The 144,179-nt window shown below is 41.1% G+C and overlaps 5 protein-coding genes across 10 annotated transcripts in view; 3 read left to right on the plus strand and 2 right to left on the minus strand.

Moving 5' to 3' along the window:
* The first annotated feature begins 6,172 nt into the window (after nucleotides 1-6,172).
* Nucleotides 6,173-13,157, plus strand: LOC133543517 (zinc finger and BTB domain-containing protein 24-like). 2 transcript variants are annotated; one of them, XM_061888120.1, is made up of 2 exons: nucleotides 6,173-6,568; nucleotides 12,001-13,157. In XM_061888120.1, the coding sequence occupies exons 1-2, from the start codon at nucleotides 6,397-6,399 to the stop codon at nucleotides 13,005-13,007; spliced, it is 1,179 nt and encodes a 392-aa protein (XP_061744104.1). In that variant the 5' UTR covers nucleotides 6,173-6,396; the 3' UTR covers nucleotides 13,008-13,157. The 2 variants fall into 2 exon arrangements, with proteins under 2 accessions (XP_061744104.1, XP_061744105.1); XM_061888121.1 differs by having other exon boundaries at nucleotides 12,004-13,157.
* Nucleotides 13,158-18,419: 5,262 nt separating this feature from the next.
* LOC133543292 (zinc finger protein 358-like) lies at nucleotides 18,420-38,156 on the plus strand. Of its 3 annotated transcripts, none has more exons than XM_061887776.1 (3): nucleotides 18,420-18,660; nucleotides 18,753-18,884; nucleotides 35,071-38,156. In XM_061887776.1, the coding sequence occupies exon 3, from the start codon at nucleotides 35,082-35,084 to the stop codon at nucleotides 37,344-37,346; it is 2,265 nt and encodes a 754-aa protein (XP_061743760.1). In that variant the 5' UTR covers nucleotides 18,420-18,660; nucleotides 18,753-18,884; nucleotides 35,071-35,081; the 3' UTR covers nucleotides 37,347-38,156. The 3 variants fall into 3 exon arrangements, with proteins under 3 accessions (XP_061743760.1, XP_061743759.1, XP_061743761.1); XM_061887777.1 differs by having other exon boundaries at nucleotides 18,429-18,553; XM_061887775.1 differs by having other exon boundaries at nucleotides 18,420-18,884.
* Nucleotides 38,157-45,415: 7,259 nt separating this feature from the next.
* Nucleotides 45,416-86,143, plus strand: LOC133543929 (zinc finger protein 391-like). 2 transcript variants are annotated; one of them, XM_061888851.1, is made up of 3 exons: nucleotides 45,416-45,852; nucleotides 65,163-65,378; nucleotides 84,337-86,143. In XM_061888851.1, the coding sequence occupies exons 1-3, from the start codon at nucleotides 45,660-45,662 to the stop codon at nucleotides 85,359-85,361; spliced, it is 1,434 nt and encodes a 477-aa protein (XP_061744835.1). In that variant the 5' UTR covers nucleotides 45,416-45,659; the 3' UTR covers nucleotides 85,362-86,143. The 2 variants fall into 2 exon arrangements, with proteins under 2 accessions (XP_061744835.1, XP_061744836.1); XM_061888852.1 differs by lacking the exon at nucleotides 84,337-86,143 and having other exon boundaries at nucleotides 65,163-66,473.
* A 9,770-nt stretch (nucleotides 86,144-95,913) lies between these two features.
* Nucleotides 95,914-132,256, minus strand: LOC133543930 (zinc finger protein 771-like). Of its 2 annotated transcripts, XM_061888853.1 has the most exons (5): nucleotides 132,186-132,256; nucleotides 131,828-132,031; nucleotides 126,243-126,329; nucleotides 116,890-117,255; nucleotides 95,914-97,266 (listed from the first exon to the last, which is right to left on the minus strand). In XM_061888853.1, the coding sequence occupies exons 2-5, from the start codon at nucleotides 132,003-132,005 to the stop codon at nucleotides 96,230-96,232; spliced, it is 1,668 nt and encodes a 555-aa protein (XP_061744837.1). In that variant the 5' UTR covers nucleotides 132,006-132,031; nucleotides 132,186-132,256; the 3' UTR covers nucleotides 95,914-96,229. The 2 variants fall into 2 exon arrangements, with proteins under 2 accessions (XP_061744837.1, XP_061744838.1); XM_061888854.1 differs by lacking the exon at nucleotides 126,243-126,329.
* Nucleotides 132,257-140,818: 8,562 nt separating this feature from the next.
* The window catches only part of LOC133543425 (zinc finger protein OZF-like), an 8,469-nt gene continuing 5,108 nt past the window's right edge, over nucleotides 140,819-144,179 (minus strand). The window contains exon 2 of the mRNA XM_061887984.1: nucleotides 140,819-142,226. Within this exon, the coding sequence (XP_061743968.1) occupies nucleotides 141,214-142,226 (1,013 nt within the window). The 3' untranslated portion in view covers nucleotides 140,819-141,213. The remainder of the gene's footprint in view (nucleotides 142,227-144,179) is intronic.

Here is a 144,179-nt window from a genome sequence, read left to right on the forward strand (position 1 = left end):
ATGTGTACTATGGCTATGAATCATTTTTTCCCCCTTGGCCTTAGTCTGCACCCCCTCTCCAGGGCCCAGGCTAAAACCGATTTTTTTTCTCATTTTATTTTAGTCTTCAATTTTTTTCTCCCATTTCCCCCCCCCCTTGTTTACCTGTATCTCATCGTTTTTGTAAGGGGCGCTGGAAGCCGGCAGACCCGTCAGCGATCCTGTTCTGTCTCTCTGTAATGTTTGTCTGATGTTGAATGGGATTGTGCTGAAAATATTAATTTTCCTCATTTTCGTCTAGCTCATCCCCCGGGAAGAGCTAGACGAAGTGGCTGGGGAGAGGGAAGTCTGGGTTTCCCTGCTTAGGCTGTTGCCCCCGCGACCCGACCTCGGATAAGCGGAAGATGATGGATGGATGGATGGATATTAATTTTCCTGAATGAACTCTCCTGACGGAATAAATAAAGTACTATCTAATCTAATCTATTTAGCAGAGCATAGAGCTCCTTCAAGGTGGAAACAATCCAAAATATTCAGAAAATCCATTTTTTTGTTGAATTTAAACTAAACAGTCATTATTTCTGTAAATACACGTATTTTGATTTTATAAATAGACTAAAATATTTATTCAAATGCTAACATTTTATAGCATCTCTGCAATTGAAGCAGTTGGAATGAACAGCCATTATTGTCTTAGCTAAAAAAAAAATAATAATTTCACATTTCTGTTGCCAGGTAGCTCATTTTCGGATTATTGATCCCCAACTCCCATACAAAACTTGTATGATCGCTACTAAAGATTACACAGACGAGCGGTCCACCCCAGGTCCCGACTTTGAAAAGCCAGCGTTTTATCCGTGGCCACCGAACCTGTGTGCGCGCCTCCACGAAGGAGAGGAGCGCAGAGCAGAAAAGAAACGGCAGATCAACTGGTCTAAAATGGGGGTCTGTTTAAAAGCTAGAGTATAAAAATTAGTTTTAAGATGGGACTTAAATGCTTCTACTGAGGTGGCATCTCGAACTGTTACCGGGAGGGCATTCCAGAGTACTGGAGCCCGAATGGAAAACGCTCTATAGCCCGCAGACTTTTTTTGGGCTCTGGGAATCACTAATGAACGCAGATTTCTTGCCGGTACATATGGTACAATACAATCAGCAAGATAGGATGGAGCTAGACCGTGTAGTATTTTATACATAAGTAGTAAAACCTTAAAGTCACATCTTGAGCTTTTTTCCATCCATCCAATTTTCTACCGCTTGTCCCTTCGGGGTTGCGAGGGGTGCTGGAGCCTATCTCAGCTGCATTCGGGTGGAAGGCGGGGTACATACTGGACAAGTTGCCACCTCACCGCAGGGCCAACACAGATGGACAGACAAAATTCACACTTACATCCACACACTTGGGCCGATTTAGTGTTGGCAATCAACCTATCCGTATATTCATTTTTATTTTTTTATTCTAACAATAAATTGTTTATTTTGTTGTTTTTGTAAATTATTTATTTGTACGTTTTGCATTTTAAATATATGTATCTATATATATATAAATGTATATATATATATATATATAAAGGGAATATGCGGTAGAAATGGATGGATATTTATTATATGAGAACAAAAACCCCGCACGCAGCTTCGAGACATCACCGCTAGATGTCACTGTTGCACACTTAAGCACCGGAAACGCCTTCGTTACTTTTCTTTTCGTTCTGAATGTTTTTATTTTTATTTTTATTGAACAAACATACATTTATAATGCACACAAAAGTCAAGGCACTTTAAAAATTACTAACGATCTACACATCAGGCAAATCACGACATCAGTTAAACATGTCAAAGAAAAAAAAAACAAAAGCAAATACAGATAGAGCAGGGTAGCCCGTGAGGACCAGATGAATCGCCCGATGGCCTGTTCTTAAAATAGCTCAAATAGCAGCACTTACCAGTGAGCTGCATCTATTTTAAAGACTTGGTCTTCACTTGTTTAAATAAATTCATTTATTTTTTTACTTTGCTTCTTATAACTTTCAGTAAGACAGTTTTCGCGAAAATTACTACCTTAAAAATGATTTTTAAATTTTTAAACACATATACCTTTTTACCTTTTAAATTCCTTCCTCTTCTTTCCTGACAATTCAAATCAATGTTCAAGTAAATATATTTTTTTTTACATAAATAAATTGTAATTTAATTCTTCATTTTAGCTTCTGTTTTTTCGACGGAGAATATTTGTGAAATATTTCTTCAAACTTATTATGATTAAAATTCCCAAAAATTATTCTGGCAAATCTAGAAAATCTGTAGAATCAAATTTAAATATTATTTCAAAGTCTTTGGAATTTCTTTTAAAATTTTTGTTCCGCAAAATTTAGAAGAAATAAAGATTTGTCTTTGTTAGAAATAAAGCTTGGTCCAATTTGTTATATAGTCTAACAAAGTGCAGATGGGATTTTAACCTATTTAAAACATACATCCATACATTTTTTTTACCGCTTATTCCCTTTTTTGGGGTCGCGGGGTATTTAAAGCATGTCATCAAAAATATATATTTATTGTGAGAAATCATTAAGATGATCTGTGTTTCCACAAAGATAAATACCATTAATTATTAATAATAACATAGAGTTAACGGAAATGCTGATTATCGGTCCTGCTAGACACCGACCTCTATTTAATAATACAACTGTAACATTTGACAACCAAATAATTAAACAAAGTGACTCGGTAAAGAATCTGGGTATTATCTTCGACCCAACTCTCTCCTTTGAGCCACACATTAAAAGCGTTACTAAAACAGCCTTCTTTCATCTCCGTAATATCGCTAAAATTCGCTCCATTCTGTCCACTAAAGACGCTGAGATCATTATCCATGCGTTTGTTACGTCTCGCCTCGATTACTGTAACGTATTATTTTCGGGTCTCCCCATGTCTAGCATTAAAAGATTACAGTTGGTACAAAATGCGGCTGCTAGACTTTTGACAAGAACAAGAAAGTTTGATCACATTACGCCTGTACTGGCTCACCTGCACTGGCTTCCTGTGCACTTAAGATGTGACTTTAAGGTTTTACTACTTACGTATAAAATACTACACGGTCTAGCTCCAGCCTATCTTGCCGATTGTATTGTACCATATGTCCCGGCAAGAAATCTGCCTTCAAAGGACTCCGGCTTATTAGTGATTCCTAAAGCCCCAAAAAAGTCTGCGGGCTATAGAGCTTTTTCCGTTCGGGCTCCAGTACTCTGGAATGCCCTCCCGGTAACAGTTCGAGATGCCACCTCAGTAGAAGCATTTAAGTCTCACCTTAAAACTCATTTGTATACTCTAGCCTTTAAATAGACCTCCTTTTTAGACCACTTGATCTGCCGCTTCTTTTCTTTTTTCCTCTGTCCCCCCCCTCCCTTGTGGAGGGGGTTCGGTCCGATGACCTCGGATGAAGTAGTGGCTGTCCAGAGTCGGGACCCAGGATGGACCGCTCGCCTGTGTATCGGTTGGGGACATCTCTACGATGCTGATTCGACTCCGCTTGGGATGGTTTCCTGTGGACGGGACTCTCGCTGCTGTCTTGGATCCACTTCGAACTGAACTCTCGCGGCTGTGTTGGAGCCACTATGGATTGAACTTTCACAGTATCATGTTAGACCCGCTCGACATCCGTTGCTTTCGGTCCCCTAGAAGGGCGGGGGTTGCCCACATTTGAGGTCCTCTCCAAGATTTCTCATACTCATCATTGTCACTGGCGTCCCACTGGGTGTGAGTTCTCCTTGCCCTTATGTGGGTTCTTCCGAGGATGTCGTAGTCTACCGCTTGTCTCTTTTGAGGGCTTCACGGTGGCAGAGGGGTTAGTGCGTCTGCTTCACAATACGAAGGTCCTGCAGTCCTGGGTTCAATCCCAGGCTCGGGATCTTTCTGGGTGGAGTTTGCATGTTCTCCCCGTGAATGCGTGGGTTCCCTCCGGGTACTCCGGCTTCCTCCCACTTCCAAAGACATGCACCTGGGGATAGGTTGATTGGCAACACTAAATTGGCCCTAGTGTGTGAATGTGAGTGTGAATGTTGTTTGTCTATCTGTGTTGGCCCTGCGATGAGGCGGCGACTTGTCCAGGGTGGACCCCGCCTTCCGCCCGATTGTAGCTGAGATAGGCGCCAGCGCCCCCCGCGACCCCGTACGGGACAAGCAGTAGAAAATGGATGGATGGATGGGTGTGAATGTGAGTGTGAATGTTGTTTGTCTATCTGTGTTGGCCCTGCGATGAGGTGGCGACTTGTCCAGGGTGTACCCCGCCTTCCGCCCGATTGTAGCTGAGATAGGCCCCAGCGCCCCCCGCGACCCCGTAAGGGACAAGCGGTAGAAAATGGATGGATGGATGGGTGTGAATGTGAGTGTGAATGTTGTTTGTCTATCTGTGTTGGCCCTGCGATGAGGTGGCGACTTGTCCAGGGTGTACCCCGCCTTCCGCCCGATTGTAGCTGAGATAGGCCCCAGCGCCCCCCGCGACCCCGTAAGGGACAAGCGGTAGAAATGGATGGATGGATGGGTGTGAATGTGAGTGTGAATGTTGTTTGTCTATCTGTGTTGGCCCTGCGATGAGGTGGCGACTCGTCCAGGGTGTACCCCGCCTTCCGCCCGATTGTAGCTGAGATAGGCGCCAGCGCCCCCCGCGACCCCGTAAGGGACAAGCGGTAGAAAATGGATGGATGGATGGGTGTGAATGTGAGTGTGAATGTTGTTTGTCTATCTGTGTTGGCCCTGCGATGAGGCGGCGACTTGTCCAGGGTGTACCCCGCCTTCCGCCCGATTGTAGCTGAGATAGGCGCCAGCGCCCCCCGCGACCCCGTAAGGGACAAGCGGTAGAAAATGGATGGATGGATGGGTGTGAATGTGAGTGTGAATGTTGTTTGTCTATCTGTGTTGGCCCTGCGATGAGGTGGCGACTTGTCCAGGGTGTACCCCGCCTTCCGCCCAATTGTAGCTGAGATAGGCGCCCCCCGCGGGCCCAAAAAGGGATTAAGCGGTAGCAAATGGATGGATGGATGATTGAGTTAAAGGTAATTTGAGCAAATTGGCTATTTCTGGCAATGTATTTAAGTGTGTATCAAACTGGTAGCCCTTCGCATTGATCAGTACCCAAGAAGTAGCTCTTGGTTTCAACAAGGTTGGTGACCCCTGAGATAAAGTATTATATATTAATAAATAATAATATGAAAAAAACTGATGGCTTCATCTGACCGGGATCTTCAGCTCTCACTGGATCGGTTCGCAGCCGAGTGTGAAGCGACCGGAATGAGAATCAGCACCTCCAAGTCCGAGTCCATGGTTCTCTCCCGGAAAAGGGTGGAATGCCATCTCCGGGTTGGGGAGGAGACCCTGCCCCAAGTGGAGGAGTTCAAGTACCTAGGAGTCTTGTTCACGAGTGGGGGAAAAGTGGATCGTGAGATCGACAGGCGGATCGGTGCGGCGTCTTCAGTAATGCGGACGTTGTACCGATCCGTTGTGGTGAAGAAGGAGCTGAGCCGGAAGGCAAAGCTCTCAATTTACCGGTCGATCTACGTTCCCATCCTCACCTATGGTCATGAGCTTTGGGTCATGACCGAAAGGATAAGATCACGGGTACAAGCGGCCCAAATGAGTTTCCAGGTCTCTCCCTTAGAGATAGGGTGAGAAGCTCTGCCATCCGGGAGGAACTCAAAGTAAAGCCGCTGCTCCTTCACATCGAGAGGAGCCAGATGAGGTGGTTCGGGCATCTGGTCAGGATGCCACCCGAACGCCTCCCTAGGGAGGTGTTTAGGGCACGTCCAACCGGTAGGAGGCCACGGAGAAGACCCAGGACACGTTGGGAAGACTATGTCTCCCGGCTGGCCTGGGAACGCCTCGGGATCCCCCGGGAAGAGCTAGACGAAGTGGCTGGGGAGAGGGAAGTCTGGGCTTCCCTGCTTAGGCTGCTGCCCCCGCGACCCGACCTCGGATAAGCGGAAGAAGATGGATGGATGGATGGATGAAAAAAACAAAAGACAAAAATAGATACCTAAATCACTTCAAATGTTTGTTTTTTTATTACACATTAATTCAAGGGCTTTTGTACTCTTAATCATTCTCGAAGATTTGATTGTTAATCGTAACATTCTAACAAGAAATGCTAACACACAAAAATGTTATTTTAACGCAGACGAACTCTCGCGCGATGTTCCGACGTCATCAGCCAGCGACGTCGTCTACGGCGCCAAACCCCGCCATTGCTGAGCCGCCGCAAAAAATATCTCTTTGTTGTTCCTTTTTTTATGCTTTTATCCGCACACGTCTGCGACATTAAGAGCGACGAACGACGCATTCTCGGTGTTGGCGGACTTAAACCAACACCATTTATTCGCTCACGCAAAAGATTTACGTCGTCAAGCGTGAGTTTGCGGGGGAGAGAAAATGTGCAAAATCCAAAAGCTGAGGGATTTGGTGGATCAGCGACTCAACGCCGCCGTGGAAGAAATATTTGGTGTGTTTAAAAGAATCATCGCGGAGTACGAGGAGGAACTTTCGAGAACAAAGGAGCAACTGGACGCTGTGAGGTCTGTGGATTATAGGCTCCACAAAGGAGGTTTGTGTGTTTCATTTAACGCTTCAGGGACGTCCTCAAATAGTGGGGCGGGCACGTAGACATGGTGGGTAGTGTGGGGGTGGGGCGACATCCATCCATTTCCTACCGCTTGTCCCTTAGCTGCAAAATATTTTCATTTTCATTGGGGTGCCTAACATAATATTTGTATTTTATTTATTTATTTTCGTACCCCGCTTTCCGCCCTAATACAGCTGAGATTGGCTCCAGCGACCACAAAAGGGACAAGCGGTAGAAAATGGATGGATGGATGAAGTTTATTTAGAACATGAACACATCTCCAGTATATTACATCAGTGGTTCTCAACCTTTTTTCCAGTGATGTACTTTTTTTTTTTATTCAAGTACCCCCTAATCAGAGCAAAGCATTTTTGGTTGAAAAAAAGAGATAAAGAAGTAAAATACAGCACTATGTCATCAGTTTCTGATTTATTAAATTGTATAACAGTGCAAAATATTGCTCATTTGTAATGGTCTTTAACTATTTGGAAAAAAAGATATCAAAATAACTAAAAACTTGTTGAAAAATAAACAATTGATTCCATTATAAATAAAGATTTCTACACATAGAATTAATCATCAACTTAAAGTGCCCTCTTTGGGGATTTTAATAGATTAGATTTGATTAGATAGTACTTTATTTATTCCGTCAGGAGAGTTCCTTCAGGAAAATTACAATTTTCAGCACAATCCCATTCAACATCAGACAAACATTAAAGGGAGACAGAACAGGATCGCTGACGGGTCTGCCGGCTTCCAGCGCCCCTTACAAAAAAAGATGACATACACGTAAACAAGGGGGGGAATGGGAGAAAAAAATAGAAGATTAAAATAAAATTTTAAAAAATCAGTCTTAGCCTGGGCCCTGGAGAGGGGGTGCAGACTGAGGCCAAGGGGAAAAAAACAACAACTCATAGCCATAGTACTCAAACATCAAAGAACACATAGGACATTAAAGACATTAAAGCAGCAGATAATAGAGATCCATTTGGATTTATGAACTTAATTCTGAAAATTTCTTCACAAAAAAAATAAATCTTTAACATCAATATTTATGGAACATGTCCACAAAAAATCGAGCTGTCAACACTGAATCTTGCATTGTTGCATTTCTTCTCACAGTTTATGAACTTACATTCATATTTTGTTGAAGTATTATTCAATAAATATATTTATAAAGGATTTTTGAATTGTTGCTGTTTTTAGAATATTTTCAAAAAAATCTCACGTACCCCTTGGCATACCTTCAAGTACCCCCAGGGGTACGCGTACCCCCAATATTGTTCATTTGTAGTGGTCTTTCTTGAACTATTTGGAAAAAATATATATAAAAATAACTTAAAACTTCCATCCATCCATTTTCTACCGCTTATTCCCTTTTGGGGTCGCGGGGGGCGCTGGCGCCTATCTCAGCTACAATCGGGCGGAAGGCAGGGTACACCCTGGACAAGTCGCCAACTTATCGGAAGGCCAACACAGATAGACAGACAACATTCACACTCACATTCACACACTAGGGCCAATTTAGTGTTGCCAATCAACCTATCCCCAGGTGCATGTCTTTGGAAGTGGGAGGAAGCCGGAGTACCCGGAGGGAACCCACGCATTCACGGGGAGAACATGCAAACTCCACACAGAAAGATCCCGAGCCTGGGATTGAACCCAGGACTGCAGCACTTTTCGTATTGTGACATAATATTTTTATTTTATTTATTTATTTTAGTACCCCGCCTTCCGCCCGAATGCAGCTGAGATAGGCTCCAGCGACCCCAAAAGAGATATCCGTCCATCCATTTTCTACCGCTTATTCCCTTTTGGGGTGGCGGGGGGCGCTGGCGCTATCTCAGTTACAATCGGGCGGGAGGCGGTGTACACCCTGGACAAGTCGCCACCTCATCGCAGGGCCAACACAGATAGACAGACAACATTCACACTCACATTCACACACTAGGGCCAATTTAGTGTTGCCAATCAACCTATCCCCAGGTGCATGTCTTTGGAAGTGGGAGGAAGCCGGAGTACCCGGAGGGAACCCACGCATTCACGGGGAGAACATGCAAACTCCACACAGAAAGATCCCGAGCCTGGGATTGAACCCAGGACTGCAGGACCTTCGTATTGTGAGGCAGACGCACTAACCCCTCTTCCACCGTGAAGCCCTCAAAAGAGACAAGCGGAAGAAAATGGATGGATGGATGTACTTTATTTTGAACATGGAACACATCTACAGTATATTACATCAGTGGTTCTCAACCTTTTTTCCAGTGATGTACCCCCTGTGAACATTTTTTTAATTCAAGTACCCCCTAATCAGAGCAAAGCATTTTTGGTTGGAAAAAAGAGATAAAGAAGTAAAATACAGCACTATGTCATCAGTTTCTGATTTATTAAATTGTATAACAGTGCAAAATGTAGCTCATTTGTAGTGGTTTTTATTGAACTATTTGGAAAAAAAAGATATAAAAATAACTAAAAACTTGTTGAAAAATAAACAAGTGAGGCAGCACGGTGGAAGAGGGGTTAGTGCGTCTGCCTCACAATACGAAAGTCCTGAGTAGTCCTGGGTTCAATCCAGGGCTCGGGATCTTTCTGTGTGGAGTTTGCATGTTCTCCCCGTGAATGCGTGGGTTCCCTCCGGGTACTCCGGCTTCCTCCCACTTCCAAAGACATGCACCTGGGGATAGGTTGATTGGCAACACTAAATTGGCCCTAGTGTGTGAATGTGAGTGTGAATGTTGTCTGTCTATCTGCAATGAGGTGGCGACTTGTCCAGGGTAAAAACCGCCTTCCGCCCGATTGTAGCTGAGATAGGCACCAGCGCCCCCTGCCACCCCAAAAGGGAATAAGCGGTAGGAAATGAATGGATGGATGGATTCAATTATAAATAAAGATTTCTACACATAGAAGTAATCATCAACTTAAAGTGCCCTCTTTGGGGATTGTAATAGAGATCTATCTGGATTTATCGACTTAATTCTAAACATTTCTTCACAAAAAATAAATCTTTAACATCAATATTTATGGAACATGTACACAAAAAATCTAGCTGTCAACACTGAATATTGCATTGTTGTATTCTTTTTCAGTTTATGAACTTACATTCATATTTTGTTGAAGTATTATTCAATAAATATATTTATAAAGGATTTTTGAATTGTTGCTATTTTTAGAATATTTTCAAAAAATCTCACGTACCCCTTGGCATACCTTCAAGTAATAATAATAATAATAATCGATTAGATTTATGTCCCGCTTTTGTATTGTTGGATACTCAAAGCGCTCACATAGAAGTGGGAACCCATCATTCATTCACACCTGGTGGTGGTAAGCTACATCAGTAGCCACAGCTGCCCTGGGGTAGACTGACGGAAGTGTGGCTGCCAGTTTGGGCCTACGGCCCCTCCGACCACCACCAATCATTCATTCATTCATCATTCACCAGTGTGAGCGACGCCGGGGGCAAAGGATGAAGTGTCCTGCCCAAGGACACAACGGCAGCGATTTGGATGTTAATAGGTGGGAAGCGAACCTGCAACCCCCAGGTTTCTGGCACGGCCGCTCTACCCACTACGCCATGCCGCCCCCTAAATAATAATAATAATAATAGATTTTATTTGTAAAACGCACTTCACGTTGAGCAAACAACCTCAAAGTGCCACAGTGTAAAAAATAGTAATAATAATAATAGTAAAAAGATAATAAAAATAAATAAAATATAAAACTAGAAACAGCCCAATAGCCAGAACCAGCATGCATGTCTATAAAAAGTTTTTTTTTTTAAAGATGGGTTTTTCAGTCTTTTTAAAAAGCATCCACAGTCTGTTGTGCCCTCAGGTGGTCAGGGAGAGCGTTCCACAGACTGGGAGCAGAAAGCCCGGTCTCCCATTGTTCGAAGCTTTGTCCGTGGAGGTTGGAGGAAGTTAGCGTACCCCCATTTGAGAATCACTGTATTACATCACACAATTTCATATCCGTCCTCTTTACATCATGTCCGAAAAGGAGTAGGAAGAAGCAGAGCTTATTTAACCCTACCCCTTTCCCACTTCAGAGCCTTTACAATACATACATTAATTTACTGTCTTCTTTTTGTAACACAATTACATCAGTGATTGATTAATACAGCTTTAGGGTGATATTTAGTTTTTTATAGGAATATAACAGTATTAACATTTCATATCACGGTTATTTTGACCACAATTATCACAGTTATCGGTATTATCACGGAATTGTTGAGTGTGCTCGAAAGTATTCATTACACTGGAATATTTTAGCCAAGTTTAATTTAAAAAATCAAAATAAACACAGTGGTGTGCTAAATTCTTAGAGCACTTGTTAAATATGAAGAAACTAGTGTTTTTTTTGTTCCCAGAGCCTGAATTCCTAAAGTACTGAGAATATTTCACCTCCATGTTTTATCAGTTCTGTCCTTTTTTTTTGTTACAATTTCATTTAATATTTAGTGTGGAACCTTGAAGCCTTGTTCACGAGATCGACTGGCGGATCGGTGCGGTGTTTTCAGTAATGCGGAAGCTGCATCAATCCGTTGTGGTGAAGAAGGAGCTGAGCCGGAAGGCAAAGCTCTCAATTTACCTCATACTGACCTATGGTCATCAGTGAATGATTAATACAGCTTTATGGTGATAGTTCGTTTTTTATAGGAATGTAACGGTCTGAACATTTCATATTACGGTTATTGTGGCCACAATTATCACGGTTATGGGTATTATCACGGTATTGTTGAGTGTGCTGATAAGTATTTAAAACGCATTGAATTATTTTACCCAATTATAAATAAAAATATAAAAATAAACACATACAACACAGTGGTGTGCTAAATTTTAGAGTACTTGTTAAATCTGAAGAAACTGGTGTTTTATTTGTTCCCAGAGCCTGAATTTAAAAGGTACCTAGAATATTACACCTCCAAATGTTATCAGTTCTGTATTTTTTTTTTCATCTGATATTTAGTGTGGAACCTCAGAGCCTTGTTCACGAGATCGACAGGCGGATCGGTGCGGTGTTTTCAGTAATGCGAATTTATCTTCTGTAATCTGCTTGTGTTTTCTCCGTGTGTCTGATGTTTGGCTTTTCCACCGGAATTGTGCCCATATATGGGGAATTAAGGGCGTTTACCGATGCAAATTATGGAATTAAGGGTGTTTACATATGTATATTGGGGAAATAAGGGCGTGTTTAAATGCAATTTATGATAGACACGCACACGCTAACCATTTGGCATTCAGCAACTTAAGAACAGCAGGTGGGAACAGTTTGGGCGTTTAAGAACACGTCATGAAATTGAATAGACTCCTCTTAGGAAATCACTTAGGAAGAAAGATAAGAGAAAAAGTTCGGAACTTATTGCTGAACGGGGTTCCATTGTCTCTAACCATGTTTGCTATGCGTGTGTCCAGCAGATGTCCTGCAGGTGTCAATAAAGACAGAAGAAGAAGAAGAGGTCCCCTCCGAACGGCAGGATTGGAGCTTCAGCGTGGAGCAGGAAGAGCTAGAACCCCCTCACATTAAAGAGGAAGAGGAGGAGCCATGGCAGCAGCTTCAATGGTTAGGGGAGGCTGATGATGAAGATGAAGCTCAGTCTTTACTGTTTCATCACAGTCAATGGGAGGCAGACAGAGGGGGGGAGCTTCTAAGTCATCACATGACAACAGAAGATGATGAAGAGCATTGCGAGGAAATAAACTCAGAACCAGGCAGCCTCTTTGCTCCACTGTCAGACCTGGACGACATGATGTCAGATTCTTCGGAGACCGCCGATCACAGCGATGACACACCGCTGAAGAGTATGAAGGACTCTAAAGCTGATATGAGACATCTCAATGTTGACCAACACTTTGAATGCTCTCAATGCGGTAAAACATTTGGGCAAAAGGGGTATTTGCTCAGACACATGATAACACATTCTGGAAAGAAACCATTCGCTTGCCCATTTTGCGCGAAAAGATTCTTCTTTAAGGATTATTTGACCAGACACATGACGGTACATAAAAGAGAGCACGCAGACGGCAACTTTGCTCCACTGTCAGACATGAACAACGTGGCGTCCGACTCTTCCGTGACCGACCACAGCGAAGACACCAAAGCACCAACGAAGAGTAATAAGGACTCTCGAGGTGATTGGCGACGTCGCACAAAGCGCAAACCCTTTGAGTGCCCTCAATGCCGGAAGACGTTTACCAAAAAGGGTGGCATGATAGTACACATGAGGAAACACAACGAAGTGAAACGTTTCGCTTGCTCGGTTTGTTCCAAACAATTCCTCACCAGAGGGTACATCAACAAACACATGAGAATACACACCGGCGAGAAGCCGTTCCATTGCGGTGTGTGCAATAGAAGATTCACCTTCAAGGAGGGTTTGAGGCAACACCACTGCTCCGGTGACAAAAAACCCGGTCAATGAAGTTTCCGTACTTTTTGTCCACGTGTTGGTTTACTTAGTGTATATGACATCTGTGCTTTAACAAACTATACATACATGGTTTTGGATATATGTAAACAAAATGGAAACATGTTGCCACTGCAGACTAAAATAAATAAATAAATAAATAAATGGGTTGTACTTGTATAGCGCTTTTCTACCTTCAAGGTACTCAAAGCGCTTTGACACTACTTCCACATTTACCCATTCACACACACATTCACACACTGATGGAGGGAGCTGCCATGCAAGGCGCCAACCAGCAACCATCAGGAGCAAGGGTGAAGTGTCTTGCTCAGGACACAACGGACGTGACGAGGTTGGTTCTAGGTGGGATTTGAACCAGTGACCCTCGGGTTGCGCACGGCCACTCTACCACTGCGCCACGCCGTCCCTATAAAATAAAGATCCTTTTTGAAAATTCACCCTGCTGAGGAATATGTTCAAATGACTCAACTCACCAGAAACTCCAAGTGTTTGGGTGTAGACGACAACAATGTATCCTGCTTGGTCGACACCAAAGGTTTATATTTTGTAGTTCTTACCACAACAGTGGTACATTAGAAGCATTTAAGTCTCACCTTAAAACTCATTTGTATACTCCAGCCTTTAAATAGACTCCCTTTTTAGACCAGTTGATCTGCCGTTTCTTTTCTTTTTCTCCTATGTCCCACTCTCCCTTGTGGAGGGGGTCCGGTCCGATCCGATCCGGTGGCCATGTACTGCTTGCCTGTGTATCGGCTGGGGACATCTCTACGCTGCTGATCCGCCTCCGCTTGGGATGGTTTCCTGCTGGCTCCGCTGTGAACGGGACTCTCGCTGCTGTGTTGGATCCGCTTTGGACTGGACTCTCGCGACTGTGTTGGATCCATTATGGATTGAACTTTCACAGTATCATGTTAGACCCGCTCGACATCCATTGCTTTCCTCCTCTCCAAGGTTCTCATAGTCATCATTGTCACCGACGTCCCACTGGGTGTGAGTTTTCCTTGCCCTTATGTGGGCCTACCGAGGATGTCGTAGTGGTTTGTGCAGCCCTTTGAGACACTAGTGATTTAGGGCTATATAAGTAAACATTGATTGATTGATTGATGTGTTGCCTTCATTATGACACTTATATAAGGCTTTTAAAGTCATTTTGATAGTAGGCTAATATAACTAATATAGACACATCATGTGTTGCCTTCATTATAACACTTATATAAGGCTTTTAAAGTCATTTTGATAGTAGGCTAATATAACTAATATAGACACGTCATGTGTTGCCTTCATTATAACACTTATATAAGGCTTTTAAAGTCATTTTGATAGTAGGCTAATATAACTAATATAGACACGTACATCATGCATTGCCTTCATTATAACACTTATATAAGGCTTTTAAAGTCATTTTGATAGTAGGCTAATATAACTAATATAGACACGTACATCATGTATTGCCTTCATTATAACACTTATATAAGGCTTTTAAAGTCATTTTGATAGTAGGCTAATATAACTATTATAGACACGTACATCATGTATTGCCTTCATTATAACACTTATATAAGGCTTTTATTTTTTTTGCGGCTCCAGAAATATTTTTTGGGGTGTATTTTTCGTCCAATATGGCTCTTTCAACATTTTGGGTTGCCGACCCCTGGACTAGACACTAAAAGAAGGGGAAAAAAACCCAGCAATTTCAATAAAATATTTATTCTTCCTAGTTCAAGTTGTTTAATGAATTATATATTTTCTCTTGTTTATTGTTTTCACTTTTTTTAGTCGTATTTTTCATGAACTAGTTGTTATTTCTTTGTTTTATTGTTTATCTTTTTTTTTTTTTTTTTTTAAATCAAGCATTGCGTCTTGATTCACACAGCACGACATCAAGTCTCGCGATACTTCACACACTACACTACGTCATCCTGCAAGGAACAATGATTGGACAAACTCAAAATAAACTGTCGCTTCATCCTGGACAATATCCATGACACATTTGTGCTTTGTTTTAAAGATGTGATATTTGGTTTTACACTGTATGAACAAAAATGTGTAAAGGAATTTTACCTTTGCAACCTCATTATTCTAATGGCTAAGTTTTATATTCATAAATGTAAGTTTCTCAATACCCGACCTGTCTGTTGTGCTTTTAAAAAAGGTTTTGAACTCTACATTACAAAGCTCTCTGCCTCTGACAACAAAAACGCTGTGAAAACGATGATACTGTGTTCCAAATTTAAGTTATTTACTGAATTTGAGTGAGCCTATGGCTTTGCATTTTGTTTATTATATATATATATATTTTTGTATTCTATTTTTGTTACTTTGAATTTACAACCCCCTGGCGCTGTTTTGTACTGTTTTTATAATGTTTTGTAATGTTTTATACTGTTGTTGGCCTTATTTTGATTATTGTTTCTTAACTGTTTGTAAATGTTGAAATTTATAAATAAACATTTAAAAAAATAACTCAAAATAAAAAGAATTAAAACTCTACGTTAAAACACTATCTACCTCTAACAACCAAAAAGCTGTGAAAACGATGATGCTGTGTTCTAAATTTAAGTTATTCACTGAAATTGAGTGAGCTATATATATATGTATATATATATATATATATATACATATATATATATACATATACATATTATATATATATATATATATATATATATATATATACACATATATATATACATATATGTATATATATGTATATATAATATATATATATATATATATATATATATATATATATACATATATATATATATATGTGTATATGTGGGAAAAATCACAAGACTATTTCATCTCTACAGAACTGTTTCATGAGGGGTTCCCTCAATCATCAGGAGATCTCCTGATGATTGAGGGAACCCCTCATGAAACAGTTCTGTAGTGATGAAATAGTCTTGTGATTTTTCCCACACATACCCCTCATGAAACAGTTCTGTGGAGATGAAATAGTCTTGGGATTTTTCTCACACATACATATTGGCTATAACTGATAACTGCAGTAATGTTGGGAGAAATTCCAAGAAAATTTCATATTCACTGTCAGCGGTTCTTGTCCAACTAAGTCGGAGGACTTCAAAGGCAATGCTGTGACGTCACAGCATTTTTTTTCCCCCTTTGGCCTCAGTCTGCACCCCCACTCCAGGGCCTAAGCTAAGACCGATTTTTTAATTTTATTTTAATCTTCTATTTTTTTTCTCCCCCCCACCCCCCTTGTTTACCTGTATGTCATCTTTTTTGTAAGGGGCGCTGGAAGCCGGCAGACCCGTCAGCGATCCTGTTCTGTCTCCCTGTAATGTTTGTCTGAAGGAACTCTCCTGACGGAATAAATAAAGTACTATCTATCCATCTATCTATCTACACAAGTGGACCCCAACGAAGAAAAAGGCCGAAATCATCTGCGGGCCGCGTTTTAGAACAATGGATTGAGGAAATGTTTTTTGATAATATTATGATATACACAGATGCATCAAAAACTATAAATAGTAAAGTAGGAGCTGCTGCAGTTATGCCACAGAGAAATATAGTGTTAAATAAAAGAATTAATGATAAACTATCTGTTTTTACGGGGGAATTGGTAGCAATTTATATGGCAGTTAACTGGATAGAGGAAAACAAAGCAAGGAAAGTAGTCGTGTGCTCGGACTCCGGCAGTGCATTGACGAGCATAAAAAACATAGCATCAGACACAAGACTAGATATAGTTTATGAAATAGTTCAGGCAATATACAGGATAAATAAAGCGGGAGGTGTGGTAACATTTCTCTGGGTTCCTGCTCATGTAGGAGTTGAGGGAAATGAGTTAGCTGATAGATACGCAAAACAAGCAACCACTAAAACAGAAGTAAATATGGAGATTAAGCACAGTAAAGAAGAAGTGAAGAACATAATTAAGATATCAATCAATCAATCAATGTTTACTTATATAGCCCTAAATCACTAGTGTCTCAAAGGGCTGCACAAACCACTACGACATCCTCGGTAGGCCCACATAAGGGCAAGGAAAACTCACACCCAGTGGGACGTCGGTGACAATGATGACTATGAGAACCTTGGAGAGGAGGAAAGCAATGGATGTCGAGCGGGTCCAACATGATTCAATCCATAAAGATTCCAACACAGCCGCGAGAGTCCAGTCCAAAGCGGATCCAACACAGCAGCGAGAGTCCCGTTCAGGAAACCATCCCAAGCGGAGGCGGATCAGCAGCGCAGAGATGTCCCCAGCCGATACACAGGCAAGCAGTAAAGCTTCACCGCCATCTTTCGGAATGTAAACAATGAAACACCGGCTGCGTTTGTGTTGCTAAAGGCGGCCGCAATACACCGCTTCCCACCTACTGCTTTCTTCTTTGACGTCTCCATTATTCATTGAACAAATTGCAAAAGATTCAGCAACACAGAAGTCCAGAATACTGTGGAATTATGCAATGAAACGACAGAACTTATAGCTGGGAACGGTGCTGGAACAAAATGTCCTCTGCAATGCGTGACGTCACTCGCTCGCGTCATCATAGCGCTACATTTTAGCATGATACTTCCGCGCGAAATATAAAATCGCAATTTAGTAAACTAAAAATGCCGTATTGGTATGTGTTGCAATGTGCATTACCGCCACCTACTGTAATGGAGTGTGGACCGAGGTGGATCCCTACTCTATATTCTTTTACTTAACCCAGTGTTTTTTAAATATGTGTATATTGCTTTATATCCTATGTTTTCTGAATGCAATCCTAATATACTTCCCACTTCTAACCTAATATTTTCTTTTGCTAACTTATTTTCCAGTATTTCTCTTTCTCTATTATATGTCCTACATTGTATTAAGACATGGTCAACATTCTCTATTTGGTGGCAAAAATCACACAGCCCTGTAGTATGTTTGCCTATCAAGATAGAACACAATAAAAAGTGGCAGGATAATTGGAATAAGGAAACAAAAGGTAGAGAGTTTTACAAAGTCCAGAGGAGACTAGGTGTCATGAGAGGAGGGGGTAGAAATAGGAAAGAAGAAGACATTATTACTAGAATGAGATTAGGACATACATATCTAAATAGTTCACTAAAATTGATAGGCAAACATACTACAGGGCTGTGTGATTTTTGCCACCAGATAGAAAATGTTGACCATGTCTTAATACAATGTAGGAAATATAATAGAGAAAGAGAAATACTGGAAAATAAGTTAGCAAAAGAAAATGTTAGGTTAGAAGTGGGAGGTATATTAGGATTGCATTCAGAAAACATAGGGTATAAAGCAATATACACATATTTAAAAAACACTGGGTTAAATAAAAGAATGTAGAGTAGGGATCCACCTCGGTCCACACTCCATTACAGTAGGTGGCGCCAGAAGGTTGCTTGCCAACCGCCATAAAAACAAAAGAAGAAGAAGAAGAAGAAGAAGAAGAAGAAGAAGAAGAAGAAGAAGAAGAAGAAGCGGGCCGCGTTTATTTTTACGCTGTTGTTTTTATTTTCCCCAAATATGTGTGGCGTTTGATAAAGAAGCGACATTAAAGCTTGATTGTGCTAAGGTAAACTCGTCAAAGTGGACGCCGAACGTTTTAAAAATTAGTCCGCTTTATTTTATTTTTTTTTGCTAGCTGTCGATCGAAGTTCGCACCGCGTTGCAGACGCTTGTGTGAGCGCCATTAGTCAGATTGTGGGAAAACATGGTTAAAATCCAACTGCTGAGAACTTTGATGGAACAGCGGCTAAATGTTGCTTTTGCAGAGATTTTTCGACTGGTTGAGAGAACCATAGCAGAGTACGAGGAGGAACTTTGGACAACGAAACGGGAGAAAGGCCGAGAACGCCAACTACTAGATTCTGCTCTTCAGCCTCAAGTGGTTTTACACAGAATAGGTTTGTTGGAATTATTCTTCTTTGGTGATTTTTTTTTTCTTCTCATTTCCGGCGTGAAAGCAAAGCTGAAAAAAGTCTGCCTATAAAGTTACTTATTAATAACGAGACGGCACATAGAAAATTGGCATTATAAACAAAGGGAGAGAGTTTAGAGGGGAAACACATGCATTTCCCGGCAGGTGGGCTGTTGGTGCTGCCTGAAAAAGCCCCCCCCCCCCACCTAACTCCGCCTGTGGAGGGCCAATAAATCAATCAATCAATCAATGTTTATTTATATAGCCCCAAATCACAAATGTCTCAAAGGACTGCACAAATCGTTACGACTACAACATCCTCGGAAGAACCCACAAAAGGGCAAGGAAAACTCACACCCAGTGGGCAGGGAGAATTCACATCCAGTGGGACGCCAGTGACGATGCTGACTATGAGAAACCTTGGAGAGGACCTCAGATGTGGGCAACCCCCCCCCCCCCCCCCTGGGGGACCGAAAGCAATGGATGTCGAGCGGGTCTAACATGATACTGTGAAAGTTCAATCCATAGTGGCTCCAACACAGCCGCGAGAGTTCAGTTCAAGCGGATCCAAGACAGCAGCGAGAGTCCCGTCCACAGGAAACCATCTCAAGCGGAGGCGGATCAGCAGCGTAGAGATGTCCCCAACCGATACAGGCGAGCGGTCCATCCTGGGTCTCGACTCTGGACAGCCAGTACTTCATCCATGGTCATCGGACCGAACCCCCTCCACAAGGGAGGTGGGGACATAGGAGAAAGAAAAGAAGCGGCAGATCAACTGGTCTAAAAAGGAGGTCTATTTAAAGGCTAGAGTATACAAATGAGTTTTAAAGTGAGACTTAAATTCTTCTACTGAGGTAGCATCTCGAACTGTTACCGGGAGGGCATTCCAGAGTACTGGAGCCCGAACAGAAAACGCTCTATAGCCCGCAGACTTTTTTGGGGCTCTAGGAATCACTAATAAGCCGGAGTCCTTTGAACGCAGATTTCTTGCCGGGACATATGGTACAATACAATCGGCAAGATAGGATGGAGCTAGACCGTGTAGTATTTTATACGTAAGTAGTAAAACCTTAAAGTCACATCTTAAGGGCACAGGAAGCCAGTGCAGGTGAGCCAGTACAGGCGTAATGTGATCAAACTTTCTTGTTCTTGTCAAAAGTCTAGCAGCCGCATTTTGTACCAACTGTAATCTTTTAATGCTAGACATGGGGAGACCCGAAAATAATACGTTACAGTAATCGAGACGAGACGTAACAAACGCGTGGATAATGATCTCATCACATGGTTTTCACAGTATACAGGGGGGGGTAAGGATGAGTCACCAGGGTGAGTTTCATGTCTCTACGAGCATCCTGGCCAGAGATAGATAGATAGATTTTCAGGCAGCTGGAATCAACTCTTCACTGAAAATACACCCCCACCATAACTCCATTTCTGGTACTTCGGGTACTTTTGGTAAAGTTATTTGTGAATGTTCAGTTTGAAGATTCTTCAAACCGAAACAACGATAGGTATCAGATGCATTCATTTATTAATGTATTCATCCATCCACCCATGAGCTTCTTACAGTAAAAGAAAATGTCATATTTTTAAAATACATGTATTGGATCACGTCGAGTGAAGCAGCAAACATTCGTTCTCCTTGATGTCTCTAAAAAAGTACATATAGAGGCTTACTTTGGTGTATATATTATTTACAGTAAGCTGTCAAGGTAGACAATACATTTTCGGGACAGCAAATATTCCTATATTAAATGGTTATTGTTTTCGCCTTATCTGAACGGTGGCGAAATCATTAAAGGCTCACAATTAATCCATCCATTAATATATCCAAAGTAAAGACAACTTGGATTATTTCACCTTGTTATGTACTTTTTTATGCCGAAAGAGGCGATGTACCCACTTGAATGACGACGAAATCATTAAAGGCAATGACGGCGAAATCATTGAAGAATCACAATCAATCCATCTATTAATGTATCCAAAGTAAAGACAACTTGGATTATTCACCTTGTTATGTACCTTTTTCTGCCGAAAGAGGCGATTGAATGACGACGAAATCATTAAAGGCAATGACGGCGAAATCATTGAAGAATCAAAATTAATCCATCTATTAATATATCCAAAGTAAAGACAACTTGGATTATTCACCTTATGTACCTTTTTCTGCCGAAAGAGGCGATTGAATGACGACGAAATCATTAAAGGCAATGACGGCGAAATCATTAAAGAATCACAATTAATCCATCCATTAATATATCCAAAGTAAAGACAACTTGGATTATTTCACCTTGTTATGTACCTTTTTCTGCCGAAAGAGGCGATTGAATGACGACGAAATCATTAAAGGCAATGACGGCGAAATCATTAAAGAATCACAATTAATCCATCCATTAATATATCCAAAGTAAAGACAACTTGGATTATTTCACCTTGTTATGTACCTTTTTCTGCCGAAAGAGGCGATTGAATGACGACGAAATCATTAAAGGCAATGACGGCGAAATCATTGAAGAATCAAAATTAATCCATCTATTAATATATCCAAAGTAAAGACAACTTGGATTATTCACCTTATGTACCTTTTTCTGCCGAAAGAGGCGATTGAATGACGACGAAATCATTAAAGGCAATGACGGCGAAATCATTAAAGAATCACAATTAATCCATCCATTAATATATCCAAAGTAAAGACAACTTGGATTATTTCACCTTGTTATGTACCTTTTTCTGCCGAAAGAGGCGATTGAATGACGACGAAATCATTAAAGGCAATGACGACGAAATCATTAAAGGCAATGACGGCGAAATCATTAAAGAATCACAATTAATCCATCTATTAATATATCTAAAGTAAAGACAACTTGGATTATTTCACCTTGTTATGTACCTTTTTCTGCCGAAAGAGGCGATGTACCCACTTGAATGACGACGAAATCATTAAAGGCAATGATGGCGAAATCATTAAAGAATCACAATTAATCCATCCATTAATATATCCAAAGTAAAGACAACTTGGATTATTTCACCTTATGTACTTTTTTTATGCCGAAAGAGGCGATGTACCCACTTGAATGACGACAAAATCATTAAAGGCAATGACGGCGAAATCATTGAAGAATCACAATCAATCCATTTATTAATACATCCAAAGTAAAGACAACTTGGATTATTTCACCTTATGTACCTTTTTCTGCCGAAAGAGGCGATTGAATGACGACGAAATCATTAAAGGCAATGACGGCGAAATCATTAAAGAATCACAATTAATCCATCTATTAATATATCCAAAGTAAAGACAACTTGGATTATTTCACCTCGTTATTTACTTTTTTATCCCGAAAGAGGCGATGTACCCACTTGAATGACGACGAAATCATTAAAGGCAATGACGGCGAAATCATTAAAGAATCACAATTAATCCATCTATTAATATATCCAAAGTAAAGACAACTTGGATTATTCACCTTGTTATGTACCTTTTTCTGCCGAAAGAGGCGATTGAATGACGACGAAATCATTAAAGAATCACAATTAATCCATCCATTAATATGTCCAAAGTAAAGACAACTTGGATTATTTCACCTCGTTATTTACTTTTTTATCCCGAAAGAGGCGATTTACCCACTTGAATGACGACGAAATCATTAAAGGCAATGACGGCGAAATCATTGAAGAATCACAATCAATCCATCTATTAATATATCCAAAGTAAAGACAACTTGGATTATTTCACCTCGTTATTTACTTTTTTATCCCGAAAGAGGCGATGTACCCACTTGAATGACGACGAAATCATTAAAGGCAATGACGGCGAAATCATTAAAGAATCACAATTAATCCATCTATTAATATATCCAAAGTAAAGACAACTTGGATTATTTCACCTTGTTATGTACTTTTTTCATGCCGAAAGAGGCGATGTACCCACTTGAATGACGACGAAATCATTAAAGGCAATGACGGCGAAATCATTAAAGAATCACAATTAATCCATCTATTAATATATCCAAAGTAAAGACAACTTGGATTATTCACCTTGTTATGTACCTTTTTCTGCCGAAAGAGGCGATGTACCCACTTGAATGACGACGAAATCATTAAAGGCAATGACGACGAAATCATTAAAGAATCACAATTAATCCATCCATTAATATGTCCAAAGTAAAGACAACTTGGATTATTTCACCTCGTTATTTACTTTTTTATCCCGAAAGAGGCGATTTACCCACTTGAATGACGACGAAATCATTAAAGGCAATGACGACGAAATCATTAAAGAATCACAATTAATCCATCCATTAATATGTCCAAAGTAAAGACAACTTGGATTATTTCACCTCGTTATTTACTTTTTTATCCCGAAAGAGGCGATTTACCCACTTGAATGACGACGAAATCATTAAAGGCAATGACGGCGAAATCATTGAAGAATCACAATCAATCCATCTATTAATATATCCAAAGTAAAGACAACTTGGATTATTTCACCTCGTTATTTACTTTTTTATCCCGAAAGAGGCGATTTACCCACTTGAATGACGACGAAATCATTAAAGGCAATGACGGCGAAATCATTGAAGAATCACAATCAATCCATCTATTAATGTATCCAAAGTAAAGACAACTTGGATTATTCACCTTGTTATGTACCTTTTTCTGCCGAAAGAGGCGATTGAATGACGGCGAAATCATTAAAGGCAATGACGGCGAAATCATTGAAGAATCACAATTAATCCATCCATTAATATATCCAAAGTAAAGACAACTTGGATTATTCACCTTGTTATGTACCTTTTTCTGCCGAAAGAGGCGATTGAATGACGACGAAATCATTAAAGAATCACAATTAATCCATCCATTAATATATCCAAAGTAAAGACAACTTGGATTATTCACCTTATGTACTTTTTTATGCCGAAAGAGGCGATGTACCCACTTGATTGACGACGAAATCATTAAAGGCAATGACGGCGAAATCATTAAAGAATCACAATTAATCCATTTATTAATATATCCAAAGTAAAGACAACTTGGATTATTCACCTTGTTATGTACTTTTTTATGCCGAAAGAGGCGATTGAATGACGATGAAATCATTAAAGGCAATGACGGCGAAATCATTGAAGAATCACAATTAATCCATCTATTAATATATCCAAAGTAAAGACAACTTGGATTATTTCACCTTATGTACCTTTTTCTGCCGAAAGAGGCGATTGAATGACGACGAAATCATTAAAGGCAATGACGGCGAAATCATTAAAGCCTCACAATTAATCCATCCATTAATATATCCAAAGTAAAGACAACTTGGATTATTTCACCTCGTTATGTACTTTTTTATGCCGAAAGAGGCGATGTACCCACTTGAATGACGGCGAAATCATTAAAGAATCACAATTAATCCATCCATTAATATATCCAAAGTAAAGACAACTTGGATTATTTCACCTTGTTATGTACTTTTTTATGCCGAAAGAGGCGATGTACCCACTTGAATGACGACGAAATCATTAAAGGCAATGACGGCGAAATCATTGAAGAATCACAATCAATCCATCTATTAATATATCCAAAGTAAAGACAACTTGGATTATTTCACCTTGTTATGTACTTTTTTATGCCGAAAGAGGCGATATACCCACTTGAATGACGACGAAATCATTAAAGGCTCACAATTAATCCATCCATTAATATATCCAAAGTAAAGACAACTTGGATTATTTCACCTCGTTATGTACCTTTTTTTATGCCGAAAGAGGCGATGTACCCACTTGAATGACGACGAAATCATTAAAGGCAATGACGGCGAAATCATTGAAGAATCACAATCAATCCATTTATTAATATATCCAAAGTAAAGACAACTTGGATTATTTCACCTTGTTATGTACCTTTTTATGCCGAAAGAGGCGATTGAATGACGACGAAATCATTAAAGGTAATGACGGCGAAATTATTAAAGAATCACAATTAATCCATCCATTAATATATCCAAAGTAAAGACAACTTGGATTATTCACCTTATGTACATTTTTATGCCGAAAGAGGCGATTTTAGCTGAGTTTAGCTACTTTTCGAGACGGGTGACGCAACCGAGTGACGTAAGCGCGTTCCCGCCAGGGGGTGCATAATTCGGCACAACACCGGGATCAGAACTGTGCAAATTAAGGCCCGGGGGCATGCGGCCCGTTAATTTTCAATCTGGCCCGTCGGACATTGCCATATAATTTTTTTTAGATCTTCTAAATTAGACTTGGGCAATTTTTTTGACTCGGGGCCACATTTAGAGAAGAAAAAAAAGTCTCTAGGTGCCGGTATATCTGATTTTTAAACGTTTATTAATTCATTTTAAAAAAAAATACAAAAGACAACAGGATTACGGTATCTCCTTAAATTGCCACCGTGCATGTAATATGTGCCTGCCTTGAATTACTGCCGGGTCAAACTCGCTCCCCAAGTTTATTAGCGCATGCTTACTTTTACCGCCGGGTCAAATTCGTGACGTCACGAGTGCCGCTTCCCCTGTCGTCTTTATCAAAATGGCGGAGGAGTTTTTTTTTCCCTTTACTATGTGTAAACCAGGGGTCTTGTTCCACAGCCATATAGATCACACAGATGGTTGTGATATAAAATAACTTTTAACACTCTTACTAATATGTGCCACACTCTGTGAACCCACACCAAACACATTTCTGGAGAACATCGGCTCTGTAACACATTATAAACGCAACATAACACTTACCCAGAATGCCATGCATCTATGACTCTTGGCTATATTATACACCCCTCTAGCACCAACCCCCCCCTTCTCCGTACGTCGGTTGGGGGGGGGGGGCGTGTATAATATAGCCAAGAGCCATAGATGCATGGGATTCTGGGTAAGTGTTATGTTGCGTTTTATAATGTGTTACAGAGCCGATGTTCTCCAGAAATGTGTTTGGTGTGGGTTCACAGAGTGTGGCGCATATTAGTAAGAGTGTTAAAGTTGTTTATATCACAACCATCAGGTATGGCTGTTGACCAAGTATGCATTGCAATTTCGTATGAGAAAGCAGTGAAATGCATGCGTCCGTCCGGTGTAAAGCAGGGGTGCCCACACTTTTTCTGCAGGCGAGCTACTTTTCAATTGACCAACTCGAGGGGATCTACTTCATTTATATATATCATTTATATTTATTTATTTATGAAAGAGACATTTTTGTCAACAAGTTAAATGTGTTTAATGATAATACAAGCATGTGTAACACATATAGATGTCTTTCTTTCACAAAGACAAGAATATAAGTTGGTGTATTTCCTGATTCTGATGACTTGCATTGATTGGAATCAGACAGTAATGATGATAACGCCCACATTTTCAAATGGAGGAGAAAAAAAGTTGTCCTTTCTGTACAATACCACATGAAAGTGGTTGGTTGTTGGCATCTAATTCATCCAGCTTCCATACACTTTACAAGAAAAACATTGGCGGCAAATTCCGTAGCTTGCTTGATTGACATTCACGGCACCCGAGGGTCTTGTGAGATGACGCTGGCTGCTGCCAGTTCATTATTATGAAAAAATGACAGAGAGGAAGGCGAGAAACACTTTTTATTTCAACAGACTTTCGCGCCGTCCTTTCCGTCAAAACTCTAAAGGCCGATTGCACATTTCCTATCTTCACAATAAAAGCCCTGCTTCATGCTGCCTGCGCTAACAAAATAAGAGTCTCGGAAAGCTGGCGTGCACAAGTGATGTGCACGCCAGCTTTCTGAGGGATCGCTTGTGCACGCCAGTTTTCCGAGACTCTGTATTTAGTTAGCGCAGGCAGCATGAAGCAGGGCTTTTATTGTGAAGATAGGAAATGTGCAGTCGGCCTTTACAGTTTTGATGGAAGGGACGGCGCGAGAGTCTGTTGAAATAAAAAGTGTTTCTCGCCTTCCTCTCGGTCATATTTTCATAATAATGATCTTGCAGCAGCCAGCGTCATCTCACAAGACCCTCCGGTACCGTGAATGTCATTTAAGTGACGTCTTGGTGAAGATTGATGATCACTAATTTTTAGGTCTATTTTTTTTAAAAGCCTGGCTGGAGATCGACTGACACACCCCCCGCGGTCGACTGGTAGCTCGCGATCGACGTAATGGGCACCCCTGGCGTAAAGGTAGGCGCGATGACATGTTGTAGAGCAGGGGTCCCCAACCACCGGGCCGCGGCCGCAGAATAATTTTTTAAATAATTTAATTTTTTTATCAGACTCAATTTTTTACTGCATGCCATTGGTAAGCACAGGGGTGAGAAGAGGTCTTAAAATGATTAGCGCCTGCTTACTTTTACCGCATGCTTTGATTAAGCACAGGAGTGATAGGAGGTTTTAAATTAATTAGCACCCCGGCGGCTATTCAAGGAAATACGGTAAATAAGAGCAAAACAGGATTTTTGGGTCGCCTGAACCTCATGTCATGCTCGGACAGTGATTCTGAAAACAAATGATAAATGTATGCATTATCCTGTTATATCTCACATTCTTTATTGTGTTTTGAAAAAAAAGGTTGTCATAAATGTTAATTAATTAAGAAAAAATAATACAAAAGAAAACACATTTTTAAGTGAATGTATTCAGTTAAAAACATTCGTTCACTTTCTTCTTTCCTTCATGGATCTAAACTTTACCGATGCCAGTAATTGTTTCTAAATTAGTAAGTAATAAGTTGTAGGTGTATTTATTTCACTATAAAAAGTTTTTTGCTTCTGCCATGAAATGATGATAATCGTACATTATTTATTTATCGCTTAAATCTCCAGAGTCTACACTAACTTCAGAGCTATCCCTCAATTCTAAGTTGTTTTTCTTGTTGTTGTTTTTTTGTTTGTTTTTCTGCCATTTTTGTCAAAGACAACAATGTTTTTTTATGGCAAACACCCAAAATAGGCAAAATCTTCCACAAAAAAAAAAAAAAATTCAGATATTTAATGTGAAGTCATCAGAGCCTTGGATAGGTAAATAATTCATAAAAACATTGATTTTGATTCAATATTATGTTTTGAGCAATGACGGTTTTAAAGGAAAAAAAAAACAGCTTTGTTTTACTAGACAACATTACAATTTTTTTTTTTTTTAACTTTTTTAAAACAAAATTGCTTAATAACTGCCACAATCCTGGTCATGATTGCTTTAGGGGGGAGAAACTATTTGGTGGTATTTTTCTCATTTCCAGCGTGAAAGCAAAGCTGAACAAGGTCTGCTTATAAAGTTACTAATAAATAGACGGCAAATAGCCTGGATAGTAGCTGTGAGATGAACAAACTCAAGAGTTGTGTATGAAAAGAGTATGGCCAACTAAAAAAACAGGCAGCATGACTTCTACCAAGGACATGTGCAGCTGTGCCTGGATGCATGCAATTGTTGTTGTTTTGACGTTCTTCCTGCCATCGTTTTTCCTCATTGCAATTAAGGCCTTGTTTACACGGCACACCAAATCTGATTTTTGTCCCTCAAGTAACAAAGATCTGATTTTTTAATTGGGGATATGTAGTACACCTACTCAGAGATCGGTAGGTCGTGAGTTCAAACCCTGGCCGAGTCATACCAAAGACTATAAAAATGGGACCCATTACCTCCCTGCTTGGCACTCCGCATCAAGGGTTGGAATTGGGGTTAAATCAACGAAAATGACTTCCGGGCGCGGCACCGCTGCTGCTCACTGCTCCCCTCACCTCCCAGGGGGTGATCAAGGTTGATGGGTCAAATCAGGGGTGCCCATTAGGTCGATCGCAATCGACTGGTCGATCTCGGAGGGTGTGTCAGTCGATCTCAAGCCAGGCATTAAAAAATAGACATAAAAATGAGCAATCATCAATCATACCAAGACTTCACTTTCGTCAGTTGTTTGACATTCTCGGCACCCGAGGATCTTGTGAGATGACGCTGGCTGCTGCGAGCTCATATTTAAGAAAAAAATCACTAACAGGGCGGTCGCAGAGAAACACATTTTATTTCTAGAGACTCCGTACCTACTGTCAAAACTCTAAAGACCGACTGCACAGTTCCTGTCTTCACCATAAAAGACCTGTTTCATCCTGCCTGTGCTAACAAAATAAGAGTCTCAGAAAGCTAGCGTGCACAAGCTAGCAAGCTACGGAGTTTGATGCCAATGTATTTCTCCCCAGCCCTCAGCGACCGCTTTCTCACTTGCTTGCCCACCCGCACAGCCACTGACGTCACTCACCTGCTGCCAGACATTAAAGGGCCACACACATATGCTACTCTCATAACAAAGTGTTTAAAAACGAGTATGCAAGTTGGACAAATGAGATGCCAAATCCAACCACTTTCATGTGGTATTGGACAGAAAGGAGGACTTTTTTTTCCTCCATTTGAAAATGCGGACGTTATCAGCACCACTGTCTAATTCCAATCAATGCAAGTCATCAGAATCAGGTAATACACCAACTTATATTCTTGTCTTCATGAAAGAAAGGAATCTATGTGTGTTAAACATGCTGGTATTATCATTAAACACCATTAACTTGTTCACAAAAATGTCTCTTTCATAAATAAATAAAAATAAATTATAAATAGGAATGAGGTAGATCTCCTCGACTTGGTCAATTGAAAAGTAGCTCGCCTGCAGAAAAAGTGTGAGCGCCCCTGGGTCAAATGCAGAGAATAATTTCGCCACATATAGTGTGTGTGACAATCGTTGGTACTTTAACTTTAATCAATTCATGGTAAAGTAAAGCTCCCGTAGATCCACGCTGATGTCTGTGTGTCCTTTACTTAACAGCCGTCAAAATATTAAAACCCTCCCAAATATATTTCACCATATACCTTCATTCACACATTCCATCCATCCATCCATCATCTTCCGCTTATCCGAGGTCGGGTCGCGGGGGCAACAGCCTAAGCAGGGAAACCCAGACTTCCCTCTCCCCAGCCACTTCGTCTAGCTCTTCCCGGGGGATCCCGAGGCGTTCCCAGGCCAGCCGGGAGACATAGTCTTCCCAACGTGTCCTGGGTCTTCCCCGTGGCCTCCTACCGGTTGGACGTGCCCTAAACACCTCCCTGACCAGATGCCCGAACCACCTCATCTGGCTCCTCTCGATGTGAAGGAGCAGCGGCTTTACTTTGAGTTCCTCCCGGATGGCAGAGCTTCTCACCCTATCTCTAAGGGAGAGACCTGGAAACTCATTTCGGCCGCTTGTACCCGTGATCTTATCCTTTCGGTCATGACCCAAAGCTCATGACCATAGGTGAGGATGGGAACGTAGATCGACCGGTAAATTGAGAGCTTTGCCTTCCGGCTCAGCTCCTTCTTCACCACAACGGATCGGTACAACGTCCGCATTACTGAAGACGCCGCACCGATCCGCCTGTCGATCTCACGATCCACTCTTCCCCCACTCGTGAACAAGACTCCTAGGTACTTGAACTCCTCCACTTGGGGCAGGGTCTCCTCCCCAACCCGGAGATGGCATTCCACCCTTTTCCGGGCGAGAACCATGGACTCGGACTTGGAGGTGCTGATTCTCATTCCGGTCGCTTCACATTCACACATTACATTACTTTAATTTATTTTCACCTAAAAAGAACCCTGATTTTTAAAGCATGGCGACCATATCCATTGTGGCGACTTCCTCCCGGTCAACTTCCTTTGTTTTCACTTTACCAAACTCCGCATGCAAGTGATGTCGAGGCCACATTGGGGTCGCATTTGCGTCTGATTAAAAAAAAAAAAAAAAAAAAAAGTTTTACTTGCAGTGTAAACAGTCAGATGAAAAAAATCAGATATATAGAAAGAAAATCAGTTTTGGGACACTTTGGCCTGTGGTGTAAACTTAGTCTTAGGATGCCGCCCAAAAAGCACAAGTCCGGACATCGGAAAAGATTTGGGAAAGGGGTAGGGCTGGGCGATATTGCCTTTTTTTAATATTGCGATATTTTTAGGCCATATCGCGATATACGATATATATTACGATATTTTGCCTTGGCCTTGAATGAACACTTGATGCATATAATCACAGCAATACGATGATTCTAGATGTAAACATTAAAACATTCTTCTTCATACTGCATTCATATATGCTACTTTTAAACTTTCATGCAGAGAGGGAAATCACAACTAAAGTCAATTGACCAAAAGTATATTTATTAATGTTAGTAAGCAATGGCACAACATTTAAGTCATTTCCAAAACATAAATTGCAAGATTTTCAGGGACATTTTAAGTGTCAAATAAAAATGAGCTGCATAATAGGAAGTCAAATAGTATTTGTCCTTCACTATGTGGTAGGTTACTAAGGCTATGAAAATCTCTTCATTCTCTAGTGAGTGACTTTACAAACGATGCTACATATTAGCAGTAAAGCTACTTTTTATAGCAACGGTTTTTCCCCCCACACTTGACAAATTACGGTTGTCTGCGGACTGGACATTGGCCGAGAGTGGAGTCAGCTGTCTTGGTTGCTTTGTTGGGTCTGCTTCTGTCTCTGGCCATGCTCCCTCCTCCCCAGCTGACGATGGCGTGGAACACCACAGAGGCCACCATAGTGTATATGTTTATTTTATGTTTTATTCATAGCTGTATGTAGAAGTGTCTGGTTGTATCTACTGCTTTAATGTCTTTAATGTCCTATGTGTTCTTTGATGTTTGATGTTGTATGTAAGAGGGATGTGTACTATGGCTATGAGTTGTTGTTTTTTTCCCTTGGCCTCAGTCTGCACCCCCACTCCAGGGCCTAGGCTAAGACCGATTTTTTTTTAATTTTATTTTAATCTTCTATTTTTTTTGTAACACCCCCCGTTTACCTGTATGTCATCTTTTTTGTAAGGGGCGCTGGAAGCCGGCAGACCCGTCAGCGATCCTGTTCTGTCTCCCTGTAATGTTTGTCTGATCTTGAATGGGATTGTGCTGAAAATTGTAATTTTCCTGAAGGAACTCTCCTGACGGAATAAATAAAGTACTATTTACTCTAATCTGATATTCCCACTTGAAACCGAACCACCGCCAGACGATGGAAACCCTGCTGTTTTTCTTGGGAATTAAGTCTTCCTTCATTTATTACCAGATCCGCAGCATCTTTCTCTCGTACGGCTACGTTAGCAGCTAACGTTAACCACGTTGCTAGCTCTCTGCTCTGCGAGGTCTCGTATGTGACGTGTGACGTGACAGTTTGTGATGGATGTGCGCCCGCTTGTCTGCGAGGAGACACAGGAAAGAGCGAAGAGAGCCTGAAGTGTACGCCCGCAGCTAAAAGTCCTGCGTGAGAACGTACACTCGAATATTAACGATATAGTCATTTTCTATATCGCACATAGACAAACCCGCGATATATCGTATATATCGCCCAGCCCTAGGAGGCCAGAAGTAAGAGCAACAGAGCAGGGGCCCAGGACATTAAAGTGGAACATTATCAGCAGACCTATGTAAACGTCAATATATACCTTGATGTTGCAGAAAAAAGACCATATGTTTTTTTTAACCGATTTCCGAACTCTAAAAGGGTGAGTTTGGCGATTGAAACGCCTTTGAATTGTTGGCTGTCGGAGCAATGACCTTTCTTTCTGAAAGATGAGCCTCGCTTGTTCCAGCACTTTTTGTGAGTCAATTCCACCATGTTTCATTATTTTCCGGATAGTGAGCTTTGTAATACATTTTGTCCCAGTGCGGTCTCTCTTAATTTCGTACGATCCATTTTAATCCAGTTTGTTGCTTTGATTGATTGATACTTTATTAGTAGATTGCACAGTACAGTACATATTCCGTACAATTGACCACTAAATGGTAACACCCGAATAAGTTTTTCAACTTGTTTAAGTCGGGGTCCACGTTAATCAATTCATGGTACAAATATATACTATCAACATAATACAGTCATCACACGGGTTAATCATCATAGTATGTACATTGAATTATTTACATTATTTACAATCCGGGGGGTGGGATGAGCTTTGGTTGATATCAGTACTTCAGTCATCAACAGAGAAATGTGGACATTGAAACAGTGTAGGTCTTATTTAGTAGGATATGTACAGCCAGCAGAGAACATAGTGAGTTCACATAGCATAAGAAATAAGAACAAGTATATACATTAGAAGTACATTTGAGTTGTTTATAATCCGGGGAGATGGGATGTGAATGGAGGAGGGTATTAGTAAAGTGTTGAAGTTGCCTGGAGGTGTTGTTTTAGAGCGGTTTTGAAGGAATAAAGAGATGCACTTACTTTTATACCTGTTGGGAGTGCATTCCACATTGATGTGGCATAGAAAGAGAATGAGTTAAGACCTTTGTTAGATCGAAATCTAAAATTTCCCATTGTACACAAAGCCTTTGTCCAACAAGTATGACTACCCAACCAATGCATTGCAAAATCATGTGGCTTTTCATGTTGTATTATATCTCATTGCTGAGTTGGCTGAGTCTACTCGGTTTTGTTATTTAAATATGGTAACTAGGGCTGGGCAAAATACAAGTTTGTAAGATATATTCATATATTTTTAAACAAGATATGAATTTAGAAACTATTGTAATATCGATATAATCTATTTTATGTTAGAATGAAAAAACGCTGCTTATTTTTGTTGTGTTCCTTGTTCTCCCCCGCTCCTCACTCCCTCTCATGGGCTACTAAACCCTTCCCATTCCTCCTTCCAAGACTGCTTACATGTATAAGAACATACACGATTGGTTGGTTGTCTACTAAGATGAGTCACGATTGGTTGAGATTAAGTCAGAACATTAGGGACAGGCCAATTCAGAGGCAAGATAGGGCGGCTCATCGAACCAGGAAGGGAAATCACAACAGACATCCCAAATGATGACGAGTCGTAGGAGGGAAGAATGATTTATATATTTTAAAAGCTAGTGGAAGATAGCAGAAAGATTTTCTTTTAGCGATGTAGACCACGTCCAGGAAACCCACAATGCGTCATCTTGGCCATATTTGGACATATGCATGTGTCTGGATAAAACATTGATTTGAGTGGTTTACCATGTAAGCCCAAATCAAAACTGTTCTTGAGTTGCCCAGGCGGGCATATTTCGCATGAGAAATGCTGCCAAAAATGTATTTTTTGCACAGCTATGTTACTTATTTTACGTAGTTAATACCCATCTTGACTAACTGGCCTTATAAAAGTGCCACTGACTGTTTACAGTACAGTTGTCATTCACTTCAATTTTACTGAATCTCGCTCAAAAATGAATATCTTTATGTTAGGGGTGTAACGGTACACAAAAATTTCGGTTCGGTACGTACCTCGGTTTAGAGGTCACGGTTCGGTTCATTTTCGGTACAGTAAGAAAACAACAAAATATAAATGTTTTGGTTATTTATTTACCAAATTTGTAAACAATGGCTTTATCCTTTTAACATTGGGAACATCATAATAATTCTGCCCACGTTAATCCACATTAAACTGCCTCAAGTTGTTGCTTTGATTAAATAAAATGACAAAACCTTTCTTCTACATATAAAAAGTGCAACATTAAACAGTTTCAAGTCAACTCATCATGCTTAATTTATTACAGCATTTGGGAAGTCTGTAGTTGACTTTTATTATACACACACATACATGCGCACACACAGCAAAATAAGCTAACGTAACGCTAAAAGCTAATTAGCCTTCACCTCAACTATGAGCGAGCTAAACTGCAGTTTAAGTTTCTAGAAGGTCAACGGGCTCATAGTGATGTTTATGTACTAGTTGTGCCTGGGAAGTGTTTTTATATTTTGGGGAGTGTACAATGTCAGCTGCTCACCTGCTAAACACATATCTGCTCATCTCGACGCCGGAGCACTAACTCCATGCTTTCTGAATACGCACTGCTGATTGGCTGTTACATCGCTCTGAATATACACTGCTGATTGGCTTTGTATGTAACCAATCAGATGGTTGTGTGCACGGGACAATGCTGGGTGCTCACTGCTCAGACAGAGGCAGAAAGCAGAGCAGCTTGTTAAGACTTTAGATTACAAACTCGTTCGATACACCCTTGTACCGAACCGAAACCCCCGTACCGAAACGGTTCAATACAAATACACGTACCGTTACACCCCTACTTTATATGTATACTTTCACAGGAAAATATATCAATATATACTTTTTCATCCATATCGCCCAGCCCTAATGGTAATCCTAAAAGAAGACTTGTGATAATTTAGTGTTTGTGCCCCTTGTTTTCCAGGCATCCATCATATGTTATTGAAGAGTGAAGAAGTCCCCGCTAAGGAGCAAGAGTGGAGCTCCAGTGTAGATCAGGAGGAGCAAAAACCCCCTTGCATTAAATTGGAAGAAGTACAAATGTGCATTGGTCAGGGTGGGACGCAGCTTCAAGTACCAGAGGAGGATGACCTAAAAACAGAGTTCCTATTGACTGGCGTTGTTCTGAAAGGTGAAGACGATGAAGATAAAGTTCAGTCCATACAGCTTCATGACAGTCAAAGTGAGGAAAGCAGAGGTGGGAAATCTCTGACGGACAATGATAAAGAGCCAGACAAAGTCTTTGTTTCACTGTCAGAAATGGACGACGGGATGAACAACGGGGCGCAGTCTCCACCTCAGTACATCTTGACAGAAAATTATAAAGAGCACTGTGGAGAACATCTATCAGAACCAGAGAACGTCTATGTTTCATTTTCAGATGTGGATGACAAGATTAACAGAGGGCTGCAGCCTATACCTCAAAACATCTCGACAGAAAATGATGAGCACTGTGGAGAACATCTATCAGAACCAGAGAACGTCTTTGTTTCATTTTCAGATGTGGATGACCAGATTAACAGAGGGCTGCAGCCTATGCCTCAAAACATCTTGACAGAAAATGATGAGCACTGTGGAGAACATCGTCTATCAGAACCAGAGAACGTCTTTGTTTCATTTTCAGATGTGGATGACAAGATTAACAGAGGGCTGCAGCCTATGCCTCACAACATCTTGACAGAAAATGATGAGCACTGTGGAGAACGTCTATCAGAACCAGAGAACGTCTTTGTTTCATTGTCAGATGTGGATGGCAAGATTAACAGAGGGCTGCAGCCTATACCTCAAAAGATCTCGACAGAAAATGATGAGCATTGTGGAGAACATCTTCTATCAGAACCAGAGAACGTCTTTGTTTCATTTTCAGATGTGGATGACAAGATTAACAGAGGGCTGCAGCCTATACCTCAAAACATCTTGACAGAAAATGATGAGCACTGTGGAGAACATCTTCTATCAGAACCAGAGAACGTCTTTGTTTCATTGTCAGATGTGGATGACCAGATTAACAGAGGGCTGCAGCCTATGCCTCAAAACATCTCGACAGAAAATGATGAGCACTGTGGAGAACATCTTCTATCAGAACCAGAGAACGTCTTTGTTTCATTTTCAGATGTGGATGACAAGATTAACAGACGGCTGCAGCCTATACCTCAAAACATCTCGACAGAAAATGATGAGCACTGTGGAGAACATCTTCTATCAGAACCAGAGAACGTCTTTGTTTCATTGTCAGATGTGGATGACAAGATTAACAGAGGGCTGCAGCCTATACCTCAAAACATCTCGACAGAAAATGATGAGCACCTTGGAGAAAATATCCGCTCGGAATCTGATCAAACACAACCAGACAGACTCTTTGCTTTACGGTCAAATACTAATGACGTGATCCACACGTTGCCGCAACCTCTGAGCACTAGTTCAACTCAACACAAGGCAGTAATGGGAAATGGAAACGTCCCCTTGAGAAAAGTCTTCCCTTGTACACTTTGTAAAAGAAGATTATCCTCAGCGTTTGCTCTGAAAAGACACATGACGATACACAACGGGGAGAATCCTTTTACGTGTTCAGTTTGCGATGAGAGATACAGACAAAAGCACAAATATTATGCACACATGAAAACACACTCTGAACAGACCCACAAAGAAAGACCACGTACGGTTTTCAAATTGGCTCCACCCTCAGATACGGGCAAGACGATGCCACAACCGGTTATACAGAAGAAATCGGTTAAACAGAAGGAACCGCGGAAGAAGTCGTCTAGCTGTCCAGTTTCTGGTCTAAAATTTAACAAGACGTCCCAGACAATCCACAAGAAAAAACATGTTGAAGAGAAAGATGCTGCCTGCTCTATTTGTAACCAACCATTCCCTAATCCAAAATACCCGACGGCACACTGGGAACAACATAGACATGAGAGACTGTTTCGCTGCACTGTTTGCAAGTACCGATTCTCCACGCTACAACTTTTTAAGACACACTTTAAAAGACACACTTTGGCAAACGCTAAATACTGTCCAATCTGTTGTAAAACATTTGAGTTGCGACCCCTTGTCGCGACACACATGAGAAAACAACACGGCGGGGAAACATTTTTTCACTGCGACTGGTGCCGCAAATTTTTCTTGTATAAGGAAAAGTTTGACAAACACAAGTGTCGTAAACACAAAAAAGGCAATGATGTCCAAGCAGCTGCCTAACAAACTGTGTTTCATATTTGTTTTTGTATATGTTTGCTTCCTTTGTTATTCTTCCCCAAATGTTTTCTTCTGTGATTGCATGCATTGTAGCGTCTTTAGATTTTGTTGTTAGAAAATGGACAGAATTTCTAGGCGCAGTCAGGGCGTTGAAGGTATATGGTTTGCTGGCTGCAGGATTAGGTCTCTGCTTTTTGCAGATAATGTGGTTTTAATGGCTTAATCTGGCCAAGATCTTCAGCTTGGAAAACTTGGAAAACTCTCTAGCAGGAAAACTCACACCCAGTGGGACGTCTGTGACAATGATGACTATGAGAAACCTTGGGGACTCTGTAGGTAGAAGCACAGTTTATTTTTCATACCATTGCAATTGTATCCAAATTCCTTGTTCTCTGTAATAGAAAAGTGAATACATAAATAATAAATAATATACCATAGTAATAAAAAAAAAAAAGGGTTCTAGATGTTTATCATAATTATGTTCTGTGTACTTTGTGAACATTTATAGTTTGAACAGTCTCTTAAACTGAATCATATTGGTCCTTCGTTTGATTTCTTTGGTTAATCCATTCCATGATTTAATTCCACATACAGATATGCTAAAAGTTTTAAGTGATGTGCGAACATACCAATGTTTTAAATAAGATTTCCCTCCAAGGTTATATTTCTCCTTTTATTGAGAAGAATTGTTGTACATTCTTGGATAGCAGGTTATAGTTGGCTTTGTACAGAACTTTAGCTGTTTGCAAATGCACCAAATCATTGAATTTCAATAATTATGATTTAATAAATAAAGCGTTTGTGTGTTCTCTATATCCAACATCATGTATTATTTTAATTGATCTTTTTTGTAACACCGTTAGTAAATGAAGCCCACATTTGTAGTTGTTTCCCCTAATTTCTACACAATAACTCAGATATGGTAACACTAGCGAAGTGATTTTTGATCCAGAACATGTTTTGCTTTATTCCTTATTTTCCTGCTACTTTATGTTGTATATTTTTTATACAACATAAAGTGCAACATTTATGCAACATAAAAGGAGATTTCCAATTAATTTTATCATCTATTATTATACCCATAAATGTGTTTTCTTTAACCTATTCAATATTTACTCTATTTGTATTTGTGCTTGACTTTATCTTCTACTGTTACCAAATACCATTATTTTAGTCTTATTAAGATTCAAAGATAGTCTTTTTTTTTTGTCAAACAAATTATTATTTGTATCATCTCCTGAACAAGACACAGTTGCATCATCTGCAAATAATACTAACTTTAAACTGAATCATATCGGTGCTTTGTTTGACTCCTTTGGTTAATCCATTCCATAATTTAATTCCACATACAGATATGCTAAAAGTTTTAAGTGTTATGCGAGCATAGTGCATACTATTGTTTAAATTGGATTTCCCTCTAAGGTTATATTTCTCCTTTTATTTTTGAGAAGAATTGTTGTACATTCTTGGATAGCAGGTTATAGTTGGCTTTGTACATAACTTTAGCTGTTTGCAAAATGCACCAAATCATTGAATTTCAATAGTTGTGATTTAGTTAATAAAGGGTTTGTGTTTTCTCTATATCCAACATTATGTATTATTTCAATTGATCTTTTTTGTAACACTGTTAGTGAATGAAGCGCACATTTGTAGTTGTTTCCCCATATTTCTGCACAATACCTCAGATATGGTAACACTAGCAAGCAGTACAGAATATGAAGTGATTTTTGATCCAGAACATGTTTTGCTTTATTCATTATTGACGTGTTTCTTGGTACTCTATGTTGCATATTTTTCACGTGAGATTTCCAATTCATTTTATCATCTATTATTACACCCAAAAATGTGTTTTCCTTAACCCTTTCAATATTTACTCTATTTGTGTTTCAATCAATCAATCAATCAATGTTTACTTATATAGCCCTAAATCACTAGTGTCTCAAAGGGCTGCACAAACCACCACGACATCCTCGGTAGGCCCACATAAGGGCAAGGAAAACTCACACCCAGTGGGACGTCGGTGACAATGATGACTATGAGAACCTTGGAGAGGAGGAAAGCAATGGATGTCGAGCGGGTCTAACATGATACTGTGAAAGTTCAATCCACAATGGATCCAACACAGTCGCGAGAGTCCAGTCCAAAGCGGATCCAACACAGCAGCGAGAGTCCTGTTCACAGCGGAGCCAGCAGGAAACCATCACAAACGGAGGCGGATCAGCAGCGCAGAGATGTCCCCAGCCGATACACAGGCAAGCAGTACATGGCCACCGGATTGGACCGGACCCCCTCCACAAGGGAGAGTGGGACATAGAAGAAAAAGAAAAGAAACGGCAGATCAACTGGTCTAAAAAGGGAGTCTATTTAAAGGCTAGAGTATACAAATGAGTTTTAAGGTGAGACTTAAATGCTTCTACTGAGGTGGCATCTCGAACTGTTACCAGGAGGGCATTCCAGAGTACTGGAGCCCGAACGGAAAACGCTCTATAGCCCGCAGACTTTTTTTGGGCTTTGGGAATCACTAATAAGCCGGAGTCCTTTGAATGCAGATTTCTTGCCGGGACATATGGTACAATACAATCGGCAAGATAGGATGGAGCTAGACCGTGTAGTATTTTATACGTAAGTAGTAAAACCTTTAAGTCACATCTTAAGTGCACAGGAAGCCAGTGCAGGTGAGCCAGTACAGGCGTAATGTGATCAAACTTTCTTGTTCTTTTCAAAAGTCTAGCAGACGCATTTTGTACCAACTGTAGTCTTTTAATGCTAGACATGGGGAGACCCGAAAATAATACGTTACAGTAATCGAGGCGAGACGTAACAAACGCATGGATAATGATCTCAGCGTCTTTAGTGGACAGAATGGAGCGAATTTTAGCGATATTACGGAGATGAAAGAAGGCCGTTTTAGTAACGCTTTTAATGTGTGCCTCAAAGGAGAGAGTTGGGTCAAAGATAATACCCAGATTCTTTACCGTGTCGCCTTGTTTAATTATTTGGTTGTCAAATGTTAGAGTTGTATTATTAAATAGAGTTCGGTGTCTAGCAGGACCGATAATCAGCATTTCCGTTTTTTTGGCGTTGAGTTGCAAAAAGTTAGCGGACATCCATTGTTTAATTTCATTAAGACACGCCTCCAGCTGACTACAATCCGGCGTGTTGGTCAGCTTTAGGGGCATGTAGAGTTGGGTGTCATCAGCATAACAGTGAAAGCTAACACCGTATTTGCGTATGATGTCACCTAGCGGCAGCATGTAGATGCTAAAGAGTGCAGGGCCAAGGACCGAACCCTGGGGAACTCCACACGTTACCTTAACGTAGTCCGAGGTCACATTGTTATGGGAGACACACTGCATCCTATCAGTAAGATAAGAGTTAAACCAAGACAGGGCTAAGTCTGACATACCAATTCGTGTTTTGATACGTTCTAATAAAATATTATGATCGACGGTATCGAAAGCAGCGCTAAGATCGAGGAGCAGCAATAGCATTATTGTAGTGTTACTGAGATTCGAAGATAGTATTTTTTTTTGTCAAAACATTTTTATTTTCTTCTGTTATTATTTGTATTATCTTCTGTGTGTTCTCTCCTAAACAAAACACAGCGGCATCATCTGCAAATAATACTAACTTCAAGGGGATTGAACAATTTTGGTCAGGGTATTGATCCCTGAGGTATGCCACAAAATATTTTCATCTCTGTGGAAGTTGTCTCATGACTCGTTATAAAGCTAAAACTGAATTCATATTTGCACTGAATTGAAAGTAATAGCATATCACTTGTCGTTCTACAGGCATTAAACGGGTGCTGGCAGAGAATCAAGAAGAGGGTTTGTCAAAGGAGCAGGAGTGGAGTGCCGAACTGGGGCAGGATGAGCCAGAGCCAGAGCCAGAACCCCCTTACGTTAAAGAGGAAAAGGAGAAACTGTGGGAGGAGTTTCATGTGTTGGAGTCTGACGTCAACAACCTGACATTTCCAGGAGTTCTTGTGAAGAGTGAGGACAGTGAAGACGATGTGCGTCAGTCCCTTCAGCTTCTTCACAGTAAAGGTGCAGGAAACAGAAATCAAAATCAACACATTTCAGAAGGTGATGGAGATGATTGGTCAGACTCTTCCGAGCCTGAGCTCAGCAATGAGGGCAAAGAACCTGTCGAGAATAACAATGACTCTAAGGCTGATATGACGCATTACATTGACAACAAACACTTTGTCTGCTCTGAATGTGGGAAATCATTCAAGCAAAGGGGAGGTCTGAATAGGCACGTTCGAGTGCACAGTGGGGGAGAAACCTTTTGCTTGCTCAGTTTGCGCTAAAAGATTCACTTTAAAGGATCACCTGAGAAGACACATGATGATACACACAGGGCGGAATCCCTTTCCCTGTTCCGTTTGTGCCAAAAAATTCCGAGATAGTTATGAACTGATGTTGCACATGAGAGTACACACCGGCGAGAGACCTTTTTCCTGTTCTATTTGCAGGAGGAGCTTCTCCAGGAAAGATGACATGACCTGGGTTCAAATCCAGGCTCGGGATCTTTCTGTGTGGAGTTTGCATGTTCTCCCCGTGAATGCGTGGGTTCCCTCCGGGTACTCCGGCTTCCTCCCACTTCCAAAGACATGCACCTGGGGATAAGTTGATTGGCAACACTAAATTGGCCTTAGTGTGTGAATGTGAGTGTGAATGTTGTCTGTCTGTCTGTGTTGGCCCTGCGATGAGGTGGCGACTTGTCCAGGGTGTACACCGCCTTCCGCCCGATTGTAGCTGAGATAGGCGCCAGCGACCCTGAAAGGGAATAAGCGGTAGAAAACGGATGGATGGAATTACACAAGGTGCCAACTTCACTGGTTTTGATTTTGTAATTTGGCAACGTAAACTGTAATTAGGTTCGAAATAATTATTGCATACGCTTAAAATCAATGTTGGTATTTGAGGAGTACAAAAAAGTTAGGTCCCTAAGTGAAAAAGGTTTGGAATCCCTGGTCTCAATGACCATTTATTTACCAACAATGACTTTGTCTAAGTCTAATATTTATCCACGTATTACTGTCACCAGATTGTCATTTGGTATTTTAATTATATAAGATATCAGTAAGTATCCCTATTGACGTTGTCATACTCATTTTAATTTTGCTGAAAGAACACTCCTGAAGGAATCAATAAAGTACGACCTATCTACTATCTATAAACTTTTGTCTCGTTAAAAAAAAAAGAAACGACGACGATGAATTGATTAACGTGGACCCCGACTTAAACAAGTTGAAAAACGTATTCGAGTGTTACCATTTAGTGGTCAATTGTACGGAATATGTACTGTACTGTGCAATCTACCAATAAAAGTCTCAATCAATCAATTAATCAATCCATCCCTATTGATGTCGTCATACTCATACACTTGTGTTTCATTAAAAAAGAAATGACGACGATGAATTGATTAACGTGGACCCCGACTTAAACAAGTTGAAAAACGTATTCGGGTGTTAATTTATTTTTAATTCAAGTACCCCCTAATCAGAGCAAAGCATTTTTGGTAGAAAAAAAGAGATAAAGAAGTAAAATACAGCACTATGTCAATCAATCAATCAATCAATGTTTACTTATATAGCCCTAAATCACTAGTGTCTCAAAGGGCTGCACAAACCACCACGACATCCTCGGTAGGCCCACATAAGGGCAAGGAAAACTCACACCCAGTGGGACATCGGTGACAATAATGATCCAGTGGGACGTCTGTGACAATAATGATTATGAGAACCTTAGAGAGGAGGAAAGCAATGGATGTCGAGCGGGTCTAACATGATACTGTGAAAGTTCAATCCACAATGGATCCAACATAGTCGCGAGAGTCCAGTCCAAAGCGGGTCCAACTCAGCAGCGAGAGTCCCGTTCACAGCGGAGCCAGCAGGAAACCATCCCAAGCGGAGGCGGATCAGCAGCGCAGAGATGTCGAGGCGGATCAGCAGCGCAGAGATGTCCCCAACCGATACACAGGCAAGCAGTACATGGCCACCGGATCGGACCGGACCCCCTCCACAGGGGAGAGTGGGACATAGAAGAAAAAGAAAAGAAACAGCAGATCAACTGGTCTAAAAAGGGAGTCTATTTAAAGGCTACAGTATACAAATGAGTTTTAAGGTGAGACTTAAATGCTTCTACTGAGGTGGCATCTCGAACTGTTACCGGGAGGGCATTCCAGAGTACTGGAGCCCGAACGGAAAACGCTCTATAGCCCGCAGACTTTTTTTGGGCTTTGGGAATCACTAACAAGCCGGAGTCCTTTGAACGCAGATTTCTTGCCGGGACATATGGTACAATACAATCGGCAAGATAGGATGGAGCTAGACCGTGTAGTATTTTATACGTAAGTAGTAAAACCTTAAAGTCACATCTTAAGTGCACAGGAAGCCAGTGCAGGTGAGCCAGTACAGGCGTAATGTGATCAAACTTTCTTGTTCTTGTCAAAAGTCTAGCAGCCGCATTTTGTACCAACTGTAATCTTTTAATGCTAGACATGGGGAGACCCGAAAATAATACGTTACAGTAGTCGAGGCGAGACGTAACAAACGCATGGATAATGATCTCAGCGTCTTTAGTGGACAGAATGGAGCGAATTTTAGCGATATTACGGAGATGAAAGAAGGCCGTTTTAGTAACGCTTTTAATGTGTGCCTCAAAGGAGAGAGTTGGGTCGAAGATAATACCCAGATTCTTTACCGTGTCGCCTTGTTTAATTGTTTGGTTGTCAAATGTTAGAGTTGTATTATTAAATAGAGTTCGGTGTCTAGCAGGACCGATAATCAGCATTTCCGTTTTTTTGGCGTTGAGTTGCAAAAAGTTAGCGGACATCCATTGTTTAATTTCATTAAGACACGCCTCCAGCTGACTACAATCCGGCGTGTTGGTCAGCTTTAGGGGCATGTAGAGTTGGGTGTCATCAGCATAGCAGTGAAAGCTAACACCGTATTTGCGTATGATGTCACCTAGCGGCAGCATGTAGATGCTGAAGAGTGCAGGGCCAAGGACCGAACCCTGGGGAACTCCACACGTTACCTTAACGTAGTCCGAGGTCACATTGTTATGGGAGACACACTGCATCCTATCAGTAAGATAAGAGTTAAACCAAGACAGGGCTAAGTCTGACATACCAATTCGTGTTTTGATACGTTCTAATAAAATATTATGATCGACGGTATCGAAAGCAGCGCTAAGATCGAGGAGCAGCAACATGTCATCAGTTTCTGATTTATTAAATTGTATAACAGTGCAAAATATTGCTCATTTGTAGTGGTCTTTAACTATTTGGAAAAAAAGATATCAAAATAACTAAAAACTTGTTGATAAATAAACAATTGATTCCATTATAAATAAAGATTTCTACACATAGAAGTAATCATCAACTTAAAGTGCCCTCTTTGGGGGATTTTAATAGAGATCCATCTGGATTTATGAACTTAATTCTGAAAATTTCTTCACAAAAAAATAAATCTTTAACATCAATATTTATGGAACATGTCAACAAAAAATCTAGCTGTCAACACTGAATCTTGCATTGTTGCATTTCTTCTCACAGTTTATGAACTTACATTCATATTTTGTTGAAGTCCATCCATCCATCTTCTACCGCTTATTCCCTTTCGGGGTCGAGGGGGGCGCTGGCGCCTATCTCAGCTACAATCGGGCGGAAGGCGGGGTACATCCTGGACAAGTCGCCATCTCATCGCAGGGCCAACACAGATAGACAGACAACATTCACACTCACATTCACACACTAGGGCCAATTTTAGTGTTGCCAATCAACCTATCCCCAGGTTGAAGTATTATTCAATAAATATATTTATAAAGGATTTTTGAATTGTTGCTATTTTTAGAATATTTTCAAAAAATCTCACGTACCCCTTGGCATACCTTCAAGTACCCCCAGGGGTACGCGTACCCCCATTTGAGAACCGCTGATGTACTGTACTGTGCAATCTACTAATAAAAAATTCAAACAATCAATCAAGCCGGAAAAATCCGGCAGAGGGCAGTATTGCGCTGTTAAGGTAAACCCCTGCAAAAATAGCCAACAAGGAAGAAAATGCAAAAGTGATGAGTTCACTGACCTGAAAGCCAACGCGAATTCAGGCTTTCGTCTTTATTGTTGCCTTTGTGCTTATTTCACCTCCTACGTGTGACGCCTGATAAAGAAACAACCTCAAATATCGTTGGCGCCGATATAGACGCGGCGAAAACTGTTCAGTTTGCTTCATATAATCCGCCTGTTTCCAAGCTGAAGAGGTTAGCAAGCGGTTGCTAATAAGCGCTAGCGTGGGGGGAAATGTGTAAAGTCAAAAAGCTGCGAGCCTTGATGGAGCAGCGACTCAATTCCGTGGTGGAAGAAATCTTCGGACTGTTTGAAAGAACCATAGCAGAGTACGAGGAGGAACTTTCCAGAACAAAGGAGGAGTACGAGAGGCAACGCGACCAACTGGATGCTGTTCTCAAACCTCCAGTTGCATTACACGGAGCAGGTTTGTTTACATCTTCGCATTTGAACTCAATTAAACCTTTAAATGACACACAAGCCACATTGTGGTTTTTTTTTATTGCGCGAATTATATTAAGGGTCCAATTTTCTTCACTAAATACTTGCCAACCTTGAGACCCCTGATATCGGGAGGTGGTGGGGGGCGTGGTTGGGGGCGTGGTTGGGGGCGTGGTTAAGAGGGGAGGAGTATATTTACAGCTAGATTCACCAAGTCAAGTATTTCATATATATATATATATATGTCCATCCATCATCTTCCGCTTATCTGAGGTCGGGTCGCGGGGGCAACAGCCTAAGCAGGGAAACCCAGACTTCCCTCTCCCCAGCCACTTAGTCTAGCTCTTCCCGGGGGATCCCGAGGCGTTCCCAGGCCAGCCGGGAGACATAGTCTTCCCAACGTGTCCTGGGTCTTCCCCGTGGCCTCCTACCAGTTGGACGTGCCCTAAACACCTCCCTAGGGAGGCGTTCGGGTGGCATCCTGACCTGATGCCCGAACCACCTCATCTGGCTCCTCTCGATGTGAAGGAGCAGCGGCTTTACTTTGAGTTCCTCCCGGATGGCAGAGCTTCTCACCCTATCTCTAAGGGAGAGACCTGGAAACTCATTTCGGCCACTTGTACCCGTGATCTTATCCTTTCGGTCATGACCCAAAGCTCATGACCATAGGTGAGGATGGGAACGTAGATCGACCGGTAAATTGAGAGCTTTGCCTTCCGGCTCAGCTCCTTCTTCACCACAACGGATCGGTTCTTATATATATATATAAGAAATACTTGACTTTCAGTGAATTCTAGCTATATATATATATATATATATATATATATATGAATAAAAGAAATACTTGAATTTCAGTGTTCATTTATTTACACATTTACACACACGTAACACTCATCTACTCATTGTTGAGTAAAGGGTTGAATTGTCCATCCTTGTTTTTCTAACCATATGCATGTACAGTAGATGGCAGTATATGTCCTGTTTAAGAGTGTCACAACATCTCTGTTTACGGCAGACGAACTGCTTTACGGTAGCCGAAAACGGAATGCTGTTGTTCTGTGTTGTTACCGCGCTAGGGGGAGGTTAATGAAACTGCCTAACGATAAACCCACATAAGAAACCAAGAACTCGCCCTCGATTATTCTAGAGTTATAACGTCATTGGGCAGACGGATTGATTGATTGATATGGGAAAGCGGACGTGAAAACAGGCTGTAGAGACGACACTCAGGCCACGCCCCCTCCAGCTCCGCCTGAATTTCGGGAGAAAATTTGAACCGGGAGGTTTTCGGGAGAGGCACTGAATTTCGGGAGTCTCCCGGAAAATCCGAGAGGGTTGGCAAGTATGTGGTACGGCAATAGCAGTGGGGTAAAATAAACAAAAAAACAAGAGCTGGATTTATGTTTCTTTGACGTGCGAAATTCTGTATCCCTGAAATACACTATATTGCCAAAAGTATTTGTCAAGCCATCCAAATGATCAGAATCAGGTGACCTAATCACTTGGCCCGGCCCCAGGTGTATAGGCATGGAGATTGTATCTACAAACATTTGTTAAAGAATGGGTCGCACTCAGGAGCTGAGTGATTTCCAGCGTGGAACTGTCATAGGATGCCACCTGGGCAACAAATCCAGACGTGAAATTTACTCGCTCCTAAATATTCCAAAGTCAACTGTCGGCTATGTTATAAGAAAAATGAGTTTGGGAACAACAGCAACTCAGCCACCAAGTGGTAGGCCACCTTAAACCGACAGAGAGGGGTCAATGGATGCTGAAGCGCATAGTCCAAAGATGTCGCCGACTTTCTGCACAGTCAGTTGCTACAGAGCTCCAAACTTCATGTGACCTTCCAATAAGCCCACGTATAGTACGCAGACAGCTTCACGGAATGGGTTTCCATGGCCGACCAGGTGAATCTAAGACCCATCCTTTCTTTCAGTGGTCGAGTTTTCAGTACCTCTCTTGTCAATAGTCTATAGGGGTCGCAGATAACATTTGTGTATGGAAAGAAATCGAGTTTTCACAATACCAAGGATAGACCAGGGGTTAAGACTGCTGACTTGGAGTAAGAGGTACTGGGTTCAAACCCCACTCTGTATGACTGTATTTTGTTCTACTTCAACACACTTTACTGAACCAGGAGTCCTCAGTTACATTAGTGTATGGAACACAATCAGTTCTTCACCAGACCCAGGAATGACCAGGGGTTAGGACCGCTGACTTGGAATCAAAGTTACTGGGTTCAAACCTCATTCTGGTTGATGGAATTTTGTTTGTACCTCACCATACTTTACTGAGCCAGGAGTCCTCGATTACATTAGTGTATGGAACACAATCAGTTCGTCACAAGACCCAGCATAGACCAGGGGTTAAGACTGCTGACTCGGAATCAAAGTTACTAGGTTCAAGCCCCTTACTGGTTGATGTTATTTTGTTTGTACCTCACCATACTTTACTGAGCCAGGAGTCCTCGATTACATTTGTGTATAAAAAATATATTCTCTCCACAAGACCCAGGATAGCCCAGTGGTTAGGACTATTGACTCCGGTTGACTTAGAATCAAAGTTACTGGGTTCAAAACCCATCTTTGGTTGATGGTATTTTGTTTGTACCTCACCATACTTTACTGAGCCAGGAGTCCTCGATTATATTTGTGTATGAAAAAAATATTCTCTTCACAAGACCCAGGATAGCTCAGTGGTTAAGACTGTTGGCTCTGGTTGACCTAGAACCAAAATTACTGGGTTCAAGACCAGCTCTGGTTGATGGTATTTTGTTTGTACCTCACCATACTTTACTGAGCCAGGAGTCCTCGATTACATTTGTGTATGAAAAAAATATTCACTTCACAAGACCCAGGATTGCTTAGTGGTTAAGACTGTTGACTCCGGTTGAAGGGTGCTGGGTTCGAATCCTGGTTGGGTCGACATGTAATCTACAAATCTGGTTGGAGGCTTCAAGGTGACATATATTGTGACTGTGTCACTTCTCTCATGTAATGTTAAAAATAATAATTTAATTAACTTTTTTTTTTTATCCAATTACAATTAACCTATTTTCTTTTAATTGTACCCAGGAGAGCTCATTGGTCAACGCTCTTTATTATTAACTTTCTACTCCTATTCCCACCCACCTCAGGAGTTACACTCGCACACACACACACACACACACACACACACACACACACACACCCACAGGTAACCCCTCAGGTGTCATCATTGACTATTTGAGAATTTATTTTTGATTATTATTATCTTTAGTGTTGACTTAATTTTTCAACTATATGTTACTCAGACAACTAGCACATAACATTATTCTGTGGGGGGGAAGAAAGACCCCACAATGTATGTCGTTTTGACGCCATACAGCCAAATTACAGATTCCATGTATGGGATTTGAACTCACTACCCCTGTATTAGGAGCCCACAGTGTTGACCATTGAGCTATCCTGGGTCCCGTTAAATCATGGTTTTCGCTCATATACAAATGTAATCAGTGAACTATGATCAATAAGAAACATAAAACAAGATCTTCTAAGTGATGGATTTGAACCCAGTAGAACTGTGTGAGAGGTAGCAGTCTTAACCATTGAGCTTTCCTGGGTCCCATTTAGATGTGGTTTTCGCTCATATACAAATGTAATCAGTGAACTATAATCGAGCCAAAACAAAAAACAATATCTTCCAAGTGATGGATTTGAACACAGTAGTCCTGTGTGAGAGGTAGCAGTCTTAACCATTGAGTTATCACATTTGGTTGGAACTGCTTTTGGTGATCAAAGTATTTCTTTCGGTGGTCGGGTTTTCGGTACATCGCTTGTCAATAGTCAATAGGGGACGCAGATAACATTTGTGTATGGAAGGAAATCAACTCTTCACAATACCAAGGATAGACCAAGGGTTAAGACTGCTGACTCGGAATGAAAGGTACTGGGTTCAAATCCCACTCCGGTTAATGGAATTTTGTTGTACTTCATCATACTTTACTGAGCCAGGAGTCCTTAATTACATTAGTGTATGGAACACAATCAGTACTTCAAGAGACCCAGGATAGACCAGGTGTTAAGTCTGCTCACTCGGATTCAAAGTTACTGTTTTCGAACCCCGCTCTGGTTGATGGTATTTTGTTTGTACCTCACCATACTTTACTGAGCCACGAGTCCTCGATTACATTTGTGTATGAAAAAAATATTTTCTCCACAAGACCCAGGATAGCTCAGTGGTTAAGACTGTTGGTTCTGGTTGACCTAGAACCACAATTACTGGGTTCAAGACCCAGCTCTGGTTGATGGTATTTTGTTTGTACCTCACCATACTTTACTGAGCCACGAGTCCTCGATTACATTTGTGTATGAAAAAAATATTTATTCATCAAGACCCAGGATAGCTCAGTGGTTAAGACTGTTGGCTCTGTTTGATCTAGAACCGAAATTATTGGATTCAAAACCCCGCTCTGGTTGATGGTGTTTTGTTTGTACCTCACCATACTTTACTGAGCCACGAGTCCTCGATTACATTTGTGTATGAAAAAAAATATCATCTCCACAAGACCCAGGATAGCCAGGTGGTTAAGACTGTTGACTCTGGTTGACCTAGAACCAAAATTACTGGGTTCAAAACCTCGCTCTGTTTGATGGTATTTAATTTGTACCTCACCATACTTTACTGAGCCACGAGTCCTCGATTACATTTGTGTATGAAAAAAATATTTTCTCCACAAGACCCAGGATAGCTCAGTGGTTAAGACTGTTGGTTCTGGTTGACCTAGAACCAAAATTACTGGGTTCAAGACCCAGCTCTGGTTGATGGTATTTTGTTTGTACCTCACCATACTTTACTGAGCCACGAGTCCTCGATTACATTTGTGTATGAAAAAAATATTTATTCATCAAGACCCAGGATAGCTCAGTGGTTAAGACTGTTGGCTCTGTTTGATCTAGAACCGAAATTATTGGATTCAAAACCCCGCTCTGGTTGATGGTGTTTTGTTTGTACCTCACCATACTTTACTGAGCCACGAGTCCTCGATTACATTTGTGTATGAAAAAAAATATCATCTCCACAAGACCCAGGATAGCCAGGTGGTTAAGACTGTTGACTCTGGTTGACCTAGAACCAAAATTACTGGGTTCAAAACCCCGCTCTGTTTGATGGTATTTAATTTGTACCTCACCATACTTTACTGAGCCACGAGTCCTCGATTACATTTGTGTATGAAAAAAATATTTTCTCCACAAGACCCAGGATAGCTCAGTGGTTAAGACTGTTGGCTCTGGTTGACCTAGAACCAAAATTACTGGGTTCAAGACCCAGCTCTGGTTGATGGTATTTTGTTTGTACCTCACCATACTTTACTGAGCCACGAGTCCTCGATTACATTTGTGTATGAAAAAAATATTTATTCACCAAGACCCAGGATAGCTCAGTGGTTAAGACTGTTGGCTCTGTTTGATCTAGAACCGAAATTACTGGTTTCAAGACCCCGCTCTGGTTGATGGTGTTTTGTTTGTACCTCACCGTACTTTACTGAGCCACGAGTCCTCGATTACATTTGTGTATGAAAAAAAATATCATCTCCACAAGACCCAGGATAGCCAGGTGGTTGAGACTGTTGACTATGGTTGACCTAGAACCAAAATTACTGGGTTCAAAACCCTGCTCTGTTTGATGGTATTTTGTTTGTACCTCACCATACTTTACTGAGCCAGGAGTCCTCGATTACATTTGTGTATGAAAAAAAATATCTCCACAACACCCAGGATAGCCCAGTGGTAAAGACTGTTGACCTATAACCAAAATTACTGGGTTCAAAACCCACCTCTGGTTGATGGTATTTTGTTTGTACCTCACCATACTTTACTGAGCCACGAGTCCTCGATTACATTTGTGTATGAAAAAAATATTTTCTCCACAAGACCCAGGATAGCTCAGTGGTTAGGACTGTTGGCTCTGGTTGACCTGGAACCAAAATTACTGGGTTCAAGACCCTGCTCTGTTTGATGGTATTTTGCTTGTACCTCACCATACTTTACTGAGCCACGAGTCCTCGATTACATTTGTGTATGAAAAAAAATATTGAAACCATAAGACCCAGGATGGCCCAGTGGTTAAGACTGTTGACTCCGGTTGAAGGGTGCTGGGTTCGAATCCTGGTTGAGTCGACATGTAATTTACGAATCTGGCTTCAAGGTGACATATATTGTAACTTTGTCACTTCTCGCATGTAATGTTAAAAATAATAATTTAATTAACTTTTTTTTTTTATCAAATTACGATTAACCTATTTTCTTTTAATTGTACCCAGGAGAGCTCATTGGTCAACGCTCTTTATTATTAACTTTCTACTCCTATTCCCACCCACCTCAGGAGTTACACTCGCACACACACATACACACACGCACGCACGCACACACTCATTCTCACACAACACACCCACAGGTAACCCCTGAGGTGTCATCATTGACTATTTGAGAATTTATTTTTGATTATTATTATCTTTAGTGTTGACTTAATTTTTCAACTATATGTTACTCAGACAACTAGCACATAACATTATTCTGTGGGGGGGAAGAAAGACCCCACAATGTATGTCGTTTTGACGCCATACAGCCAAATTACAGATTCCATGTATGGGATTTGAACTCACTACTCCTGTATTAGGAGCCCACTGTGTTGACCATTGAGCTATCCTGGGTCCCGTTAAGGTAGGGTTTTCGCTCATATACAAATGTAATCAGTGAACTATGATCAATAGCAAACATAAAACAAGCTCTTCTAAGTGATGGATTTGAACCCAGTAGAACTGTGTGAGAGGCAGCAGTCTTAACCGTTGAGCTATCCTGGGTCCCATTTAAATGTGGTTTTCGCTCATATACAAATGTAATCAGTGAACTATAATCGAGCCAAAACAAAAAACAACATATTCAAAGTTATGGAGTTGAACCCAGTAGTCCTGTGTGAGAGATAGCAGTCTTAACCATTGAGCTATCAGATTTTGGTGGAGTTGCTTTTGGTGATCAAAGTATTTCTTTCTGTGGTCGGGTTTTCAGTACATCGCTTCTCAATAGTCAATAGGGGACGCAGATAACATTTGTGTATGGAAAAAAAATCAACTCTTCACAATATCAAGGATAGACCAAGGGTTAAGACTGCTGACTTGGAATAAAAGGTACTGGGTTGAAACCCCACTCCGGTTGATGGAATTTTGTTGTACTTCATCATACTTTACTGAGCCAGGAGTTTTCGATTACATTAGTGTATGGAACACAATCGGTGCTTCAAGAGACCCAAGATAGACCAGGGGTTATGTCTGCTGACTTGGTTTCAAAGTTACTGGTTTCGAATCCCGTTCTGGTTGATGGTATTTTATTTGTACCTCACCATACTTTACTGAGCCACGAGTTCTCGATTACATTTGTGTATGAAAAAAAATACTTACTCACCAAGACCCAGGATAGCTCAGTGGTTAAGACTGTTGGCTCTGATTCACCTAGAACCAAAATTACTGGGTTCAAGACCCTGCTCTGGTTGATGGTATTTTGTTTGGACCTCACCATATTTTACTGAGCCACGAGTCCTCGATTACATTTGTGTATGAAAAAAAATATCATTTTCACAAGACCCAGGATAGCCAGGTGGTTAAGACTGTTGGCTCTGGTTGACCTAGAACCAAAATTAATGGTTTCAAAACCCAGCTCTGGCTGATGGTATTTTGTTTGTACCTCACCATACTTTACTGAGCCACGAGTCCTCGATTACATTTGTGTATGAAAAAAATATTCTCTTCACAAGACCCAGGATTGCCTAGTGGTTAAGACTGTTGACTCCGGTTGAAGGGTGCTGGGTTCGAATCCTGGTTGGGTCGACATGTAATTTACAAATTTGGTTGGAGGCTTCAAGGTGACATAAAACTTGACTGTGTCACTTCTTGTATGTAATGTTAAAAAAAATTATTTAGTAAAGTTTTTTTTTTTATCCAATTACAATTAACCTATTTTCTTTTAATTGTACCCAGGAGAGCTCATTGGTCAACGCTCTTTATTATTAACTTTCTACTCCTATTCCCACCCACCTCAGGAGTTACACTCGCACACACACACACACACACGCATGCACACACACACACACCCACAGGTAACCCCTCAGGTGTCATCATTGACTATTTGAGAATTTATTTTTGATTATTATTATCTTTAGTGTTGACTTAATTTTTCAACTATATGTTACTCAGACTACTAGCACATAACATTATTCTGTGGGGGGGAAGAAAGACCCCACAATGTATGTCGTTTTGACGCCATACAGCCAAATTACAGATTCCATGTATGGGATTTGAACTCACTACCCCTGTATTAGGAGCCCACAGTGTTGACCATTGAGCTATCCTGGGTCCCGTTAAATCATGGTTTTCGCTCATATACAAATGTAATCAGTGAACTATGATCAATAAGAAACATAAAACAAGATCTTCTAAGTGATGGATTTGAACCCAGTAGAACTGTGTGAGAGGTAGCAGTCTTAACCATTGAGCTTTCCTGGGTCCCATTTAGATGTGGTTTTCGCTCATATACAAATGTAATCAGTGAACTATAATCGAGCCAAAACAAAAAACAATATCTTCCAAGTGATGGATTTGAACACAGTAGTCCTGTGTGAGAGGTAGCAGTCTTAACCATTGAGTTATCACATTTGGTTGGAACTGCTTTTGGTGATCAAAGTATTTCTTTCGGTGGTCGGGTTTTCGGTACATCGCTTGTCAATAGTCAATAGGGGACGCAGATAACATTTGTGTATGGAAGGAAATCAACTCTTCACAATACCAAGGATAGACCAAGGGTTAAGACTGCTGACTCGGAATGAAAGGTACTGGGTTCAAATCCCACTCCGGTTAATGGAATTTTGTTGTACTTCATCATACTTTACTGAGCCAGGAGTCCTTAATTACATTAGTGTATGGAACACAATCAGTACTTCAAGAGACCCAGGATAGACCAGGTGTTAAGTCTGCTCACTCGGATTCAAAGTTACTGTTTTCGAACCCCGCTCTGGTTGATGGTATTTTGTTTGTACCTCACCATACTTTACTGAGCCACGAGTCCTCGATTACATTTGTGTATGAAAAAAATATTTTCTCCACAAGACCCAGGATAGCTCAGTGGTTAAGACTGTTGGTTCTGGTTGACCTAGAACCACAATTACTGGGTTCAAGACCCAGCTCTGGTTGATGGTATTTTGTTTGTACCTCACCATACTTTACTGAGCCACGAGTCCTCGATTACATTTGTGTATGAAAAAAATATTTATTCATCAAGACCCAGGATAGCTCAGTGGTTAAGACTGTTGGCTCTGTTTGATCTAGAACCGAAATTATTGGATTCAAAACCCCGCTCTGGTTGATGGTGTTTTGTTTGTACCTCACCATACTTTACTGAGCCACGAGTCCTCGATTACATTTGTGTATGAAAAAAAATATCATCTCCACAAGACCCAGGATAGCCAGGTGGTTAAGACTGTTGACTCTGGTTGACCTAGAACCAAAATTACTGGGTTCAAAACCTCGCTCTGTTTGATGGTATTTAATTTGTACCTCACCATACTTTACTGAGCCACGAGTCCTCGATTACATTTGTGTATGAAAAAAATATTTTCTCCACAAGACCCAGGATAGCTCAGTGGTTAAGACTGTTGGTTCTGGTTGACCTAGAACCAAAATTACTGGGTTCAAGACCCAGCTCTGGTTGATGGTATTTTGTTTGTACCTCACCATACTTTACTGAGCCACGAGTCCTCGATTACATTTGTGTATGAAAAAAATATTTATTCATCAAGACCCAGGATAGCTCAGTGGTTAAGACTGTTGGCTCTGTTTGATCTAGAACCGAAATTATTGGATTCAAAACCCCGCTCTGGTTGATGGTGTTTTGTTTGTACCTCACCATACTTTACTGAGCCACGAGTCCTCGATTACATTTGTGTATGAAAAAAAATATCATCTCCACAAGACCCAGGATAGCCAGGTGGTTAAGACTGTTGACTCTGGTTGACCTAGAACCAAAATTACTGGGTTCAAAACCCCGCTCTGTTTGATGGTATTTAATTTGTACCTCACCATACTTTACTGAGCCACGAGTCCTCGATTACATTTGTGTATGAAAAAAATATTTTCTCCACAAGACCCAGGATAGCTCAGTGGTTAAGACTGTTGGCTCTGGTTGACCTAGAACCAAAATTACTGGGTTCAAGACCCAGCTCTGGTTGATGGTATTTTGTTTGTACCTCACCATACTTTACTGAGCCACGAGTCCTCGATTACATTTGTGTATGAAAAAAATATTTATTCACCAAGACCCAGGATAGCTCAGTGGTTAAGACTGTTGGCTCTGTTTGATCTAGAACCGAAATTACTGGTTTCAAGACCCCGCTCTGGTTGATGGTGTTTTGTTTGTACCTCACCGTACTTTACTGAGCCACGAGTCCTCGATTACATTTGTGTATGAAAAAAAATATCATCTCCACAAGACCCAGGATAGCCAGGTGGTTGAGACTGTTGACTATGGTTGACCTAGAACCAAAATTACTGGGTTCAAAACCCTGCTCTGTTTGATGGTATTTTGTTTGTACCTCACCATACTTTACTGAGCCAGGAGTCCTCGATTACATTTGTGTATGAAAAAAAATATCTCCACAACACCCAGGATAGCCCAGTGGTAAAGACTGTTGACCTATAACCAAAATTACTGGGTTCAAAACCCACCTCTGGTTGATGGTATTTTGTTTGTACCTCACCATACTTTACTGAGCCACGAGTCCTCGATTACATTTGTGTATGAAAAAAATATTTTCTCCACAAGACCCAGGATAGCTCAGTGGTTAGGACTGTTGGCTCTGGTTGACCTGGAACCAAAATTACTGGGTTCAAGACCCTGCTCTGTTTGATGGTATTTTGTTTGTACCTCACCATACTTTACTGAGCCACGAGTCCTCGATTACATTTGTGTATGAAAAAAAATATTGAAACCATAAGACCCAGGATGGCCCAGTGGTTAAGACTGTTGACTCCGGTTGAAGGGTGCTGGGTTCGAATCCTGGTTGAGTCGACATGTAATTTACGAATCTGGCTGAAAGCTTCAAGGTGACATATATTGTAACTTTGTCACTTCTCGCATGTAATGTTAAAAATAATAATTTAATTAACTTTTTTTTTTTATCCAATTACGATTAACCTATTTTCTTTTAATTGTACCCAGGAGAGCTCATTGGTCAACGCTCTTTATTATTAACTTTCTACTCCTATTCCCACCCACCTCAGGAGTTACACTCGCACACACACATACACACACGCACGCACGCACACACTCATTCTCACACAACACACCCACAGGTAACCCCTGAGGTGTCATCATTGACTATTTGAGAATTTATTTTTGATTATTATTATCTTTAGTGTTGACTTAATTTTTCAACTATATGTTACTCAGACAACTAGCACATAACATTATTCTGTGGGGGGGAAGAAAGACCCCACAATGTATGTCGTTTTGACGCCATACAGCCAAATTACAGATTCCATGTATGGGATTTGAACTCACTACTCCTGTATTAGGAGCCCACTGTGTTGACCATTGAGCTATCCTGGGTCCCGTTAAGGTAGGGTTTTCGCTCATATACAAATGTAATCAGTGAACTATGATCAATAGCAAACATAAAACAAGCTCTTCTAAGTGATGGATTTGAACCCAGTAGAACTGTGTGAGAGGCAGCAGTCTTAACCGTTGAGCTATCCTGGGTCCCATTTAAATGTGGTTTTCGCTCATATACAAATGTAATCAGTGAACTATAATCGAGCCAAAACAAAAAACAACATATTCAAAGTTATGGAGTTGAACCCAGTAGTCCTGTGTGAGAGATAGCAGTCTTAACCATTGAGCTATCAGATTTTGGTGGAGTTGCTTTTGGTGATCAAAGTATTTCTTTCTGTGGTCGGGTTTTCAGTACATCGCTTCTCAATAGTCAATAGGGGACGCAGATAACATTTGTGTATGGAAAAAAAATCAACTCTTCACAATATCAAGGATAGACCAAGGGTTAAGACTGCTGACTTGGAATAAAAGGTACTGGGTTGAAACCCCACTCCGGTTGATGGAATTTTGTTGTACTTCATCATACTTTACTGAGCCAGGAGTTTTCGATTACATTAGTGTATGGAACACAATCGGTGCTTCAAGAGACCCAAGATAGACCAGGGGTTATGTCTGCTGACTTGGTTTCAAAGTTACTGGTTTCGAATCCCGTTCTGGTTGATGGTATTTTATTTGTACCTCACCATACTTTACTGAGCCACGAGTTCTCGATTACATTTGTGTATGAAAAAAAATACTTACTCACCAAGACCCAGGATAGCTCAGTGGTTAAGACTGTTGGCTCTGATTCACCTAGAACCAAAATTACTGGGTTCAAGACCCTGCTCTGGTTGATGGTATTTTGTTTGGACCTCACCATATTTTACTGAGCCACGAGTCCTCGATTACATTTGTGTATGAAAAAAAATATCATTTTCACAAGACCCAGGATAGCCAGGTGGTTAAGACTGTTGGCTCTGGTTGACCTAGAACCAAAATTAATGGTTTCAAAACCCAGCTCTGGCTGATGGTATTTTGTTTGTACCTCACCATACTTTACTGAGCCACGAGTCCTCGATTACATTTGTGTATGAAAAAAATATTCTCTTCACAAGACCCAGGATTGCCTAGTGGTTAAGACTGTTGACTCCGGTTGAAGGGTGCTGGGTTCGAATCCTGGTTGGGTCGACATGTAATTTACAAATTTGGTTGGAGGCTTCAAGGTGACATAAAACTTGACTGTGTCACTTCTTGTATGTAATGTTAAAAAAAATAATTTAGTAAAGTTTTTTTTTTTATCCAATTACAATTAACCTATTTTCTTTTAATTGTACCCAGGAGAGCTCATTGGTCAACGCTCTTTATTATTAACTTTCTACTCCTATTCCCACCCACCTCAGGAGTTACACTCGCACACACACACACATACATACACACACGCACACACACAGGTAACCCCTGAGGTGTCATCATTGACTATTTGAGAATTTATTTTTGATTATTATTATCTTTAGTGTTGACTTAATTTTTCAACTATATGTTACTCAGACAACTAGCACATAACATTATTCTGTGGGGGGGAAGAAAGACCCCACAATGTATGTCGTTTTGACGCCATACAGCCAAATTACAGATTCCATGTATGGGATTTGAACTCACGACCACTGTATTAGGAGCCCGCGGTGTTGACCATTGAGCTATCCTGGGTCCCGTTAAGGTAGGGTTTTCGCTCATATACAAATGTAATCAGTGAACTATGATCAATAGGAAACATAAAACACGATCTTTTAAGTGATGGATTTGAACCCAGTAGAACTGCGTGAGAGGGAGCAGTCTTAACCATTGTGCTATCCTGGGTCCCATTTAGTTGTGGTTTTCGCTCATACTCAAATGTAATCAGTGAACTATAATCGAGCCAAAACAAAAAACAACATCTTCCAAGTTATGGAGTTGAACACAGTAGTCCTGTGTGAGAGGTAGCAGTCTTAACCATTGAGCTATCAGATTTTGGTGGAAATGCTTTTGGTGATCAAAGTATTTAATTCGGTGGTCGGGTTTTCAGTACATCGCTTGTCAATAGTCAATAGGGGACGCAGATAACATTTGTGTATGGAAAGAAATCAACTCTTCACAATACCAAGGATAGACCAAGGGTTAAGACTGCTGACTTGGAATGAAAGGTACTGGGTTCAAACCCCACTTCGATTGATGGAGTTTTGTTGTACTTCATCATACTTTACTGAGCCAGGAGTCCTCGATTACATTAGTGTATGGAACACAATCAGTCCTTCAAGAGACCCAGGATAGACCAGGGGTTAAGTCTGCGGACTTGTTTTCAAAGTTACTGGTTTCGAATCCCGCTCTGGTTGATGGTATTTTATTTGTACCTCACCATACTTTACTTAGCCACGAGTCCTCGATTACATTTGTGTATAAAAAAATATTTTCTCCACAAGCCCCAGGATAGCTCAGTGGTTAAGACTGTTGGCTCTGGTTGACCTAGAACCAAAATTACTGGGTTCAAGACCCAGCTCTGGTTGATGGTATTTTGTTTGTACCTCACCATACTTTACTGAGCCACGAGTCCTCGATTACATTAGTGTATGGAACACAATCAGTGCTCCAAGAGACCCAGGATAGACCAGGGGTTAAGTCTGCTGACTTGGTTTTAAAGTTACTGGTTTCGAATCCCGCTCTGGTTGATGGTATTTTATTTGTACCTCACCATACTTTACTGAGCCACGAGTCCTTGATTACATTTGTGTATGAAAAAAATATGTTCTCCACAAGACCCAGGGTAGCTCAGTGGTTAAGACTGTTGGCTCTGGTTGACCTAGAACCAAAATTACTGGGTTCAAGACCCAGCTCTGGTTGATGGTATTTTGTTTGTACCTCACCATACTTTACTGAGCCACGAGTCCTCGATTACATTTGTGTATGAAAAAAATGTTTCCTCCACAAGACCCAGGATAGCTCAGTGGTTAAGACTGTTGACTCTGGTTGACCTAGAACCAAAATTACTGGGTTCAAAACCCCGCTCTGGGTGATGGTATTTTGTTTGTACCTCACCATACTTTGCTGAGCCACGGGTCCTCGATTACATTTGTGTATGAAAAAAAAAAATTTCTCCACAGGACCCAGGATAGCTCAGTGGTTAAGACTGTTGGCTCTGATTGACCTAGAACCAAAATTACTTGGTTCAAGACCCTGCTCTGGTTGATGGTATTTTGTTTGTACCTCACCATACTTTACTGAGCCACGAGTCCTCGATTACATTTGTGTATGAAAAAAAATATCATTTCCACAAGACCCAGGATAGCCAGGTGGTTAAGACTGTTGTCTCTGGTTGACCTAGAACCAAAATTAATGGGTTCAAAACCCAGCTCTGGCTGATAGTATTTTGTTTGTACCTCACCATACTTTACTGAGCCACAAGTCCTCGATTACATTTGTGTATGAAAAAATACTCTCCTCACAAGACCCAGGATTGGCTAGTGGTTAAGACTGTTGACTCTGGTTGAAGGGTGCTGGGTTCGAATCCTGGTTGGGTCGACATGTAATTTACAATTCTGGTTGGAGGCATCAAGGTGACATATATTGTGACTGTGTCACTTCTCCCATGTAATGTTAAAAAAAATAATTTAATTAACTTTTTTTTTTTATCCAATTACGATTAACCTATTTTCTTTTAATTGTACCCAGGAGAGCTCATTGGTCAACGCTCTTTATTATTAACTTTCTACTCCTATTCCCACCCACCTCAGGAGTTACACTCGCACACACACGCACGCACGCACGCACGCACACACACACTCATTCTCACACAACACACCCACAGGTAACCCCTGAGGTGTCATCATTGACTATTTGAGAATTTATTTTTGATTATTATTATCTTTAGTGTTGACTTAATTTTTCAACTATATGTTACTCAGACAACTAGCACATAACATTATTCTGTGGGGGGGAAGAAAGACCCCACAATGTATGTCGTTTTGACGCCATACAGCCAAATTACAGATTCCATGTATGGGATTTGAACTCACTACCACTGCATTAGGAGCCCACAGTGTTGACCATTGAGCTATTCTGGGTCCCATTAAGGTAGGGTTTTCGCTCATATACAAATGTAATCAGTGAACTATGATCAATAGGAAACAAAAAACAAGACCTTCCAAGTTACAGATTTGAACCCAGTAGTACTGGGTGAGTGGCAGCAGTCTTAACTATCGAGCTATCCTGGGTCCCATTTGGACGTTGTTTTCGCTCATATACAAATGTAATCAGTGAACTATAATCGAGCCAAAACAAAAAACAACATCTTCCAAGTTATGGATTTGAACCCAGTAGTCCTGTGTGAGAGGTAGCAGTCTTAACCATTGAGCTATCAGATTTTGGTGGAGCTGCTTTTGGTGATCAAAGTATTTCTTTCGGTGGTCGGGTTTTCAGTACATCGCTTCTCAATAGTCAATAGGGGACGCAGATAACATTTGTGTATGGAAAGAAATCAAGTCTTCACAATACCAAGGATAGACCAAGGGTTAAGACTGCTGACTTGGAATGAAAGGTACTGGGTTTAACCCCCACTTCGATTGATGGAGTTTTGTTGTACTTCATCATACTTTACTGAGCCAGGAGTCCTCGATTACATTAGTGTATGGAACACAATCAGTGCTTCAAGAGACCCAGGATAGACCAGGGGTTAAGTCAGCTGACGTGGTTTCAAAGTTACTGGTTTCGAATCCCGCTCTGGTTGATGGTATTTTATTTGTACCTCACCATACTTTACTGAGCCACGAGTCCTCGATTACATTTGTGTATGAAAAAAAATATTGAATGCATAAGACCCAGGATAACTCAGAGGTTAAGACTGTTGACTCTGGTTGACCTAGAACCAAAATTACTGGGTTCATAACCCCGCTTGGTTGATTGTATTTTGTTTGTTCCTCACCATACTTTACTGAGCCACGAGTCCTCGATTACATTTGTGTATGAAAAAAAATATTATCTCCACAAGACCCAGGATAGCCAGGTGGTTAAGACTGTTGACTCTGGTTGACCTAGAACCAAAATTACTGGGTTCAAACCCCCTCTCTGGGTGATGGTATTTTGTTTGTACCTCACCATACTTTACTGAGCCACGAGTCCTCGATTACATTTGTGTATGAAAAAAATATTTTCTCCACAAGACCCAGGACAGCTCAGTGGTTAAGACTGTTGGCTCTGGTTGACCTAGAACCAAAATTACTGGGTTCAAGACCCAGCTCTGGTGGATGGTATTTTGTTTGTACCTCACCATACTTTACTGAGCCACGAGTCCTCGATTACATTTGTGTATGAAAAAAAAAAAATTTTTCACAAGACCCAGGATAGCTCAGTGGTTAAGACTGTTGGCTCTGGTTGACCTAGAACCAAAATTACTGGGTTCAAGACCCCGCTCTGGCTGACGGTATTTTGTTTGTACCTCACCATACTTTACTGAGCCACGAGTCCTCGATTACATTTGTGTATGAAAAAAAATATCCTCTCCACAAGACCCAGAATAGCTCAGTGGTTAAAACTATTGACTCTGGTTGACCTAGAACCAAAATTACTGGGTTCAAGACCCACCTCTGGTTGATGGTATTTTGTTTGTACCTCACCATACTTTACTGAGCCACGAGTCCTCAATTACATTTGTGTATGAAAAAAAAAAATTTCTCCACAGGACCCAGGATAGCTCAGTGGTTAAGACTGTTGGCTCTGGTTGACCTAGAACCAAAATTTCTGGGTTCAAGACCCTGCTCTGGTTGATGGTATTTTGTTTGTACCTCACCATACTTTACTGAGCCAGGAGTCCTCGATTACATTTGTGTAAGAAAAAAATATTCTCTTCACAAGACCCAGGATTGCCCAGTGGTTAAGACTGTTGACTCCGGTTGAAGGGTGCTGGGTTCGAATCCTGGTTGGGTCGACATGTAATTTACAAATCTTTCTGGAGGCTTCAAGGTGACATATATTGTGACTGTGTCACTTCTCCCATGTAATGTTAAAAATAATAATTTAGTAATTTTTTTTTTTTTATCCAATTACAATTAACCTATTTTCTTTTAATTGTACCCAGGAGAGCTCATTGGTCAACGCTCTTTATTATTTACTTTCTACTCCTATTCCCACCCACCTCAGGAGTTACACTCGCACACACACACACACACACACACTCATTCTCACACAACACACCCACAGGTAACCCCTGAGGTGTCATCATTGACTATTTGAGAATTTATTTTTGATTAATATTATCTTTAGTGTTGACTTAATTTTTTTAACTATATGTTACTCAGACAACTAGCACATAACATTATTCTGTGGGGGGGAAGAAACACCCCACAATGTATGTCGTTTTGACGCCATACAGCCAAATTACAGATTCCATGTATGGGATTTGAACTCACTACCACTGTATTAGGAGCCCACAGTGTTGACCATTGAGCTATCCTGGGTCCCACTAAGGCATGGTTTTCGCTCATATACAAATGTATGAACTATGATCAATAAGAAACCAAAAACAAGATCTTCCAAGGTTATGGATTTGAACCCAACAACACTGCGTGAGAGGCAGCAGTCTTAACCATTGAGCTATCCTGGGTCTTGCTGTTTTTAGAGGGCTTTATAGGCAAAATGGATCACATCCCCACCGTCTGCATCATTAACTGCCTCTTACTAGAAGTTTTTTAATATTTAGAACACACAGAAAGGGTAAAAATATGCGTGTTTCGTCTCACGTAAGGATTGTGAATGATAAGCAAAAAAGCTCAGTTCCCTTTTGTCTTCTTATGCGCACCATATGTTTTTATGCATATATTATCATATTACATACTTTTTTATAGTTGAAGTAATCAATCAATCAATCAATCAATGTTTACTTATATAGCCCTAAATCACTAGTGTCTCAAAGGGCTGCACAAACCACTACGACATCCTCGGTAGGCCCACATAAGGGCAAGGAAAACTCACACCCAGTGGGACGTCGGTGACAATGATGACTATGAGAACCTTGGAGAGGAGGAAAGCAATGGATGTCGAGCGGGTCCAACATGATACTGTGAAAGTTCAATCCATAATGGATCCAACACAGTCGCGAGAGTCCAGTCCAAAGCGGATCCAACACAGCAGCGAGAGTCCCGTTCACAGCGGAGCCAGCAGGAAACCATCCCAAGCGGAGGCGGATCAGCAGCGCAGAGATGTCCCCAGCCGATACACAGGCAAGCAGTACATGGCCACCGGATCGGACCGGACCCCCTCCACAAGGGAGAGTGGGACATAGGAGAAAAAGAAAAGAAACGGCAGATCAACTGGTCTAAAAAGGGAGTTTATTTAAAGGCTAGAGTATACAAATGAGTTTTAAGGTGAGACTTAAATGCTTCTACTGAGGTGGCATCTCGAACTGTTACCGGGAGGGCATTCCAGAGTACTGGAGCCCGAACGGAAAACGCTCTATAGCCCGCAGACTTTTTTTGGGCTTTGGGAATCACTAATAAGCCGGAGTCCTTTGAACGCAGATTTCTTGCCGTGACATATGGTACAATACAATCGGCAAGATAGGATGGAGCTAGACCGTGTAGTATTTTATACGTAAGTAAAAATAAGTAAGCGCTGCAAAGTAAAATAACATTTGTGTTTTAATATTGTCCCGCAGACATCCAGCAGGTGTCCGTGAAGAAAGAAGTAGAGGTTCCCTCAGAGCAACAGGAGAGGCGCTCCAATGCGGGGAAGGAGGAGCCAGGGCCCGCCTGCATCAAAGAGGAAGAGGAGGATCTGTGGGAGCAGTTTCAAGGGTTGGAGGAGGCCGACGTCACCGATTTGATGTCTCCAGGTGTCCCATATAAGAGTGAGGACGACGAAGATTATGATGGTGAGTTCCCACAGCTTCATCACAGTCAAAGTGAGGAGAACAGAGGCGCAGACCCCCAAATTCAACACATGACAACAGAAATTGTTGGAGACGAGATGTCAGACTCTTCTGAGACTGAGCTCAGTGGCGGGGACAAAGAACCTTTGGAGAGTAATGAGGACTCTAAAGGTGATTTGAGACATCACACTGACAGAAAAGCTTTTGCCTGCTCTGAATGTGGGAAATCGTTTAACAAAAGGGGAAGTCTGAATAGACACGTAAGAACACACACCGGAGAGAAACCTTTTGCTTGCCTAGTTTGCGCTAAAAGATTCTGTACAACTGATCAGATGAACAGACACTTGATGATACACACAGGAGAGAATCCTTTTTCATGTTCCGTTTGTGGGAAAAAATTCAAGAAGAAATACGAAATGATGTTACACATGAGAATACACACCGGAGAGAAACCTTTCACCTGCTCTGTTTGCGATAAGGGTTTCTCCAGAAAGCAGTATTTGACAATACACTTGAGATCCCATATGGAGGAAAAGCAATTTTCCTGCTCGCTTTGCACTAAAAAATTCACCAGTAAAAACTATTTCATGACACACATGAGAACACACACCGGGGAGAAACCGTTTAGTTGCGACGTGTGCGATAAAAGGTTCACGTATAAATACCAAGTTAGTAGACACAAGTGCGCAATGGTCATGGAAGCAGCAGGGACTTAAATGCACTTAAACTGTGATTGTACTAAATGTACTTTAAAACACAGCATGTTGTGGTGTTTTATGTTTTTAATTCTAAAGTTGTATAAAACGTGCATTTGTGTAAATAGTTAATATGACGCACAATAATATAGTAATGTTTTTTTTTTTACACATTACTGTCAATGGATTGTCATTTGGTGTTTTGATAAAATAAAATCACAGTAATTCTCCCCACTGTTGTATTTTTGTACAAATACGCAGGTGATGGTCTCCATGCTGACGGCCAATGATATCAAATTCCTAATTTAAATAGGGCGGGACCACTTTTTTGCACTTGGCCCACTAATCGTACTCACAACAGGAGCCGTTTACTGTAGTAGATATTTTCGTAAAAGACAGCAACCTTGTTATATTTTTGATGGGAACATTTTTCAAACATGTTAGATTATTCAAAGTGAAATCAAATTCTACTCATAGATCAATATTTTTTCAATATTATTGTTTCCTGTAGATCGAGTAGGCTCCTGTGTGAGGTGAACAAATTTGTATCGTCGGCAAAAATTATTTTATGAAAAGTTTCGAAGGAGTTTACGAAATCATTAAAGTATAGCAAGGGTAGGGAAACTATGGCTCGCGAGCCAGATGTGGCACTTTTGACGACTGTATCTGGTTCTCAGATTAATCTTAGCTGACATTGCTTAAAGGGGAACATTTTCACAATTTCAAAAGGGTTAAAAACAATAAAAATCAGTTCCCACTGGCTTGTTGTATTTTTTGAAATTTTTTTCAGAATTTTACCTGTCCCGGAATATCCCTAAATAAAGCTTTAAAGTGCCTTATTTTCGCTATCTTCGAAACCACTGTCCATTTCCCTGTGACGTCATACAGTGCTGCTAATGTAAACAAACAATGAGAATACCACAGCAAGATATAGCGACATTAGCTCGGATTCAAACTCGGATTTCAGCGGCTTAAGCGATTCAACAGATAACGCATGTATTGAAACAGATGGTCGGAGTATGGAGGCAGATAGCGAAAACGAAATTGAAGAAGAAATTGAAGCTATTGAGCAAATAGCTATTGACGCTATTCGGCCATAGCAAGGGTGTACCTAATGAATTGGCCCATAGCATGGCTGCCTTATTAGCATCGCCGGTAAAATGTGCGGACCAAACGATCAGGACTTTCGCATCTTGTGACACTGGAGCAACTTAAATCCGTCGATTGGTAAGTGTTTGTTTCGCATTAAATGTGGGTATGTAGTTTCAAATGTACATACAGCTAGCATAAATAGCATAGCATGTTAGCATCGATTAGCTGGCAGTCACGCCGTGACCAAATATGTCTGATTAGCACATAAGTCAACAACATCAACAAAACTCACTTTTGTGATTTCGTTGACGTAATCGTTGCAAATGCATCTGCAGGTTATCCATACATCTCTGTGCCATGTCTGTCTTAGCATCGCCGGTCAAACGTGAAGACACTTTGGTACATTCAATGGGGGTCTGGCGGCAGATTTCTTGCCAGTGGTGCAACTTGAATCCCTCCCTGTTAGTGTTGTTACACCCTCCGACAACACACTGACGAGGCATGATGTCTCCAAGGTTCCAAAAAATAGGCGAAAAAACGGAAAATAACAGAGCTGAGATGAAAATGGCGGCTGTATTACCTCAGTGACGTCACGTTCTGACGTTATCGCTAAAAGACCGATAAACAGAAAGGCGTTTAATTTGCCAAAATTCACCCATTTAGAGTTCGGAAATCGGTTAAAAAAATACATGGTCTTTTTTTCTGCAACATCAAGGTATATATTGACGCTTACATAGGTTTGGTGAGAATGTTCCCCTTTAACACGATAAGTAATGAATGAATCCGCTGGAAGTAACAGTGTTAAAAATAACGTTCAAATAATCAAACATTGTAATCCATCCATCCGTTTCCTACCGCACCTGTTCAAGGTTGCAGGTGGCTCAGCCAACCCCAGCTGTCCTTCGGGGTACAGGAGGGTCGCAATAACGGAAAGAAGTATTTAATTTATAATTGCTTAGCTTCAGAATAACAATGTTATTCAAAAGAACAAGAGACGTATTATACTCTAAACATGTTTGTCTTACTTAAAAATGCACACATTGTATTAAGTGTTAAAAAAAAATATTATGTGGCTCTTACAGAAATACATTTTACAATATTTGGATTTTATGGCTCTCTCAGCCAAAAAGGTTCCCGACCCCTGATGTTTTGGATGAAAAGGAGCATGCATGGGGTCATTCACAGCATGGCTACATAAACTAGCTGAATTCTGATTGGATACAAACTAAACTAAAAACAGCACTGGAATGTGCATAATATGACATGAAAATAATATGATTAATTTTAGATATTTATCAAAATAAAAATGGTATCTTTAATTATGATAATGATTTCTGGTTATGTTAGGCCAGCAGAGAAGGCCTTGCTGGCCTGTTATTATCCATCCATCCATCCATCCATTTTCTACCGCTTATTCCCTTTTGGGGTCGCGGGGGCGCTGGCGCCTATCTCAGCTACAATCGGGCGGAAGGCGGTGTACACCCTGGACAAGTCGCCACCTCATCGCAGGGCCTGTTATTAGAGACTTCTAAATTTTACTGCCTCATCATTATTTTTTTTTATTTAACATTCCTTGTTAAATGCATGTTTATGTTGTGTAAAGTACTCCTCCTGTTAAGTGACACAATTGGAAGTGTGCTTGTATATTATTCTTATTTATTCCAATTATTTCAGGGGTGTTCAAAGTGCGGCCCGCAGGTACATTTTTAACGGCCTCAAGGCACATTTTAAAAATACGATTGGAAATTTTTTTTAAACGTAAAAAGTGGTATAACGGAGCAAACGAGTGAAATGTAACAAGAAAATGTTGCAATGTTTACTCTAATAACACAAAGCTGCCATGCAGGCTGTTTCTTTCTTCAAAAAATAATAATGAATCAAAATCAATGTCGTTATGAATTATTGACCTATTCGAGGCTCCAATTACGTCACGTTAAATTTTCCACTTTTGAGATACTTTTTGGGAGAAAATCTTGCATATTTTGTGTTTGCCTTATAAAAAACTGAGCTGTCTTTTTTTAAAGAAGGGCCTAAAATTGACGGAGATTATTGTGTTTAAAGTAAACAGTAAAAAAATGTATAATTTATTTTTTAACACTTTAATGCAGTGTTTTTCAACCACTGTGCCGCGGCACACTAGTGCGCCATGAGATATTGCCTGGTGTGCCGTGGGAAATTATGCAACTTCACCTAATTGGTCCCCCCAAAATTTTTTGCAAACTGATAATTATAATCTGCCAATAATGTGCCGTTGCTTAGTGTCTGTGCTGAGAAGAACTCGGCAGCAGGTAGTTAATTGCTTTGTAAAAGTCGGAATTGTCGGGTGAGACTAGGATGGTTTGTTGTGATCCCAATATACAGAGCACAGCGTGCAGGTAAAAAAGGTATGTAATGATTAAACCCAAAATGAACAAAAGGGAAAGGAAAAGACTTTGCAAAACGAAAGTCAAACTGAACTTGCTACAAAGTAAACAAAGACGGAATGTTGGACGACAGCAAAAACTTACGGCGTCCACAAAGTACATCCGTACGGGGACGTGATAATTAACAATGTCCACACAAAGAAGGATCGCAACAATGTAAATAGCCTGGCACGCTAACACAAAGCAGGTGCAGGAAGACATGAAGCTGCTACAGGAAAACACCCACAAAACAGGAAAGGCCACCAAAATAAGAGTGCAAGCCAAAAACTAAAGCATCACACACAGGAAGACACCAACAAACTCAAAATAACGCACGACGAGTTACATTTTCTGCTGGTGAATGACAAAAATGTGCCTCGCCTCAAAAAAGGTTGAAAAACACTGCATTAATGAGTAGGACCCTTTTGGATCCCCAATAATTTTAGTGTGATTTATTTTTAAGTGTCAATGCTCAAAAAATAATAATGAACTAAAATTGATTGTGTTCTTAGTTATTGACATTTTTAAGGCTCCAATTATATAATCTCAAATATTCCACTTGAAAAAAATATTGGGTGATAATATTGTATATTTTGTGGGGTTTTTTTCCATCCAAAAACGGGGTTTTCTTTGACAAAAAGAGCATACAATTTAAATCTGTAAAATCATTATATTGAAAAAAAGACCTAATGTTGTTGATCTGGAGATTTAAAACTTGAATAACAATAAAACTAAATAATATTGAATAATGACACATTTTTAATTTTTTTTTTGACCAAAACCCTTTGGGGTTTTAAATGTATATTTAAATGTATATTTAATGTATATTTATTGAATTGGTTTTTAAAATAAAATAAAAATGTCAAAATGCCCCCCCGCTTGCTTTTTCAGTCTGCGGCCCTAAGTGGAAAAAGTTTGGACACCCCTTCACTATTCTAACTCCCAAGATGCTTTGCGCGTCCAGCTCTGAAATATATATTTCAACATGGCGGCAGAAACAGTGACTTTTTGAATTTATAAGTAATGTATAGATTAAAAAATAAAATAAAATAAAACATGTTACGCCGGGCATTTATAGCTTTGGTGTTGCGTCGCACTTACGTTTGTGATATATTACGAAACATCGATGATCGTAATGTTGAGCTACCTCCGTGCCGTCCTCTCCTCCTTAGCCGGATAAGGAGCCTCATAGCCGGCCTGTGCTGTCAGCTCTATGCACGGAGCTTTTTTTCCCAACGTTTGAAAGTAAACCCATAAATGTGTCGTTCATTTAAAAAATGACGAGACTTTATCGTGTAAATAATGAGCTTCTCATGTCACTGATTGCAGCCTTAAATTATCTTCTTTGTTGAATTTACATTAACATTATTTAGGCTATGAGTCCCTCTGCTGATCGAATTCCATATTACAGTCAGTTTAGCGCAGGGGTGTCCAAACTTTTTCCACTGAGGGCTGCAGACAGAAATCAAAATATGCGGGGGCCATTTTGATATTATTCTTATTTAAAAGCAATGCAATAGTTATTGTTTTTTTTTTGTTGCCTTTATGGCTTTCCTTAAGTTTGGTCCCTGGTGTCCGGAAAGGTCTCAGTCATAAAAATGTTAGAAATAACGCATTTAACGCTTAAATCTGTCGTTATAACGTTTTTTTTTTCTTTTTATGTTTGTGGCCTTTATGTCAAAACCATTATTAATATGGCAAACACACAAAATATGCAACATTTTCCCCCAAAACATTTCAAAGTGGAATATTTGACGTGAAGTAATTGGAACCCTAAATAGGTCAATAATTCATAACAATTAAAAAAAAAAAAAGTGTTGAAAATAAGCCAAATGTATATTTATTTATTTTTTTTACTTTTAACACTTAAGTCTGTAGATCTTTTGATTATAAGATTTCATCATTTTTTTCCATACTTTTTTGATTGTTTGATGCCCTTTTTGTGCAAGAAAACTTTGTTTGGCACAAAATATGCAATATTATCCCCCCAAAATATTTGAAAGTGTGTCCAAACTTTTTCCACTGAGGGCTGCAGACAGAAATCAAAATATGCGGGGGCCATTTTGATATTATTCTTATTTAAAAGCAATGCAATAGTTATTGTTTTTTTTTTGTTGCCTTTATGGCTTTCCTTAAGTTTGGTCCCTGGTCTCCGGAAGGGTCTCAGTCATAAAAATGTTAGAAATAACGCATTTAACGCTTAAATCTGTCGTTATAACGTTTTTTTTTTCTTTTTATGTTTGTGGCCTTTATGTCAAAACCATTATTAATATGGCAAACACACAAAATATGCAACATTTTCCCCCAAAACATTTCAAAGTGGAATATTTGACGTGAAGTAATTGGAACCCTAAATAGGTCAATAATTCATAACAATAAAAAAAAAAAGTATTGAAAATAAGCCAAATGTATATATATTTTTTTTTTTACTTTTAACACTTAAGTCTGTAGATCTTTTGATTATAAGATTTTATCATTTTTTCCCATACTTTTTTGTTTGTTTGATGCCCTTTTTGTGCAAGAAAACTTTGTTTGGCACAAAATATGCAATATTATCCCCCCAAAATATTTGAAAGTGTGTCCAAACTTTTTCCACTGAGGGCTGCAGACAGAAATCAAAATATGCGGGGGCCATTTTGATATTATTCTTATTTAAAAGCAATACAATAGTTATTGTTTTTTTTTTTTGTTGCCTTTATGGCTTTCCTTAAGTTTGGTCCCCGGTCTCCGGAAGGGTCTCAGTCATAAAAATGTTAGAAATAACGCATTTAACGCTTAAATCTCGAGATCAACTTCAGGTCTGTCTGTCGTTATAACGTTTTTTTTTTCTTTTCATTTTATGTTTGTGGCCTTTATGTCAAAACCATTATTAATATGGCAAACACACAAAATATGCAACATTTTCCCCCAAAACATTTCAAAGTGGAATATTTGACGTGAAGTAATTGGAACCCTAAATAGGTCAATAATTCATAACAATAAAAAAAAAAAAAGTGTGGAAAATAAGCCAAATGTATATTTATTTATTTTTTTACTTTTAACACTTAAGTCCGTAGATCTTTTGATTATAAGATTTTATCATTTTTTCCCATACTTTTTTGTTTGTTTGATGCCCTTTTTGTGAAAGAAAACTTTGTTTGGCACAAAATATGAAATATTATCCCCCCAAAATATTTGAAAGTGTGTCCAAACTTTTTCCACTGAGGGCTGCAGACAGAAATCAAAAATGCGGGGGCCATTTTGATATTATTCTTATTTAAAAGCCATACAATAGTTATTGTTTTTTTTTGTTGCCTTTATGGCTTTCCTTAAGTTTGGTCCCCGGTCTCCGGAAGGGTCTCAGTCATAAAAATGTTAGAAATAACGCTTTTAACGCTTAAATCTGTCGTTATAATGTTTTTTTTTTCTTTTCTTTTTATGTTTGTGGCCTTTATGTCAAAACCATTATTAATATGGCAAACACACAAAATATGCAACATTTTCCCCCAAAACATTTCAAAGTGGAATATTTGACGTGAAGTAATTGGAACCCTAAATAGGTCAATAATTCATAACAATTAAAAAAAAAAAGTGTTGAAAATAAACCAAATGTATATTTATTTATTTTTTTAACTTTTAACATTTAAGTCTGTAGATCTTTTGATTATAAGATTTTATCATTTTTTCCATACTTTTTGGTTTGTTTGATGCCCTTTTTGTACAAGAAAACTTTGTTTGGCACAAAATATGCAATATTATCCCCCCAAAATATTTGAAAGTGTGTCCAAACTTTTTCCACTGAGGGCTGCAGACAGAAATCAAAATATGCGGGGGCCATTTTGATATTATTCTTATTTAAAAGCAATACAATAGTTATTGGGTTTTTTTTTTGTTGCCTTTATGGCTTTCCTTAAGTTTGGTCCCCGGTCTCCGGAAGGGTCTCAGTCATAAAAATGTTAGAAATAACGCATTTAACGCTTAAATCTCGAGATCAACTTCAGGTCTGTCTGTCGTTATAACGTTTTTTTCTTTTTATGTTTGTGGCCTTTATGTCAAAATTGACGTGAAGTAATTGGAACCCTAAATAAGTCAATAATGCATAACAATAAAAAATTTAAAAAAAGTGTTGAAAATAAGCCAAATGTATATTTATTTATTTTTTTACTTTTACCACTTAAGTCTGTAGATCTTTTGATTATAAGATTTTATCATTTTTTTCCCATACTTTTTTGTTTGTTTGATGCCCTTTTTGTGAAAGAAAACTTTGTTTGGCACAAAATATGCAATATTATCCCCCCAAAATATTTCAAAGTGTGTCCAAACTTTTTCCACTGAGGGCTGCAGACAGAAATCAAAATATGCGGGGGCCATTTTGATATTATTCTTATTTAAAAGCAATGCAATAGTTATGGGTTTTTTTTTGTTGCCTTTATGGCTTTCCTTAAGTTTGGTCCCCGGTCTCCGGAAGGGTCTCAGTCATAAAAATGTTAGAAATAACGCATTTAACGCTTAAATCTCGAGATCAACTTCAGGTCTGTCTGTCGTTATAACGTCTTTTTTTTTTTTTTCTTTTCTTTTTATGTTTGTGGCCTTTATGTCAAAACCATTATTAATATGGCAAACACACAAAATATGCAACATTTTCCCCCAAAACATTTCAAAGTGGAATATTTGACGTGAAGTAATTGGAACCCTAAATAGGTCAATAATTCATAACAATAAAAAAAAAAAGTATTGAAAATAAGCCAAATGTATATATATTTTTTTTTTTACTTTTAACACTTAAGTCTGTAGATCTTTTGATTATAAGATTTTATCATTTTTTCCCATACTTTTTTGTTTGTTTGATGCCCTTTTTGTGCAAGAAAACTTTGTTTGGCACAAAATATGCAATATTATCCCCCCAAAATATTTGAAAGTGTGTCCAAACTTTTTCCACTGAGGGCTGCAGACAGAAATCAAAATATGCGGGGGCCATTTTGATATTATTCTTATTTAAAAGCAATACAATAGTTATTGTTTTTTTTTTTTGTTGCCTTTATGGCTTTCCTTAAGTTTGGTCCCCGGTCTCCGGAAGGGTCTCAGTCATAAAAATGTTAGAAATAACGCATTTAACGCTTAAATCTCGAGATCAACTTCAGGTCTGTCTGTCGTTATAACGTTTTTTTTTTCTTTTCATTTTATGTTTGTGGCCTTTATGTCAAAACCATTATTAATATGGCAAACACACAAAATATGCAACATTTTCCCCCAAAACATTTCAAAGTGGAATATTTGACGTGAAGTAATTGGAACCCTAAATAGGTCAATAATTCATAACAATAAAAAAAAAAGTGTTGAAAATAAGCCAAACGTATATATTTTTTTTTTTTTTTACTTTTAACACTTAAGTCTGTAGATCTTTTGATTATAAGATTTTATCATTTTTTTCCATGCTTTTTTGTTTGTCTGATGCCCTTTTTGTGAAAGAAAACTTTGTTTGGCACAAAATATGCAATATTATCCCCCCAAAATATTTGAAAGTGTGTCCAAACTTTTTCCACTGAGGGCTGCAGACAGAAATCAAAATATGCGGGGGCCATTTTGATATTATTCTTATTTAAAAGCAATGCAATAGTTATGGGTTTTTTTTTGTTGCCTTTATGGCTTTCCTTAAGTTTGGTCCCCGGTCTCCGGAAGGGTCTCAGTCATAAAAATGTTAGAAATAACGCATTTAACGCTTAAATCTCGAGATCAACTTCAGGTCTGTCTGTCGTTATAACGTCTTTTTTTTTTTTTTCTTTTCTTTTTATGTTTGTGGCCTTTATGTCAAAACCATTATTAATATGGCAAACACACAAAATATGCAACATTTTCCCCCAAAACATTTCAAAGTGGAATATTTGACGTGAAGTAATTGGAACCCTAAATAGGTCAATAATTCATAACAATAAAAAATTTTTTAAAAGTGTTGAAAATAAGCCAAATGTATATTTATTCATTTTTTTACTTTTAACACTTAAGTCTGTAGATCTTTTGATTATAAGATTTTATCATTTTTTTCCATACTTTTTGGTTTGTTTGATGCCCTTTTTGTGCAAGAAAACTTTGTTTGGCACAAAATATGCAATATTATCCCCCCAAAATATTTGAAAGTGTGTCCAAACTTTTTCCACTGAGGGCTGCAGACAGAAATCAAAATATGCGGGGGCCATTTTGATATTATTCTTATTTAAAAGCAATGCAATAGTTATGGTTTTTTTTTTGTTGCCTTTATGGCTTTCCTTAAGTTTGGTCCCCGGTCTCCGGAAGGGTCTCAGTCATAAAAATGTTAGAAATAACGCATTTAACGCTTAAATCTGTCGTTGTAACGTTTTTTTTTTTTTTCTTTTTATGTTTGTGGCCTTTATGTCAAAACCATTATTAATATGGCAAACACACAAAATATGCAACATTTTCCCCCAAAACATTTCAAAGTGGAATATTTGACGTGAAGTAATTGGAACCCTAAATAGGTCAATAATTCATAACAATAAAAAAAAAAAGTGTTGAAAATAAGCCAAATGTATATATATTTTTTTTTTTACTTTTAACACTTAAGTCTGTAGATCTTTTGATTATAAGATTTTATCATTTTTTCCCATACTTTTTTGTTTGTTTGATGCCCTTTTTGTGCAAGAAAACTTTGTTTGGCACAAAATATGCAATATTATCCCCCCAAAATATTTGAAAGTGTGTCCAAACTTTTTCCACTGAGGGCTGCAGACAGAAATCAAAATATGCGGGGGCCATTTTGATATTATTCTTATTTAAAAGCCATACAATAGTTATTGTTTTTTTTTTTTGTTGCCTTTATGGCTTTCCTTAAGTTTGGTCCCCGGTCTCCGGAAGGGTCTCAGTCATAAAAATGTTAGAAATAACGCATTTAACGCTTAAATCTGTCGTTGTAACGTTTTTTTTTTCTTTTCTTTTTATGTTTGTGGCCTTTATGTCAAAATTGACGTGAAGTAACTGGAACCCTAAATAGGTCAATAATTCATAACAATTAAAAAAAAAAAAGTGTTGAAAATAAACCAAATGTATATTTATTTATTTTTTTACTTTTAACACTTAAGTCTGTAGATCTTTTGATTATAAGATTTTATCATTTTTTTCCCATACTTTTTTGTTTGTTTGATGCCCTTTTTGTGCAAGAAAACTTTGTTTGGCACAAAATATGCAATATTATCCCCCCAAAATATTTGAAAGTCAAATTGTTGCAGTGAAGTACTTGAAGCCTTCAGCAGGTCAAAAACAGTCCGCATGCCAGCTTCGTGTTATTAGTGTCAACATTGCAACTTTTTATTGTTACATGTCACTGTTTACTCTTTTATTACACTTTTTTTTATGTTTTAGATTTTTATTATAGTATTTTGTAGAATGGGGCATTAACAAATTAGTTGGGGCCACAAATGGCCCTCGGGCTGCACTTTGGACAAGCCTGGTTTAGCGATTGATTGACATCTTAGTGTTCGGGCTGTCACACGATGAAAATTTTTATTTATAAACTAATTGCATTTTGTCTGTTATTTTGCAATTATTTGCAGCTGTTTGTTTGTTAATTTTAAGTATCAAATGAGATTCAACGGCTCATTTTCAAGTTTGAAATACAATCTGAATACGGTTGGACAATTTGTGTGCTTTCCGCAAATGTTTGTTTATTAAAAATGACACTTTTTTTGAACTGCTCAACACGGAATGGACACAAACATATTTTTACAGCGGCAATCATTTTGGTCAACTTGTCATTGCGTTCACTTTGACAGCCCAATTTAGCATTGAAGTGAACTCTTTATGGATCATTGTGAGGCTTGCCACTGACAGTTTGTTTGTGTTTGAGTTTTTCCTCTGTGTGTTTAGTATTTCCTGTCCTTAGTTCCTGTCAGCACTCTTATTTTGGTTCAGCTTCCTGTGCTTTGTTTCCCCTCAGCTGCGGCTGATTAGCACCTGGCCACACCTGGTGTCAATCAGCCCGCTCCTATTTGTACCTGCTTTGTCTTCCAGTCAGTGCTGGATTATTGATTTGTCGATGTCACTTCTTGTCATGTATTATCGCTCCTGTCGTGTCGTACCTTGCCGTATCTTTGGAGCGTAGCGGTAAGCTACATTTGTTTGATGTTTGTAGCTTACTGTTTTTTTTATTCCCTGCCAGTTAGTTTTTTTCATTTTACAAGTACGACTTCTGTTTCCGGCTTCACGGTGGCAGAGGGGTTAGTGCGTCTGCCTCACAATACGAAGTTCCCGCAGTCCTGGGTTCAAATCCAGGCTCGGGATCTTTCTGTGTGGAGTTTGCATGTTCTCCCCGTGAATGCGTGGGTTCCCTCCGGGTACTCCGGCTTCCTCCCACTTCCAAAGACATGCACCTGGGGATAGGTTGATTGGCAACACTAAATTGGCCCTAGTGTGTGAATGTTGTCTGTCTATCTGTGTTGGCCCTGCGATGAGGTGGCGACTTGTCCAGGGTGTACCCTGCCTTCCGCCCGATTGTAGCTGAGATAGGCGCCAGCGCCCCCCGCGACCCCGAAAGGGAATAAGCGGTAGAAAATGGATGGATGGATGGACTTCTGTTTCCTGCTCGATTTTTGCCGGCTTCCATGCTAAAGTCCCTTTTTATTTTCTAGCTCCCATGCTAGCTCCCTTAGTTTGTTATCCGCCTCGTGCGCGCTTTTGGTTGTACCCCTGTGGTTCGTTCTTGTTCTAATATTTTAATTAAATCATGTTTTCCTGTTCAATTGGGGTTTGTCACCAATTAACTCTGACACTAATAAATTATTGAATACATAAATGGATCGAGATCAGTTGTTTGTGGACATAATGTACATTTTTATTTCCCTGGAAAATGTTAACGTCCATCCATCCATCCATCCATCTTCTTCCGCTTATCCAAGGTCGGGTCGCGGGGGCAGTAGCCTAAGCCACTTCGTCCAGCTCCTCCCGGGGAATCCCGAGGCGTTCCCAGGCCAACAGGGAGACATAGTCTTCCCAAAAAGTCCTGGATCTTACCCGTGGCCTCCTACCGGCCGTGTTAAGTTCAAGTTAAAGTACCAATGATTGTCACACACACACTTGGTGTGGCGAAATTATTTGCTGCATTTGACCCATCACCCCTGATCACCCCCTGGGAGGTGAGGGGAGCAGTGAGCAGCAGCTTCGGGAATCATTTTGTTAATTCAACCCCCAATTCCAACCTTTTTCTGTGATAAAACGCATAAAACACCAAAAATGAGGTCCTTTTGATTCCACTTCTAACATTTGCTTTTTAATCTTGCTTGTTTACTAGCCGCAAAGAGAAACTAATGAAAATGGAAAGCCGGAAGCCAACAGAACGCTTGTTTTGTCCGTCAAAAAATGTGTCAAGTAAAAATGCGGAGAGCGTCAATAAAGCAGCGATTTGATTTGATTTTAATCTTTATTAAGAATACCCTTTAGCCGGTTGCCACAACAACCAACTAGTCTTCCTGGGGTACACAAACTCAATACAGTTACAAGTAAAAGCCCAGAATTAAAACTACACAAAACAGAGAAATAAAAAAAATAAATAAAAATAAAAGCTGCTGTGGAAGAAACACATGGTCGGTTGCATAGTTCGAGGAGAAGAAAAAAAAAAGAGAAACAACAACTTCTGGATTCTGTTGTCATTAAACAAAACAATCTACAATTATATATAAATAACGATATATATATCAGTATATAGCATATACTGTACATCCATTTTCTACCGCTTATTCCCTTTTGGGGTCACGGGGGGCGCTGGCGCCTATCTCAGCTACAATCGGGCGGAAGGCGGGGTACACCCTGGACAAGTCGCCACCTCATCGCAGTATACTGTACATATATTATGTAAATATTACATATATGTTATATTTTATATTTCTACTACTGTACATTTTTTGTCTATTTTATACCTGCATTTACACTTTCCATCCTTTGGAACTGAGCTACTGTGTGGAACAATTTCCTTTGTGGATCATTAAAGTTTGTCTAAGTCTAAAACTGGGGGACACGCCCCCACCACACTTTCTGTCCCTTTCCGTTATGTCCCTGCACATTTCTGGCCTATAAAGTCCAGTTGAAGAAAAACCACAGGCCAGCTTATGTTACCATTTGTGGTTTAACACCATGTGTACCATATGTCCCGGCAAGAAATCTGCGTTCAAAGGACTCCGGCTTATTAGTGATTCCCAAAGCCCAAAAAAAGTCTGCGGGCTATAGAGCGTTTTCATTTCGGGCTCCAGTACTCTGGAATGCCCTCCCGGTAACAGTTCGAGATGCTACCTCAGTAGAAGCATTTAAGTCTCATCTTAAAACTCATTTGTATACTCTAGCCTTTAAATAGACTCCCTTTTTAGACCAGTTGATCTGCCGTTTCTTTTCTTTTTCTCCTATGTCCCACTCTCCCTTGTGGAGGGGGTCCGGTCCGATCCGGTGGCCATGTACTGCTTGCCTGTGTATCGGCTCGGGACATCTCTGCGCGGCTGATCCGCCTCCGCTTGGGATGGTTTCCTGCTGGCTCCGCTATGAACGGGACTCTCGCTGCTGTGTTGGATCCGCTTTGGACTGGACTCTCGCGACTGTGTTGGATCCATTATGGATTGAACTTTCACAGTATCATGTTAGACCCGCTCGACATCCATTGCTTTCCTCCTCTCCAAGGTTCTCATAGTCATCATTGTCACCGACGTCCCACTGGGTGTGAGTTTTCCTTGCCCTTATGTGGGCCTACCGAGGATGTCGTGGTGGTTTGTGCAGCCCTTTGAGACACTAGTGATTTAGGGCTATATAAGTAAACATTGATTGATTGATTGAACACAACATACAGTACAGGCCAAAAGTTTGGACACACCTTCAAGTCCTCATTTAATGCATTTTTTTTGTCATTTTCATGACTATTTACATTGTAGATTGTCACTGAAGTCATCAAAACTATGAATGAACACATGTGGAGTTATGTACTTAAGCCTTACTCTATATACTATACTCTAGCCTTTAAATAGACCTCCTTTTTAGACCAGTTGATCTGCCGCTTCTTTTCTTTCTCCTATGTCCCCCCCTCCCTTGTGGAGGGGGTCCGGTCCGATGACCATGGATGAAGTACTGGCTGTCCAGAGTCGAGACCCAGGATGGACCGCTCGCCTGTATCGGTTGGGGACATCTTTACGCTGCTGATCCGCTTGAGATGGTTTCCTGTGGACGGGACTCTCGCTGCTGTCTTGGATCCGCTTGAACTGAACTCTCGCGGTTGTGTTGGAGCCACTATGGATTGAACTTTCACAGTATCATGTTAGACCCGCTCGACATCCATTGCTTTCCTCCTCTCCAAGGTTCTCATAGTCCTCATTGTCACCGACGTCCCACTGGGTGTGAGTTTTCCTTGCCCTTATGTGGGCCTACCGAGGATGTCGTAGTGGTTTGTGCAGCCCTTTGAGACACTAGTGATTTAGGGCTATATAAGTAAACATTGATTGATTGATTGAACACAACATACAGTACAGGCCAAAAGTTTGGACACACCTTCAAGTCCTCATTTAATGCATTTTTTTTGTAATTTTCATGACTATTTACATTGTAGATTGTCACTGAAGTCATCAAAACTATGAATGAACACATGTGGAGTTATGTACTTAAGCCTTACTCTATATACTATACTCTAGCCTTTAAATAGACCTCCTTTTTAGACCAGTTGATCTGCCGCTTCTTTTCTTTCTCCTATGTCCCCGCCTCCCTTGTGGAGGGGGTCCGGTCCGATGACCATGAGTCGAGACCCAGGATGGACCGCTCGCCTGTATCGGTTGGGGACATCTCTACGCTGCTGATCCGCCTCCGCTTGAGATGGTTTCCTGTGGACGGGACTCTCGCTGCTGTCTTGGATCCGCTTTGAACTGAACTCTCGCGGCTGTGTTGGAGCCACTATGGATTGAACTTTCACAGTATCATGTTAGACCCGCTCGACATCCATTGCTTTCGGTCCCCTAGAGGGGGGGGGTTGCCCACATCTGAGGTCCTCTCCAAGGTTTCTCATAGTCAGCATTGTCACTGGCGTCCCACTGGATGTGAATTCTCCCTGCCCACTGGGTGTGAGTTTTCCTTGCCCTTTTGTGGGTTCTTCCGAGGATGTTGTAGTCGTAATGATTTGTGCAGTCCTTTGAGACATTTGTGATTTGGGGCTATATAAATAAACATTGATTGATTGATTGATTAACAGAAAAAGGTGAAATAACTGAAAACATGTTTTATATTCTAGTTTCTTCAAAATAGCCACCCTTTGCTCTGATTACTGCTTTCTCTTGGCATTCTGTCGATGATTTTTTTTTTTTTTTTAGGATTCTAAATATAATAAAACACTTGCAAAATGCGGCTAATGGGAGTCACCATTATTGCCTTCAAAGCCCTCTAAAACAACTTAACCAACCCCCCTCAGCCACGTTTTGTATACGCACTGCAAATTAGAATACGAACAATTTTGATGGTGAAAATGACAACAAAGTAGCAGTTAGTGAAATAAATAATACATAAATGACAATGAACATTATTACACTACAAATGGAGCAATGCAAATACCAATAGAAATCGCACTATTTATAATGAATAATGACAATAATCACCTCTATTAGCAATAATACAATTGTTCAAATGCAACAACACATATATGGAATGATAACTTCAAATACAAAAGAAAGCAGATAAATGGAGGCGAAGAAAGAGACGCTGACTATAAAAACCTTGTAGATTGTTATAGTAAACATAGGTTAAGCTTTGTCAGTGTGCCATGTGTTACCCAGTTTCCTCTAGGGCAGGGGTCGGCAACCCTTTTCCGGCTGAGAGAGCCATGAAAGCCAAATATTTTAAAATGTATTTCCGTGAGAGTCGTATCATATTTTTTAACACTGAATACAACTAAATGTGTGCATTTTTAAGTAAGACCAACATTTTTAGGGTACAATAAGTCTCTTATTCTTTTTAACAACGTTGTTATTCTGAAGCTAACCAATAATAAATCAAATGTCATGTCTGTTGATCATGTTTTTGTTTGGCCATGTGCTGTTTGTCATTTGGACTCTTTAAGTTCCTGGTTTTTTTCCCACTCCCTTGTCTGGTTTCCTTGGCTACTCATTTTGTCCACCTGTCTCACACAAATGTGTAACAGCTGTTGAAACACTCTCATACACACTACTGAAATGTTTTTCTCTCACATACACTACTGAAACACTCATATACACTATTGAAATGCTCTCACATAAACAACCGACATGTTTTCCTCTCTCACACACTATTGAAACACTCTCATACACACTACTGAAATGTTTTTCTCTCACATACACTACTGAAACACTCATATACACTATTGAAATGCTCTCACATAAACAACTGAAATGTTTTTTTTATCACACACTTGTGTGTGTGATAAAAAAAAAAAACACTCATACACACTACTGAAATTTTAGGGTAGCAGATACAGTTTGAGTGTGGTCATTAAGTTCTGGGTAAGTTAAGTTGTCCTGATGGAAGTCCTCTCTTTGCAGCCTCTCAATGCATTGAACAACACTGGTAAAAACAACTGCAAAACATCCTCTTTATTGCCTCTCACTTCAAAAGATAAAGCTTGAATTTGAAAAATGAAGAAAATCAGATGGAAATACATTGTGGTTGAAGCAAGAAGTGCTTGATCGGTACCAGAAGACACCTTCGGTCCACATCTTGTCTTACTGTGAGAAAATACAAGCATTTTGGACATGCGTTCAAAGAGTGTATATTGTGTGAAAATGACATTTTGTCCACCTGTCTCTGGTGGACAAAATGCCCGCTCACCTGCTTCCCGAGCACTAATCAGAGGCAGTATTTAAGCTCGTCTTTGCCAGTCAGTCGCCCTGTGGCGTCAATGGGATCTTTTCTTGCTCTGTGCTGACTTGTTTCATGTCTTGCCATAGTTTCGTGCTTCATGCCATGCCAAGTAAGTTTTGTTCGATTTATGTTCATAGTCTGTTTATGCGTTAGCTTTGTTCCTTAGCCCAAGTTGTGCCTCCACTGTGAGCAATTTTTTTTTGGTTTAAATTAAATCCTGTTTTTACCTAAATGCCATGTCCCGAGTAGTCCGTCTGCCTTCCTGGGAGAACGACCCTGCAGCATAAGATACTTCTTACCATTAATGCGACTTTTTGAACAGGTGCGGTAGAAAACGAATGGAAGGATTTAAATGCATGAGAATGTTTTATATTTTTAGCACTGTGATTACCAGCGAAATTATTCATAACTATCGCGTTAAGCAATGTCAGCTAAGATTTATCTGAGAGCCGGATGCAGTCACCAAAAGAGCCACATCTGGCTCTAGAGCCATAGGTTCCCTACCCCTGCTCTAGGGCAACAACGTTAATATATGTTTGATGAAACGTCATTATGTGCATGAGTTTATGTATATGTATGTAATTGTATATGTACAGTATGTGTATATGTATGTTTGTATGTATATATCTATAGATTGTACTTGTAAAAAAAATATTAAACGTAATAGATCTATTTTGTGTGAGAGTATTCTCTCCTATTCTTGGATCTTGGCCGAGAAAATGAATCGCAAAAAAGGTACACGTCGCTAAATTTAAAAGCAAAGATGCACACATTTATAAAAGTTAGTATACACAATATTTTCCTATAAATCATAAACATGATGTTCCCTCCATGCTAAAATGCCATATAAATGATTTAGATAGTAGTTGGCGTAAACTTAGCAGGCTATAATATAAAACCTTGTTTGTGTTTTAATTCCCCCCCCCCCCCCTGCAGACATCCAGCAGGTGTCAGAGAAGGTTGAAGACGCTAAGAAGCAAGAGTGGAGCCCCTGTGTGGAGCAGAAGAAGCAACAACTCCCCTACCTTAAAGACGAAGAGGAGAAACCGTGTGAGCAGCTTCAGTCCTCACCGTTTCATCACAGTGTGGCGAACAGAGGGGTGGAGCCTGTAACTCAACACATAACCGAAGTTGACGGGAAGCGTTGTAAAAACATAAACTCCCAACCAGACGGAATCTTTGCTCCTCTGTCAGACATGGACGACGTGATGTCGGACTCTTTTGAGAACGATCACTGTGATGACACCCAAGAAGTGGACACGAGAGGTCAGACTAACAACAAACACTGCTCCGAATGTGGGAAATCCTTTGCACTGAGGAGTAATTTGACAATACACATGAGAACACATACAGGAGAGAAACCTTTCGCTTGCTCAGTTTGCGCTAAAAGATTCTCCTTAAAACAAAATATGTTACTACACATGAGAACGCACACTGGAGAGAAACCATTTGCTTGCCCGGTTTGCGATAAAAGGTTCTCCTTGAATCAAAATATGATGTTACACATGAGAACGCACACCGGAGAGAAACCTTATGCTTGCTCATTTTGCGCAAAAAGATTCTCTTTACAAAGTCCCCTGAAAAGACACCTTATGGTACACACAGGGGAAAATCCCTTTGCTTGCTCAGTTTGTGGTAAAAGATTCAAGATTAAAGCGGAAATGATACTACACATGCACAAACACACTGGCGAGAAACCCTTTACCTGTGCCGTGTGCAGGAAGAGTTTCTCCACGAAGCAGACTATGACCAAACACATGAGATCGCACATGGAGGAAATGCAATTTTCATGCTCGTTTTGCCCAAAAAGATTCACCAGTAAAAATTATGTCATGATACACATGAGAACGCACACTGGGGAGAAACCGTTCAGTTGCATTGTGTGCGAAAAGAGGTTCACATATAAGTATCAGGTCAGCAGACACAAATGTGTAACAGCTGTTGAAACTGCAGGGATTTAAATACACCCAAACTGTTAAAACGCATGTGGTGTGTCCCATATTTAGTTTTTTTTTTGTCTTTGAATTAATTGTGTGCATTTACTAATTAAGCAACATGAAACCACTATCTTATTTTTGTAAATGAGTGCATCATTAATTCCAAATATTAATCAAATAAACGAGCTACAGTAGTATTGTTAAATAGGATAAAGTTGCATCGGAGATGCTAAGAATTAAAGGTTCATAGAAGATTCCATTGGAACCGCATGAGGTCATCTTGACCCCACTTGTGGAAGAGTGGTGGAATGATTCAAATACCGCAATTTCTTGAAACTAATGAAAGAATAAATAAACATGCAAATGGCCTCATGTCACAAGCATTTTTTTATTAGGAATACCTGGAATATGACTACATTACAACTTTCCGTTTTAAACATTTTGAACAATAGCATTATTGAGTGTTGATGTATTAGGTAGTTCAGTCCCAAACAAGCGTTTGTCCGACCAGTTGTAACATTTTCCAAACTCTAAACACAATTAGCACAACATTGGTCTTTTGTGGCCATACCGTTCACACATTTCATGTCATTTTCACCCAATATACAGTCTTTGAACGCATGTCCAAAATGCTTGTATTTTCTCACAGTAAGACAAGATGTGGACCGAATGTGTCTTCTGGTACCGATCAAGCACTTCTTGCTTCAACCACAATGTATTTTCATCTGATTTTCTTCATTTTTCAAATTCAAGCTTTATCTTTTGAAGTGAGAGGCAATAAAGAGGATGTTTTCAGTTGTTTTTTACCAGCGTTGTTCAATGCATTGAGAGGCTGCAAAGAGAGGACTTCCATCAGGAGAACTTAACTTAATGACCACACTTAAACTGTATCTGCTACCCTAAAATTTCAGTAGTGTGTATGAGTGTTTTTTTTTTATCACACACACAAGTGTGTGATAAAAAAAACATTTCAGTTGTTTATGTGAGAGCATTTCAATAGTGTATATGAGTGTTTCAGTAGTGTGTGTGAGAGAAAAACATTTCAGTAGTGTGTATGAGAGTGTTTCAATAGTGTGTGAGAGAGGAAAACATTTCGGTTGTTTATGTGAGAGCATTTCAGTAGTGTTTATGGGAGTGTTTCAGTTATGTGTATGAGAGTGTTTCAGTAGTATGTGGGAGAGTGTTTCAATAGTGTGTTAGATAGAAAAACATTGCAGTTATTTATGTGTGAGCATTTCAGTAGTGTTTATGAGTGTTTCAGTAATGTGTGTGAGTGACAATCATTTCAGTAGTGGGTATGAGAGTGTTTCAGCAGTGTGAAAGAAAAAACATTTCAGTATTGTGTATGAGAGAAAAAAATTTCAGTAGTGTGTATGAGAGTGTTTCAGTGGCATGCATGAGTGTTTCAGTAGTGTGTGTGAGTGTTTCAGTAGTGTGTATGAGAGTATTTTAGTAGTGTGTGTGAGAGTGTTTCAGTAGAAATATTCAATGTCAGACTATGTTGACTAGATATTTGATTAACCACCTGAAATGTACTGCGGTAATGCATTTGGCCCACTTCTGCACTTTACTCTAGACTTCCAAACGATTACTGATAAAAGCAAAAATGAAGAGCAATGAATCTTTTGGAAATATTTATTTCAGTAAACATCTGCAAATAGAACATTTACAAAAGTTAAAAAAAATCTACATCTCTGGGTTATTTTATTTCCATCTCTCCCTCACCTTTTTCCAGCACTCTGTTGTTCCACTTGGTCAGGACAGACATGGAAATCTATTTTTAAAAAATCTAATTGGGGCAACAGAACCCGATATTTTACGCCATTTTTCTGGTGACAAATACAGACAGGCTACTATTAGTTCTGGCAACAAAACCAGATGTTTTAGCTGTAGCCATTTTTCTGGTGACAAAACAAGATTATTTTTGTCAACGACAAACCGATTAATGAACTTGAATGATTGAAAAATTTGGCTCACGACTTGATGATAGGGAGAAAAAAATAATTCCTTAAGATAGACCACCAGAGAAGCACCATAGGCAGTATCTTTCAACTCACTAGCTTACTCAAAATCATCATTAATGCAAAAGTCCTGACGAGAACCAGCAGACCCTTACCAACATTGTTTCATGCTCAATGGGAATTGCCCCGACAACTCGTACAGCAAATGAATATGCTTGTCTTGATACAAGGAATAACGTCAGCAAACTTACCATTAACTTAAGACAAGACTTATGTTGCCTAGCTAGCTCGGACTTCACTTACCTTTACCGTTACTCGCTGCTTTATCCCTGCAATGGGCGAATAACTTTCTGATATCCATCTAGAAGTTACAGTTCGAGTCAAATCAAAATCAAAATAATCAGCTAAAATTTCTAAATTACCATATTAATTAGCCATGTGCGCATTAATTATGTGGAGTGAATACAGTGGCACTCAATTACCATACTAAGACTTAGAATGGTAAGTATGGTATTTAGTAACTAAGTAGTATGTTCGCTGTAGTCTATGCTATGTAGACTTAAAACTTTGAAATAATTTTTTCTTTTTATTGCTGAGATTTTTACTGGGGCACTACAGATCAATACTGGAGCACGTGCCCCAGTATTGATCTGTCCTTCTTGTATCCAACCATCACAGTCTTTACAGGGTAATAACAATGAATGATTTTGAAATAAATCTCTCTGACTTGGTTGGTAAGTAAGAACCTGTTTAGAAGAGACCATGTTTTGACCCAGCATATCAATCAATCAATGTTTATTTATATAGCTCCAAATCACAAAATGTCTCAAAGGACTGCACAAATCATTACGACTACAACATCCTCGGAAGAACCCACAAAAGGGCAAGGAAAACTCACACCCAGTGGGCAGAGAGAATTGACATCCAGTGGGACGCCAGTGACAATGCTGACTATGAGAAACCTTGGAGAGGACTTCAGATGTGGGCAACCCCCCCTCTCTAGGGGACCGAAAGCAATGGATGTCGAGCGGGTCTAACATGATACTGTGAAAGTTCAATCCATAGTGGCTCCAACACAGCCGCGAGAGTTCAGTTCAAGCGGATCCAAGACAGCAGCGAGAGTCCCGTCCACAGGAAACCATCTCAAGCGGATCAGCAGCGTAGAGATGTATATGTCCTTTACAACATTATTCCAGAGGAGACAAGACACACAATCATTTTGGAATAAGCTGCCAATTTTCCTGGTATTTTTCTGATTAAAACAAAGTTTCCCCACAGGAGTGTCAAGTGGATCATTCACAATTGTTACAGCAGAGAGAATAAATGAATAACAATCCCTGTACACCAAAAAACAACACCTGTGGGAATGGCATCAAAGACAACGGCAAATTGTTTGGGAGTCACATTTGACCTTAAAATGGTTGAGGAATTCCTGGTACTCAAACAGTTTTTACCTTCCTTATTGAAAAGCGGACTCCCCAAAATAATACCATTCTTGAACCAATTGTTGAGGTTCATAACATATGTCTCTATTGTTCCAAATAAAGTATTTTGTAGGTCAGAAATTGTGACCATGCCTGTTTATGGAAGTTTAAAGGAGAAACAGGAATCATATCAATATTGTAGTTACACAATAACAAAAATGTTAGAAAATACATTGTTATGGTTTGCAAAGTCTGTGACGGCAAACGGACACCAGCTGGAAGTAGTGTACAGAGATTTATTATATACATAGTAAATAAATATGATACTAAAAATAATAATGATAAACTATACTAAAACTACAAGTGTGTGTCAAAAATCCAAGAGTGTGTATGGTGTAAGACTATGTGAAGTATTTAATTGGAGCGTTTTACCATAAGAGTTGGAGATGCGGTGCTGTCAGACAAGGGCAAGGCAGGCAGGATTGTTCAGGACAGTAAACGGGGTCGATAGCCAGGAGTGAGTCGTCGTAGTCCGGGGGCGAGCGAGGAGTCGGGAAACGAGGGAGGCAGTCCAGATCCAGGGACAACAGAAGGGAAACACTGCGGAAAACACGGGAGAACAAACAAGGATGTCAGAATGCAGAGAGAGAGAGAGCATAAGCCTTACTGTATCCGATTGTGCCGATCCTTGGGTCCACCGGTCCTTTATTGAGCATGCCCTCATTAGTACCAGGTGAGCAGATTGGAAAATGAGTGCAGGCTTGTCGCTCCCTGGACGTGCTGCGCTAAGCGTGAGCGGGTGCACTGTCGGCGGGTCCCCTGGGTGTAACCGCAGCGGAGGAAGACGCAGACTGCCCGTGTGCCACAACATACATGATGAGAAAAGAAGTTCCGAATTGAGGTAGGATCTTTCAAATAGTGTCTTGAGCGTGTTGTTTAGTGTAGTAAAATCGAGAAAGTCTAGCCCCTCATTGGAACCGATTTCTTAAGATAGTGAATTGTGTTTTTCCAAATAAAGTCAACAAGTATCGATCAATCAATGTTTATTTATATAGCCCCAAATCACAAATGTCTCAAAGGACAAATCATTACGACTACAACATCCTCGGAAGAACCCACAAAAGGGCAAGGAAAACTCACACCCAGTGGGCAGGGAGAATTCACATCCAGTGGGACGCCAGTGACAATGCTGACTATGAGAAACCTTGGAGAGGACCTCAGATGTGGGCAACCCCCCCCTCTAGGGGACCGAAAGCAATGGATGTCGAGCGGGTCTAACATGATACTGTGAAAGTTCAATCCATAGTGGCTCCAACACAGCCGCGAGAGTTCAGTTCAAAGCGGATCCAAGACAGCAGCGAGAGTCCCGTCCACAGGAGACCATCTCAAGCGGAGGCGGGTCAGCAGCGTAGAGATGTCCCCAATCGATACAGGCGAGCGGTCCATCCTGGGTCTCGACTCTGGACAGCCAGTACTTCATCCATGGTTATCGGACCGGACCCCCTCCACAAGGGAGGGGGGGGACATAGGAGAAAGAAAAGAAGCGGCAGATCAACTGGTCTAAAAAGGAGGTCTATTTAAAGGCTAGAGTATACAGATGAGTTTTAAGGTGAGACTTAAATGCTTCTACTGAGGTGGCATCTCGAACTGTTACCGGGAGTATTTTGTCAATAGTCCAACATATTTTTTGGTTTGCATCTAAAGAAAAAGCTGCATATGTAAGCCTAGAGATGCCTTCTTCTTTGGAGAGTAATGCTCTGCCTTTTAAAGTTAAAGTTAAAGTACCACTGATAGTCTCACACACACACACACACTAGGTGTGGTGAAATTACTCTCTGCGTTTGACCCGTCTCCTTCTCCCACCCCCTGGAGGGTGAGGAGAGCAGTGAGCAGCAGCGGTGGCCGCACTTGGGAATCATTTTAGTGATTTAACCCCCAATTCCAACCCTTGATGCTGAGTGCCTAGCACGGAGGTAATGGGTCCCATTTTTATAGCCTTTGGTGTGACTCGGAACTCACTTTGAACTCACAACCTACCGATCTCAGGGCGGACAACCACAAGGCCACTGAGCATGGCTTTTAAGGATACATCGCTCAGCAGCCATTGGTTAAATCTTTTCTTAGTTTTTTCTACAATTGGAGTACAGTTAAAAACCGATCGAGAATTATTCCTCGATAATTACACTCTCTTAAATTGGAATTTTACATATAGGCAGCGTTTCACATCTGTTCACAGCCATTAGTTCACACTTACTCACATTTAAACGGAGACCAATGTGACGGTTAGCTGGCATCGTGGTGCGGGTTCGTACTCTCAAGGATGCAGTCGGATTGGACACAGCGTGAAGGTAAGAAATGAAGATTAATTTCTACTACAGAACAGACTAAAAACAGAAACACTTGCACAGGGTACTAAAGGCAAAACGAACACAAAACTAGCATGGGAGCTAGAAAGAACTAAAAGCGCTAGCATGTGAGCTAGGGAACAAACAAAAGAAGCGTAACGCAGAAACTAGCAAGTACAAGAAAATCGTTTTTTTACCACAATCGGGAAACAGCGTCGTCAACTGTTGCACGGAACAGAAACTAGGATGCGAGACTGAGTGACAGAAAAGGCAGGTTTAAATAAGGGGAGTAATTACAAAGCAGGTGCATGTAAAAAACACAAGAGGCAGGTGACAGTAATACGTAACTACGACAACAGAACAAAACAGGAAGTGCCACCCGGAACTAAGGAGGTCAAATACTAACAAGATGAGATACAAAATGGAACCAAAATCCGAATATGACGGATCATGACAACCAGAAGCCAAAGAGAATACACAAATCACATCGACGGCAAGAGATTTGAGAAGAGTCCTTCAAAAAGAGTGTTGCGTTTACCATGAATTGATTAACGTTGACCCCGACTTAAACAAGTTGGAAAAACCTGAACCATTTCGTGGTCAATTGTACGGAATATGTACTGTACTGTGCAAACTACTAATAAAAGTCCCAATCAAAACCAATCAGCTGATCGTTATTTCTCCGTCTGCGTAGATCCCTTTTAAACGAAGAGATTTATACGAACGGATAACAATTGGGGGGCCAACAAAAATAGATCTGGACAAACAGGATGGATGGATGGATTTTGCCATCTCTTACCAATCAAGCCGAGAATAAAATTGCTGGACAAAACTAATGAACCAACCCATGTATATTTTGAGTATCGGTAGCTCGGAAATGATTCGATAAGATTAAGTCTCGTACCTGGCTTTACTAAAAATGCAGTTGGTCAATTTATACCAAATAATAATCATTTTTAATGGCACTATCTTTGGGATTCGTGCTCCCCTTATGTCATGTTCTCAGATGGAAGGTATGTACAACTCATAGATAGGAAATGGTCGATAATTACAGCCATCGATTTTTTCAGCACATCATCCACACCTAAGTCTTTTAAAAATGGAATACCTGTAACACAAAATTCATTCATTGGTGACCCTTTTTGTGACATTTGATGGTTGTCAATTTCTACGAGGTTTGTTCTCCCAGGATGCAAACGGACAGGACTTGAAGGTAGGAACACATTTAATAGTTAATTAATCCTACACATCACAAAGGACAGGAACTAAAAACAAAAGGAAAGCGTGCCGTTCGCACGACAGGCTAAAGAACAAAAAACTTAACGCAGGAAACATGGATGCTAACACTTAGCATGAACTACGGACATCAATCAATCAATCAATCAATGTTTATTTATATAGCCCCAAATCAAAAATGTCTCAAAGGACTGCACAAATCATTACGACTACAACAACCTCGGAAGAACCCACAAAAGGGCAAGGAAAACTCACACCCAGTGGGCAGGGAGAATTCACATCCAGTGGGACGCCAGTGACAATGCTGACTATGAGAAACCTTGGAGAGGACCTCAGATGTGGGCAACCCCCCCCCCCCCCTCTAGGGGACCGAAAGCAATGGATGTCGAGCGGGTCTAACATGATACTGTGAAAGTTCAATCCATAGTGGCTCCAACACAGCAGCGAGAGTCCCGTCCACAGGAAACCATCTCAAGCGGATCAGCAGCGTAGAGATGTCCCCAACCAATACATAGAACAAACAAGACTTCCTGTGGCATGAAACAACTCATAACTATGGCATAGCACAACATGAAACTGTGGCATGAAACCATTAATGACGCCAGGCCGACTGACTGGCAAAGGTGGGCTTAAATCGTGTCTCTTGATTGGAAACGGGTGCGCGTCCCGGACAAGTGAAAATCATAAGTCGCCATGGTAACTAAAACAAAAAAGGGTGCACAAAAACAGGAAATAATGGAGTCTAAAACAACAACAAAAAACATAACAAAAACATGATCCGGACTACAGACCATGACACCTTAAATACCTTTTATACGAAGACCCTTACTCTTTGTAGTTCTAGCCGTGGAGCCGGTAAGTCTGGCCAGTCAATCTTTCCCTGACATTATTCCTCTGATCAGTTGGAGTCGGGTGACCTCCAACCCATAACCTCTACTCCTACCTGTGAGGGCTTCCTACTAGATGTTGCTAATGTTTTTTTATTATCACTCCTAATAATCCAAACCTGGATTCCAGTTGTCATGGGGGCAAGAGCCACCACTCTCTATAGAGCTTTTGATGAACGTTCACCTTTGAAGTAATCTAAAGGCATATTTCCTGAGTGGAATAATCCTCTAAAATGATTCCGTGACCAAATACAAACACATGCTAGCTCACAATCATATAAGTAAATGATACATGGTAGAATGCACTTGTGTTACTTTTTCTGTAAGTTATGCCATCAAATCTTGACTTTCTTGATTTTATTCTCCAAAAACGCCAAACTCCCGACGTATCGTGAAGTTGTTTTATTGTTCTTCTTTTTTTATTCTTCTGATCGCAACTTTGGTAAGATGTTTAATTAATTCTCCAGTCTCCTCTTCTTCTACTTGGTTTCATGGCGGACGCAAACTATATTATTGCACTACTGCCACTTTCCGGTGGATGATTTCTCTCGTTTACACGCATGGAGTAACTTGAGGAACAAAATCTTAAAATGCAAGTTAAAAAAAAGAAGGGAATCAAAACAATGAAGTCAATAAAGTTAACAAACAAATCTTTGTTAAATTTTCAACAGGGATTTATTGGAATGTTATTAACTTCCCTTCAAGCATTGTTGTTTCAAAGCTGATTCAACTTTTAAACAACAACTGACATGTTCTCAACTCTATTTCAACGTTGAACTTTGAAGGAATGCCAACTTGCTTGTAACTAATTTTCTTTAAACGGATAATCTGTGGTAAGATTTAATACTTAAATTGTACAATTGAAAACAGTACAAATGTTGCACCCTGTCAGGTTCAAACACTGATGGCGTCTATTAAACAGGACAAGAAGCAAAGAATCAAACAGAGACAGAATTAAATTTGGCTCAGTGAGGAGAAACATGTACATCTGTACCCTTGTACAGAGTCATCAGGCTCTAACAAAAAAGGTTCACGTCTCCTCCTTTAAATGGATATTCCCTGTTTACATAACAACAGCTGTTTCTAATGGGGGGTATGTAAACAGCCATTGTTTTCGGTCACATTAACACAAAAGCAAAAGATGCTTTGAGCTTGGACTGGTCCTGGATCGAGCTTGGGCAGGTCTTGGATCACAATAGATAACCCCTCCCGTCTCCTCCCATCGTACACAGCGGAATTTTCCATTGATGCAACAAAGACAGCTTTTGTCTGTTCGTAAAGTCCATCCATCCATCCATCTTCTTCCGCTTACCCGAGGTCGGGTCGCGGGGGCAACAACCTAAGCAGGGAAACCCAGACTTCCCTCACCCCAGCCACTTCGTCTAGCTCTTCCCGGGGGATCCCGAGGCGTTCCCAGGCCAGCCGGGAGACATAGTCTTCCCAACGTGTCCTGGGTCTTTCCCGTGGCCTCCTACCGGTTGGACGTGCCCTAAACACCTCCCTAGGGAGGCGTTCGGGTGGCATCCTGACCAGATGCCCGAACCACCTCATCTGGCTCCTCTCGATGTGGAGGAGCAGCGGCTTTACTTTGAGTTCCTCCCGGATGGCAGAGCTTCTCACCCTATCTCTAAGGGAGAGACCTGGAAACTCATTTGGGCCGCTTGTACCCGTGATCTTATCCTTTCGGTCATGACCCAAAGCTCATGACCATAGGTGAAGATGGGAACGTAGATCGACCGGTAAATTGAGAGCTTTGCCTTCCGGCTCAGCTCCTTCTTCACCACAACGGATCGGTACAACGTCCGCATTACTGAAGACGCCGCACCAATCCGCCGATGTTCGTAAAGTTCTTTGATCCATTCCGAATGTGTTCATTCATGTGCTAAAATGTAGGCTACGTACAAATCAACAGAAAGAAAAGTAATTCATGGCGTTTGGAAATAATGTATTTGTTTATTTTTATTTCTTAGTAGTTGTGTTCTGATATTTAAAAAACAAAAAAAAAGAAGTTATCCCACTTTGTTATTCATGAATAAATTGTAATTGTTGTGTATGATTTTACTTTATATATATGATGTGTGTTACTAAAATTAACTAAAAAAAAAAAAGCTGTGTTAAAGTGAACCACCGAGACTGCAAAGGTCAACAATTGCCTGAAGTCCAAATGTTGTGTACAATTTAAATAGACCTTTAAATAGACTCCCTTTTTAGACCAGTTGATCTGCCGTTTCTTTTCTTTTTCTTCTATGTCCCACTCTCCCTTGTGGAAGGGGTCCGGTCCGATCCGGTGGCCATGTACTGCTTGCCTGTGTATCGGCTGGGGACATCTCTGCGCTGCTGATCCGCCTCCGCTTGGGATGGTTTCCTGCTGGCTCCGCTGTGAACGGGACTCTCGCTGCTGTGTTGGATCCGCTTTGGACTGGACTCTCGCGACTGTGTTGGATCCATTATGGATTGAACTTTCACAGTATCATGTTAGACCCGCTCGACATCCATTGCTTTCCTCCTCTCCAAGGTTCTCATAGTCATCATTGTCACCGACGTCCCACTGGGTGTGAGTTTTCCTTGCCCTTATGTGGGCCTACCGAGGATGTTGTAGTGGTTTGTGCAGCCCTTTGAGACACTAGTGATTTAGGGCTATATAAGTAAACATTGATTGATTGATTGATTGAATTATTATCATAAATAGTTTTCATTGAATATTAAAAGAAAACTCATCTATGTAATTGGGAAAAAATGTATTTTATAAAAAAAAGTGAAACGGATACAATGTCTATTCACAACGAGCAAACAAGAAAGTAACTAACATTTAGTAATTTCTAAATACAACTTTAGAAGTAAACAGAAGAGAAACACCACCTGAAATCACTGTCATAGTTTGATTATATTTAAGTCTCTGCAGACTTAAACACTTATTGTGTTTTGTCCCGCCACAAAACTGTCATACACCAGTGTGTGTGGCACTGGGAGCAAGGTGGGTAAAGTGTCTTGCTCAAGGACACAAGTGAAAAGCAAAAACTTTATTCATCTCAGGAACCCTCAAAAATTCTGGATGACTGCTCTATCACCTGAGCCACACTGCCCAACAGCGTCCAAGTCTGCTGAACACTTGTGTCTTTTGACCTGATACTTATATCTGAACCTTGTACCGCATACGTTGCAACTAAACGGTCTCTCCCCGGTGTGAGTTCTCATGTGTGCCATCAAAGCAGCGTTTTTCGTGTATCTTTTAGGACAAAGTGGGCAAGTAAATTGCTCCTCCCTCATGTGTGATTTCATGTGATGGGTCATACTTGCCTTACTGGTAAACCCCTTGCTACACACAGAGCAAGTGAAGGGTCTCTCCCCGGTGTGTGTTCTCATGTGTAATATCAATTGGGATTTAGTCTTAACTCTTTTAGGACAAACCGAACAAGGAAAGGGATTCTCCCCTGTATGTATCATCATGTGTCTTTTAAGGTGGCGCTGAGAAGACAGACTTTTTGAACACACTGAGCAAGCGAAAGGTTTCCCCGCTCCATGTACATGTGTGTGTTTTTTCAGGTTATCGTTTGTAGAGAATCTTTTGGGACAATCTGAGCAAGCAAAAGGTTTCTCTCCAGTATGTATTCTCATGTGTGCTGTAAAAAGACTCTTATGTCTTAATGATTTCCCACATTCAGAACAATTATAGTGTTTTTTGTCAGCATGATGTCTCATAACATCTTCAGAGTTCCTATTATTTTCCAAAGGTTTTTGGATGTTGTCACTTTGATTGCTCTCAGAAGAGTCTGACAGTGGAGCGAAGATGCTGTCTGGTTCTGAGTTAATATCTTCACGATGCTCTCCATCAGCTGTTATGTGTCGAGTCAGAAGCTCCGCCCCTCTGTTCTCTTCACTTGGACTGTAATCAAGCTGTAAGGCCTGAGCTTCATCTCTATCATTAGCCTCCTCCAACCTTTGAAGCTGCTCCCACAGTTCATCCCCTTCCTCTTTAATATGTGGGGGCTCTAGCTCATTTTGCCCAACGCTGGAGCTCCACTCCTGCTGCTCGGAGGGAATCTCTTCTTGGCTCTCTGATGACACCTCCTGGACGTCTGCAGAACATGAAACCCAAATGAGCTGTTATTGTATTTTGAGTTTGCAGTATTTTAAACTATTCACATGTGAGGAAGGACAAATAAATAGTGATGGGCAAACTAACTGGAAAATGTAGTAAGCTAAGCTACAAGGTACTCTTGATTAAAATGAGCTAAGCTACAGAGGAAGCTATCCTTATAGAATTGTAGCAAGCTACACTACAAGCTACACGGCAAAAGTAAATCAAAGCTACATTAAATGATAAATGATAAATGGGTTGTACTTGTATAGCGCTTTTCTACCTTCAAGGTACTCAAAGCGCTTTGACACTACTTCCACATTTACCCATTCACACACACATTCACACACTGATGGAGGGAGCTGCCATGCAAGGCGCCAACCAGTACCCATCAGGAGCAAGGGTGAAGTGTCTTGCTCAGGACACAACGGACGTGACGAGGTTGGTTCTAGGTGGGATTTGAACCAGTGACCTTCGGGTTGCGCACGGCCACTCTCCCACTGCGCCACGCCGTCCCCACATTTAAAGGCATTTATATCTATGGGCCCACCAGTATAATATCAATGTTAGTGTAACTGAGAATGTACAAATAGACCCAAAAAGCTTCCATTGCTATTAACTATCTGTCATTTAGCACCATACAACTACCTACAGAGGTCCCCGCACTCCACTGTATGTATTTATTTAGTTTGCCTTTTCTTTGGCCCACCTCCATCCATCCATCCATTTTCTGCCGCTTATTCCCGTTCGGGGTCGCGGGGGGCGCTGGCGCCTATCTCAGCTACAATCGGGCGGAAGGCGGGGTACACCCTGGACAAGTCGCCACCTCATCGCAGGGCCAACACAGATAGACAGACAACATTCACACTCACATTCACACACTAGGGCCAATTTAGTGTTGCCAATCAACCTATCCCCAGGTGCATGTCTGTGGAAGTGGGAGGAAGCCGGAGTACCCGGAGGGAACCCACGCATTCACGGGGAGAACATGCAAACTTCACACAGAAAGATCCCGAGCCTGGATTTGAACCCAGGACTGCAGGACCTTCGTATTGTGAGGCAGACGCACTAACCCCTCTGCCACCGTGAAGCCCCCTTTGGCCCACCTCCGATAATGTTATTCATTCCCTACAATAAAAAGACAGCATCTATTTATATCTTCACAAAAAAAAAAAAAAAAGTTGTGTGTGTTGTTTGGGAACAGTTTGTAATGGTTAAAACTTTTCACTTCCCTTGATGTGTGTTGGATGTCTTTGATAAAGAGAGCATTATGATTTTTAGTGTAGAGAGTCAACAACTAAAAACTAGGGTGTGGGGCATTGCTTTCTCTAAACGAATACTTTTGTCTAATTGTGACTAAACACACGCAATATTTTTCCTGGACGTCATCTTCATCATTAAAGGAAAAAATCCGAATCTGCGGGAGAGAATTCCTCTCCTATTTTTAATTACCGTAATTTCCGTACTATATGGCGCACCTAAAAACCTAAAAATGTTCTCAAAAGCTGACAGTGCGCCTTATAATCCGGTGTGCCTAATATATGGACCAATATTGAGCCACAACAGGTCTCACAACTACGGTAAGCAGCCGCCGATTTCATTTTCCCCCGTAGGAGAAGAAGCCAGGCCGTGCCGTTTTCATTTCCATTTGTGTGTTTATGTAAAGACCCCAAAATGGCTCCTATTGAGGGACATGATTTCAGGAAAGCAGGAATTGTCACTGAACTGCTAGACAACAGCAGCGACACGGACTCCAATAACGACGTCTCGAAATAGTGCAAAGCAATAACAATATATCAATAACTCAACGTTGCTCAAACGTTAATGTCACACAACACAACACAACACACACAATAAACATGTAAAGCCCACTTTATTAAGTTATTCCTCATCCGCAAATCCCTCGAATTCTTCTTCTTCAGTGTCCGAATTAAACTTGCCACAAGAGGTCTCGCAACTACGGTAAGCAGCCGCCAACCTTATTTCCCCCCGTAGAAGAAGAAGCGCGCGGTGCATGCTGGGATATATGAGGCGTGCTGTTTCTGTGCAGAGTTTAAACTCAAGGCAGTAGAACACGGGAATAGAGCAACGATGAGAGAATTTAAAGGGGAACATTATCACAATTTCAAAAGGGTTAAAAACAATAAAAATCAGTTCCCAGTGGCTTGTTGTATTTTTTGAAATTTTTTTTCAAGATTTTACCGGTCCCCGAATATCCCTAAAAAAAAAGCTTTAAAGTGCTTGATTTTTGCTATTTGCGATGCGACTATCCATTTCCCTGTGACGTCACACAGTGCTGCCAATGTAAACAAACAACGGCGAATACCACAGCAAAATATAGCGACATTAGCTTGGATTCAGACTCGGATTTCAGCGGCTTAAGCGATTCAACAGATTACGCATGGTTGGAGTATGAAAGTATTAAAGAAGAAACTGAAGCTATTGAGCGAATAGCTATTGACGCTATTCATAGCCATAGCATGGCCGAATAGCTGCGTTAGCATCGCCGGTAAAATGTGCGGACCAAACGATCAGGACTTTCGCATCTCGTGACACTGGAGCAACTTAAATCCTTCGACTGGTAAGTGTTTTTATCGCATTAAATGTGGGCGGAAGGAAACGTAATACAGTTGCAAATGCATCTGCAGGTTATCCATACATCTCTGTGCCATGTCTGCTTTGGCACCGCCTTTAAATAGCATGTTAGCATCGATTAGCTGGCAGTCAACATCAACAAAACTCACCTTTGTGAATTCGTTGACTTTATAGTTGCAAAATGCATCTGCAGGTTATCCATACATCTCTGTGCCATGTCTGCTTTAGCACCGCCTTTAAATAGCATGTTAGCATCGATTAGCGTAGCATGTTAGCATCGATTAGCTGGCAGTCAACATCAACAAAACTCACCTTTGTGAATTCGTTGACTTTATAGTTGCAAATGCATCTGCAGGTTATTCATACATCTCTGTGCTATATCTGCTTTGGCACCGCCTTTAAATAGCATGTTAGCATCGATTAGCTGGCAGTCAACATCAACAAAACTCACCTTTGTGAATTCGTTGACTTTATAGTTGCAAATGCATCTGCAGGTTATCCATACATCTCTGTGCCATGTCTGCTTTGGCACCGCCTTTAAATGGCATGTTAGCGTCGATTAGCATGCAATGAGTTTGAATTAAATGGTGTTAGAACCGCTGGATCGGTTCGCAGCCGAGTGTGAAGCGACCGGAATGAGAATCAGCACCTCCAAGTCCGAGTCCATGGTTCTCGCCCGGAAAAGGGTGGAATGCCATCTCCGGGTTGGGGAGGAGACCCTGCCCCAAGTGGAGGAGTTCAAGTACCTAGGAGTCTTGTTCACGAGTGAGGGAAGAGTGGATCGTGAGATCGACAGGCGGATCGGTGCGGCGTCTTCAGTAATGCGGACGTTGTACCGATCCGTTGTGGTAAAGAAGGAGCTGAGCCGGAAGGCAAAGCTCTCAATTTACCGGTCGATCTACGTTCCCATCCTCACCTATGGTCATGAGCTTTGGGTCATGACCGAAAGGATAAGATCACGGGTACAAGTGGCCGAAATGAGTTTCCAGGTCTCTTCCTTAGAGATAGGGTGAGAAGCTCTGCCATCCGGGAGGAACTCAAAGTAAAGCCGCTGCTCCTCCACATCGAAAGGAGCCAGATGAGGTGGTTCGGGCATCTGGTCAGGATGCCACCCGAACGCCTCCCTAGGGAGGTGTTTAGGGCACATCCAACCGGTAGGAGGCCACGGGGAAGACCCAGGACACGTTGGGAAGACTATGTCTCCCGGCTGGCCTGGGAACGCCTCGGGATCCCCCGGGAAGAGCTAGACGAAGTAGTTGGGGAGAGGGAAGTCTGGGTTTCCCTGCTTAGGCTGTTGCCCCCGCGACCCGACCTCGGATAAGCGGAAGATGATGGATGGATGGATGGATGTACTGTACTGTGCAATCTACTAATACACGTGTCAAGCAATCAATCAATCAATCAAAGGGTGGTCCCCACAAGTGATGATCAAAAACTTGGTCCGCATTCCAAATGATAACCAGTGTGTGTGTGTGTGTGCGTTTAATAAGAAAAAACACACTATAGCAGTCATTGCAAATGAGACCATCTTGGCAAAGATAGGAGCTGTTGTAAAAGGGTCGTCAATAAAAAGTGTGGTCCGATATGCACCACTAGCTATGTGCCCAGGGGTGAGTGGGTCATGTTTTGTAAAAGACACACTCTATAAGAGTTGTGACCATACCAGACTTTCAGTAGTCTATAACGATACCTATGAAAACATTCCACCTCTTATTCAAGTAGGCTTTACCAATTCACGCTCAGACTTAGATTGGTCGGATCGAGCCTAGTAGCTGGTGCCAAAACCCAACTATTCATACTCCGACACAAGATGGGCGTGGATGGTTCAACTCTATTGTAGTGAAAAATAACAACCGTCCAGATGCAAAAGAGCAACATTTCTGTAAATGCGCACAATAGTCGTTAGAATGGAATTTTCCCTCGTCAGCATTGAGGTATTGTATGACAGAACGATGGCAGTGGAACGACCACTAGCAGCCCAAACTCTATTGTTAGACTGGAAGCACCCACGTTAGTGTTCCATTCAGTTGTAAAAAATGTCACAAAAGGAGCATTTGAGACTGAAACATTACTAATTCTTGTTATTTGTTGGAGGCTAAATTGTATTGATTGATTGATTGATTGAAACTTTTATTTGTAGATTTCACAGTACAGTACATATTCCGTACAATTGACCACGAAATGGTTAAATTAGATTAGATTAGATAGTACTTTATTTATTCCGTCAGGAGAGTTCCTTCAGGAAAATTACAATTTTCAGCAAAATCAATCAATCAATGTTTACTTATATAGCCCTAAATCACTAGTGTCTCAAAGGGCTGCACAAACCACCACGACATCCTCGGTAGGCCCACATAAGGGCAAGGAAAACTCACACCCAGTGGGACATCGGTGACAATGATGACTATGAGAACCTTGGAGAGGAGGAAAGCAATGGATGTCGAGCGGGTCTAACATGATACTGTGAGAGTTCAATCCACAATGGATCCAACACAGTCGCGAGAGTCCAGTCCAAAGCGGATCCAACACAGCAGCGAGAGTCCTGTTCACAGCGGAGCCAGCAGGAAACCATCCCAAGCGGAGGCGGATCAGCAGCGCAGAGATGTCCCCAGCCGATACACAGGCAAGCAGTACATGGCCACCGGGTCGGACCGGACCCCCTCCACAAGGGAGAGTGGGACATAGAAGAAAAAGAAAAGAAACGGCAGATCAACTGGTCTAAAAAGGGAGTCTATTTAAAGGCTAGAGTATACAAATGAGTTTTAAGGTGAGACTTAAATGCTTCTACTGAGGTGGCATCTCGAACTGTTACCGGGAGGGCATTCCAGAGTACTGGAGCCCGAACGGAAAACGCTCTATAGCCCGCAGACTTTTTTTGGGCTTTGGGAATCACTAATAAGCCGGAGTCCTTTGAAGGCAGATTTCTTGCCGGGACATATGGTACAATACAATCGGCAACATAGGATGGAGCTAGACTGTGTAGTATTTTATACGTAAGTAGTAAAACCTTAAAGTCACATCTTAAGTGCACAGGAAGCCAGTGCAGGTGAGCCAGTACAGGCGTAATGTGATCAAACTTTCTTGTTCTTGTCAAAAGTCTAGCAGCCGCATTTTGTACCAACTGTAATCTTTTAATGCTAGACATGGGGAGACCCGAAAATAATACGTTACAGTAATCGAGGCGAGACGTAACAAACGCATGGATAATGATCTCGGCGTCTTTAGTGGACAGAATGGAGCGAATTTTAGCGATATTACCGAATTGAAAGAAGGCCGTTTTAGTAACGCTTTTAATGTGTGCCTCAAAGGAGAGAGTTGGGTCGAAGATAATACCCAGATTCTTTACTGTGTCGCCTTGTTTAATTATTTGGGATTGTCACAATCCCATTCAAGATCAGACAAACATTAAAGGGAGACAGAACAGGATCGCTGACGGGTCTTCCGGCTTCCAGCGCCCCTTACAAAAAAAGATGAGATACAGGTAAACAAGGGGGGGGAGAAAAAAATAGAAGATTAAAATAAAATTAAAAAATCGGTCTTAGCCTGGGCCCTGGAGAGGGGGTGCAGACTGAGGCCAAGGGAAAAAAACAACAACTCGTAGCCATAGTACACATGTAAGAGGGAAACATCAAACATCAAAGAACACATAGGACATTAAATACATTAAAGCAGCAGATACAAGCAGACACTTCTACATACAGCTATGAATAAAAAGTAAAAGAAACATATCCACTGTGGTGGCCTCTGCGGTGTTCCACGCCATCGTCCGCTGGGGTGGAGGGAGCATGGCCAGAGACAGGAGCAGACCCAACAAAGCAACCCGGACAGCGTCCAGTCCGCATGGATGAGCGATGATATGTCCAAGGAGACTGAGGTGTCCGACACCTGCTCACCCAGCCAAGACACCGCGAAGCCTCTCCGTCCCAGCGCTCAGTGCCAGCTCCGCAGCCCTGTCCCCTCATCCGCATCTCATCCAGTCCCTCCAAAGCGACTCCGGTGTGGCAGAGACCCAGCAGCTGGTCTCCATGGCCAAAAGGCTTCCGGGAGGCAGATCCAGAAGTCCACAAAAAAAGCACCACAGAGGTCACGAAAGTGACACCCCTTGTCACACAGTCCCAAAGGGTCCCGGACCAAAAGGCAAAAAAATATAATACCACATGAAAACAAGAGGGAAACACAAAAGGATGACACAAGAGCACAGAGCTCCTGCCTACAGCAGCCACTACAGCAGCACCATCTTGGTAGCACCCGAATAAGTTTTACGACTTGTTTAAGTCGGGGTCCACGTAAATCAATTCATGGTAAAGAATGAAGTCTTTAGGAATGGTTGAAAGGACAATGTGGTATCTATCCGTCTACTAAATCATACACTACATTGAATACATTATTGAAGAGATTTCAGAAGCTTTAACATATATCAGCAACCTATCATTTCAAACAGGCAAATTCCCAGACAAAATGAAAATGGCAAAAGTCGTACCAGGTTAACAAACTGGAGACAAACACCAGTTCAAAAACTACAGACCTGTTTCTTTACCTCTACAAGTTTCTAAAATTATTGAAAAACTGTCTAACAACAGATTGGACACATTCCTAACTAACAACAAATCACTCACAGACAACCAATATTAAAGGCCTACTGAAATGAGATTTTCTTATTTAAAACGGGGATAGCAGGTCCATTCTATGTGTCATACTTGATCATTTCACGATATTGCAATATTTTTGCTGAAAGGATTTAGTAGAGAACATCCACGATAAAGTTTGCAACTTTTGGTCGCTAATAAAAAAGCCTTGCCTGTACCGGAAGTAGCAGACGATGTGCGCATGACATCACGGGTTGTGGAGCTCCTCACATCCTCACATTGTTTAGAATCATAGCCACCAGCAGCAAGAGCGATTTGGACAGAGAAAGTGACGATTTCCCCATTAATTTGAGCGAGGTTGAAGGATTCGTGGATGAGGAAAGTGAGAGTGAAGGACTAGAAAGAAAAAAAAAGACTATACAGTGGGATCGATTCAGATGTTATTAGACAAATTTACTAGGATAATTATGGAAAATCCCTTATCTGCTTATTGTGTTACTAGTGTTTTAGTGAGATTATATGGTCGTACCTTCAGCACCAGTCGACGGGTGGTGGCGATGCCCATCTCTGGTCTTCGCAAGGGACCCTCTTCGAAGCACGATCGTTCGAAATGATCGCTGCATAATACACTGTACTTTGTGTGTGTGGTCCAATCCAACCGTGTTCGCTTGACATCTCTGTTCCATAGTAAAGCTTCACCGTCATCTTTTGGAAATGTAAACAATGAAACACAGACTGTGTTTGTGTTGCTAAAGGCGGCCGCAATACACCGCTTCCCACCTACAGCTTTCTTCTTTGACGCCTCCATTATTCATTGAACAAATTGCAAAAGATTCAGCAACACAGATGTCCAGAATACTGTGGAATTATGCGATGAAAACAGACGACTTATAGCTGGGAACGATGATGGAACAACATGTCCTCTACAATGCGTGACGTCACGTGCACGCGTCATCATGCCGCGATGTTTCAGCTGGATAGTTCGCCGCAAAATTTAAAATTGCAATTTAGTAAACTAAAAAGGCCGTATTGGCATGTGTTGCAATGTTAATATTTCATCATTGATATATAAACTATCAGACTGCGTGGTCGGTAGTAGTGGGTTTCAGTAGGCCTTTAAGTTAAAGTACCAATGATTGTCCCACACACACTAGGTCTGGCGAAATTATTTTCCGCATTTGACCCATACCCTTGGTCACTCCCTGGGAGGTGAGGGGAGCAGTGAGCAGCAGCGGTGACCACGCCCGGGAATATTTTTTGGTGATTTAACCCCCAATTCCAACCCTTGATGCGGAGTACCAAGCAGGACGGTAATGGGTCCCATTTTTATAGTCTTTGGTATGACTCGGCCGGGGTTTGAACTTACGGCGGGGCAGGGCACGCTGCAGCCCTGCCCAAGATGGCGGCAACGAGGCGGAGAATGCGGCGGAGCGGAGAGGCGGCGCGTGCCGGGAGTGACGCCGCCGCAATTTAAATCAGTTGCGTGGCTCACACACCGGGAAAAGATTAACCCATCTCCTCATGCTGTATAAAAGTGGAGAAGGAGGAGAAATCAGGGAAAAAGGAGTTGGAGAGCCTGCGGGAGCAGATGAAGAGCAAGAATGATCAAAGAGCGACAGAGAGCGAGCCATAGAAGAGGACGACGACGACGGCGGCTGAAAGAGTGGACCGTGAGCGATCAGTGGAAAGGAGCAGCTGAAAAGCGATCCGACCTACACTAAAGCTTGTTTATAGAAAAATAAACCACAGTCAATCCTGCTAAAAACATGTCCTTCCTGGGTGTTCCATTGAACCCGCACGACGACAGCAAGAGACAGTCACAGTGAGTATCGACATTATGTCTTAAAAACTTTTTTATAATGAATAACTAACAGTGATTTGTCTGCAGAAGATGTAACAATCTTGAAAAAAAAAAAACTATGGACTGGACTCTCACTATTATGTTAGATCAGGCCTGGGCAATTATCTTGACTCGGGGGCCAAATTTAGAGAAAAAAAATGTCTCTAGGGGCCGGTATATCTATTTTTAGGAACACTAATACAAAACCACGCAATAATGTCTGATTAAAAGCTAAAAAAGTTATGACAGATCGCCTTACAAACAAAATGCAATTTAAATTGTTTTTACCGAATGAGACACCCAGAATGTACATGTAAATAAAGAATGTGGGATTTACAATATTAACTATGAAGGATAAAACACTGAATATTGACCACATAAGAATGTCACACCCCCTCTCCATCCACATATTTTACAATCAACCGAAACGCAACAAAAATGCAACAAACCGCGAAATATGAACACGAAGGGTAAAAAAACCAAAAAAAAAACCTACAATCTGATATACAGTATTTGAGATATCACTAAGCTTTAGAACTTTCTTGTAAAAATCTATTTTCGCGTCTGTGGAAACGCTCCCCACCCACACTGCTTGGTGCCTCGTATAAACTGCTGTGACTTACATTACCATAGTAACTAATTAGATTACCATGGTAACTAGTATATTATGCAAAAGCGCAGATTCCAACCATTGACAGACTTAGTATAGTTAAAGACTTACGGTCATTAGAAAAACCTGAGTGCACATTATAATGGCAGTTACACTTTCCATCTTGAAGATCTAAAAAAAATGATTTGGGAAAGTCCGACGGGCCACATTGAAAAGCTTAAAGGGCCGCATGTTTGCCCAGGTCTGTGTTAGATCCACTATGGACTGGACTCTCACAATATTATGCTAGATCTACTCGACGTCCATTGCACCGGTCGCCCCTGCGGTCCCCTCCAAGGTTTCTCATTGTCTGATTGGGTTGAGTTTTTCCTTGCCTTGATGTGGGATCTGAGCCGAGAATGTTGTAGTGGCTTGTGCAGCCTTTTGAGACACTCGTGATTTAGGGCTATATAAGAAAACATTGATTAATTGATTGATTGAAGCCAATATTTTATGATTTTCACACCCTGATAATACAAATATCTCACACGTTTTGCTTTACAAAAATAATGATATAACCTAATTTTCTAAGTAGGTACCATCTATGTGTGTTTTTTTTAGATGTTATGATATATATGTTACGATAGCCACCTACTCAGTGTCCTAGTGGTTAGAGCAGGGGTGCCCATTACGTCGATCGCGAGCTACCAGTCGACCGCGGGGGGTGTGTCAGTCGATCTCCAGCCAGGCTTTTAAGAAAAATAGACCCTAAAAATGAGTGATCATCAATCTTCACCAAGACGTCACTTAAATGACATTCACGGTACCGGAGGGTCTTGTGAGATGATGCTGGCTGCTGCAAGATCATTATTATTAAAAATGACCGAGAGGAAGGCGAGAAACACTTTTTATTTCAACAGACTCTCGCGCCGTACCTTCCGTCAAAACTCTAAAGGCCGACTGCACATTTCCTATCTTCACAATAAAAGCCCTGCTTCATGCTGCCTGCGCTAACTAAATACAGAGTCTCGGAAATCTGGCGTGCACGAGCGATCCCTCAGAAAGCTGGCGTGCACATCACTTGTGCACGCCAGCTTTCCGAGACTCTTATTTTGTTAGCGCAGGCAGCATGAAGCAGGGCTTTTATTGTGAAGATAGGAAATGTGCAGTCGGCCTTTAGAGTTTTGACGGAAGGGACGGCGCGAAAGTCTGTTGAAATAAAAAGTGTTTCTCGCCTTCCTCTCTGTCATTTTTTCATAATAATGAACTGGCAGCAGCCAGCGTCATCTCACAAGACCCTCGGGTGCCGTGAAAGTCAATCAAGCAAGCTACGGAATTTGCCGCCAATGTTTTTCTTGTAAAGTGTATGGAGATGGATGAATTAGATGCCAAAAACCAACCACTTTCATGTGGTATTGTACAGAAAGGACAACTTTTTTTCTCCTCCATTTGAAAATGTGGGCGTTATCATCATTACTGTCTGATTCCAATCAATGCAAGTCATCAGAATCAGGTAATACACCAACTTATATTCTTGTCTTTGTGAAAGAAAGACATCTATATGTGTTACACATGCTTGTATTATCATTAAACACATTTAACTTGTTTACAAAAATGTCTCTTTCATAAATGAATAAATATAAATGATATATATAAATGAGGTAGATCCCCTTGAGTCGGTCAACTGAAAAGTAGCTCGCCTGCAGAAAAAGTGTGGGCACCCCTGGGTTAGAGTGTCCACCCTGAGATTGGTAGGTTGTGAGTTCAAACCCCGGCCGAGTCATACCAAAGACTATAAAAATGGGACCCATTCCCTGGTTGAAACTCAGCATCAAGGGTTGGAATTGGGGGTTAAATCACCATAAATGACTCCCGGGCGCGGCACCGCTGCTGCCCACTGCTCCCCTCGCTTCCCAGCAGGTGATCAAGGGGATGGGTCAAATGCAGATGATAAATTTCACCGCACCTAGTGTGTGTGTGACAATCTTTGGTATTTTAACTTTTAACTTTAACTTAACTTTAGTAATGTAGGTTTTAAAAATGAGTGACCAATATATTTTTAAACAAATGTTTAAAGGCCTACTGAAACCCACCACGCAGTCTGATAGTTTATATATCAATGATGAAATATTAACATTGCAACACATGCCAATACGGCCAGTTTAGTTGACTAAATTGCAATTTTAAATTTCCCGCCATGTGTCCTGTTGAAAACGTCGCGGAATGATGACGCTTATGTTGACGCGTGCATGTGACGTTATTGGTTGGAGCGGACATTTTGTCCCAGCACCACTCACGGCTAAAAGTCGTCTGCTTTAATCGCATAATTACACAGTAATTTGGACATCTGTGTTGCTGAATCTTTTGCAATTTCTATAATTAATAATGGAGACTATAAAGAAGAATGCTGTTGGTGGAAAGCGGTGGGTTGCAGCTGCCTTTAGCAACCAAAACACAGCCGGTGTTTGAAGTTTGTTGTGAAGCTTTAATATGAAACAGAGCAGTCAAGCAAACATGTTTCTCTACCACATGTCAACCGGCAGGTTTCGGTGAGAAAATTGTGGTAATAAGTCGGCTCTTACTGGAGACATGAGCGGAGCTTGCGTCCTCCTGCAGCTGTCAAAGAGGCAGCTGCGACTTTCTTGGCTCCTCCATGGCTTCCATCAGAGACACTGGCGGTCACCACACCCCCTCCGACTTTCAGGTATGACATTATAATCTCACTAAAACACTAGTAACACGATAAGCAGATAAGGGATTTTCCTGAATTATCCTAGTAAATGTGTCTAATAACATCTGCCGTTGCCTTTTTTTTTTTCCTAGTGCTTCACTCTAACTTTCCTCATCCACGAATCGTTCACCTTCGCTCAAATTAATGGGGAAATCGTCGCTTTCTCGGTCCGAATCGCTCTTGCTGCTGGTGGCTATGATTATAAACAATGTGAGGATGTGAGGAGCTCCACAACCCGTGACGTCATGTGCACATCGTCTGCTACTTCCCGTACAGGCAAGGCTTTTTCATTAGCGACCAAAAGTTGCGAACTTTATCGTCGATGTTCTCTACTAAATACTTTCAGCAAAAATATGGCAATATCGCGAAATTATCAAGTATGACACATAGAATGGACCTGCTATCCCCGTTTAAATAAGAAAATCTCATTTCAGTAGGCCTTTAATGTTTAGTTTTTTTCTCAAAATAATGTGCGGTACAACCAACTAGTGTTATTTGAATTGTTGTTATGAAGTATAATCATGACGTTATTAAAAATCCATCCACCTATCCATTTTCTACCGCTTGTCCCTTTAGGGGTCGCTGGAGCCTATCTCAGCTGCATTCGGGCAGAAGGCGGCGTACACCCTGGACAAGTCACCATCTCATCACAGAAAATGAGTAGCTACAAGTACTCAAAATACAGCAAAACATTGTATTTTCAAAATAAGATACCTGGACTATAACAAACTAGCAGAATGACGACCATATATGTTCCATTCGTTCTTGAGTTGGTATGATGTTCAATCGTAGGTATTTGTTGAAGTTGTTATACAAATTATTACCGACACATATTTCTTAGAAATCAGCAAAATAGCATTTTTTTTCAAAATAAGAGTTGTAGTACAACCAACTGGAGACATTTTCTAATGATAATAATTTACAAAAAAAAAATTGCAAGATATTAATTCACTGTCCGTATTTTAATTTACATTAAAAGGTAAAAAGATGTAAACAAACCTGCTCTTTGTAGCACAACTTGAGGTTTGAAAACAGCATCCAGTAGTTCTTGTTGTCGCTCGTTTTCCTCTTTCGTTCGAGAAAGTTCCTCCTCGTACGCTGCTATGGTTCTTTCAAACAGCCCAAATATTTCTTCCACCACAGAATGTAGTCGCTGCTCCATCAACATTCTCAGCTTTTTCATCTGACACATTTTTTTTTGTTTGTTTTAAAAACAAAAACCTGCGTGTTGCTAACGTCCGGCTTTTCTTCTTCGCTGGTTTCTCACTGCAACGAGCATTCTTTTTCTTCTTCTTTTGTTTAATGGCGGTTGGCAAGCAACATTCTGATGTGCATTACCGCCATCTACTGAAATGGAGTGTGAACCGAGGTGATCCCTAATATATATTCTTTTATTTAGCCCAGTGTTTTTTTTTTAAATATGTATATAATGCTTTATAACCAATGTGTTCTGAGTGTAAACCTAAAATATCTTCCACTGTTAAACTCATCTTTTTTGTTAACTTACTTTACAGTATTTCCCTTTCTCTACTGTATTTTCTACAATGTCCTACACTTTCTATTTGATGGCAATAGTCACACAGCCCTGTATTATGTTTCCCTATCAATTTCAATGAACTATTTAGATGTGTATGTCCTAATCCAGTGGTTTTTAACCTTATTGGAGGTGCCGAACCTGCCATGATCCAAGACTTGGACAGAGGTGGGTAGAGTAGCCAGAATTGGTACTCAAGTAAGAGTACAGTTACTTTAGAGATTCATTACTCAAGTAAAAGTAAGAAGTAGTCACCCAAATATTTACTTGAGTAAAAGTAAAAAGTATGTTGTGAAAAAACTACTCAAGTACTGAGTAACTGACGAGTACCCTGTTCGTTTAGTGATGACGGCAACAAATAATGCACAAAAACATAAAAATAGCAATGAGCAATTTCAGAGCCAGGAATATCTCTTAAGCAACTAAAACAATATTATATATTAAATAATAATACATTAAAATAAAAAAAATTAAGGCAAATTTAGCCACAATAACTTAACAGCACCATAGGCTCAGTAGGCATTGATTGATTGATTGATTGAAACTTATATTAGTAGATTGCACAGTACAGTACATATTCTGTACAATTGACCACTAAATGGTAACACCCCAATAAGTTTTTCAACGTTAATCAATTACTTAATAAATGACCAAGTCGAGGTGATTTACCTCATATATACATACACACATATCATATATATATATATATATATGTATATATATATATTTATATATACACATATACATAAACACATATCATATATATATATACATACCTTTATATATACAATATATAATTTATATTTATTTATTTTGCCGTTTTTGTTCACGTGTTAAAGGTGTTTTAATGAATATACATGCATGTTTAACATATAGATTCCTAACTTTAATGAAGACAAAAATATAAGTTGGTGTATTACCTGATTCTGATGACTTGCATTGATTGGAATCAGACAGTATAGTGCTGATAAAGTCCCGGTTTTCAAATGGAGAAAAAAAGTTCCTCCTTCCTGTCTAATACATCATGAAAGTCGTTGGTTTTTGGCATCTTATTTGTCCAGCTTTCATATTCGTTTTTATACACTTTACAAGAAATACATTGGCGGCAAACTCCGTAGTTTGCTAGCTTGTTTGCTCTGGCTTTCGGAGACTCTTATTTTGTTAGCGCAGGCGCGATGGAGCGGCACTTTTATTGTGAAGACAGGAACTGTGCGATCAGTCTTTAGGCTTTTGACGGGAAGTACGGTTGAAATAAAAAGTGTCTTTTTTCCTTTACACTTTTGATTGATTGGTTGATTGATTGAAACTTTTATTAGTAGATTGCACAGTACAGTACATATTCCGTACAGTTAACCACTAAATGGTAACACCCCTATACGTTTTTGAACATGGCGGGTTCCACGTGTGGCAGTCACGTGACCACCTGGCTCTGTTTGATTGGTCCAACGTCACCAGTGACTGCATTTGATTGGTGAAACGCAAGCATGCGCAGTTCCGACTTTGAATGCGTGTCTGACAAAATCAAAACAAACAAAGCGTGCATTAACAGATCGATTAAAAAAAGTAACGAGTAGCGACCCGATTGCAGATAAAGGGAGCGGAGTAAAAGTAGCGTTTCTTCTCTATAAATATACTCAAGTAAAAGTAAAAGTATGTTGCATAAAAACTACTCTTAGAAGTACAATTTATCCCAAAAGTTACTCAAGTAAATGTAACGGAGCAAATGTAGCGCGTTACTACCCACCTCTGGACTTGGATCCTGTCATGTTCTGTTTTTGTTCTGTTTGTATATCTCATTTTGTTATTTGAGTCCCTTGGTTCCTGGTGGCACTTCCTGTTTTGTTTCCGTTTCCTAGCGACGCATTTGGGTCACCTGCCTTCCGTCTGATCACACCATCTACCATGAATTGATTAACGTGGACCCCGACTTAAACAAGTTGAAAAACTTATTGGGGTGTTACCATTTAGTGGTCAATTGTACGGAATATGTACTGAACTGTGCAATCTACTAATAAAAGTATCAATCAATCAATCAAAAAACGCACCTGCCTATGATTAGTTGTCAGAGGTGGGTAGTAACGCGCTACATTTACTCCGTTACATTTACTTGAGTAACTTTTGGGAGAAATTGTACTTCTACGGGTAGTTTTTATGCAACATACTTTTACTTTTACTTGAGCATATTTATAGAGAAGAAACGCTACTTTTACTCCGTTCCATTTATCTACATTCAGCTCGCTACTCGCTACTTTTTTTTATCGATCTATAAATGTTTGTTTTGGTTAATGACAGAGCTTCAAAGTAGAATTTACACATGCCTGCGTTTCACCAATCACATGCAGTCACTGGTGACGTTGGACCAATCAAACAGAGCCATGCGGTCACATGGCCGTGATACGTAAAACCCGACTTAAACAAGTTGAAAAACTTATTGGGGTGTTACCATTTAGTGGTCAATTGTACGGAATATGTACTGTACTGTGCAATCTACTAATAAAAGTTTCAATCAATCAAAAGTGTAAAGGAAAAGAGACACTTTTTATTTCAACCGTACTTCCCGTCAAAAGCCTAAAGACTCATCGCACAGTTCCTGTCTTCACAATAAAAGCGCCACTCCATCGCGCCTGCGTTAACAAAATAAGAGTCTCCGAAAGCCAGCGCAAACAAGCTAGAAAGCTACGGAGTTTGCCGCCAATGTATTTCTTGTAAAGTGTATGAAAACGAATATGGAAGCTGGACAAATAAGATGCCAAAAACCAACGACTTTCATGTGGTATTAGACAGAAAAGAGGAACTTTTTTTCTCCTCCATTTGAAAACGTGGACGTCCGATTCCAATCAATGCAAGTCATCAGAATCAGGTAATACACCAACTTATATTCTTGTCTTCATGAAAGATAGGAATCTATATGTTAAACATGCATGTATATTCATTAAAACACCTTCAACAAGTGAACCAAAACGGCAAAATAAATAAATATAAATGATATACTGTATATATAAATGTATGTATATATATATATGTGTGTGTATATAAATGATTTGTGTGTGTATGTATTATATGTGTGTATATAAATGATTTGTGTGTGTATGTATGATTTGTGTGTGTATGTATGATATGTGTGTGTATGTACATCTATATGTATATATGAGGTAGATCACATCGACTTGGTCATTTATTAAGTGATTGATAAACGTTGAAAAACTTATTGGGGTGTTACCATTTAGTGGTCAATTGTACGGAATATGTACTGTACTGTGCAATCTACTAATACAAGTTTTAATCAATCAAATCAATGAATGCCTACTGAGGCTAAGGTGCTGTTAAGTTATTGTGGCTCAATATGCAATTTTTTAATTTTATTTTGATGTACTATTATTTAATATATATTATTGTTTTAGTTGCTTTAAGAGATATTCCTGGCTCTGAATTTGTTCATTGCATTTGTATGTTTTTGTGCATTATTTGTTGCCGTAATCAGGTTACTCATCAGTTACTCAGTACTTGAGTAGTTTTTTCACAACATACTTTTTACTTTTACTCAAGTAAATATTTGGGTGACTACTCCTTACTTTTACTTGAGTAATAAATCTCTAAAGTAACTGTACTCTTACTTGAGTACAATTTCTGGCTACTCTACCCACCTCTGTTAGTTGTCTTCTTTTATTAACCTGCCTTCATTTACCATTCGTTCTCGGACTCTTATTTGCTCCCATGCTACAGATGACGTCCTTCCTTCCCCATTGTGGTATTTACTTTTGTATACTTGTTAGCTTCCACGCTATTCCTGCCTTGTGTATGTCCCTAGCTTCCATGCTAGCTCTTTCAGTTTGTTTTGTTCCATAGTGCCTTTCAATCAATCAATCAATCAATCAATGTTTATTTATATAGTCCTAAATCACAGATGTCTCAAAGGACTGCACAAACCACTACGACTATGACATCCTCGGAAGAACCCACATAAGGGCAAGGAAAACTCACACCCAGTGGGACGCCAGTGACAATGATGACTATGAGAACCTTGGAGAGGACCTCATATGTGGGCAACCCCCATCTAGGGTACCGAAAGCAATGGATGTCAAGCGGGTCTAACATGATACTGTGAAAGTTCAATCCATAGTGGATCCAACACAGCCGGGAGAGTTCAGTTCAAAGCGGATCCAAGACAGGCGTGTCTTAATGAAATTAAACAATGAATGTCCGCTAACTTTTTGCAACAACGCCAAAAAAACGGAAATGCTGATTATCGGTCCTGCTAGACACCGAACTCTATTTAACAATACAACTCTAACATTTGACAACCAAACAATTAAACAAGGCGACACGGTAAAGAATCTGGGTATTATCTTCGACCCAACTCTCTCCTTTGAGGCACACATTAAAAGCGTTACTAAAACGGCCTTCTTTCATCTCCGTAATATCGCTAAAATTCGCTCCATTCTGTCCACTAAAGACGCTGAGATCATTATCCATGCGTTTGTTACGTCTCGCCTCGACTACTGTAACGTATTATTTTCGGGTCTCCCCATGTCTAGCATTAAAAGATTGCAGTTGGTACAAAATGCGGCTGCTAGACTTTTGACAAGAACAAGAAAGTTTGATCACATTACGCCTGTACTGGCTCACCTGCACTAGCTTCCTGTGCACTTAAGATGTGACTTTAAGGTTTTACTACTTACGTATAAAATACTACACGGTCTAGCTCCATCCTATCTCGCCGATTGTATTGTACCATATGTCCCGGCAAGAAATCTGCGTGCAAAGGACTCCGGCTTATTAGTGATTCCCAAAGCCCAAAAAAAGTCTGCGGGCTATAGAGCGTTTTCCGTTCGGGCTCCAGTACTCTGGAATGCCCTCCCGGTAACAGTTCGAGATCCTACCTCAGTAGAAGCATTTAAGTCTCACCTTAAAACTCATCTGTATACTCTAGCCTTTAAATAGACCTCCTTTTTAGACCAGTTGATCTGCCGCTTCTTTTCTTTTTCTTCTATGTCCCACTCGGAGGAACGTAAATAGGACCGTTCGCAGAATGGCGCGAAGTGAAGAGACTGTCAGAAAGTAGTTTGAAGATTGTCTGTAAAACGTAATCACTGCAAAATGTTGGCTAAAGAACTACCATTAAATGTTTTAAATGTAGAAAAAACATAAAATGACCAATATAAGCACAATTAGTTTGAGTTTCATCAAGTCCCTGCAGCTTCCAATACGGTTGCACACTTGTGTCTGCTGACCTGATACTTATACGTGAACCTTTTCTCGCACACGTCGCAGCGGAACGGTTTCTCTCCAGTGTGTGTTCTCATGTGTATCATGACATAATTTTTACAAGTAAATCTTTTAGGGCAAAGCGGGCAAGTGAACTGCTCCTCCTCCGTATGTGATCTTATGTGTGTGGTCAAATACTGCTTTCTGGAGAAACCCTTATTGCAAACGGAACAAGTGAAAGGTTTCTCATCGGTGTGCATTCTCATGTGCAACATCATTTCGTACTTCTTCTTGAATCGTTTAGCACAGACGGAACATGAAAAGGGATTCTGCCCTGTGTGTATCATCATGTGTCTATTCATGTGATCTGATGTCGAGAATCTTTTAGCGCAAACTGGGCAAACAAAGGGTTTCTCTCCAGTGTGCGTTCTTACGTGTCGATTCAGACTTCCTCTTTCCTTAAATGATTTCCCACATTCCAGGCAGTCAAAGTTTTTTTTGTCAGTGTGATGTCTCATGTGACTTTTAGAGTCCTTATTACCATCTAAAGGTTCTTTGTCCTCGTCACTCAGTTCCGTCTCAGAAGATTCTGACGTGTCATCTCCAACACCTTCTGTTGTCATGCAATGATTTGGAGGTTCGGCGCCTGTGTTCTCCTCACTTTGACTGTGATGAAGATGAAGGGAGTGACCCTCGTCGTCTTTGTCGTCCTGACTCCGCATAAAGACGGCAGCAGACGTCAACATAGTGACATTGGCCTCCTCCAGTATTTGAAGCTGCTTCCATGGCTCCTCCTCTTCCTCTTTAACGCAGGAGGGCGGTGGCTCATCCTGCCACACGTTCGAGCTCCACTCCTGCTGCTCGAAGGAAATCTTTGCTTCTCTCTTCACTGACTCCTGCTGGTTCTCTGCAAGTCAACAAAAAACACTAATGGTGTTATTTAAAGCCACGTCTACACGAACACAGATACTTAATAAACGCATAGTTATCTCTGCGTTTAGGCCTCTTGTCCACACGCAGACGCATACTTTTGTTTTTAAGAACGCAGACTTTTGCAAACACTGGCCAGAACTCTGTGCGAACACGGCACAAACGGAGACTCGTGATTGTCACGTTTAGAACGCATAATGATGCGCGAAGGGATCACCCCAGGATGCAGTGGGACCCGACAGGCAGGATTGCAGGTAAGAGCTGATTTTAATATACAAAAGAGAAAAGAACACTGGTGCAAACGGAAAAAGTGCGTGCCTATGCACGGGGAGCTAATGCTACATTTAGCATGGAGTTCAAAGAGTTCAAGATGCGTGTGCCGAATGCACGGAAGCCAAGACTTAGCAAAAATACAAAGACTTACAGAAACCAAAACGTGCGTGTTGGATATCGCAAGTGACGAACCAAGGACGAACTGAGGTAGATTGCAGGCTTAAATACTAAAGTAACAAATGCCATCAGGTGTGCGTCAAAAGGCATGGCAGGTGGAACAAATGAAGAACCATTCACGGTGGCAGAGGGGTTAGTGCGTCTGCCTTACAATACGAAGGTCCTGCAGTCCTGGGTTCAAATCCAGGCTCGGGATCTTTCTGTGTGGAGTTTGCATGTTCTCCCCGTGAATGCGTGGGTTCCCTCCGGGTACTCCGGCTTCCTCCCACTTCCAAAGACATGCACCTGGGGATAGGTTGATTGGCAACACTAAATTGGCCCTTGTGTGTGAATGTGAGCGTGAATGTTGTCTGTCTATCTGTGTTGGCCCTGCGATAAGATGGCGACTTGTCCAGGGTGTACCCCGCCTTCCGCCCGATTGTAGCTGAGATGGGCGCCAGCGCCCCCCGCGACCCCAAAAGGGAATAAGCGGTAGAAAATGGATGGATGGATGGGTAACAAAAACAGGAAGTGCACATACAAACTTAGCACCGGAAGAGTCCAAACAATCAAAGAACCAAAAAGGACTCAAAAAACAGACAAAAGATGTGATCCGGGAAGCGGATCGCAACAGTGATGACGTCGCAGTTATGCGCTGTCTTTTCCAAGCTCAACAACACTTCCTTGCTGGCCTTAAACTAAGGCTGGGCGATATGGACTTTTATTAATATCTCGATATTTTTAAGCCATGTCGCGATACACTATATATATCTCGATATTTTGCCCTAGCCTTGAATTAACATTTGATGCATATAATCACAGCAGTATGATGATTCTATGTGTCTACATTAAAACATTCTTGTTCATACTGCATTAATATATGCTCATTTTAAACTTTCATGCGATTAACTCAATTTACCAAAACCGTATTTATTGAACAGTTATTAGCGGCACAAACATTCATGTCATTTCAAAACAGAAAGTGCAAGATTGTCAGAGACATTTTAAAACAAGCCGTTAGTGCACTTTTGTGCATGATGTCATTAAGATGACACATCAAACACTAAATTAAAGTGCACTTTTTGTACAGAACGCCATTACAATAGTTTGAAACAAATAAAGTGCACTTTTGTGCATGATGTCACACAAAATATTGCAATAAATGTAAAATGAAAATGAGCTGCATAATAGTAAATCGAATAGTGTATGTCCTTCACTATGTGGTAGGTTCCTGCGGGCATTATCCCCTTCTGTTGGTGACTAATTTTTTCATATGGTGTTAATCTGGAAATGGTTGCTTCGGCATTTTGTGGGTATGGCAGCGAACGGAGATGTTGACACGCGGAGCACTTTTCATTCTCTAACGGGTGCCTTTTGAAATTGTGCTAGAAATTAGCAGTAGGTGTTACTTTTTGTAACAACGCAGAGTAAAACAACTTGCACTGAGCCTAGTCTATAAAATCCGCTAAACCTCCTTGATACCGAAGTACATGTCAAATTACTTCCTTAACGTAAATGACCGCCATAACCACAACACCAGGGGGAGCTCCACAAACCACGTTAAACCCAGATTTCGATCTAACAAAGGTCTTAACTCATTCTCTTTCTATGCCACATCAATGTGGAATGCACTCCCAACAGGTATAAAAGTAAGTGCATCTCTATATTCCTTCAAAACCGCTCTAAAACAACACCTCCAGGCAACTTCAACACTTTACTAATACCCTCCTCCATTCACATCCCATCTCCCCGGATTATAAACAACTCAAATGTACTTCTAATGTATATACTTGTTCTTATGCTATGTGAACTCACTATGTTCTCTGCTGGCTGTACATATCCTACTAAATAAGACCTACACTGTTTCAATGTCCACATTTCTCTGTTGATGCAATTGTTGATGACTGAAGTTCTGATATCAACCAAAGCTCCTCATCCCACCCCCCGAATTGTAAATAATGTAAATAATTCAAAGTACATACTATGATGATTAACTTGTGTGATGACTGTATTATGTTGATAGTATATATTTGTACCATGAATTGATTAACGTGGACCCCGACTTAAACAAGTTGAAAAACTTATTCGGGTGTTACCATTTAGTGGTCAATTGTACGGAATATGTACTGTACTGTGCAATCTACTAATAAAAGTATCAATCAATCAATCAATTTTGCCGCATACTTGTTCGACATTTTCCCGCTTGAAGCCAAACCACAGCCAGACGATGGACCCCGTGCTGTTTTTCTTAGGAATGAATTCTTCCTTCAGTTGTTACATGATTCGCACCTTCTCTCTCTCGTAATACCACTTGCACCACTCCGCTAGCATCACAGCTAATGTTATCCATGCTGCTACCTGTCTGTTCAGCGAGGGCGTATGACGCGACAGTATGGGAGGTATGTAAGAAGGTGCGCTTGTTTTAAGTCTCTGTGAGAAGGGGAGACAAGAGTGAGAAGAGCTTGTAGTGCAGGGGTGCCCACACTTTTTCTGCAGGCGAGCTACTTTTCAATTGACCAACTAGAGGGGATCTACCTCATTTATATATATCATTTATATTTATTTATTTATGAAAGAGACATTTTTGTAAACAAGCTAAATGTGTTTAATGATAATACAAGCATGTGTAACACATATAGATGTCTTTCTTTCACGAAGACAAGAATATAAGTTGGTGTATTACCTGATTCTGATGACTTGCATTGATTGGAATCAGACAGTAATGATGATAACGCCCACATTTTCAAATGGAGGAGAAAAAAAGTTGTCCTTTCTGTACAATACCACATGAAAGTGGTTGGTTTTTGGCATCTGATTCATCCAGCTTCCATACACTTTACAAGAAAAACATTGGCGGCAAATTCCGTAGCTTGCTTGATTGACATTCACGGCACCCGAAGGTCTTGTGAGATGACGCTGGCTGCTGCCAGTTCATTATTATGAAAAAATGACGGAGAGGAAGGCGAGAAACACTTTTTATTTCAACAGACTTTCGCGCCGTCCCTTCCGTCAAAACTCTAAAGGCCGACTGCACATTTCCTATCTTCACAATAAAAGCCCTGCTTCATGCTGCCTGCGCTAACAAAATAAGAGTCTCGGAAAGCTGGCGTGCACAAGTGATGTGCACGCCAGCTTTCTGAGGGATCGCTTGTGCACGCCAGTTTTCCGAGACTCTGTATTTAGTTAGCGCAGGCAGCATGAAGCAGGGCTTTTATTGTGAAGATAGGAAATGTGCAGTCGGCCTTTAGAGTTTTGACGGAAGGTACGGCGCGAGAGTCTGTTGAAATAAAAAGTGTTTCTCGCCTTCCTCTCGGTCATATTTTCATAATAATGATCTTGCAGCAGCCAGCGTCATCTCACAAGACCCTCCGGTACCGTGAATGTCATTTAAGTGACGTCTTGGTGAAGATTGATGATCACTAATTTTTGGTCTATTTTTTTTAAAAGCCTGGCTGGAGATCGACTGACACACCCCCGCGGTCGACTGGTAGCTCGCGATCGACGTAATGGGCACCCCTGCTGTAGTGTAATGCCCGCAGCTATAAGCAACTGCGTGAAAGCGTCTACTCGAATATCACGATATAGTCATTTTCTATATCGCACAGAGACAAACCTGCGATATATCGAGTATATTCGATATATCGCCCAGCCCTACTTTGAACAAACTATAAGAAAAATTACTGTAACATGGTGCTCTTTTCACTCAACATTAATAAAACAAAAAACAAAATGGGCTTTGAGACACTCCCGCCGGCGCAAATGACACACAGCGGTTTTGGATATAATCGCTGTGTAACCTCCACCTGATGGAACAACTTTGACATTATCTTACGTTTTTAATCCTAGTTTAACAACAAATCATGAAGTTAACTTACGTGTCTCGCTTCCATTTTTGTAGATGAATTCGGTTGTGACGAAGCAACTAAAAAAAAACATAATGTAGTGTCTTCCTTGTAGTGTGCATTGATGTTTAAGACAATACACACTTCATTGCACATGTACCATGTCACTATATCTTGTTTGATAATTGCACAAGAGTTTTGCAGCAGCACACGCATGTCTATGTGCTTTATATAGGCACTTAAAAATGTAAAATAGTAGGGCTGGACAATATGGCCTTTTATTAATATCTCGATATTTTTGGGCCATGTCAAGGAACACGATATATATCTCAATATTTTGCCTTGGCCTTAAATGAACACTTGATGTATATAATCACAGCAGTATGATGATTCTATGTGTCTACATTAAAACATTCTTCTTCATACTGCATTAATATATGCTCATTTTAAACTTTCATGTAATTAACTCAATTTACCAAAACCGTATTTATTGAACAGTTATTAGCGGCACAAACATTCATGTCATTTCAAAACAGAAAGTGCAAGATTGTCGGAGACATTTTAAAACAAGCCGTTAGTGCACTTTTGTGCATGATGTCATTAAGATGACACATCAAACACTAAATTAAAGTGCACTTTTTGTACAGAACGCCATTACAATAGTTTGAAACAAATAAAGTGCACTTTTGTGCATGATGTCACACAGAATGTTGCAATAAATGTAAAATAAAAATGAGCTGCATAAGACTCCGGCTTATTAGTGATTCCTAAAGCCCAAAAAGAGTCTGCGGGCTATAGAGCGTTTTCCGTTCGGGCTCCAGTACTCTGGAATGCCCTCCCGGTAACAGTTCGAGATGCTACCTCAGTAGAAGCATTTAAGTCTCACCTTAAAACGCATCTGTATACTCTAGCCTTTAAATAGACCTCCTTTTTAGACCAGTTGATCTGCCGCTTCTTTTCTTTCTCCTATATCCCCCCCTCCCTTGTGGAGGGGGTCCGGTCCGATGACCATGGATGAAGTACTGGCTGTCCAGAGTCGAGACCATGGATGGACCGCTCGTCGGGACCCAGGATGGACTGCTCGCCTGTATCGGTTGGGGACATCTCTACGCTGCTGATCCGCCTCCGCTTGAGATGGTCTCCTGTGGACGGGACTCTCGCTGCTGTCTTGGATCCGCTTGAACTGAACTCTCGCGGCTGTGTTGGAGCCACTATGGATTGAACTTTCACAGTATCATGTTAGACCCGCTCGACATCCATTGCTTTCGGTCCCCTAGAGGGGGGGGGGGGGGGGGGGGGGGGTTGCCCACATCTGAGGTCCTCTCCAAGGTTTCTCATAGTCAGCATTGTCACTGGCGTCCCACTGGATGTGAATTCTCCCTGCCCACTGGGTGTGAGTTTTCCTTGCCCTTTTGGGGGTTCTTCCGAGGATGTTGTGGTCGTAATGATTTGTGCAGTCCTTTGAGACATTTGTGATTTGGGGCTATATAAATAAACATTGATTGATTGATGGTTTTAAACTTTCATGCAGAGAGTGAAATCACAACTAAGTCAATTAAATACATTTCATTCTCTCACGGGTGACTTTTTAAATGAAAAACAAATTAATAGTGTTGCTACCTTTTTGTAGTAACACTTCTGCTCCATACTTTGCATTGATTGATTGATTGATACTTTTATCAGCAGATTGCACAGTACAGTGCATATTCCGTACAATTGACCACTAAATGGTAACACCCGAATAAGTTTTTCAACTTGTTTAAGTCGGGGTCCACGTTAATCAATTCCATCCATCCATCCATCTTCTTCCGCTTATCCGAGGTCGGGTCGCGGGGCAACAGCCTAAGCAGGGAAACCCAGACTTCCCTCTCCCCAGCCACTTCGTCTAGCTCTTCCCGGGGGATCCCGAGGCGTTCCCAGGCCAGCCGGGAGACATAGTCTTCCCAACGTGTCCTGGGTCTTCCCCGTGGCCTCCTACCGGTTGGACATGCCCTAAACACCTCCCTAGGGAGGCGTTCGGGTGGCATCCTGACCAGATGCCCGAACCACCTCATCTGGCTCCTCTCGATGTGAAGGAGCAGCGGCTTTACTTTGAGTTCCTCCCGGATGGCAGAGCTTCTCACCCTATCTCTAAGGGAGAGACCTGGAAACTCATTTCGGCCGCTTGTACCCGTGATCTTATCCTTTCGGTCATGACCCAAAGCTCATGACCATAGGTGAGGATGGGAACGTAGATCGACCGGTAAATTGAGAGCTTTGCCTTCCGGCTCAGCTCCTTCTTCACCACAACGGATCGGTACAACGTCCGCATTACTGAAGACGCCGCACCGATCCGCCTGTCGATCTCACGATCCACTCTTCCCTCACTCGTGAACAAGACTCCTAGGTACTTGAACTCCTCCACTTGGGGCAGGATCTCCTCCCCAGCCCGGAGATGGCACTCCACCCTTTTCCGGGCGAGAACCATGGACTCGGACTTGGAGGTGCTGATCCTCATTCCGGTCGCTTCACACTCGGCTGCGAACCGATCCAGCGAGAGCTGAAGATCCCGGTCAGTACAGTATATATTCCGTACAATTGACCACTAAATGGTAACACCCGAATAAGTTTTTCCACGTTAATCAATTCATGGAGCAAATATATACAATCAGCATAATACAGTCATCACACAGGTTAATCATCATAGTCAATACATTGAACATCACATTGCTGTTGTCTGCTGAATATCTTCCCACTTGAAGCTAAACCACCGCCAGATGATAGACCCCCTGCTCTTTATGTTGGGCATTTATTGTTCTTCCTCCATTTGGGATAAGTTTCGCACCATCTCTCTCTCTCTGATCGGCGATAGCTATGCCGCTAGACTCGCGAGAGTATGTGACGTTTTCCGTATCTGTCGGAAAGGGAGACGAGGAGTGAGAGAGAAACGCCTGTTTTGTAAAGCCTGCGGCTAAAAGCAACTCGACCTGCCTCAGCTAACGTTAGCTCTCGGCGAGAGCGTGTGACGCTACATGCGCGACAGTATGTGACGCATGTAAGAAGGCGGGCTTATTTTACTCTGTGAGTAGGACAGACGAGAAGGAGTGAGACACGCCAGTAATGTAATGCACGCAGCCTACAGCAACGGTGTGAGAACATATAATCGAATATTACCATATAGTCATTTTCTATATCGCACAGAGACAAACCTGCGATATATCGTATATATCGATATATCGCCCAGCCCTAGTCGCTAATAAAAAAGCCGATGATGTGCGCGTGACGTCACTGGTTGTAGAGCTCCTCACATCCTCACATCGTTTACAATCATGGCCCTAAGCAGCTAGAGCGATTCGGAACGAGAAAGCGACAATTTCTCCGTTAATTTGAGCGAAGATGAAAGATTCGTAGATGAGGATAGTGAGAGTGAAGAACTGGAGGAAAAAAAAAATAAATAAATAAAAAAAGACGAGGGCAGTGGGATCGATTCAATCAATCAATCAATCAATCAATGTTTACTTATATAGCCCTAAATCACTAGTGTCTCAAAGGGCTGCACAAACCACTACGACATCCTCGGTAGGCCCACATAAGGGCAAGGAAAACTCACACCCAGTGGGACGTCGGTGACAATGATGACTATGAGAACCTTGGAGAGGAGGAAAGCAATGGATGTCGAGCGGGTCTAACATGTTACTGTGAAAGTTCAATCCATAATGGATCCAACACAGTCGCGAGAGTCCAGTCCAAAGCGGATCCAACACAGCAGCTAGAGTCCCGTTCACAGCGGAGCCAGCAGGAAACCATCCCAAGCGGAGGCGGATCAGCAGCGCAGAGATGTCCCCAGCCGATACACAGGCAAGCAGTACATGGCCACCGGATCGGACCGGACTCCCTCCACAAAGGAGAGTGGGACATAGAAGAAAAAGAAAAGAAACGGCAGATCAACTGGTCTAAAAAGGGAGTCTATTTAAAGGCTAGAGTATACAAATGAGTTTTAAGGTGAGACTTAAATGCTTCTACTGATGTGGCATCTCGAACTGTTACCGGGAGGGCATTCCAGAGTACTGGAGCCCGAACAGAAAACGCTCTATAGCCCGCAGACTTTTTTGGGGCTTTGGGAATCACTAATAAGCCGGAGTCCTTTGAAGGCAGATTTCTTGCCGGGACATATGGTTCAATACAATCTGCAAGATAGGATGGAGCTAGACCGTGTAGTATTTTATACGTAAGTAGTAAAACCTTAAAGTCACATCTTAAGTGCACAGGAAGCCAGTGCAGGTGAGCCAGTACAGGCGTAATGTGATCAAACTTTCTTGTTCTTGTCAAAAGTCTAGCAGCCGCATTTTGTACCAACTGTAATCTTTTAATGCTAGACATGGGGAGACCCGAAAATAATACGTTACAGTAATCGAGGCGAGACGTATCAAACGCATGGATAATGATCTCGGCGTCTTTAGAGGACAAAATGGAGCGAATTTTAGCGATATTGCGGAGATGAAAGAAGGCCGTTTTAGTAACGCTTTTAATGTGTGACTCAAAGGAGAGAGTTGGGTCGAAGATAATACCCAGATTTTTTACCGTGTCGCCTTGTTGAATTGTTTGGTTGTCAAATGATTCAGATGTTATTAAACACATTCACTAGGATATTTATGGAAAATTCCTTTTCTGCCTATTGTGTTACTAGTGTTTTAGTGAGATTATATAGTCATACCTGAAAGTCGGAGGGGTGTGGTGACCGCCAGTGTCTCTGATGGAAGCCATGGAGGAGCCAAGAAAGTCGCAGCTGCCTCTTTGACAGCTGCAGGAGGAACAACACAAGCTCTGCTCATGTTTACTGTAAGAGACGACTTTTTACCACAATTTTTTCACTGTGAAACCTGCCGGCTGACATGTGGTAGAGAAACATGTTCGCTTGACCGCTCTGTTCCGTATTAAAGCGTCACAACAAGCAAAGAAACACCGGCTGTGTTTGTGTTGCTACAGCCGGCTGCAATACACCGCTTTCCACCAACATCTTTCTCATTTGTAGTCTCCGTTATTAATTGAACAAATTGGAAAAGATTCAGCAACACGGAGGTCCAAAATACTGTGTAATTATGCAATTAAATCGGACGACTTTTAGCCGTGGAATTAAATGTCCGCTACAACCAATAACGTCACAAGCACGCGTCATCATTCCGCGACGTATTCAACAGGATACCTTGCGGGAAATTTAAAATTGTCATTTAGTAAACTAAAAAGGCCGTATTGGCATGTGTTGCCATGTTAATATTTCATCATTGATATATAAACTGTCAGACTGCGTGGTCGGTAGTAGTGGGTTACAGTAGGCCTTTAATGCCTTTTGTTGATTTATTGGTTTAAGCATTAGATACCTTTTTACCTGCACGCTGCCTCCTGCTGTCGTCTGCATATTGAAATGTGATTTTTTTTTTTTTTTTTTCCTGAGGGAAATCTCCTGAAGGAATCAATAAAGCACTATCTATCTCTCTATATAAACAAACCATGTTCCCGACATCCATCCATCCATTTTCTACCGCTTATTCCCTTTGGGTTCGCGGGGGGCGCTGGAGCGTATCTCAGCTACAATCGGGCGGAAGGCGGTGTACACCCTGTCAGGCTTGCCTCTGACAGTTTGACTATGTCCTAGTTTTTTTCCTCTGCATTTGTCCTTGTTTCCTCTGTGTGGAGTGTTTCCTGTCAGCGCTCTTATTTTGTTGATTTCCTGTTTTTCTCCCTGAGTGCTGTGTTCCCCCTCAGCTGCGGCTGATTGGCACCTGGCCACACCTGGTGTCAATCAGTCCGCTCCTATTTAGACCCATCTTCCCATCCAGTCACTGCTGGATTATTCATTGTATTGCATGTCGCACTTGTCATTGCTACCTGTCGTGTCGTATCTTGTCGTGTCAATGCAGCGTTGCGGTAAGCTATGTTTGATAGCTGTTTTTAGCTTACTGTCTTTTGTTCCCTGCTTCCAATTTGTTTTCCAAGCACAAGTACGACTTCTGTTTTCCACGCTAAAGTTCCTTTTTGTTTTCTAGCTCCCCTGCTAGCTCTCTCAGTTTGTTATCCGCCCACGGGCGTGCTTTTTGTTTGTACCATTTGTTTGGTTTTGTTCTAGTATTTTATATTAAAACCATGTTTCCTTATTCAATGCCTGCCTCCGTCTCTGCATTTTGGGGTTCGTCACCAACTGATACTGTCTTTTGTTCCCTGCTTCCTTCTGTTTTCCATGCTAAAGTTCCTTTTTGTTTTCTAGCTCCCCTGCTAGCTCTCTCAGTTTGTTATCCGCCCACGTGCGTGCTTTTTGTTTGTACCCTTTGTTTGGTTTTGTTCTAGTATTTTATATTAAAACCATGTTTCCTTATTCAATGCCTGCCTCCGTCTCTGCATCTTGGGGTTCGTCACCAACTAATACTGTCTTTTGTTCCCTGCTTCCTTCTGTTTTCCATGCTAAAGTTCCTTTTTGTTTTCTAGCTCCCATGCTAGCTCTCTTAGTTTGTTATCCGCCCACGTGCGTGCTTTTTGTTTGTACCCTTTGTTTGGTTTTGTTCTAGTATTTTATATTAAAACCATGTTTCCTTATTCAATGCCTGCCTCCGTCTCTGCATCTTGGGGTTCGTCACCAACTAATACTGTCTTTTGTTCCCTGCTTCCAATTTGTTTTATAAGCACAAGTACGACTTCTGTTTTCCATGCTAAAGTTCCTTTTTGTTTTCTAGCTCCCATGCTAGCTCTCTTAGTTTGTTATCCGCCCACGTGCGTGCTTTTTGTTTGTACCCTTTGTTTGGTTTTGTTCTAGTATTTTATATTAAAACCATGTTTCCTTATTCAATGCCTGACTCCATCTCTGCATCTTGGGGTTCGTCACCAACTAATACTGTCTTTTGTTCCCTGCTTCCTTCTGTTTTCCATGCTAAAGTTCCTTTTTGTTTTCTAGCTCCCATGCTAGCTCTCTTAGTTTGTTATCCGCCCACGTGCGTGCTTTTTGTTTGTACTCTTTGTTTGGTTTTGTTCTAGTATTTTATATTAAAACCATGTTTCCTTATACAATGCCTACCTCCGTCTCTGCATCTTGGGGTTCGTCACCATCTAACTGTGACACACCCTGGACAAATCGCAACCTCATCGCAGATGTTCCCGACATCTACAAAGCAATTAACTACCTGCTGCCAGCTACTGATATGGAAGTGTACTACACAGTTACTGTACAGAGCTCTTGACAACACAGACAATAATTACTGGTTTGAAAAAAATATTTTTTAACCCAATTAGGTGAAATTACATAATTTTCCACGGCACACCAAACAATATCTCACGGGACACTAGCGTGCCGCGGCACAGTGGTTGGAAAACACAGATGTAAACAAACCTGGACTATCTATCTATCTATCTAAACAAACGATCTTCCCAATATCCATCCATCCATCCATCCATCCATCCATTTCTACCACTTATTCCCTTTGGGTTCGCTGGTGGCGCTGGAACATATCTCAGCTACAATCGGGCGGAAGGCGGTGTACACCCTGTCAGGCTTGCCTCTGACGGTTTGACTATGTTCCAGTTTTTTCCTCTGCATTTGTCTTTGTTTCCTTTGTGTGTAGTGTTCCCTGTCAGCGCTCTTATTTTGTTGATTTCCTGTCTTTCTCTCTGAGTGCAGTGTTCCCCCTCAGCTGCGGCTGATTGGCACCTGGCCACACCTGGTGTCAATCAGTCCGCTCCTATTTAGACACATCTTCCCATCCAGTCACTGCTGGATTATTTATTGTATTGCATGTCGCACTTGTCATTGCTACCTGTCGTGTCGTATCTTGTCGTGTCAATGCAGCGTTGCGGTAAGCTATGTTTGATAGCTGTTTTTAGCTTACTGTCTTTTGTTCCCTGCTTCCAGTTTGTTTTCTAAGCACAAGTACGACTTCTGTTTTCCACGCTAAAGTTCCTTTTTGTTTTCTAGCTCCCCTGCTAGCTCTCTTAGTTTGTTATGCGCCCGCGTGCGTGCTTTTTGTTTTTACCATTTGTTTGGTTTTGTTCTAGTATTTTATATTAAAACCATGTTTCCTTATTCAATGCCCGCCTCCGTCTCTGCATTTTGGGGTTCGTCACCAACTAATACTGTCTTTTGTTCCCTGCTTCCTTCTGTTTTCCATGCTAAAGTTCCTTTTTGTTTTCTAGCTCCCATGCTAACTCTCTCAGTTTGTTATCCGCCCACGTGCGTGCTTTTTGTTTGTACCCTTTGTTTGGTTTTGTTCTAGTATTTTATATTAAAACCATGTTTCCTTATTCAATGCCTGCCTCCGTCTCTGCATCTTGGGGTTCTTCACCAACTAATACTGTCTTTTGCTCCCTGCTTCCAATTTGTTTTCTAAGCACAAGTACGACTTCTGTTTTCCATGCTGGAGTTCCTTTTTGTTTTCTAGCTCCCACGCTAGCTCTCTCAGTTTGTTATCCGCCCACGTGCGTGCTTTTTGTTTGTACCCTTTGTTTGGTTTTGTTCTAGTATTTTATATTAAAACCATGTTTCCTTATTCAATGCCTGCCTCCGTCTCTGCATTTTGGGGTTCGTCACCAACTAATACTGTCTTTTGTTCCCTGCTTCTTTCTGTTTTCCATGCTAAAGTTCCTTTTTGTTTTCTAGCTCCCATGCTAGCTCTCTTAGTTTGTTATCCGCCCACGTGCGTGCTTTTTGTTTGTACTCTTTGTTTGGTTTTGTTCTAGTATTTTATATTAAAACCATGTTTCCTTATACAATGCCTACCTCCGTCTCTGCATCTTGGGGTTCGTCACCATCTAACTGTGACACACCCTGGACAAATCGCAACCTCATCGCAGATGTTCCCGACACCTACAAAGCAATTAACTACCTGCTGCCACCTACTGATATGGAAGTGTACTACACAGTTACTGTACAGAGCTCTTGACAACACAGACAATAATTACTGGTTTGAAAAAAATATTTTTTAACCCAATTAGGTGAAATTACATAATTTCCCATGGCACACCAAACAATATCTCACGGGACACTAGTGTGCCGTGGCACAGTGGTTGGAAAACACCGATGTAAACAAACCTGGACTATCTATCTATCTATCTAAACAAACCATCTTCCCGACATCCATCCATCCATTTCTACCGCTTATTCCCTTTGGGTTCGCTGGTGGCGCTGGAACATATCTCAGCTACAATCGGGCGGAAGGCGGTGTACACCCTGTCAGGCTTGCCTCTGACAGTTTGACTATGTTCCAGTTTTTTCCTCTGCATTTGTCTTTGTTTCCTTTGTGTGTAGTGTTCCCTGTCAGCGCTCTTATTTTGTTGATTTCCTGTTTTTCTCCCTGAGTGCTGTGTTCCCCCTCAGCTGCGGCTGATTGGCACCTGGCAACACCTGGACTGTCAATCAGTCCGCTCCTATTTAGACCTGTCTTCCCATCCAGTCACTGCTGGATTATTGTAATGCATGTCGCACTTGTCATTGCTACCTGTCGTGTCGTGTCAATGCAGCGTTGCGGTAAGCTATGTTTGATAGCCGTTTTTAGCTTACTGTCTTTTGTTACCTGCTTCCAATTTGTTTTCTAAGCACAAGTACGACTTCTGTTTTCCATGCTAAAGTTCCTTTTTGTTTTCTAGCTCCCCTGCTAGCTCTCTCAGTTTGTTATCCGCCCACGTGTGTGCTTTTTTTTTGTACCCTTTGTTTGGTTTTGTTCTAGTATTTTATATTAAAACCATGTTTCCTTATTCAATGCCCGCCTCCGTCTCTGCATCTTGGGGTTCGTCACCAACTAATACTGTCTTTTGCTCCCTGCTTCCAATTTGTTTTCTAAGCACAAGTACGACTTCTGTTTTCCATGCTAAAGTTCCTTTTTGTTTTCTAGCTCCCATGCTAGCTCTCTCAGTTTGTTATCCGCCCACGTGCGTGCTTTTTGTTTGTACCCTTTGTTTGGTTTTGTTCTAGTATTTTATATTAAAACCATGTTTCCTTATTCAATGCCTGCCTCCGTCTCTGCATCTTGGGGTTCGTCACCAACTAACTGTGACACACCCTGGACAAATCGCAACCTCATCGCAGGTGTTCCCGACACCTACAAAGCAATTAACTACCTGCTGCCACCTACTGATATGGAAGTGTACTACAGTTACTGTACAGCGCTCTTGACAACACGGACAATAATTACTGGTTTGAAAAAAATATTTTTTACCCCAATTAGGTGAAATTACATAATTTCCCGCGGCACATCGAATAATATCTCACGGGACACTAGCGTGCCGCGGCACAGTGGTTGGAAAACACGGATGTAAACAAACCTGGACTTTGTAACCTGGCTTGATCCAGCAGTTGGCGTTGTCTCTCGTTCTCTTTCTTACTTCGAGAAAGTTCCTCCTCGTACTCCGCTACGGTTCTTTCAAACAGTCCAAATATTTCTTCCACGACTGCCTTCAGTCGCTGCTCCATCAACATTCTCAGCATTCGGACTTGAACCATTTTTTTTCCACACTGGCTCTTTTCGCCTAGCAAACAAGGGGAACGAAAAGGCACAGTTAAACAACTCTCGCCGTGTTTACGTCGACGCCAACAAGCTTCGATGTTTCTTTACACAGCGTCACGCCTACGTGGTGAAACGCAACAATAAAAGAAAAAGCAGCAATAAAAGGAATGACTTACAACCGCGTTGGCGTGACAATCACACCGTTTGCTTCCGCATGTTCTTCTTCGCCGGTTGGATTTTAGTGGATGACGGATATGACGTAACAGTCAGACGTGGTTGGGAGAGTCCTAATCGTGAAAGGGAATTATGGGTGGTGTCAGGGACCCGTTTTCATTTTTTTATTAAAAGAAAAATGATACAATTAATAAATGTTTCAAATTGAGACTCACTGACTTTGGCTCAGAACATACATCTTTAATGACCAACATACACCCCCCCTCCACATTTCTATTTCATATTAAGCATACTTGCAAACTCTCCCAATTTTCTACCTCAGTAGAAGCATTTAAGTCTCACCTTAAAACTCATCTGTATACTCTAGCCTTTAAATAGACCTCCTTTTTAGACCAGTTGATCTGCCGCTTCTTTTCTTTCTCCTATGTCCCCCCCCCCCCTCCCTTGTGGAGGGGGTCCGGTCCAATGACCATGGATGAAGTACTGGCTGTCCAGAGTCGAGACCCAGGATGGACCGCTCGCCTGTATCGGTTGGGGACATCTCTACGCTGCTGATCCGCCTCCGCTTGAGATGGTCTCCTGTAGACGGGACTCTCGCTGCTGTCTTGGATCCGCTTGAACTGAACTCTCGCGGCTGTGTTGGAGCCACTATGGATTGAACTTTCACAGTATCATGTTAGACCCGCTCGACATCCATTGCTTTCGGTCCCCTACTGGGGGGGGTTGCCCACATCTGAGGTCCTCTCCAAGGTTTCTCATAGTCAGCATTGTCACTGGCGTCCCACTGGATGTGAATTCTCCCTGCCCACTGGCTGTGAGTTTTCCTTGCCCTTTTGTGGGTTCTTCCGAGGATGTTGTAGTCGTAATGATTTGTGCAGTCCTTTGAGACATTTGTGATTTGGGGCTATATAAATAAACATTGGTTGATTGATTGACTCCCGAATTTAAGTGCCCCTCCCAGAAAATCTACCAGAACCATTCTCCTGACTTCCGCCCGGACTACTGTACATGATTGGGGGCGTGACTGCCTTTAGCTTCCTCTACAACAGGGGTCGGCCATATTGGACCAAAAATACAAAAACAAATCTGTCTGATTGATTGATTGATATATTTTTATTTCAAATATGCAAAAAAAACAACAACAAAAAAAACAAGAGCAAGCATGATCCAATACAGTGATATAGCCTTAACGGCTATTATAACAAAATGAAAACAATGGAGAATAAAAAAAACACAAAAAAAACAAATGAGCATTCGACTTTTTTTTTTTTTACATATTTGTAAAGGAGTGAGAAGAAGTATACACTTATTTAATCCCACCCCTTTTCTTTAAATCATAAATTACTCTGAGCTCGAACTTCCTTGTTCACTCCATGTACAAACTTAATGAACTTGTATATAAATAAATGATAAATATATACATACATATGCACACTACACAAAGTTAAAAGTCTTATTACATACAGAGATATAAATTCAATTATGAGGACTTAAAGGCCTACTGAAAGGAGATGTTCTTATTTAGCAGGTTCATTATGTGTCATACTTGACCATTTAGCGATATTGCCATATTTTTGCTGAAAGTATTTAGTAGAGAACATCGAAGATATATTTTGCAACTTTTGGTCGCTAACAAAAAAGCCCAGACGATTTGCGCTGGTTGTAGGGCTCCTCACATCCTCACATTGTTTATAATGTGAGCCTCCAGCAGCGAGAGCGATTCGGACCGAGAAAGCGACAATTTCCCCATTAATTTGAGCGAGCATGAAAGATTTATGGATGAGGAAATTTAGAGTGAATGACTAGAAAGAAAGAAAAAAGGAAAACAATAAATAAATAAATAAAAGCGATTGCAGTGAGAGTGATTCAGATGTTTTTAGACACATTTACTAGAATAATTCTGGGAAGTCCCTTATCTGACCATTGTATTGTTAGTGTTTTAGTGAGTTAAATCGTACCTGATAGTCGGACGGGTGTGTTGAGAGAAGTCACGAAGTTGCAGCAGGACAGAAGCTCCGCTGATCTCCGGTAAGAAGCGACTTACTACCACAATTTTCTCACCGAAAACTGCCAGTCGACATGTAGTCGGGATCCATGTTCGCTTGACCGCTCTGATCCATAGTAAAGCTTCACCTCCGGGAATTTTAAACAAGGAAACACCGCGTGTTTGTGTGGCTAAAGGCTAAAAGCTTCCCACCTCCACCTTTCTACTTTGACGTCTCCATTATTAATTGAACAAATTGCAAAAGATTCAGCAACACAGATGTCCAAAATACTGTGTAATTATGCGATGAAAAGAGACGACGTTCAGCCATAAGTGGTGCTGGGCTAAAATGTCCCCTCCAACCAGTAACGTCACAAACATGCGTCATCAATCCGCGACGTTTTCAACATGAAACTCCGCAGGAAATTTAAAATTTTAACTTAGTAAACTAAACCGGCCGTATTGGCATGTGTTGCAATGTTAATATTTCATCATTGATGTATAAACTATCAGACTGCGTGGTCGGTAGTAGTGGGTTTCAGTAGGCCTTTAAAGGAAACTAAATGAGCTCAAATATAGCTACTAATGAGGCATCATAATACAATATGTACATATAGCTTTACGATGCCTAAATAGCCTGTTAGCATCGATTAGCTTGCAGTCATGCAGTGACCAAATATGTCTGATTAGCACACTCCACATAAGTAAATAACATCAACAAAACTCACCTTTGTGCATTCAAGCACAACGTTATAAGTTTGTTGGACAAAATGAGACAGAAAAAGAAGTGGCATAAAACACGTCTTAGAAAGTCGTAGAACGTTATACATGTGAACAAACTACGGCGAGTTCAAGGACTGCCAAAATTAGTCGGACAAAACGGCCCTCGCCAAATACTCGAATCAGTGAAGCATGTTTAAAACAAACAGTGTGCTTTATAGCAATTAGGGAGGTTTGTGTCATGTTTGTCCTCCTACAGAAACCAAATTAAAACAAAAAATATGTTTTTTTCCCCCTCATCATTTCCATTTTTCATTTATTTTTGAAAAACCTCCAGAGAGCCACTAGGGCGGCGCTACGGCTCCAGAGCCGCGGGTTGCCGACCCCTGCTCTACAACCTGTCAAATCCGTTTTTCCCACCCTGCAAACAGCGTGCTGGCCAAGTCACAAAATGTATATGGCTTTTCACGCACACAAGTGAATGCAACGCATACTTGGTCAACAGCCATACAGGTCACACTGAGGGGTGGCCTTATAAACAACTTTAACACTGTTACAAACATGCGCCACACTGTGAACCCGCACCAAACAAGAATGACAAACACAACATAAAAACAACAGAACAAACACCCAGAACCCCTTGCAGCACTAACTCTTCCAGGACGCTACAATATACACCCCCCTCTCCCCCTCCCCCAAATTTGGAGGTCTCAAGGTTGGCAAGTATGTATTAAGATGTTCGGGTCCACTGGACCCAGGTCTAATAGAAGTGTGGAAATTGATGTTCTGTGAACCACACACACACACACACACACACACACACACACACACACACACACACACACACACACACACACACACACAGAAGGCCCGAGACAGGAGGAAGACAGAGTACACAAAACAATCAGAGGGTCAAATGTGTGAGAAAATGAGAGCAGACAGTGTTGACAAACAATTGTTGCAACCTTGTGTGAGAACCGCAGGTGCAGAAACACAAAAGAAGAATCCCTCTGGGATGCAGAAACTGGCAGAGAAATTTTCCGTGCAACATTCATAGGGTTGGACTTCGCCAAGGCTGCCCTTTGTCCCCGATTCTGTTCGTAACTTTTATGAACAGAATTTCCTGGTCGCAGTCAAGGCGTTGAGGGGTTCCGGTTTGATGGCCCGATTAGGTCTCTACTTTTTGCAGATGATGTGGTCCTGATGGCTTCATCTGGCCAAGATCTTCAGCTCTCTCTGGATAGGTTCGCAGCCGAGTGTGAAGCGACCGGAATAAGAATCAGCACCTCCATGTCCCAGTCCACGGTTCCCTCCCGGAAAAGGTTGGGGAGGAGACCCTGCCCCAAGTGGAGGAGTTGAAGTACCTTGGAGTCTTGTTCACGAGTGGGGGAAGAGTGGATCGTGAAATCGACAGGCGGATCGGTGCGGCGTCTTCAGTAATGCGGACGTTGTACCGATCCGTTGTGGTGAAGAAGGAGCTGAGCCGGAAGGCAAAGCTCTCAATTTACCGGTCGATCTACGTTCCCATCCTCACCTATGGTCATGAGCTTTGGGTCATGACCGAAAGGATAAGATCACGGGTACAAGCGGCCCAAATTATTTTCCTCCGGCGGGTGGCGGGGCTCTCCCTTAGAGATAGGGTGAGAAGCTCTGCCATCCGGGAGGAACTCAAAGTAAAGCCGCTGCTCCTCCACATCGAGAGGAGCCAGATGAGGTGGTTTGAGCATCTGGTCAGGATGCCACCCGAACGCCTCGCTAGGGAGGTGTTTAGGGCATGTCCAACCGGTAGGAGGCCACGGGGAAGACCCAGGACACGTTGGGAAGACTATGTCTCCCGGCTGGCCTGGGAATGCCTCGGGATCCCCCGGGAGGAGCTGGACGTAGTGGCTGAGGAGAGGGATGTCTGGGCTTCCCTGCTTAGGCTGCTGCCCCCGCGACCCGACCTCGGATAAGCGGAAGAAAATGGATGGATGGATGCTTCAATCAATCAATCAATCAATCAATGTTTATTTATATAGCCCCAAATCACAAATGTCTCAAAGGACTGCACAAATCATTACGACTACAACATCCTCGGAAGAACCCACAAAAGGGCAAGGAAAACTCACACCCAGTGGGCAGGGAGAATTCACACCCAGTGGGACGCCAGTGACAATGCTGACTATGAGAAACCTTGGAGAGGACCTCAGATGTGGGCAACCCCCCCCCCCCCCCTCTAGGGGAACGAAAGCAATGGATGTCGAGCGGGTCTAACATGATACTGTGAAAGTTCAATCCATAGTGGCTCCAACACAGCCGCGAGAGTTCCGTCCACAGGAAACCATCTCAAGCGGATCAGCAGCGTAGAGATGTCCCCAACCGATACAGGCGAGCGGTCCATCCTGGGTCTCGACTCTGGACAGCCAGTACTTCATCCATGGTCATCGGACCGGACCCCCTCCACAAGGGAGGGGGGGACATAGGAGAAAGAAAAGAAGCGGCAGATCAACTGGTCTAAAAAAGGAGGTCTATTTAAAGGCTAGAGTATACAGATGAGTTTTAAGGTGAGACTTAAATGCTTCTACTGAGGTAGCATCTCGAACTGTTACCGGGAGGGCATTCCAGAGTACTGGAGCCCGAACGGAAAACGCTCTATAGCCCGCAGACTTTTTTTGGGCTCTAGGAATCACTAATAAGCCGTAGTCTTATTAGTTCTTGCCGGGACATATGGTACAATACAATCGGCAAGATAGGATGGAGCTAGACCGTGTAGTATTTTATAAGTAAGTAGTAAAACCTTAAAGTCACATCTTAAGTGCACAGGAAGCCAGTGCAGGTGAGCCAGTACAGGCGTAATGTGATCAAACTTTCTTGTTCTTGTCAAAAGTCTAGCAGCCGCATTTTGTACCAACTGTAATCTTTTAATGCTAGACATGCTTCTGAAATGACAATATGTCTAATATTTTTTATTTCTGACTATTAAAATATGTTGAAAAGTACGCATGGGACAGAGGATTCTCTGTATTCGCAGCGTGAGCATGCCTCTCTGACAGCCGTGTGTGTCACTTTGCACGTCCTTTTCAAACGTGCTAAACAAAACACAAAGAGACCCCGAAACGGTGATGAGTGTTGATAAATCACATTGCGGGTGCTAAATAATTATATTTGCATCTTCTCCTCCCACTATTGAGGATGCTTTGATGTTTAGCATATATTTTCAACATTATTGAAGACAGACACTAAATCAGGGTCGTCAAATGTACGGCCCGGATCAGGTTTATCCGGCCCGCGGGATGATTTTGCCAAGTAAAAAAAAATAACCTGAAATTTTTGAATGAAAGAAACAGCTGTTCTAAATGTGTCCACTGGATGTCACAATAGCAATTATTTTGATCTTTGTAGATGATGCTACATATGAACAAAATAAACCCCATAATTTTACTACATCAGTCGAGGAAAATGATCAAGCTACACAAATAACCTGCTGTAATTTGATTTGGCGATAATTTTTTGATCTTGATAGATTGAAAATTAACACCTGTGAGTTGACTGATAAAGATTATTACAACATTTATTCAGAAAATATGAATAACAACGAATAATTTATTTTATTAGCTTATTAGTGATTCCCAAAGCCCAAAAAAAGTCTGCGGGCTATAGAGCTTTTTCATTTCGGGCTCCAGTACTCTGGAATGCCCTCCCGGTAAAAGTTCGAGATGCCAACACAGTAGAAGCATTTAAGTCTCACTTTAAAACTCATTTGTATACTCTAGCCTTTAAATAGACTCCCTTTTTAGACCAGTTGATCTGCCGTTTCTTTTCTTTTTCTCCTATGTCCCACTCTCCCTTGTGGAGGTGGTCTGGTCCGATCCGGTGGCCATGTACTGCTCGCCTTTGTATCGGCTGGGGACATCTCTGCGCTGCTGATCTGCCTCCCCTTGGGATGGTTTCCTGCTGGCTCCGCTGTGAACAGGACTCTCGCTGCTGTGTTGGATCCGCTTTGGACTGGACTCTCGCGACTTTGTTGGATCCATTATGGATTGAACTTTCACAGTATCATGTTAGACCCGCTCGACATCCATTGCTTTCCTCCTCTCCAAGGTTCTCATAGTCATCATTGTCACCGACGTCCCACTGGGTGTGAGTTTTCCTTGCCCTTATGTGGGCCTACCGAGGATGTCGTAGTGGTTTGTGCAGCCCTTTGAGACACTAGTGATTTAGGGCTGTATAAGTAAACATTGATTGATTGATTGATGATAAAGTATAAATACTATTTACCGCAACAGGTAATTGTAAAAAAAAAAAAAAAAAAAAAAAAAAAAATCCCAACAACATTATGATCTGTACAATTTCAAAATGTGCTTGTTGTATTTTTAAACAAAACAGTCTGAAGTCGTCTTTATTTTTAAGTTATTGTGCCGTGATATTACCAGTCTGGCTGACTTGGGAGAAGATTTTTCTCCATGTTGCCCCCGATCTAAAATTAATTTGGCACCCCTGCACAAGATGGATTATGCCTCATTATGCTCTGTTAACAGACCAACCCACTTTGCACATGTTTAGTAGTTGCTGTCAAGTTTGCACATATTTTAGTACACGCAAACCTTTAGTAAATCAGGCCCTAAGTGATTGTTTTATTACGTTCTTCATTTGTTAGTTTGTTTGTCTAGAGCAGGTTTTGTTAAGCACACAGCTTCTAAAACCTATCGCTCATCCTCCTTATATTCAGGCTCAAAATCATGAAGTTCTGGATCCCCATTCGTCTCAAAGTAATGGTGTTGGCTGTCATTAAGTCTGCCATGATTTAGTAGCAGTTGTCGTTGAAGGAAATAGCGAACGTTGCAAACGTTGCAAATATTACATGTTAGTAAGAATGTGCCTGTTACTACATTACATATACACTTAGGCGGACTGCTTGGAATCCCCATTACCTGCAGAAACAGAAGTGCACAAAGTAATTTAAAAAAAAAAAAGGACAGGGAGAAGATCAAGTCGAATACAATGTATTTCCCAGCAGAGAAAATAGGAACGGTAGTCATTTTACAAGGAGTGGTACGAGACTGGAACTTTTTTGTGTGGGAGTGAAACAGGACGGGAAATCCACCCTCAAATGTTTTCATACAGTGGGGCAAAAAAAGTATTTAGTCAGCCACCGATTGTGCAAGTTGTCCCACTTAAAATGATGACAGAGGTCTGTAATTTTCAGCATAGGTACACTTCAACTGTGAGAGATAGAATGTGAAACAAAAATCCAGGAATTCTCATTGTAGGAATTTTAAAGAATTTATTTGTAAATTATGGTGGAAAATAAGTATTTGGTCAACCATTCAAATCTCTCACTGATGGAAGGAGGTTTTGGCTCAAAATCTCACGATACATGGCCCCATTCGTTCTTTCCTTAACACGGATCAATCGTCCTGTCCCCTTAGCAGAAAAACAGCCCCAAAACATGATGTTTCCACCCCCATGCTTCACAGTAGGTGTGGTGTTCTTGGGATGGAACTCAGTATTCTTCTTCCTCCAAACACGACGAGTTGAGTTTATACCAAAATGGATACCTGGATGATACAGCAGAGGATTGGGAGAATGTCATGTGGTCAGATGAAACCAAAATAGAACTTTTTGGTCTAAACTCAACTCGTCATGTTTGGAGGAAGAAGAATACTGAGTTGCATCCCAAGAACACCATACCTACTGTGAAGCATGGGGGTGGAAACATCATGCTTTGGGGCTGTTTTTCTGCTAAGGGGACAGGACGATTGATCCGTGTTAAGGAAAGAATGAATGGGGCCATGTATCGTGAGATTTTGAGCCAAAACCTCCTTCCATCAGTGAGAGCTTTGAATGGTTGACCAAATACTTATTTTCCACCATACTTTGCAAATAAATTCTTTAAAATTCCTACAATTGGATTTTTTTTTCACATTCTGCCTCTCCCAGTTGAAGCGTACCTATGATGAAAATTACAGACCTCTGAAATAATTTTAAGTGGGAGAACTTGCACAATCGGTGGCTGACTAAATACTTCTTTGCCCCACTGAATATACTATAATTTGGGAAATAACTAAATGTTTCAAATGGAATGAATTTTCCTCCATATTCATTATATTAATCCAAACCCAATGGCAATCCAGTCACAGTAATAACAGTTGTTCTATTATCTATTAAACACAAATAAATAAAAAGATAACCATACTTTGAGTATTTTATAACCGCACACAGCTTCAGATGTGATAAGAAAACACAAAACACTAAATGAGAACCACAAGCTGCAGTCTAAAACATAAGATGCTTATCAATCAAGCTGTGTTTAAAGTACATTTAGCACAATTCCAACATATGTGTATCTATTTCCCTGCATCTTCCATGACCGTTACACATTTGTGTCTGCTGACCTGATACTTATACATGAACCTTTTATCGCACGCGTTGCAATTGAACGGTTTCTCCCCAGTGTGCGTTCTCATGTGCATCGTGACGGAATTTTTACAAGTGAATCTTTTATGGCAAAGCGAGCAGGGAAATTGCTTCTCCTTCACGTGTGATTTCATGTGCTTGGTCATGGAGACCTTTTTAGAGAAACTCTTCCTGCAAACGGAGCAGGTAAACGGTTTCTCATCGTTGTGCGTTCTCATGTGTAATCTCATGTCACGTGTCTTCTTGAATTTTTGATCACAAACGGAGCAAGCCAAATGTTTCTCGGCAGTGTGTGTTTTCATGTGTGATATCATACTACGCTTAAGGAAGAATCTTTTCTCACAGACTGAGCAGGACAAAGGGGGCACCCCCGTGTGTATCATCATGTGTCTGTTCAGGGAATACCGTACAGTGTATCGTATGGCGCAAACCGAGCAAGCAAAGGGTTTCTCTCTAGTGTGTGTTCTTTTGTGTGCTGCCAAATTACTTCTCCATCGAAAGGACTTCCCACATTCGGAGCATGCAAAGGGTTTGTTGCTAGTATTAAGTCTCATATCGCCTTCAGAGTTCTTCTGACTTTCCAAAGGTTTTTGGATGTCGTCACTGTGATCGCTCATCATGTCGCCTGTGTCTGACAGCGGAGCGAAGATGCTGTCTGGTTCTGAGTTTATCCCTTCACAATTCTCTCCATCAAATTCGGTAATGTGCTGAGCTGGAATCTCCGCTCCTCTGTTCTCCTCACGTTGACTGTGATGAAAGCGTGAAAACAGAGTCTCTTCATCATCTTCATCGGTCTCCTCCAACCATTGAGGCTGCTCCCATAGTTTCTCCTCATCCTCTTTAAAGTGGAGGGGCTCTAGCTCCTTTTGCCCCACAGTGAAACTCCACTCCTGCTCCTGAGATGGACTCTCCTCTTGACTCTCCACCGTCACCTGCTGGATTTCTGCAGGACAAAACACAAATGAGGTCGGTATGTGACTTTATATTCGTATGATTGTCTGAAGGACTAAAGTGCTCCGCTGCAAAAATGTCAGCCGCTATCAGAGTTTCTCATTTTTTAACGGCACTTGTCGGTTTGAAGTCATTCACAGGCTGGATTTGGTCTGTGGGCCGCTAGTTGAATAGCCCTGTTTTAGGCGATCGTTTGCAATGATAAACCACATTGAGAGTGCCTCCTATTGATGGCTAATGCGCGGACTGTCTAACAATTATTTACCATTGAATGACAGGCAAAATTCCAAAAAAGTCCAGTTCCCCTTTGAGTGCAATGAATTAAAGGCCTACTGAAACCCACTACTGAAGACGCCGCACCGATCCGCCTGTCGATCTCACGATCCACTCTTCCCCCACTCGTGAACAAGACTCCTAGGTACCTGAACTCCTCCACTTGGGGCAGGGTCTCCTCCCCAACCCGGAGATGGCACTCCACCCTTTTCCGGGGAAGAGTGGATCGTGAGATCGACAGGCGGATCGGTGCGTCGTCTTCAGTAATGCGGACGTTGTACCGATCCGTTGTGGTGAAGAAGGAGCTGAGCCGGAAGGCAAAGCTCTCAATTTACCGGTCGATCTACGTTCCCATCCTCACCTATGGTCATGAGCTTTGGGTCATGACCGAAAGGATAAGATCACGGGTACAAGCGGCCGAAATGAGTTTCCAGGTCTCTCCCTTAGAGATAGGGTGAGAAGCTCTGCCATCCGGGAGGAACTCAAAGTAAAGCCGCTGCTCCTTCACATCGAGAGGAGCCAGATGAGGTGGTTCGGGCATCTGGTCAGGATGCCACCCGAACGCCTCCCTAGGGAGGTGTTTAGGGCACGTCCAACCGGTAGGAGGCCACGGGGAAGACCCAGGACACGTTGGGAAGACTATGTCTCCCGGCTGGCCTGGGAACGCCTCGGGATCCCCCGGGAAGAGCTAGACGAAGTGGCTGGGGAGAGGGAAGTCTGGGTTTCCCTGCTTAGGCTGTTGCCCCCGCGACCCGACCTCAGATAAGCGGAAGAAGATGGATGGATGAAACCCACTACTACCGACCACGCAGTCTGATAGTTTATATATCAATGATGAAATATTAACATTGCAACACAAATTGCTATATGGCCGGTTTAGTTTACTAAATTACAATTTTAAATTTCCCGCGGAGTTTCCTGTTGAAAACGTCGCGGAATGATGACGCATGTTTGTGACGTTATTGGTTGGAGGGGACATATTAGCCCAGCACCACTTACGGCTAAAAGTCGTCTCTTTTCATCGCGCAATTACACAGTATTTTGGACATCTGTGTTGCTGAATCTTTTGCAATTTGTTCAATTAATATTGGAGAAGTCAAAGTAGAAAGATGGAGGTGGGAAGCTTTTAGCCTTTAGCCACACAAACACACGGCATTTCCTTGTTTAAAATTCCCGGAGGTGAAGCTTTACTATGGATCAGAGCGGTCAAGCGAACATGGATCCTGACTACATGTCAACCGGCAGTTTTCGGTGAGGAAATTGTGGAAATAAGTCGCCTCCTGCAGCGTCCTCCTGCAGCTGCCGTGACTTCTCTCAGAAACTCTGGCGTCAACACACCCGTGGCCACACCCCTCGGACTTTAAGGCACTATTAAACTCACTAAAACACTAGCAACACAATAGGCAGATAAGGGATTTCCCAGAATTATCCTAGTATATGTGACTAAAAACATCTGAATCACTCTCACTGCCCTTGTCTTTTTTTTTCTTCTAGGCTTTCACTCTAAATTTCCTCATCCACAAATCTTTCATCCTCACTCAAATTAATGGGGAAATTGTCGCTTTCTCGGTCCAAATAGCTCTAGCTGCTGCTGGCTGTGATTGTAAACAATGTGAGGATGTGAGGAGCCCTACAACCGGTGACGTCACGCTCACATTGTCTGCTACTTCCG

Source organism: Nerophis ophidion, linkage group LG26, assembly GCF_033978795.1.
Source record: "Nerophis ophidion isolate RoL-2023_Sa linkage group LG26, RoL_Noph_v1.0, whole genome shotgun sequence".
Taxonomy (NCBI): domain Eukaryota; kingdom Metazoa; phylum Chordata; class Actinopteri; order Syngnathiformes; family Syngnathidae; genus Nerophis; species Nerophis ophidion.

Bases quoted from the DNA above. Each gene is read 5' to 3' on its own strand.
- LOC133543517 (XM_061888120.1), top strand. From the start codon at position 6,397: ATGTGCAAAATCCAAAAGCTGAGGGATTTGGTGGATCAGCGACTCAAC. The intron at 6,569-12,000 runs GTTTGTGTGTTT...GCGTGTGTCCAG, and splicing joins TTATAGGCTCCACAAAGGAG to CAGATGTCCTGCAGGTGTCA.
- LOC133543292 (XM_061887775.1), top strand. From the start codon at position 18,692: ATGGTTAAAATCCAACTGCTGAGAACTTTGATGGAACAGCGGCTAAAT. The intron at 18,885-35,070 runs GTTTGTTGGAAT...CTTGTTTTCCAG, and splicing joins AGTGGTTTTACACAGAATAG to GCATCCATCATATGTTATTG.
- LOC133543929 (XM_061888851.1), top strand. From the start codon at position 45,660: ATGTGTAAAGTCAAAAAGCTGCGAGCCTTGATGGAGCAGCGACTCAAT. The intron at 45,853-65,162 runs GTTTGTTTACAT...ATTGTCCCGCAG, and splicing joins AGTTGCATTACACGGAGCAG to ACATCCAGCAGGTGTCCGTG. The intron at 65,379-84,336 runs GTGAGTTCCCAC...CCCCCCCTGCAG, and splicing joins GGACGACGAAGATTATGATG to ACATCCAGCAGGTGTCAGAG.
- LOC133543930 (XM_061888853.1), bottom strand. From the start codon at position 132,005: ATGGTTCAAGTCCGAATGCTGAGAATGTTGATGGAGCAGCGACTGAAG. The intron at 126,330-131,827 runs GTTTGTTTACAT...TTCCTCCTGCAG, and splicing joins AGCCAGGTTACAAAGTCCAG to CTGTCAAAGAGGCAGCTGCG. The intron at 97,267-116,889 runs GTAATAAGGACT...CATGTTCTGCAG, and splicing joins GGACAAAGAACCTTTAGATG to ACGTCCAGGAGGTGTCATCA.